Source organism: Haemaphysalis longicornis, unplaced genomic scaffold (assembly GCF_048455015.1).
Source record: "Haemaphysalis longicornis isolate Haplotype H1 unplaced genomic scaffold, Haemaphysalis longicornis Haplotype H1 scaffold_6, whole genome shotgun sequence".
NCBI lineage: Eukaryota > Metazoa > Arthropoda > Arachnida > Ixodida > Ixodidae > Haemaphysalis > Haemaphysalis longicornis.
This window is the reverse complement of record NW_027526407.1, coordinates 14,034,355-14,167,933: the sequence shown is the minus strand read 5'-3', so window position 1 is coordinate 14,167,933 and position 133,579 is coordinate 14,034,355. Positions and strand designations below refer to the sequence as shown.

Genomic DNA, 133,579 nt, shown 5'->3' with positions numbered 1-133,579 from the left:
GACGACAACGCGAAAAACACAAGCGTATCTGCTCCTTTCGTTGCAAATGCCGCCAAAAGACGATAGTCTTTATCCGCTTTTGCGAAGTAAATGCCTCTGTTCGTTTTCCCGCTCACCTCTCATGTTGTTCCTCTTGAGTCGCGCTCCTCCCAATGTAAAGACGCCAAAGGTTTGTTTAAATCATGTTAAATTTCCCGCGTTCCACTGCTCCAAACCGGGTGTCTCGATGCGAGCGCTGCCGTACGGCGAAGACGCGCGTTAATCGAGGCGCCCTACTTCAACGTTTATAGAACCGCGTTTCCCTACTCCACGTGCGTTGCAAGCAGAACGTGGAACCTATCTAGTGGAACCTTGCGTAACAGTTGCCGGTTGATTTCTTAAAATGGCGCCAGAAGCTATAGTGGCGCGGGCGACAGCAGGTGACGGCGGAGTGAATTCTTTTTCTGCAGTTGATGAAGTATTTAATTTCACAAAAGTCAAGCATGTTCGATTTTTTTTATAATGGAACACTGCAAATATCACTTCTGTATTGATTTGTTGTCTCATATTTGCGTAATGTCTTGTTCTTCTTCAACAATGTTGACAAGTATGAACATTACACCGGACATAGACGGGTAGATTTAGCTGTGACTATATAAGACTATTGCGCAGGCATTGTTTTGCTTTGGCCGGGTGGCTGAATCGAGTCACAGACAGACGGACAGACAGACATACAGACAGACCAAAATTTCTGGGTTTAAGTAGCCCAAGAAAGATTATCGTCTTTAATAACGGGCCATCTCCACTAACGTGAAACCTGGGAAGGGGCGGAGCATGCAGTCTATAAGCGTATTCTTGGCGTTTTGGCCTTCTCGTTGACGGCGGTGAATCCATAGGGGGGCTGAGGTATACAGCTTTGTTGTAGAAGTGTCATGTCTTTGAAGCTCGAAGTGTCCTAGCGCGAGGCGTAAACGATGATTATCCCGGGTTTTTTTTTTTTTTTTTTTTTTGTGCTCGTTACGAAGCAGTCCAGTGCGAGGCGTAAACGGGGTCCCCGGTGCTATTAAGTACGCGTTACGTTCTAGCGCGAGGTGTAAACAGGTGTTGCAGTGTTTGAGTACCGTGACTACATGAGACGACCGTTGCGACGACAACGACATGAGCCGCCGATAGCCCGAGCCCCTGAGGGGCTTCGCCCATGAAAGGGGCGGCCTCCATACATGGCTTTTCCGGCTTCAGTAGAGGCGACGCTAGGGCCTCTCCTAAACTATTCTTACCTCGATGGAGGCACTGAATCATCAGCGCGCCCGGGGTGCCTTGGTGTCAACAACCAATCAAGGGTGACCTATTGATGGCGTACTCGCGTTGTTGCTTGCTGACGGAGTACGTACGTCTACGTAATTCAACATTTTTACCGCGCAGCACCACTTCGGCAGTCGATACAGTGTTTCGGCATCGGCGTCGGTGTCGTAACCGTGCGAACGAAAACCGAAAGAAAACGGTGGAGGAAAGTTTGGCGAAAGTGGGAAAGGGAGGCAGTGCGACATGCTGGGCGGTGGTGGCGCTCTGCGAGATGGCGTCAGAGCAGCGCGTGCCGTCGGTGCGCTCAACGATGATGTGCGTTCACTTTCTGAGACGCAGTTCGGGCCGCCGACGTAGAGGCTTACCATCGCTGCCGTCGAAAAAAACACGGTTGGGCGCTGCCATAGCGCCCTACAGCACTCGGGAGTGAGGGGTGAACAGCCATGGAGCCAACCGGTGGATGTGCTTCGCGTCGTCCTCGTTGCGTGGCTCATCCGAACCACGTGACAGTTGCGCGGGAGGTTCAAACATGACTTTACATAAACATGCCCGGCGGCGGTGACGCGCTTCAACATAAAGGCGGAGAGTAGCGTGTTCCGCCGTGCGTTCGCAGATCCCGCCATCACTTGCTGAGACGCAGCAGCAATGCGCCGTGACTGAGAAGACTGCAGTTCGCGCTGCACACAAGTTTCTCATTAAGGGGTGCAGTAATCGTCAACTATTTCTTTCTTCAACCGATTTCTCTTAGCGGGTGAGTGGATACACAGTTGACGAGTCGGAAATGGCGGTGGATCCCAGATTGTTGAGCACGAGGAAAATTTATAAAAATTAAGCCGACACAAACAGCTTACAGGGACACTAGTACAAACGTATACACACTAAACAGATCCCACATGTGTGAGCGAAGGGCTTCGAGGCCCTTTCGCGAACAAAAAAAAAAGCAGGTTTGCAAACGCCATTCACCGCTGTATGTCAAGAAAGCATCTCGGTGCTGCCCATTAGTCTCCAAATTATAAACTTATGCCGACAACACTACTGTGCAAATGGGCAAAGGAGCATGGAGGGCCTTTCGCCAAACTAGTGGTGCAATGGGAACAAATGCCTACTTGCGCCACCTTTTTTTCTCTTTCCCCTTTTCTCCAGGTATGGCGTGGGCAGACAACTGCTTTAGACCCAAAAAAAGTCTATATCAGTCTGAGGCAGCTATTGCCCCCCGAGCCTCCCAACAGGAATGCTACGCCACCAATCGCCAAAATGGAACAGCGTGGCGACACTGGTGAGTCTGTGTATGCACACTGGGCGTGGCCTGCTGTTTCGCATTGTGTCGAAGCCGAGCTGGCCACATGTGTGTGTGTGTGTTGTTAGCCCTCGTTCACACAGCCGTTTTTTACCCCGTCATGTTACCGTCTTCTGTCATGGGCGACGGTTTCTCTGGTGATTTCTCGCCGAAGACGGTGCGACGGTGACGGGCAGCCGAGCTCTACGTTTCCGTGCCGTCGACGCGACGGGACCACGCCCCGTGGTAATTCAGCCAATCAGAAAACGAAATTTTTACGGCTAAATTTAGCGAAAAGTGAGAACACGTAGAAATCTAAGCCATGTTCTTTAATTTTCAGATTAAGCACGCTGAATTCTAGGCTAAACTGATCACTAGGCAGACGACCCTGTACACTGACGGAGAGCTCCAGTAAGTACGAACGCTACTCCGTTAACGTCTCCGTCGCGGTTTCTCGACGTGACGATGCCGTGACCAACGTAGCTGTTCTAGTAACGTTGGCCGTGACGGAGAAGGTGGCGGCTGTGTGAATGAGGGCTTACTCTTTAGCGCACCGCTACCCTGTTCGCGCGTGCTCCAAGTTTTGTGTAGTGCTCCTGTGCTTTGCGGTAGAGCCTGCCTTCCTCGAACATGCGCCTACTGCGCGGGACCCGCTGGCGGTGTCAAGCCGCTGCGAGCTGCAAAATACAAAATAAACTGTTCGCCATGCCGAGACTTGAACCTGCCAGCGGACGCCGCTCGCCGAGATCTCCTCTCCCTCTCTCTCCGGCTCAAAGGGCGCCGCTACCGCCGGGCCTCACGAACTCGGGAAAGAGAGTTTGCGGGACCGTGTGCAAAAGTACTAGGAAAGCGATGGAGCCGTTACTGCTTCTGTGTATAAATCCAGAACTTTCTGTGGCCGATAGCAGACCGCATCGGTCTTCTGTGAGGAGCGCTGCTCTCCTCGACCCCTGCTGTAACTTCGACCGTAAGGTTATTGGTTCTGTGTCGTTGCAGTTCACCTCTCGCCAGGCAGTAAAATCAGGTAATTATGCCGCCGGCATTTTGTCGTCAGCGTCAAGGCAGCAGCTCTTGCTGGCCACTCATCCAGCACGCCACTGCTACATTAGAAAGTTTTAGCGCTCCATCCGTTTCGTCCTTTCCGTTCGTACCCTTTTCACCGGGACCCGACTTTGCACTTGAGCATTCGTTCCGGTAGGGCGCATTAGTTGCGCGGGCCAGCCCTCACCATGCCCGCGCATTCGTTACGGTGGGGGTAGTCCTCCTCGCCGTGCCCGCGCGCGCAGGCGCAGTCGAGTCCCGTTTCTTACGGTACGCACGGAACGGACGGAACAGACGGAGTGCTAAAAGTTTCCATTGACAGAGCTAGGGGACAGACCCGGTTTCGTGGCCACCTTCCCGAATGTAACAGTGTGCATTCACGCGCTGACTGCTTGGGTATACGTTTTGTAGCGGGGTGCTACTAGTTTTTCGGGGTATACGTATAGAACCGCGATAAGCGACTGTCTCAGTGCCCCTTGCACAGAAGCTCCGCCGCAACAAGCTCATGATGTTAGCGGCGTGTCTCGAATGACCCGCAAGCGAAACCACCGCGGTAAAATCTCCGTCTGTCGAAAGCCTCGACGCTTGCTTCCCCGAACCATTCTCCCGTAGCGATACAAGGGCGCGTCATTGTTCACCGACTAAAAGCTTTACAAATAGCAACATAAGGTTTGACGACCTCCTCTGGACAAAAAGTGAGGGACATATAACTTAGAGGGAAGATCGGTGTCTTCCCATTTCAAATTATCGGGTGGTTATCAAGAGGTCACGCCTTGGCTCCCCTCCCCCCTCGAACTAGCCTGGGGGGGCATATCTTCTACCCGTAGCAGCGATAATTCAGACTCATGGTCTAGATAAGATAGATCTATCCACTCCTCCTCCCCCCATCCCCCTGATTCTGAAGAAGTCAACATCAGCAGGCCCATGTCCATCCCGTAGCCCAGTGGCACATGAAAGCAGGTGGTATTTCCATGGCATCACAGTGAGGTCAAAGCAAGAATGGGACCAGCCCACTTAAGCTGGAGGTTTTCTCCAAAAGGCTCAAGAATTTGGCGACATATATGTATGCGTGTTTTTAAGTATAAATAAATCGGCCTTTTTCGGAAACCACTTTGTCCACAACTCACGCCGAAATCATCCTTAGTAACTGTAATCCTGGAGCATTGTATCTTCACTTCCTCTTGCTTTTATAGTATACCTGGCGCCATGAGAAAAAAAACAGTCTGCCGAAGCGGATATTTGATCTTGCATGTGTATGTCACTTACAGGAAGGTAGTGGCTGGAAAGGAAACAACTTCATGTAGCAGCACATCTCGTCATGCATAGTGGTATACGGCGCCCGATGGTTCATTATAAGCAAGGATGCTTTCGCAAGTTATAGGGGTCGCGGGTAGCCCAACTTATTTTTTTTTTTCTTCGGTTTGGCGGCACCTCGGGTGTTGTGATTTTACACGTTGTGCCTTATCGACCCATTCTTCCTTGTCCGTTGAGGGAGATAGGTGAGAGTATGAACTTGCCCACGAAGTGCCTGCAGTTTTAAATGCACATATACCGTATTTCCTCGATTCTAAGCACTCCCTTTTTTCCACGATCGCGACGCCCAAAGTAAGGGTGGTGCTTAGATTCGAAAAACCGAAGTTACCCCTGCTGCGGCTTTTTTTCGGGGCCCTATCTCGACGAGACGGGCGGAAGTAAAAAATGATTCATTTGGCAAACATTCAAAATAAAAATAAGTACGCAAATTGAACCACCGCTTTATATCTGATACTCAGTCACCCTCACTATACCATTTGAGTCCCTTGTGCCGCTTGGGCCATTGGTCTCATGATCCCCCAGCAGTCGTGTTCTGCTCCATTGAAGTGGCTTGTAATTAAAAACTCCATAAATTGCTCGGCCACTACGTCAGCTCGGCACCGCTTCCACGCCTCTGAAATTCACCTTGCGATGGTTAACACGAAACATCACCGTTAACCGTTGCTACCGTTAACACGAAACATCACCACGCTCACTTTGTTATGGACCTCTCTTGCCGCGTTTGTCTATGCCGACGAGGGTCCAAGGGGCGTATTGGGTACCTACCACAGACACTCCTACCACCCCACCCGCCCTCCCTGACGACTCAACCACCCTCACAGGCCAGTGCTGATTCAGACAGCAAGAGTGCTCTCGCAGAGGCCTCAAATAAAGGACGTCTTTCTCTCTCTCTCTCTCGCTTAGAAAAGGGGGTGCTTAGATTGTATGTATGTATGTATGTATTTATTTATTGTACAAAAGAAAGAAAGGAAGGTGCACCAACAGGCGTGAATGGTCTCGCCTGGGGGCGGACACCGGAACGCCTGCTGGTGTAGGGGAGGTGGGATAGGGAGGAAAGAGTACATACGAATAGGGGGATAGGGTAGAGGGCTTACATAAATATATAACACATGGGCAAGAATAAGGCGGGACATATATACAACGTTAGGTGAAAGAAAACAAAAACAAAAAAAAAACGAAACACTAGACATATAATTAAATATCAAAAGTACGGGACACGAAGGTGTAGCAAAAAGGACACCTGCACTCATACACACGCACACACACACAGGAAAGCTACACTAGCAGCTACACTCCACTGCAACCCGGGCAGTTATGTGAAGTTGTAGCATAGTGCGCTGTGGAGCCCCAAGGCTCCCAGGTATGCTCCCAGGGCCTCGAGCACTATGTCCCTCTCCCTGGCACTTCCTGGGGCCAAAGCAGTTCCTCGAGCGGCCGCACCCCTCTTAGCACGGCCAGAAGCTCCGCCCGCCCTGCCGCAAACTTGGGGCACTCGTACAGTACATGCGGCAGGGACTGCACGGGCGCTCGGCAGTGAGTGCAGGCGGGACTGGGCACCCGCCCCTGTCGGTGCTTCCGCTCTGCCGTCCACGCGGCCCCCACGCGGAAGCGCAGGACGGTCGAGAGCAGTCGACGGGGCAGGCGTGATGCCCGCACAGGCGGCAGACCCCCTCCGACACGCAGCCGCGGGTCCGGATGCCTGGTGCGGAGGTGTCGCTGGATGAGCAGGCGGGCGTCGTCCGCTGCCGCCTGGGCCACCATGTCAGAGGGAGGCAGAGCGTGTGCCCCGGCGGCCAGCTCGTCCGCCCGCTCGTTTCCGTCCAGCCCGATGTGGGCGGGGACCCACTGCAGGCACAGCCGAGCGCCCCGGTCCGCCAGCTGCGCCGCTTTCTCCCGGATGCCCCGCACCAACAGAAAGTGCCAGTCGCCGTCGCGTAGACGCGCCAGGGACACCCGGGAGTCGCACAGCAGGGCACAGCGCTCGGGCAAGGGCTCCACCTCCAGCAGCAGGTCCAGGCTCAGTGCGACAACCACCAGCTCAGCTGTGGCCGAAGATGAGGCATAGGGCAGCCGCGCCTGCCGGTGGCCCTCCTAGCACGGCGGCCGCTGCGGCCGACCCCTGCTGCTGCCGCACCGAGCCGCCCGTGTAAACAAGGGCGTGGCTTTCGAGGCCGCCCCAGACGACGCCCCGTGTCAGCTGCAGTTGTCCGCAGGGGCGCGTCCGCCGCTTGCTGCACAGACCTGGGATGTCCAGCCTCACGTCAGCTGTCAGAGCAGGAGCCGGGCCACCAGGCCGCGCATCCACGGGGGCCACCACCTCTTCGTAGAGAGCGAGCATGCGCCCCATGCGCGAGCGGTCGTGGCCCCTCAGTCGCTGCAGCATGCAGCGGGCCGCCCCCCTCGGCGCGCCGCAGCCGGTCAATTTGGCCAAGCGCCCGCTGGTCAGCCGTCATCTCAAGGGTCCACACCCCCGCCTGGCCGAGGCAAGCGCGGACCCCCTTGCGGTAATCCCTTTCTAGCTGCCGCCAGGTCGGTTTCCGCAGGCTCACCAGCAGCAGTGCATATTACATTCGCAAGATAATTATTTTTCCAATTTTTGTTGAAAGTAGGGGAGGGTGCTTAGAATCGGGGGGAGCTTGGAATCGCGAAAATACGGTATATCCATGCCAGTCTCTGCCGACGAAAGTGCTACAGCGTGTGAGTGAAGCCACAGTGCAAAGTTGATATCTGCATGACTGACTTACTAAATACTTTAGTGTGGAAACGAGGTGCGTTAAACACATTGTTGGTGTGAATGCTATCTTTTCGGTGCTGGCTCCAGCTTGCAGTCGCCCGGGACCAGCCAACGCGACTCCTCATCCGAGTGCTTCCACCATGAATGCTGTGCCGAGCAACACATCAGTCACAAAGATGCAACAGGCAAGTATAGGATTGTGTGCTGGGGTGCCATACTCGCTTTCTCATGCAGAGTACAGATCTGCATCGTGTTCGCGTATAAAGGGGAGGTTGAGGAAAAGGAGGGCATTGGAGGCGGCCTCGGTAATGCTGCAATCGTAAAGCACATTTACAGTGCTTCACACGGTATGATCGATTTTTAAAGTTTTTATTCGTTGATAAAGATGGCGTGCGCCATGCCAGGCTGATTGATTGATTGATTGTAGGGTTTAACGCGCCGACGCAACGCACGTGATGAGGCGCGCCGTAGTGGAGGGCTCCGGATTAATTTTAACGTCTTGGGGATCTTCAACGTGCGCCGAAATCTCGTACACGCGGGCGTTTTTGCTTTTCGCCTTCACCAGAAAAGTGGCCGCCGCGGCCGGGAATCTAACCCGCGACCTCGTGCTCAGCACCACAACGCCTTAGCCACTGAGCCACCGAGGCGGGTCATGTCAGGCTGGTTTCAAAGTTTGAATAATAAATTGTCAATTTACAAAAATTGCGAAAAGGAAAAGTAGCGGATCTGGCTAAAAACGCGCTACTGCAAAGGTGAAGCACATCTTGAAATGTCAGCTCTTGGGGGAATTTTTAAATGGCGACAGCTGAAAGAAAACGTTAGGGAAAGGTAGGCGTGGTGCAGAATAATGGCACAGTATGGTGCTATGGAGTGCGGGACACTGTAAGGATGCAATTCATTAGCTGGTCGCTTGAATGTGGCACGCTGTCTTTGAAGCGTCCCAAATCATATACGTTAATGAAATTGTTACTTTTTGGTAAGTGTTGTACTTTCTGCATTTGCTCTGATGCTATTCATGTTTGTTACGCAATGTTTCTGTAGATAAATCTCATTTAGAGTTTAATAATGAATTTCTTGATTTGAAGTTCACACAATGGCCTAAGCGTTCATGGGGACCTCTCGCATTTTTCGAATACCCATTCCAATTTCTAGTGTCGTACCAGTGAAATAATTTAAGCGCATAATTCTGTGCCCTACTAAAGGTAAGGCCTATCAGTAGAGACGGGCCTGCTGCGGTGGTACAGTTTCCAGCCATTTGCTCAGCTGTTAAATCGTTGCCCGTAGTTCTTGGACTGCAAGGTTTCAGAGCGGCTACCGTTCATCGTTGCTTCATCCCAGAGAATAATGTAATTGCTCGAGGGGTGACATTTGTTTTATTGCATGAAACCATCATGTTTTTTTTTTCTATGCTGGTCTTTTCTGGGAACGCCAGGAGCTCTGGATGTTCTGGGAACAATACGGGTATGACTTTCCTCACCAGACTGCACCAATCATCAGTCCATCCACATTTATGCATAGCGTCACAAGCTACCTCTCAAGCTATCTTGTTGCTTTTTGTATGCGTTTATTTTGGAACCACATGACTTACGTTATGTCTCATCTGGGGCCATTAAGGAAATCATAAAAATTAAATAAAATTAGCCAAAAGTTTGTCACATTTTAAAATAAAATGTAGGGCTTTTATGGGATGGGATTGCACTCGGTATACTGAAAGGGAAAGACCTTACACCATGTTTTACTTACACATAAGCCGTGTACGAGGCTTACGTTTTTTCCCTATCTTCGATCATCGTCGATGTCTCTCTCTCTCTCTCTCTCTCTCTCTCTCTCTCTCTCTCTCTCTCTCTCTCTCTCTCTCTCTCCGTCTGTCCGTCCGTCCGTCCGTCCGTCCGTCCACTCCACCCATCCATCCATCCATCCATCCATCTCTCTCTCTCTCGCTTCACATAAACTTAGCTGTATGTGTATGCTTGAATTAGGTGACCATGAAGGAATGTATGGCATGTATGAATCAGACTCATCTGCAGCGGTGTGCATATATATGAAACTTTTGAATATCGAAGCAAATAACGCGATATTCGATTGGACTTCTGATTGCATAGCACCATAAGAAAATATTGCATAAATTTTCAAAGTATTTTTAAGTTTGGAAGCGCATATGGGCGGTTCATATTAACTCAGATATATATAACATTTTGCCTCAAACAAGAAGTGTGCCACTAAAACGAATGCAACATGTATTCTTTGCAACGAGTTAGAACTAGGTGGGTGCGGGATGTATCGCTCTTGGAGCGCTACGATCGACCGCTGCGAACATGCTCGGGCGTTGTACGCTAAAGGCGTTGAGATTTGCCGCACTTCACTGGTGACGCGCGACGAAGCGCCCGGACGGAGGCACTTTTTAGGGGCGCCTCTCATCCCATTGAAATTTGGCCAACTCTACATTGTGCTTCTCTTTCGTATCCTGATAATGTGTTCGGGGTGAAGCTTTCCGGGTCAACACACGCTAGATAAGGAAGCCCACCTGCGTAACTCTCAGCCCCTGGCATTCTAACCAAATGATGTGCGAAGCGCCTTTTTCGTCTTCATGTGTAATGTAGTATGCTCCGTTTTTTCTTTATCCTACATAAAAAGATTGTATTCCATGTTAAGGATTTCTTAACAAAAACCAGGCTTAGGCGGTAACTAGTAACTAACAACGCGTTACCGGTAACTAGTTACTTTTTTTAGTAACTTGTAACTGTAACTAGTTACTTTTAGGTTAGAGGAACTTGTAACTGTTTCTTTTTCACACAGTAACTTCAATTGAAACTACCGTTACAGTTACTTCCTTTTTATATAAAAAATTATCCAGCAGTAACACTCGTTAAAGGATGACATACCATTCAGGCTTTGCACTTTTTCGGACTTCCTTCTTTGTATATCCGCTTCCCTTTTCACATTTCGACGACACAAGTTCCCTCGCAGTTTAGGAGAGGAGGTTGATAGGAGGATTATCTTCCTTTCAGAAGACCGAGGTTGGAGGTCGGTCTTTAAGGTAATTTCTTCGAAATTTGTCATTCGCCTTGAGTCGACGGGAAGCAAGAAAGAAAGAAAATGCCATTTGGACCTCTACCGAGGAGGAAGCTTTTCGGCCCTTCTAAAGAAGGACCACCGCACAGGGGCTCACTGAGAACAAGGAACGGCCCCAAGGCTGCATCAGCCAAAAAAGTTGGTGCAAGAAAATGAGGCGTACACTACGATTAATAGCATTGGGCTGGAGTGCCCCCCCCCCCCTTTAGGTTCCCTCTATCTAGGATTTTATCACGTGCAGTATGGACCAGCCGCGTACCTTCGTATGCTTCCATTAAATGGACTCCATCATTTGGTTCGTGATTAATTAGTTTTGCATAATAACGAAAAAGTAACGACGTTACTTTTTGTACTAACTGTAACTGTAAGGAGTTACTGTTGGAAACTCTAACTGCAACAGACACTTTTTGGGCTTAGGTAACTGTAAGTGTAACACTGTTACTTTATCCTGCTAATGTGCCCATGACTGGCAAAACGACATTGACACTGCACTCTCGGGACGCCAGTTAGCCAACCATGCACGCTTATTAAGAAGCATTTGACCTTGCAGGAAATTGAGTGCCCGGAAAGTTCGCTTTAAAAGCGAAATTCGTGTGTTGTAAGCACAGGGAAATTGATACGGGAGCGGTGGGTTGGAAGGCGGGGATGATGCCATCACGCCATGAGGACATGACAAAACTAAATTTCCATGCCTTGCATTGACCGAAACGCCAAGTTTCTTTCCCCCAGAATTGGCATGAAAGTTCATGTAACTCTCGTTTACATTTCTTTCCCATGAGAAAATTGTCTGAATCGTACTAATTTCTAGAATACGCAGTTGTACCTTAGTTGCACTAATACACTGAAGTGTTCCTCGTTCAGGCAACCGCATAAGGTGAAAGTTGTCCCCGCATAAAATACCATATTTAAACAAAGCTAGATGCAGCAGCTGGGATGGCATCTGTGTTCTTGTTATCTGCAAGTGGAAAATTTCGCGAACAGTTTTGTATGGGCCTTTTATATTTCCACCGGCTGATTACCGAGCCGTGCTTGACAAACTGTAAAACTGTAAATAGGAGCTTTCTTATTAGCAATGGTTCAACGTTCGCTTCGACTTCAAAATATTCGCTTCTACCTGCAACGCTTTGAAGAAGATCCTTATTTCCTTCGTATCCGATTCGAAAGCGAAATTCGCTATTCGGACACCAATGGTAATCTGTGCTATAAATAAAGTGGCAGTGCATAGACACCCTTAGCGGTGTTGAACGGAGACAGGCTGTGCAGAACCATAGCTGCCAGTCACTGTATTTTACTTTTTCTGCTTTTAATCTATTTCAGGGACGTCCAAAGCCGAAATCGAAGAAACCGGCACAAAGCCTCTTCGTGCCAACTACGTCCAAGTGGTTCTGACGTCGTGGATCCGAGCAGTAAGTGAGGGTAGCAACGGCGGATCTGCCATGGCTTTATTTTCCATGTCTTTCGCCTGTTCCTATTTAACGTGACGTTTCCTAACCCAATTGTTTGTGCGAAGATATGTTCTAGCTCGCACGAAACCACCTCACACCCCGATCCCACTCCACGTCTCGAGCTGCGGAAGGAACTGTGGTTCCGAAAACGTTGAGCGGAGTTCAAGTGAAGTTGGATGAATGCGATCAAAGGGAGCCTTTTGGGGAATGTCGTCCATCCATTTGGTGGTTTATATCTACCCCCTGATAGGAGAGAGCTCGGTAACGAATGCTGCCTTTGCAGGTAGGCTACAAGCCCGGCGCATCATCGCAGTGGAGTCAAATTTACTTCCAGATTAACTCAATATATAAGCTCCTTTCTGGTTTGAGTGCCTGATTGTTTGAGTTTTGAGTGATTTTAGTGATCTGATTTGAGTGCCTCGATTTTATCGCAAGATCTCTCAAAGTTTGCGCACAATCTCCCCAAATCCAAAATGCAGAAACATTGAGAGTGTATTTTTAAAATTTTCTTCTGTTTGTAATTTGTACCGCAGGTAACAACTTTGCAACGCAGGTCACGCAAATAAAATGGCGAAATTACAAATTGTCTCAAAAACGACAAAAAAATGGCCAGAAATGGCAGTTGGGTGGCTGAATATGCGGGGCGAAGCAAGCTTTCAAAGTGAAAACAAAACTAAAACAGTGGCTGTCTGGGAGAATCGATAAAAAAAGATGCCCATGTCTGGGAAAAACAACTGAAAACAGAAACTTTCAGAAACACTTTCTAGTGTAACAATGCTATTGAGCCAAACGAAATGCTCTAAGGGGAAGATACGACTCAAAATTGGGTCAATGGGCAATGTTCAGGGGGAAAATAGTGAAACAAGGAAGATTTTAATTGCCACCTGAAAATATTAAAACGCAAACGCCTGAGCTTACCACCCCCAATTACGGCCTCTGGAAAAAAATACATGCTCTAAGAACCCCGCGATAGCAGTAAAACATTAAAAATGTGCATTGAGAAATTTGCTGTAAGTTTTTTGTAGGATATATCACAGGCCAACAAACGTCTATAGAGAGGAAGGAGCTTACACCACAAGTCATGGAATTGACTTTAAGTTAAGCATAAAAAACTCCGAAACTACAAATAGCCCCAAAAACCTGTATTGAAAATTGCTGGAAATAGCAGCCTTCCAGAGTAAATACAGAGGACGAGGCATGACTGTAAAGTAACAAAAAAGTGGGCCAAAAATTGTATTGGTGAGGTTTAGCTGCATACATAAAAAAAGGGATGAAGGTGATGGTTATTGGGTTTTGGATTGGATTAGATTCAAAAACGTTTCTTGAGCATTAAAGTGGGTGGCGAGTCCAGAAAGCCTCGAGCCAATGCAGCAGCTTGGGCGCGTACGATGAGGCGTTCGTGGTCCTCGCACCGTGAGCTGGCCAGCTCGCACTACCACTGCTCAGGGGATGGGGAAGGAAGGGGGTTGGAGACGTGGGGGCATTCCCGGACCAGGCGGTAGGTGGTGCTTCGGGCGGAGCAGGAGGGGCAGTTGTAGGGGTAAGTGGAGGGGAAGATATAGTGGGGTATCCAGGTGGTGTATGTTGGTCTGTAAATTCGACGCCAAATGCGATCCGCCTGTGTGCTGAGGCATTGGTGGGGAGGGGGGTATTGAAGCCGGAATTGGCGATAATGATATGAGATTTCAGTAAATCGAGAACAGGCCGGGGAGGGTGCGGAAAGGTCCTCTTCCGTCGATGAAAACGCCAGAGTGCAACAGCGCGGGTGTACCGACTCGTTTTTCCTCGAGGGGATGAGGGCCTGGGGTCCGCACAATCTGGATGTGGGGAGGATCCTTGATTGAGGTCAGAATCTTGAGCACTTAGGGCGAGATGCGGCCTATAGGCAAGCCTGGTGCGAGTCCGTGAGGACTCCCACGTCGTTGGAGGAAGCCGTGGTTGCTTCCAGAGTGATGGCTGTCTCTTACTTGAACCGTCCTGGTGCTTGCGTGAAGTAGGATGAGGGAGGTAACGGTAGCTAATTTGGAGTCGACGACAAGTAGTGCCTGAGCGGGATGGGATGTGGACCGAGCGATGTCCGTGTGTCGGGTGACCGGTTTGTTGTGGTAATCTGCTCGGAGACGGCTCACGCGGGCCTGGCTGCTGCCTTGACTGAAGAAACGGTGCATGCGATTTGCAGCTTCAAAAAAATCTAGTTGGGGAAGGAACGATTTAAGAACTATTTAAACTGGTCAACTACGTGGAGGACTTCAATTTGCGCTTGCGGCTTTGTTTCTCTCGGGATTTCTCGAAAGTGGGAAACGAAGGATATTTTGCTTGTTCAATATCCCACGTAGCAGCTTCCAGTTTTTTTTTTTTTTTCAATATGCTCAACGGTTTTCCTGCTGACTCTTCTCGTTTTTTTTTTTTTGCCTTCAGGGTTGTCAACGGCCAACCACACGACTGGACGGTTACATGAGAAGCGACGGACATGGCCTGTCAAGACCGCTGCTGGCATTTTCGGAACTGAACAGTGGGCCTTGGACTATCGACTGACGAAGGCAAATTTGTTTCGAGGGTTCCCGTGGGAAGACACACTATGTTCCAAATATCTGCAAAGTTTGAAAACATTGTGACTTGAATGTTTGTTTGCATGATTTCCCAGATTCAGTGTGAATAAATGGCTTCAAAAAGTGTGCATTCGTTAAATCTGTGACTTTTGCATTACATAAGCATAGCTGTCTTTGGAAGTAGCGTAGCATGACATGTTGCAATTATTGGTTTCTCTTTGCAAACGCCTGCTCATTGTGTCTTAGATTTACAGAAAACAATCAGCTACAGGGAAAATACAAAGACAAGCGAACATATGTGGTGCTAAAGCTAAGTGTCCAATCTGAAACCTCGGCCGATGCACGTCTCTCTGAGCTTGCTTGAGAATAAGCCTGATTTCTGTTAGCTACAACTGCTTCCTCAATGGACTGACGCCGCATGTTTATTTTGCAGCGCCCTCTAACAGCACAAATTTATTTTGCAGCGCCCTCTACGTAGTAAACAAATTTCTGTTCTCATCAAGCATAACGCGTATTTTTGTTTTTGCACATATGACTTATTTGAAGAACCACTATCCTTGCGCTTACCTTCATTATCGAGTGTTGAGTGGCCCCGCGTCAGCACGCATGAAAGCCTCTAATCTTCCTAATCTTCTGTAAAGGTTGGTGTCGGCCTAGTTAAATAGCATCTTTGGGGGGCCACGCTGGAACTCATGGCGGAAACAGGCACAAAACGACGTACACTTCGACGCACACACGACTGGTGTTATTCTAAATGGGGCGAGCAATAGGAGCGGAGACACGAAAACAGCTAACGCGAAAAGTGAAAAAGAAAAAGATACAAGGTTACATGAGATGCTCGCGTAATCACGTGCTGAACTTACAAAGATTCCTCCAAAAGCTGCATCTCGCAGCTAATATCTCCGATGAAACTCTATCTTTTTTTTTAAAAACAAAATTGTGTTACCAAAGGCACATTCCATTTCCCCCTTGCACAGCGTACCGTAAGATTCCCGGCTGCTGTGGGGACTCACACTATAGGGCCCAGACACTTCACATCGGCTCCGTATTTTCCCTTCAATTTCTGTGAAATGAACACGTGGACTAACAGAGTTTTTATTCTACTGGAGGCGAAAAGCAAAAATGCCTGTGTGTACGAGATTTGGGCGCACGTTAAAGATCCCCAGGTGGTCAAAATTAATCCGGAGCCCATCACTACGGCGCGCTTCATCGCCTGCGTTGCGTCGGCGCGTTAAACCCCCCAACCAATCATCGGACTAACAGAGTTTTGTTCTCTAGAGGTCTTCACTCATCGGATCATCGTGTATGCGTCTTGAGGGGGAAAAAATCTCCAATTTTAGCAGCACAACGCTTTAAGCCATCCGTCACATCAAAAACCCTCGCGGAGCGATGTCACCTCGCGTTACCTGGAAACCCCTGGCGACGCTGTGCATAACTTAGCACTCGCAGCATAGGCGTGGCTACCGCTGCAGCGGGTTCTAGCGCGTGCTAACGCGGTCCACTTTCGGAGAGATGTGAAAGCCTGCGGACGAAACGATTCGGGCCTGCCAGTGATGAACTTCTAGGGGCAAGTTCGGAAATCCATGCGAGGTGCAACAACCGGGCAGTGGCTTAGCTCGGCTATATGCGAGGATATACTTAGCGTGAGCTAAGGTTCAGCTGCTTATTCTTAGCTTTCCTGGTTGTCTAGGATGCGCTTGATTATCATGCTTACTGCTGCTTCAATGACACACACACGGTATACGCATTACGCGACACATGTATATTTATCGAGCGGCTCCGGCACAGCGTCACCAATCGCCCCAGCGCTAAGCTGGTTCCACAGGCGCACACCGGTGTTGCTGCGACACACGAGCCATCGGTTCCACACCCGGCCACCCCTCGCATCATCATCAAGTGGACCGCGCCGCCACGTGCGGAACGGAGGTCGGCGAAGGCGCTGGGCGCGTGGGGTGTGTGAGAGACGCCGGGCAGCGAGCAACGTTCTGTACGTTCTGTGCGCCGTGTGACGTCACTGCTCCTCGCGCATGCGCAGCACGGCTCTCCAGGAGCCACGCGAAATTGCTCGCCCTCGGCCAGTGTAGCTCACGCTACAAAAAAGGTGCAAAACCCAACTTAACTGCCAGGACAGTTCTGACAGTCGTTCAGTCTTGGAAGCGTCGGAAGTTAAAATTTAGCCAGTTCTTTTTTTTTTTTTGAGCCGGCATAGCTCACTGAGCTAAGCCTACTTAGGCCAAGCTCGGTCTGGGAGCCCGCCGACGTGCCGCTAAGGCGTACAACAAGGCAAGCGCCCGGCGTGCACTACCACAGTCTCCCGAAGCCTCCAGCAATGGAACACATGGTGGAAGGCCTTGCTATCGACCCGATCGAATTATACTCGTGTACAGTTAAGAACGGCAATAGCTGTAGTGCATCACTCCGCAGAAGCTACGAACCCAGATGCCAATGCATGCGCGCGTTATAAAAGGAGGTTGCACTTAACGCTTGACATCGTCTGCTTTTTCTCAAATGTTTTTTAGTCGTCGTTGCAGTATTTTACAAACAGATTAAGCCAGAAAACTCACGGAAACGACTCGTATCACCCTCAAAATATCCCAGTAACGCAGCCTTTTCGCAGAGAGGAGGAACAGCCGTTTGAGCAGATGTGGTATCAAGATAGGCAGCCCTGACTGACCTCAAGTGCTCGCCTACAGCAGAATCCGAATTCTGCTGGCGCATGTAACAAAAAGGACGGCTACAATACCACAAATGACTGTCCAGGTGCAGGGATACACGGTTCCGCGAGCCTCACAAATGAATGTATTGACCCTCACTATGCAGCAGAATGTATATATGGTCTAACCCGCAGCTCATCAAGCAGCTGAGCTTTACGTGGATCAGTTGATTGCACTCCTCAAAAGCATCACAAATCGAAATCACGGGATGAACGAAAGACACCGACTTCGGCTTATCCAAGCTTTCTTTATTAGCCGGCTTTTCTACACTCTACCTTAAAATCGAGTTAGCAAAACCGAACTGGACAAAATTAATGTCACCATTAGGAAAGAGGACATGGCTGCCCCGCAATTCTACACCCCCTCAACGCGGCCATTGACAGGCTCAATAAACTCGGAGTGTAGTGCCACATTGCTGAAGAGCTAATTAAAGCGCACTTCTGCTCGCAGAGACGGCGCTTAGAGCTCACTCAGACTGGGCAGGAGATTCTCTCGCGCCGAAACATCCCGGTCTCGCAGTAGATCCAGGAATCCTTGCCTATCGCTGTTGATGTGCACGAGCAAATTATCGTGAGACCTAAAGACACATGCGTCCTGTTCATTTCTTGTCATCAGCATGCCCCCCCCCCCCCCCAAGACCCCTTCTTTGAAATCACCAGCACGGAGCAGTGGAGGGAGGCGTTGGGAATCTCTCTCAGGACTGTACAAGAAGCACTGGTCAGAAGAACCACCGAAGTCGCCACACAAGCCTCCGGATGGTGGCCACCGCGCGTGCCTGGCCCCTTGCTGGAATCTCTTGTTCTCTCTCTGCCGCTGTGACTCGCTGGCATGCATTTCGGTGCTTGATCTGCGTGAAACACCGTGAACGTATTGCAATACCGCCCGTCGCCACTCCCTTGTTCTTCCTTTCACAACTTTTCCTTTGATGATAGTTTTTACAACCTTTTCTGCCACGGAGACCAGCAACGCATAACGGTATCCACTTAATTCGGTCAACTTGTCTGCGCAGACTTTCCTCGGTGCTATGAGGGCATCATTTCGTGACAGTTTGTGAAATATGCGTATGAATGCGCAATGTCACGCTTGATTAGCTTAGAATGTGTTAAAACAAACGGGAGTAAATCTTTCTCTGACGTTGGGCCGCAACACCAACATGCCTGTCAAGCGCATTCCATCAGGTTGAGGTCGAGGAATTTCAGGAAATACTCGGCAGGCAGTTCAGTTGTAAAGAGTACTAATCAAGGTAGGCAGATCCCCAATTTTGTTTATCTTTCAAGTATCTACCCCGCGACATGCTTTCCGAGGAAGCATGTCACATGGTACAGCAAAGTGTCGCTCGTTTAAATGCACACACAGAACAGGGAGGATTCGCTACTGAATCAGTATTCAAAATCCGCGGCTTTATTGGCGGTGAGCGCGAACACGGGCGGCGCTGCGAAGCGCGCCTCCGTGACGTCGGCTTAGGGATTCTCGCATTTGTCGTCTGCTTCACTCAGGCTCGCTCTCCTGCTGTTTCTTTGCGCTCGGTCAACGTCTGATGCTTTTCCGCAACAGAATTGGCGTGTGGGTAACTTTTCATCATAATAATAGGCTTAAAATCGCATACGCTAGCTCATGGTGTCAGTTAAAGTATAGTTTTGGATACCGCTACGGAAGAAACATTGCCGGCGTCGCCCCATTCCTTGCGAAGCCGGTCCTGTGCGGAGCGCGAAGAGTCGGAGCTAGGCGTCAGCTTCTCAATTAAGCACTGTTTCGAACAAAGGGAACAGTCAGCTGCTAATAACCGAAAACAGTGAAAATGGAAGACCAAAACAAATTCTAGGGCTTCAGGGCTGTTGGCTTTGGCAGAAGGCATTACGATTCCCAGTAATCATATGTAAGGTAAAACAGTTTTTGAAACCTTGCTGAACGCTCGAACGTGTTGTGTCACATCACTTTACGTTGTCGAGGCATGAAAGTTTGCCGACATGCACTATGGGCTGCAAAAACTGTAGGTTGAGTTCCAAATAACCCACTTTCTATATAGGCGCGTGCTGATTTCATACCAGGCATCTAACCAGTATGGAGGTTTGTTGAGCTAAACGAGCCACGTCTACGTTAAATATACAATAACACTATGTTTGTTCAGACCTGGAGGGATATTTCGGTACATTTTCCACAGCCATATCTTCCCGATATTCGGATATGCGTTATAGGAAAACTGCACTCAAGAGGAGGAGGAGTAGGAGGAGGAGGAAGAGAAAATTTTATTTACAATTAAATCGAGCTGCTTAGTGGGCCAGGTCCTCAGTCCAGGACAAGAGAGTAAAAGTAATTTTCTTCAATTCATAGAACACCATCCCGAGTAGAATAGGATTTGTTCTCTGCGCCTGGAAGCGTTGGAATGCAATAAAGAGCTTTTTGCAATTATTCTTCGGTTTCTATTCTTGTAATATATGCAGGTATACTATTTATTGCGTTAGTTAGCGAGTATATCATGCCTTCAACACCGTAAACATGCCATCGTTGTTCGGGTTGAGAGTCAGTTCGTTATGATAACGATGTGATTACGATGGAAATTTGGAGCACAAAAGCCGCCTTCGACTACTGTGGACAACGTTGTTTAGGGCGCGATCGCGTTGGCGTAGCACAAACCTTCTCATTCTATTTGCATGTGCATAAACAAAGCACGCTGCGGATGTGCACCGTCTTGCACGCAGCCATAATGAAAGCCAATTTGTGAAGAAGCAATGTATGGCATACAACACGAAGGAAATATCCACACGATCTTTGTGAGCCTCCCAAACATCCCAAAACCCCCTAATAAGACGTTTGTGACGGCGCAGAAAAATTAATGCGTTGGGCAGAAAAAAAAAGCAAGAATCATTAATCTGATACAAGACAACATCAATGAAAGAAATAGAAGAAAGCCGCTTTATTTCCTGCTGTACGATGCGCGTGTAGGGGCCGCTGCTTGGTACGTAGTATTAGCCTGTTGAGCCTTCATAAGAGCATCTAAAAAATACTGCAGGGAAGCCTACGCATTTTGAATACTTATCGAGAAGCTCTGATCGCTGATCCTCGCGAATAAGCTAGAAAGGACGAGTTACACACGACCTTGTGACCGATGCTCTGAAGAAAGTTGTTCTCAATCTCCTCGTGTGTTGCAAACTTGTGGGGGATACAGCTTCAAATTATTCAGATGCGTCAGAAGCTGGAAAAATAACTGAATCACTAGAAATACGCTTTTTAATGCACTACAGCAACAAAGCGGGCGATTCTAGCACGGACACTGCTGCCCCTCACAAGCGGAGTGTAGCAGACGACAGCGGCGCGAGTCCCTAAGTTGACGTCAGAGCCAGGGAGCGCCACTCAAACATCTCACCGCCAATACCGAAATACGCTCGCACTTTAAACGGCTCGGGCATGTGTTGTTGTTATAGAGCTGCCATAATGATTGATATAGATAAAAAACCATCCTGGAACGTTTGTTTTTGTTATTGTTGAACAAAACCAAGAAAAAATAGTTGACTGACGCGCCAGTTTTGACGAAGTTTGAGTTGTTCGTCGCCAACGTAAGACAACATGGCGGCGCCCATCAACAAGTCGCGGAAAACTTTTTTCGCTTTTCTTCGTGGGGGCAAACATCTTTAAATGGTTTTCTCTGGAGCCGATCCTTTCGCATTCTCGTTCGCTCAACAGATTTGACAGTTCGTACCCATCCAAAGGGCCGTGCTTCGCTGGTTGTGAAGTGGATAGAGTCCGCACGTAGCAGCGCTACGTAAGCTGCAAACCCACGAGTTTATCTAGTCCGGCCCTTATCATCACTCATCCTTCAGCGCTTCAGCGTTGGTTCTCCGCATATAACGCGTTACTTACAACCGACTGTGCTCGGCCGGACTTTCTATTGATTCGTCGCGAAGTGAGAACATGCGGCAACTGTGGAGTGCGTACGCGCGGATGATGCGTAATCACCCCGTGAAGACGCAGCTGATTACCACCGGCACCGTGATGCTTTCCGGGGACCTGATAGCTCAGACAGTCCTCGAGCGGCGATCCACAATCGATGTACCGAGGGCTGCGAGGTGTGTATGTGGTGTGTAAGGTTGCACGCCCGGGAGGTTTCCCCGGTCTTGGAGCACGCGTTCTTGGTTACTTCTCTGGGTAAGGACAGCGCGTGCTTGATAGGTTCCGTGGCTTAGTTAACTTAGTCAATGAGTATCTGCTAATCAACGTTAACAGATACTCACCCAATACAATAAAAGCGTGGAGGCGTGCTATAGAACATAAAACAAACAAAAAAACGGGGAGGGGGTGCTCCAAGAAGCGTGCTTGCTGCGATCACATTCGACGCGTGGAGCTCTTTCAGACAACCTCGGACCTTCAGCAGAAAAGTTTAAGGTCTAAAGCATCCCTAGTGTGGCATGGGAGAGTTCTTGGAATTGAAAACGGCGGCTAGTGGGAGTTCAGGCGAGAAAAATTTCTTAGAGAGCGGAGACTGTAATGTCAAACTGTAAGCACCTGTAAAAGTATTCCAACGTAGTCGACCATTAGATGTCACAAGACCAAACCTGAACAAGTAGCAATCAAGTCTGGGTATGCAGCAGTGCAACAGCATCTTTGTCACATTGCAGCAGCCATGAATTCATGTGTGACAAACAAAAGGAATTAAAATCGTTCTCATGAAAAGACAACATGCCTTATGTTTTAGTCCTGAGCGGGGTACACGAGAATGAGGACCCAGACCGAAAAATATTCACAGCAGGGCAAGACTGGTGTGTGCTATGGCCAGCGTGCAGGGACATTCCCAAGCATTGCATGTAAGTGACAAGCCAGCCTGAAATGGGGGAATCGCAAACCTTTTTGAATCACTGCAGGTGTTGAGGAAAAGGGAAGCATTAACTGGAAAAGTAGGAAATTGCGAGGAGTGAATTGTATGCCAGGTAAAGTAAAAGATCACATCCGTTTAGAATGTTTTCAAATTATGGGGCTTTAACATGCTGAAGGTACACCTATGGGGCGCGCCATAGTGGAAGGCTCCAGATTAATTTCGACTGCCTAGGGATCTAACATGCACCGAAGTATCGATCGATCAAAATATCGATTGTGACCCCAGATCCCAACCATGAGGCAGAGATAATTAGGAGGATAAGAATGGGGTAGAGTCCATTTGGCAGGCATCCTCACTAATGAGTGGCAGCCTACCATTGTCCCAGAAGAAGAAAGTGCATGACAGCTGCATCTTACCGGTACTCACCTACGGGGCAGAAACTTGGAGGCTCACTATGAGGGTTCAACCTAAATTGAGAATGACTCAGCGGGCAATGGAACGGAAGATGACAGGTGTCAGGTTAAGGGACAAGAAGAGAGCGGAGTGGGTCAGGGAACAAACGTGTGTTAAGGACATATTAGTAGAAATTAAGAAAAAGAAATGGACGTGGGCAGGGCGCGTAATGTGAAGGCAAGATAACCGTTGGTCATTAAGGGTAACAGAGTGGATCCCCAGAGAAGGCAAGCGTGGGAGGGGGCAGCAGAAAGTTAGATGGGCAGATGAGATCAAGAAGTTTGCGGGGATAACTTAGTTGCAGTCAGCACAAGATGGGGATAATTGGAGATTGATGGAAGGGCCTTTGCCCTGCAGGGGGCATACACAGGCGGATGATGATAACAAAATATCCATCAACCCATGGTCGGTTGCTATTGTTGTTTTTTTCCTCCATCTGAATGCATTTAGAAGATCATGCACTTTTTCTGGAGAAAGTGTTTAAAAAAATGCATTCTGGAAAGGTCGTAGCGAAATGGCAAAATACAGAACCAAAGCGAGAAAGTGATGTACACAAGCCACCTGCCAGTGTATCTGTTTGGCTAATATTGTTTTTGAGGTCAAACAGGTAGATTTAATTCTTGGCAATGTTGCTTTTTTTTTTTTGTGAAAGCAAGAACAGTGATGGGCACGAGATATTTGCACACGTAGAGAGGTGCAAAATGTGTGGCGATTAATCCATATCCGGCAAGCTGTTGTGCTCCTCACAGGGTCTTGCATAGCTTTGGTGTGTGAAGCCGTCGATTTTTAGTTTTTTTGTGACACAAAAGCAACACCTTCAGCTATTATCAAGTGCATCCAGGGATAGGGCAAAGTGGATAGAGTCAGTCAAAGCAAGAAGTGAAGGCACTTGACGAGAGGTCCATGAATAAGGCTTTCCAGGTGGAGAGGCCAGTGTAGCTGCTTTATGGGCTGATTTATCCTCCAAAAGGATTTGGCAAAATGACATTGCACTGCTGAGCTCTATGGCACAAGTTCCATGCCAGCCGTGATGGCTACATTTCTAATTGAGGCAAAGAACGGCAATTCCCGTGCGTTGAGCCTTCAGCACACATCACAGATCCCCAGGTGGTTAAAGCTAATTCAGAATCCCTCCGCTACGGCGCACCTCACAGCCCAGGAGCACCTTCGGCGCATAAGACCCCAGAATTTGAATTTTTCACACGAAAGTGTTTTATGCCGGGGTTGACAAACCTCACCGACGTCATAATCGTTGCGGAAATGACATCACCAGAAAAAGTTCCATTGCCGCAGCAGCGCTACGTTTGGAGCCAACGATCACTCTGGCCGCAACGGGAGGTGTGAAAAGCTCAACGGAATGAGCCATGAAGTCATGCCCGGGTAACTGTACGAACGCACCTTATGTCCTTCCCTCTAACTTGTCCATTCAGATGGGGCTGCCGTCTAGGAGAGGTTATGCGAAGTAGTGCGTCACGACGCTAATGAACGCCAATAGTTGGCACCTCGATAGGGCAGCATGTAGCAGCGGAAGCTGCTGTGTTTATCCATCCGCTGCCTATGTGGAACGCCGCCGCCGCGTTCCACAAGCCGAGCTTGTCGAAATGCAAGCGCCTGGCGTACACGCCACGGAGCAGGACCAATGCGGTTGCACCTTTGCCTAAGCGACCCGCCAGCAGGACGTCGCTCGCCAAGCACGCGCACAAGACTGCTGTCAACCCGCAAATCACGCTGCTTTCGCTGCAGCGTACTGTGAATTCACCAAACGATTCGATTGATTGATTGATTATGGGGTTTAACGCGCTGACGCAACGCAGGCGATGAGACGCACCGTAGTGGAGGGCTCCGGATTAATTTTGACCCCCTGGGGATCTTTAACGTGCGCCGAAATCTCGTACACGCGGGCGTTTTTGCTCTTCGCCTCCATCAGAAAAGCAGCCGCCGCGGCCGGGAATCGAACCCGCGACTTCGTGCTCAGCAGCGCAACGCCTTAGCCACTGAGCCACCGCGGCGGGTCCACCAAACGATTCGCTGACAACCTGTTTGGTTTTGTTCGCACGGTTTGCAAGCGCCTGTGGTTTCAGTCGTATTTCCGCAATACTTTGGCGTGTGTAATCCAGTGTCTAATGTTGATGCATCTAACGGTGCCATACCGACAAAATATAAATAGCGATGTGCAAGTTCATACCGATGCACAACAAACTTTCAAATGCTCCTCTGAAGGCACGTTTCACTTTCATGTTTTACCGGTTCCAATGAAAGAAGGATCGACCACATTTTTTTCTATTTAGATAAACGGCTTGCTTCTGAATGTGTAAAAATGAAAAATTGCAGCATTTGATTCAAGGGCAGCGTTACTTGGACATTTGAGTGCAGTTAGCGAGTGAGATAGAGGGAGTGCTTGGGGTGGACATACTGTCCACGCCACACCGACCACCTTCCCCCTTCTCAATGTTTCTGCAGGTTCTTTGTCATGGGCATCGGGTTTGTGGGGCCCGTCCTCCGCGTCTGGTACATCGCCCTGGAGCGAATCGTGGGTAGCACTGGTGGCGGGGCCATGGTGGTCAAGAAGGTTCTTCTGGACCAGGGAGTATTCACCCCAGTGTTCATCCCCAGCTTCCTGACCACACTGGGGGCGCTCCAGGGGCGCTCCTGGGAGGGCATCAAGGACATGGTGCGGATGGACTACCTGCCCATCCTCAAGGCCAACTACATGCTCTGGCCTGCAGCGCAGCTAATCAACTTCCGATTCGTGCCATTAGCGTACCGCGTGCCCTTTGCGAGCTGTGTGGCCCTTGTATGGAACACTTACCTGGCCTGGAAGGCTAACCGGACATTGAGGAAGACATAGGTGTGTTGAAACTCCTTTGTTTTGGGCAATCTGTAAATGTTTTTGATTAGAGGAATTTCAGTATACGTGTTTGTAAGCTTTACGCTGCTGTCATCTTGGCGAGATTCCGTTGTGAACGAGACAAGAGGGGACACACAACGGCGCCGACTTGCGTTTTTTTCTGTGTGTGGAAGTTTTATCTTGTTTCTTATGCACCATATTGTCTAGGTGATGCTCTGAGCATTTGTGTTTAAGAGAGTATGCATTCGCTTCTATCCAAATAAAAAATTAGCTGTGTGGCAGCATAGTCATGTGTCCTCTCTTCTTGCTGTGGTTCAAGTGCTTTTCTGCATGATTTACTTACCCATGTGGCCAACTTGCTGTTGCTCTGTGCTGTGGGTGGTCTGACTTGGTCAAATAGTTTTGCCTTTTCTCCACATAGAAGTGTAGAAAGGCCTCATAGTATGTTACAGAGGTGCAAGTCATGCTGTTGTCAGCAAAATGAAATGTTTTGTCATGTGCTGTTGTCATGTCTTTGTTTCAGCAGTGCTTTTCTCATCATGAGTGTATAACCAACATACCAAACTGGGAGTTAATCTAGATGCTTACAAAGATTCAAAGCTTTTTGAACAATGGTGTCAGCGTCTAAAACTTTTACACGTGACAAAGAAATACGAGGGAAATAAAGGATTGTTGGGTAATTTTGCTTGAAAGAAGCTGTACAGTGGTCTTCAAATGAAATGCGAACACAAAAATATGAACCGGAACGCACAAATAGTGCGATTTCTTTCCATGCAAGCCAAAATGATGCGTGGCTTAGTTACAAAAACAAAGTTGGGAAATGTGGATTTCCAAACATACCAATAGCGTGCCATTATGTGAACTCTACGAACAGTATTTTTCAGTTTTGCACGTTCTGGTTCATATTTTCGTGTTCCCGTTTCATTTGACTACTACACATAGATAACGTTTTCAGCATTTTGCCTTCATGCTAACTAACAACAATACCTAGCAGCAAAGCCACCTTTATTGCAAATGCTCTGCTTGAAGTAGCTGTAGCTCGTGTTTTGGCGAAACTTCACGCACAAAATATATATGAAATTGGCTGCTATGGCGACGCTATCATTTCGCCACGTTTCATTTACTTGTTATAATTAGTTCACAATTAATGAGTTTGGCCCTTTATTTAAAAATTACACCACCTTCCCGGGGGGAACCCTGAGGTGATGCGAAGCATCGCAGAGTTCCAATCCAAGCCAATCCAAGCCAATCCAATTCAATCCAATGCCCCTCGCGAGAGAGTGTTCGCCATTGGAGAGTAGAGGGGGTGAGCGGCAGAGAGCGCAGCTGGCGCGGCGAGGAGAATGGTGGAGGGGTGGACGCCGACAACAACGCCGGATGGATGCAGGGACAAGGCGAGTGAATGAGATGCGTCGCATCTAAAATTCTGCATCATTTCTATGTCAAATGATAAGCAGCTACTGGTCGTCCTAATTCATAGCAGAATGGTTCCTGTCATCTTTCCCCATGAAATGGGTGTGGAGAGAGTTACAAAACAGGCAAACATGCAACTAAAGCTTTGTTTGATTTCCTTCAGGTACCAAAAGAAATATTTAATTTCCCTTTTCACATGGAAACTATGTCAGATGTCAAAAGGATGGTTAAACTTCTATTTTTCTTTATGCGTAAAGTAAACGAAAGATAATCAAATAGCTTTTTTGCACAGAATGCACCCTTTTGATGGCAATGACATAAAAATCTCGTAGCTTTACACAGTTACCAATTTTTGTGCGCTTTTATGAGGGTAATAGTTTGACAACTCTGAAACGTATAAAAGATACCCTTGAACTGATTTCAGTTTTGTTATTAGGATGGGCAACTACACATTAAGCATTTGCAGACGAGTCAAGCAGCCATTTCAGTGAGCAATAAATGACGAGGAACCGTGACAATAATACTAAACCATGACTTCGTACTGTCCGAGCACCATGGCTGAAAGCTGTTCAACAACATCAGGGGTGGCTTCTGACACATTGTACAGAACTGTACAGATTTGCCCTAAACAAGTAGCTGACCAGAAAAAGACCACATTTGCCAAGCTTTGCAACCTGGACGTGAAGAACCACAGCGACACAGGTTACTCCTTAATGCATTTTATTCTTTCTAGGCGCCTTTCCTGAAATGTGTTCAAATGCATCATTTGTTAAATGACAGTTAGATAAAGGTCCGCCTATTTTGCACCAATTATTGGCACAAGAACGTTTGCACTTTCCATTAAGTGTCCATCATCGGCAAACAATGGCAACACTGATATTCACAGTAATGCTGAATTCTCCTTGGGGAAGGTGAGAAGCAGTTTCCAGAATGTGACAGCTCTAACAGACACTAATAAAACTTCTTAAATCAGATAAGTGAAGAGCTGTACCTTTGTTGTGTGGTGGACCTACACTGGCACTGATCTCGTGAAGATAAATGCACCATGTCAGTGAACACAAGGTCTTATTTATTCCTTTACACACTTCCTCAACTCAATTACAACACAATTACAGAAAGCACCAGTGACAGAATCGGCAGTTTATCACAAACAGAGATTGACGATGGATGTGCACACTATGACGCGAGGAACTCGACTCGATGCCAATGAACGAACGACTGTCCTTCTGCAGTGGCCTGCAGTAAGACACGTGACACCTTAAGGAGATGGAGAGGTGGTGGGGAGGGCGTGTCACGTGTCGAACTTCTCGAGGCAGTAGGAGGGGCCGTTCTCCTCGTACTGCTTCTTGGTGATGATGAGCTTGCTCATGTCCGGGTCCTGGAAGGCCATCACGCCTCCGTGCCACGCGTACGTGATGGGGCTGCACAGAGAGACGAGGGATGCAGTATGAGCTGAAAGAAGAGTGTGGTAGAATTGAAGAGTTGTGCCTTGGAAAACTAATACTTGGTACATTATTATTCAACAGACAGGAATTTCAAGTTTTCAAGGTTAATGAAAACCAGCTTATTCTACCTAGTGCCGCATATTTAAGACTTGTGATAGATAAGTGTTTGGGGTGTTGTTCAAGGAAATCAGAACGAAACTGGCGTCTAGCAAAATTCAGCGAGCAAGGGCCAAAGTTCAAAAAGTGCATAAACGTATCTCAAGTGGAAAAACAAATAGGAGCTTCTTGTTTATTTCTTATTTGCAGGCATTCCAATTGAGGAGTATTATTTTCATGATAAAGAGACATATTTCTTATTTGCAGGCATTCCAATTGAGGAGTATTATTTTCATGATAAAGAGACAGCTTTCTGTATACCGTATTTACTCGCGTAATGAACCCATTCGCGTAATGTTTGGGCGATGAACAGGGATCGCCGCGTGTTTCGTGGGCCCAAAGAAGGGAAGTTTCCCGGTGTGGGAAAACAAGTTTTCGAGGGCCTTGGCACCATGGAAGACGGTGCGCTGTGGGCTGCTGACAAATGTGAAGCCACAAGCGACTTCAGTGAGGAGCACAGCTCAATGGCGAGTAGGGGACCACTAGCATGTCGTGAATAGAAAAGAAATTTCATTACAATCCTAAGTGTTTTTACAAGAAAGGAAAGGCTTTGATAGCACTTCTCTTAGCAGCTTTATTGCACGGAATCCCAACTTTTAAAAGTCTGCTAGAACGTTTTCCCACATAATGAACCCTACCCCTAAATTCATCCCGAATTTTCTGAAGAAAAAAAGGCGGCTTCATTACACGAGTAAATACGGCATTCAATTTTTGCAGTCTATGATGTGAAGCCCACCACTTGAGGTTACATGAAGTTGTTGACTATTAATAAACTACCGTAAAATTCCAAAAAATGCCCACCCAAATTTTAGAAATATTAAGTGAAAAATACAACATGGAAGATTTTTTAGGTCAGGCGCGAAAAACTATTACAAAAAAAGGTGGTGGCACCGCTGAACAAAACTGCAGATATCAAGAAAAAATGCAAGATGCCCGAAGTTTCGGGTGAAGTGTGAAAAAGACCAATAAGTGAACACATCAACACATGAATAGATGATTTGCAGTTATTTTGTTCGCTCATCGGCACTGAAGCCACCGATTTTAGGGGGTGAGGAATCTTTGGAGTCTTTTAGCAATTTGAATATTTCACTCCTAAAGGGGGTTGGCCGATGTTTCGGGGGAGGGCATACTCTCAAAACTTTATGGTATGTATTTTTTATATCAAGTTTCCAACCACAGTTGAGCCGTACAAACCTGCCTTAACTATTTTACAGCCGTTCCAATAAAAACAAGGTGCCACATGTTTTACAAGTTATTTGAAAAATGCACGCATTGTCTAGACAGCCACCACGCTGACACAGACTGCAAAGCACTAGGACCAAATCCAGAACACAGCTCAGAGTGGAGACCTAAACCTTGCTAAAGCACATTTCAATGATTCTTTTTTATGTACAGATCACATTTCAACCTGGAGAAGTTTTGTACTATTTGCTGATTGTGGAGCGAAGATGCTGTTCTTCGAGTCACAATTTTTCAAAGACATTTTTCTTTTTTTTTTTTTAATCCTCAAATACCATGCACAAATTTAAAAAAGGGGGGGAGCTCGGAACAGACCAGTCTGCACCTAAGAATCAGTGACACCAAAAGCTGCTTTCATCGCACCTCCGTTTACTGCACAAGACACTGGTCCACTCTTCTTTGTTTAGAGTGAAACTTCCACAACCACTCATGGCTCAAATTCAATGTCCAAGGGACCCAATGTCCAAGGGACCCAGTTGGCCACTACTTTTAAGGCAAAACTTTCTTGGTTTCCCTGATGGCGTTGTCATAACCAAACGCACTTCAGGGAAGCCAACTTTCTACAACAGAAGGGAGCACGATGATGGTGATAAAAAAAAAGAAAAAGAAAAAGAATGCTTTTTATGGCTGGAATCGAGCCTGGGTTGCTTGCGTTATAAATTGATTTGATTTGATTGATTGATTGATTGATTGATCGATTGATTGATTGTGGGGTTTAACGCACCGACGCAACGCAGGCAATGAGGTGTGCCGTAGTGGAGGGCTCCAGATGAATTTTGACCACCTGGAGATCTTTACCGTGCGCCAAAATCTCCAATACACGGGCGTTTTTGCTTTTCCCCTCCATCAGAAAAGCGGCGGCCGCGGCCGGGAATCGAACCCGCTACCTCGTGCTCAGCAGCGAAACGTCTTAGCCACTGAGCCACCGCGGCGGGTACTTGCGTTATAAAGCCAACGTCTATTTCATTGTGCTATCATTGCATTGAGGGACAGCGCATTTTCTTTGGGTTCATAGCACGGGCGTTGACTTTGTAATTCGGCAGTTTTGATTTTTTAGTTTGGCTCGTAGGCAGTTTGCACTTTGATCGGTGACGCTTTGTTTTTGATTGCAGTGGCTTTGGCACGTCGGCATTTGATTTTCGCATGCAAGAAAGCTTTGCGTTTCAACCACTGTAGTTGCTAGACAGAGGGGCGTCTGATTTTTACACCTACCCACCGGAAAAGTGTATGTACCCGCCTGCCCCCCCTCCTTTACCAGCCACCAAAGCATCCCTCGATTGAAAGCATCCTAACAAAACAGGTTTACCTTTCTTTTCACAAATATGGGGGACAGCCCTGAAATCAGAAATTAAGGTAGATTTTTCAGCAGATTTCTTTGCAAAACTTTCCCACACAAATGTTTTGGTTGAATCCAAGCAATGCACAATATTCTTTCTTTAGTTTGAAAAAAAAAAAAAAAAGCTAACGTTAGCCCCAGAGTGAGTATGCACTTGAGTCTCCCTTTGGCGTCCCTCTAAAAAAACCCAGCCTGCCTACTCCATGGTGAATCTCGTCAAAAGGCTTGGCTAAGCAAGAAGTTGTTGGGCAGCTATTGGGCCACTCTGTGCTCCCTTTCAATCACCATCGCACAGCACCGATATTACCGGGCCGCCCAGATACCATGTTGAAAAAAAAAAAAAAATAGAGAGAGAGAGCAAACACTACACTTACTTATCAGGAGCTGTGACGTTCACCTCGAAGATCTCCGGGCATTGACTGCGCAGCTCCGTGTAACTGCACGTTGGAAAGAAGGAGGAGACACAACCACAGGGTTTGGGACTGGGTGCCTCTTCAACACCAAGCACCGATTTCAAGTGCCAATCAAGGAACGAAATACAGTGAAACTTAGTAACAAGAGACACTCAAGGGACCCAGAGACACGTCTCTTGAAACCAAGGTCTCTTCTATGTGATGTTGCTAACATAGGAACTCCAACCAAACCAATTTCATGCAAATGCCTCTTATAACCAAGTGACTCTTGTAACAAGTGTCTCTACGCACCATCGTGTGGGAATCTGACACGAGGGGATGGAGATGTTATTTTACCTCACCAGTGGATACTGTATGCAGGGTGCTATACTTAATTTGAGCTGGACAATAATAAAAAAAAAGACTTTAAATCTGCACACATGCACACAAATGACGAGAGTACGTGTGTGTTCACCAAGTGGGTGCTGCCAGAAATACAGTGGAACCCCGATAATACGACCTTCAAGGGACCCCGTGAAAGCATCATATGAACGGGGTGTCATATGACTGGGGTGGTATGGGTATAAGGCGCCCTAGTAGGCGGACTCACGTGAAGAATGCACTGAGAAATTATTTTAACTATTATATTTAGAGGTTTCTCGCATAATTTACAAACCTTTAGCTAAATTCCGAAATTTATAAAAAAAGAAACGCCTATTTTGTGCCCCCCTCACTTTCGTGGTGTCCGCGCTAGCCCACCAGCCATGCAAGCGTGGTACACGATCCCCATGCCAACAGCGATGGCTTCTCACTTACATATGAAAGAAAATACCCTGCCTTATTTCAGTGTAAATTTGTTTGGGTCCAAACACACTGCAAGGCGTGAATCTGACATTCACTTCTGGTTTTTGGCCCCCTTGTCATCTAAAGGAGCACTGAAGGTTTTGTCAATCAATGAACCTCACAAAGGCACTACACATGCTGTGAAAAAAAAAAAAGAAAATAATGAAGGCAAATCAAGGGAAATGAGAGAGATGGCTAGCTGCCTGATTTGTTCATGCATCAGGAAAGCAGCCTTAGTGATAGAATAAGCACCAACAAAGCCACAAAATATGCAATTCTGATGCTAGAACAGAACAATAGCTTGGTTTGCACTGGCACGGCCGCTCCATCTCCCCCCTTTAGTGCAGCCTGCCGAGTCGTCTCGCGAACAAAAGAACTCCTGTGAAAGCAGAAGTTGACTCACTGGCACAGCGGGAGGTGGGGGTGCTGCTTATGGGCAAAGAAAGCACCTTGCCCATGCTCGCACCGCCTCGTGCGAAGGTGGCGTTCTTTCTACTCTTGGACACTTTTATCATCATGCTGTCGTCCTGTCAACATGCGTCCTCGATTTTTTTAATAGGTAGCATTCTTTGCCAAGTACCCCCACAGCCGGACCGTGTAACGCCCTGCATTTCCACAAGAATGCAGATATTGTGGAAGGTCCACCCCTAATCGTTATAATAACGTAAATGGAGATCATTCGTCAGACAAAATTTTGAGAAACTAAAAAATAAAAAAAAATTTACAGAAATTGGCAAATTGTATGACACATGGCCTTTCCACGATAATGAAGATTTCGCGAATGCTCCACTTCGAATTGTTATAATAGCTGGTCGGACAGGATTTAGGAAACCCGAAAAATTTTACTGGAAAAACTCACACTAAAGACAAGCGGCATAAGAATGGTCGGCATAAGAATGCTACGAATAAGTAGATAATTCTCTGAATTTCTGCACAATTTTTTTTTTCTTTTTGTGACGGCTGTCAGGTTTACCAGTCAGTGGATGAATTACAGTGCACACATTGTCTAAAAATTGTTGCGCGCCGCTTTGTAAATCGAATGCCTCACGTAACCCGCAACTGAGCTACCATGAGCTGCCATCGAAAGAAAACCTCTGGAATGCCTAGCGTGGGAACTACCGCTCCAGAAAGCGCGCTAACTGTAGCTGAAAGGAAGAGCTCCGCTGAAAGGAGCATAACAGTTTGTGTTCAGCCTTGACCAAAGGGGGGCTGAGCTACCCCCGGCCTGAAGTTGTCGGGTTGTGTACATCCATCGAGAAAGCCCTCCAGTCAGCAGAGATCCGTTGCTGTGGACAAATATGCAAGCTGCTTTCAAGTGCTGTACTCCCGCCCCTCACAAACTGTCCTCTGATGTGGTGTTCCGCTTCCACTGACCCGTATCACTGTGAAGAGTTGTGTGAGCTGTTCATCAAGAAGCTGCTGAGGCCCCTGTTGGCCAACAGGGCTGGAGACGTCAACAGCTCGCTAGAAAACATACTACGCCTGCCATGGATTCCCCTTTTCCGCAAAGTTCTCCGCTTGTGAACTCTTGGGGCGATGTAAATTTGAGCAATAACTAATGTGCACCTGGAACTATCTACGTAGCATCGTTTCTGCTAATTGTCCGGTTCATATCATCCAATGGCAACCTGGAAGTCGCGAAAATAAAGTCGCAGTGACGTGAAAAATCCAGTATGAATAAGCTCGACAGTGCAATGCCATTAAACATGGGGTCAGATGTTAAGGACCATGTCTCTACTCCATGTAAATATTTGACTGCAGTCTGTTCAGCAGCACGACAAAGCGCAGTATAGTAAAACCTCATTACAAGAGACACTGCCACAAGAGACACTTGGTTATAAGAGACATCTGAACAAAAACGGTTAGGTTGGTTTTCCTTATGTTTGCTTGCCATGTTAGCAACATTGCATACAAGAGACCTTGGATGCAAGAGACATGTTTCCAGGGTGCCTTGAGTGTCTCTTGTAATGAGGTCTTACTGTAATACAACAGCTGAACCATGCACAACTGCTAGCACAGATGCCTGACTGTGCGGCGTCTTTCCGAGTCGCCGCCGCCGCATCGCCAAAAGTGCACGCCACAGGCGACGCGGTGTAGGGAAAGAGAACTATTGCTCTCAGAGGCAGAAAGGAGCATTCGGCAGGCCGCACCAAAAGGGGGAGATCGAACGGCCGTGTTACTGGTTGTCCCTCTGATGCTTCAAGCATTGCGTAATAAGCATGTTTAAAAAAAATGCTTCTGTGTGTGCATCTCCCTTGAGCCTGCGGTGCCACGCACTGAACTTCCTCACAAACATCCAGCCAACTTTCAAAAATCCCTGAGCACGACAATATGAGACACAATGCATTTACTGCCATTAGCAAATGCCATCCAAGGAAACTAAGCGAATGAGGCTTAGTAAGCGTCATTGACAAGCCGCTGAGAAGGAGGCAACACACAGCACATTTTTCCTTCTGTATTGTCCTGTATAACACCCCAGCTGCACGGAAAATTACACATCATTCCTATTGAATGTCATTAATTTGACTTAATGCCATTTTCTTGACGCACTGCTACACAGCCAAAATTAATATCATTTGAAAATGAGCAGTTGCGATGGGTAAAACTTGCGTAGAGAAAATATTTTACTGAGCGCTTCAATATTTCCAGAAACACAGCAAAAAAAGCTTAAACACCTTTACTGTACTTTTGAATGCACTTTAAGCACTGTTGGAGCAACTTATTGCACACAATTAAACACCGCCGTCGCACCAGCATGGAGCATATAAACATACATGGCCACTGGCACCCACCACACTGGTTTAAGGCTGGCCTGGTAGCGAGACTAGCAGTTTTCTTTTTTACAACTCTATTCAGCTTGTTTCATATAAATAAATAAATTACTAAAAGATATACGCATGTAAATATATTATAATGCTACTGACGCTTTACTAATCGGCTTTGGGTGGGCATTCCCACGAAGTCTCTGGCGTCGGGATAATACATTTGCTGGCCGAACGCAGTCGAATGGGTTCCACAAACTCATTAGGTCCCTAATGTCATTCTCATCGCATGTTATTACATTTTCTCGTGTGGCAGCAAACAAATGTCATTTTGAATGGATAACATTCGATGGGAATGACATCTTGCAGTGGGGCAGGGTAGATAGTTCCTCTCTGTCCCCGCGCCTGCACACACAAACACAGAGCATTTGTGCTTCCAGCAAGAAAGAGATACGATCGTCCCCGAGAGACTCACACTCGCTCGCCAAACCCGGGAAAGCAGGCATTGCCGCCAGTCAGGAGGACGTTCTTGAGCATGTGCGGCCGCATCTCTGAAAAGGCAAAGGGGGAAAAGAGAAGGAAGAACAAACGCATAAAACCTTTAGCCGACAATAGGTTCTGAAACCATGTTATTTTAAATTGCCACTTTTCCAGATGATGGCACTTTGTGAGGGCTGAAGGGACATAGATCAAGGGCCTGTCATAGTAAAGACTTGCGCAATTTGGAGACGATTTATTTTTTTCTTAATGTGATGAGGTATGGTAAGGGGCACAAAAACTTGATTAGGGATATTGTCAGAATAACAAACAGCCTTCATACAAAGATGACTTACTACGTAATGCAACGCTGACAAGCAAGAGAGAAAGAAAGAAAAAACATGGCAACTGAAAACTCCACCCTGAGTGTTTAGTTCACCAACCCATCTGGCACAATAAAAACGCCTATTACTAGAGAACAGAACTTAAGGCAAAATGCCTATTTTTCCCTATTTAACAAATTAGCATAAAATAAGGAAAAGGGAGCATTTTAAGCAATAGTTTATTGCGCCTATAAGTGCCTATTTGGATCATATGGGCCTTTAGCTCTTTCGGGACCGCTCCATAGGCCATCGATCCCATACGATCGATGGTTTCGCGAGCCTGCAGAATACAAATTTTCGCTCGATGGAACACCTAGCGACATCTGGGAGATAGTTTGAAAACTGGAGTTTTCTCTTTTGTGAAGTTTCTTTTTTTATCGCCAGGCGGCAACGTATCAGATATTTTATTCTGACGAGCAGTGGTTTCAAATGTAAACAAACATGGCGTCATACTCGCGCGAGCGCGATAAGAAATCCGCCTCGTCTCGTCTCGCATATCTTCGCCTTCTACTGTGGATTTTAACGATGAGAGAGGCAGTGAAGAGTCGGAATGTGGCTTTAGAGATCGGATTTCAGCTCGAGTGAGGATTCGGGTGTCGATCAGCCTGGAACATCAAATCGCGCTCAAAGGTGGGTGTTGGTTTCGGTTTCAATTGGCTCTGCAGTAAATATGTGCGCTCGAAATATGTTCTGGCTGGTTTATATTTGTTCGCTAGGGTGTTAACTACCTATGGTGGTGATCTCCTGCCACCAGTGCAGAAACGGATGAAGTTTTCGCCGAGACGAGAGCCCGGCGTGTACCTGGGCGACGACGTAGCCATGGCCTTAGTGCCAAAGAGATCACACACAAAACAAAAAACCAGTTACACCTAGCCGCATCAAACTTTTGCGATGAAGAAACAAAGCATTGTGTTAGATTTTGTATATCCTGAAATAATTTTATCATTTTTTAATATTTTTATATTTACACTTTTTTCTATCTTTTTCTGTAGTTTTTTTACGAAGTTCTTACTTTCAGATTTTTTCATGGTTCTATCGTCAGTGTTGAAGTAAAAATTGGTACTGTATGTCAAAGAACATATAATTAGCTGCATTTTGGTATATGCTAAGGCAGGATGGTGCCTTTGCTTTATGTAATAAAAAATTTGTACTGCGACCTCTCTTTTTCGTCACTTTTTCCGGCGGTCCCGAAAGAGTTAGTGTGTATTTTGACTGTATAGGCCTATATAAGCTTTCTAGCGCCTAAAAACAGCTCTTTTGTGTTATGTGTTTCTGTTTTATTTTTTTGAGTTGATGTTCTGCCGGGACTGTCTTGCTTCAGAAGCCCGCAACTTGGTGTTTGTCGCATGCCGTTTGCAAGAAAAATCAACGAGCCATGCCCAACATGCAGAGAAATGGAAACCGCACATGAGCCGCCGCCACCTCGACCACGCCACATCAGCCGAGCCACCAGAGGACTGTACACAACGATACTGCAGCCAACCTCACCGATGTCTCCGCACAAGCTGGTTTGTTCTATGGCCTTCCAACGTGCTGTGTCCGCGGAGCAAGGGCGAAAAGTTTTGCCAACGTGCCCTACCCATTGCTAATGCAATAGAAAACAAGCAAAGAAGAATATTAAAGCCACACAGCCACGCACATAACCACTCAAGGTTAAACACGCCTCCTGGGGAAAAAACCCCGTGCAAATCTGACACACCAAAGTATTAAGGTGACAGCACCAACATGTGCACGGTCATCCGCCTATCATGGGAACACTGCTGAGAGGCAAGATGCAGCACGTTTAGCATGAAGAAGAAACGAGAAGCGAAGCTTACAGGAATGAGGATTTTGGCACTTTTCAAATACTCTAGTCATGACAGCCGTCATTGCTGTGCTGGGTAACCAAGGGCATTTGGAACCCTAGAAATAAGGGCATTATTTGACAAGAATTTTGCGGGCTGTCAAATACTGGTAACCGGTATATTGTGCTTAGTTACCTAATGGTATTATTCCCGTAGCGCCGCTTGTCATCTGCTTCTGCAGAATAGAATAGCTCAGTAGTTTGTACAACTATCGCACTTCCCTGTACTATCTACGAGATTCATTGGTGCTGTGAAGAGCTGAGGAGGTCGTTGTGCTCGGTCAACGAATCAATACCTGCAATTAAGATCTTTGTTCGATGCCCACCTGTGTCCTCAGCAGCAGCTACCCCTTAAAAAACTTGGCTAAGATCAGAAAACTACTACAAGAACGTTCAAAGGTGGAATCAACAGCTGTGCAGTCCCACCAAAGACACTTTTGTGCCGGCTGCACTTAGCCTCTGGGCCGCCGCACCGCCCACCCGCGCTTCTATGCAACACAGCAGCGGAAGCAATCGGTGCCATTTCTAAATCTCGCTTTGCAGCACTCCTGTTCAGCGGCTCTCTACCATGTGATCAACCATGTGCGAGCAGCTCTGAACCTGTCGCGCTTTAGCGAAGTGAAACAAAAAACGCACAGAATTGCTGTGCTGCTCTCACGACTACGGCACTCCGGCCCTGCCTACCTTGTCCACATTTCTCTGAAATTGAATTCCAGAATTTCATAGCAAGATGACGACGAAACAGCAGCAAGCCCTGCCACTTTTGGACAAACTTGAAGCAATTTGCTGCATCGAGCAAGGCAGATGGGTTTTTGGGGCCGAAAAACGCTGAAAAATTCCTTTTCTGAAAAATGGCATTTTGGGCATCCACGGCCATTTTTCTATCAGTCTGCAAATTTCCTCATCAAAAAGCACCACATTTTATTGTAAAGAGCATTTTAAAATGCACGCTACAGCTTCAATGGTGGAATGGCACTTTTCTTGCAATGGCTCAGTGGCTAAGGCGTTGCGCTGCTGAGCACGAGGTCATGGGTTCGATTCGCGGCCGCGGCGGCCGCTTTTCTGATGGAGGCGAAAAGCAAAAACGCCCGTGGGTACGAGATTTCGGCGCACGTTAAAGAGCCCCAGGTGGTCAAAATTAATCCGGAGCCCTCCACTACGGCGCGCCTCATCACCTGACTTGTGTCGGCGCGTTAAGCCCCCACAATCAATCAACTTTTCTTACAATGCAAAGCTAGCCTTTCGCCTTCGGAAATCTCGGCACCCAGAGCAGGCACAACTGTAATTTCTTTTGCTTTTGATACGTAAATCTGTGGAGAACACAATGTCAGAAACAAATTTTTCCAGTGTAGGCTTTGGAAAATTATTATTGTGTTGAATTAACACCATCTGTGAGCCATTTTTGGCAGAGTGCAGGAGGAATGAAGTCCAGTGTCTTGTAAAAGAACCAAAAATAGCTCAATCAGGAAAGCTCTCCCAATGTTGCATTCTTTAGTCATTTGTCTGTCCAGCCACGTGGTAATCACCATTTTATATGGAGTGGTTATTTTGTAATTGTGACCCAAAATAATGGCAATTATTGATTATCTCAAAAATAATGAACTTTCAAAAAATCTAACTGCAGATTTGAAATCAGCACAAAAAACTCCACAATGGTGTGCAGTTTCATTAAAATTGGTTAGTAAATAAAAAAAAGTAGCTGTAAGACCAGTCTGCCCCCTTAACTGTTTTCTTCTTTTCTATCAAATTTGATACTGAAGTTCTTTATAAGTGGGATCGGTTATATCCAACTACTTTGTGAACAAAGCACGTTGAATACCGCTGTTCGCTGTCACTGGGTCTGCCTGTAGTACATACACTGTGCAGTGTGCCCCGTTCAGGGATTTTTGCTGCATGACAGCCTCCCACTGAACATTTTTGAAAGATATCTTTCAGGGTTTTCGTGACTTGAATTTGGAAGGGCGGCGCCTACGGATGATTATCCACAGAGTATCTTGTGGCTAGAGTGTGATGACAGTAGCCTAGTCCGATAATTAAATGTAGTTCTTGTATCCATACATGGTGCTTGTCTTGTAGAAGGAACTTCTGCGCTTTTTCTTTTTCCCAGTTGCCAAAATGAGGTGCATGTTAGAATTGAGGGTGCGTAAATATTAGATTCGAATAAATATGGTGCACAAATGCTGTTCCACAGAGCAGCTTCAGCCCAATGCACGAGGTACTGTGATGCATGTGCTATTACCAGCATCTTTCATTTTGCTCCATTCACCTAACTTATTCTGAAAAGCAAGGGCAAAGTGACGATGGACCTTCCAGTTTTGAACACAGCTCCATCCTATCTTTATCCCGAGTGCCCTTGCTGTTCCAAGGTCGCTGTGTGGCACTGAAGAGGATTTTCACGCTTTCAGGATTTTCACGATGCGATGCAATAAATTGACAAAGCAATAAATTGAGGCATTAAATTTAACCGATAAAATGAGGCAATGCAATAAATGATCAAAGTGACAAAGCAATAAATTGTGATGCGATAAACTGACAAAGCCTTCTGGCATCAGAGTGTGGGATTTAATGCATTGAAGCTACACACCAGGGCTATGAGGTGAGCCGCAGCGGAGGGCTCCAGACTAATTTCAAAGACCCAGGGATTTTTAGCCCCGTGCGCAGAAATCCAAGACACACGGGCGTTTTCGCTTTTCACCTCCATCAGAAAAGCAGCCGCCACAGCAGGGATCAAAAAAAACCTGCTCTTGGTCTCAGCAGCACAACATTATCGTCTGTCTCTGGCCACTGCGGTGGACAACCTAGCAGATATTTACGAGTAATTGGCCTTGCAGATGTACTATTATGAGCAATATGAAAGGGAACACAGGAACACGTGGAAAACACCCTCGGACCCAGCTATGAGTGATACGCAGCGCCCGCCGTCGGAAACAAAGTTCTAACGCTGTTCTAACAACTGTTCCCATTCCCGCCGTGCGTCTTGTCGGCTGTCGGACGATACCGTATCATCGGTGAATTGATGTAAGCTGCTGCTTTGTAGAAATGCCAGCGTGGTGGGAGTGCCAACAGTTAGTGGAAGAGCGCCCTCCTTTCCCCCTTGGTTTTTCACAGCGCCGTCCGTGTATCGCTCCGAGTCTGTTTCGAGGCTGTTTGCCACGCGTTGCTGTGTTCCCTTTCATATTGCTCGCAATAGTACCTTGCCAAAAAGCAAGGTGGTTTATCCTGCAGCGAAGCTGTTAATGCAGCTTTCTTCACAACCTTCCAGGATCCGACCTTTTAACAATAAAGGCACCCCCTCACCCTCTCTCACCTTTGGGCAGGGTGTCAACGACGTGGTGCACGGCCTCCGGGATGCCCATCTCGTGGATGCCGATGTCCGAGGGGTGGAACAGCAGCTCGGGCACCATGAACCGCTCGTTGTTCAGCCGGAGGAGCTGTGAACACCCACGGGTGAACATTCGGGGAACAGGGTGAACAACAGAGAGAGAGAGAGAGAGAAATGTCTTCAGTAGAAGTGTTTGAAGCAGCTAGATTTGCAACAAAAAGCAGCTATACATGACGGACACCACACCATTTGACAAGGGGTCTCACACCACAAGAAAAGGACCAACGTGGTGGCTGCTCGAGTGTTTGGAATGTAACCCACAAGTCCTGTGGCCGCATTACGAGAGTAATTTGTGAGGCTGGTATTATATCACGAGCACAATGCAGCTGCTATTAAGAAAACAACACAAATGTAGTTCATGACAGCATCTTTACTCCCTTAAAAGTTGTTCAGCAGGGTTAAGTAGCTGTGAGAGCAATCAGCCTCCTAGGCAGCAAATATTTCTGCCAAGCTCAGGGCATGGCATGTCAGATACATGGTTGGAAAATCTTCCTGTCCCTAGAATTGCCCACACGCGTTTGAAAACCTCCAGCTCAACGAACTGTGGCTCTGACATGTCACTGTGGAAGCATTTGAAATAATTGGAAATTTTAAAGCCCTCATTCATTTTTATTTTTTTCTGTGTCTGCCTCCTCAGCCCATAGCCAACGCCATTTTGAGGATTTGTGTAGTGGAATTAACACCAGTTCACATGAAACCAGGCAGCAACGGTGCAGGACAAAACCAGAAAAGAAGTACCATCTTCTAATTGTGGGGGAAATGAATGTACAGTTCTGATCTTGAATTCAATGCCTGTTGTCTGAAAAATTTTTTAAATGCTGGCTTCTTTGCCAGCCCGCTGTTGCATTTACAAGTTTACTGTATGGGAACTATAGCTGTTCACGTAGGTGCCAGCAATACTTTGCTTTACGCTAGTTAGTGTAGCAAACAGTGAAAGAGTAATGGAGCATCTAGTTGTTGCGCTCGTTCAATTTTCTAAGAAAAAATATAGCGTGCAATGAATTAATGGAACAAAGTGGACCTGACCAAACACAAGGTGCTCTGCACACACAGAGATCAGACGACCAGAGAACACGTGGAGGCATTCTACAGTGGCCAAGATAAGGAAATATGCATAAACCAAACCACATAAGCCTCGATGCCACTACAAAAAAAAAAAAGACAACTAAATCATCCGTTTTACGTTTACCTGACTAGCCAGCCCTTCCACAGAGCTGTTTTCTTTTCAGCGCCCTGGTTCCTCTGCACACGTGTATAAATTCTTTGAGTATTCCAATTAAGTTCCAGTTGTGAGTCTGCGTCCCTTTTGTCTTAATCCTGTTCGCTTGTGTGCTGTAGTTTTCCTAAGACGCTCTACCAACTGGCCCAACTTTCCGCCCCACGTCTTGGCTAGTTTGTGCCAGCGACGAGCTGTGTGCTGAACAGAATATGAGAGAAAATTAGCCATTTTTATTCTTTATGTACTTTTACTTATGCAATTCTGTCTATGCGTAGAAAATACCTCCTCCCGAGTGTTCCATTTGCAAAGCCTCATTTCACACGGCACACACGCACTCTTTCATTGGCCAGCTTTTGACATTGGACAACCCACTTTCATTGTCACAGCGGCGATATCTTTACTGCTTTGTAATCACAGTGACAACATGGCAGAAAAAAAAAGAACAAAAAAAAAAAAACCTCCAGAAATGAATTCTACGAATGCATTACTTTCACAAAAGCTGTACCATATGTTGCCACGCATCTCTGAAACATAAAAATAATTGTGCATGCTTTTTCAGCCCCGTCTAGTGCTGTGGTCTTAACCCAGGTTGATGACCGCAATAACGACCTGGACATAGATTCAATAGAAGCCAGGCTCTTTCAACGTACCGCTAAAATATCGCCAAGTTTTGTTTACAGCCGTAACAGTGTCCTGATCTCGCAATGCCACTGCGGCTGATGTTAGCACTGTCGTGATACAGAAGCCCCTTATGGCAATGCTGGAACCTGACACCTCTTTTAAGCATCACACGGTACCTGCAGTGCATATTCAAATTCCGCTTGTACAAAGCACAGTTGATTAACAATCAATAACCAGCTGCTTGTTTCGGGTGGAATTTAAGATGCATCTCTCTGCGGTGGAAGTGGGCTTGAGAATTTTGGAGCAGTAAAAGGAGACTTTTGCAGCAGCTTTCAAGCCCCAAAGGGTGAATTTTGGAGAAGAACAAGTCTTTTTGAGGGCAGATTTCTAGGGTCAAACATTACTTGCTTGCCCATTTTACATGTGTGGTAAACACAAAACAATACTCCAATCGGGTTTTCCTCAAAATGCGATAAATACTGAGCCAACCACTTTTCCAAACAAGTTGGAAAGACATACGTTCCAAGAAATAAAGAATCACGGTTGACAGAGCAACAGGTAAATAAGAAAAATAAAATGACATATCGGCGATGCTTAAAATATGTCCTGTAATTTTACACAAGCGAAAAGTATATGTTTCTGCTGTTATAACACCATTACGGCCAAGCGAGACTCTAGACAAAGGAAAAAAAATAACAAGAACCAGGAGCGGAAGAAATTTAGAGGAAAGCAGATGTGAACTAAACCTGACTAGACTTCAGAGGAACTTTAAAAATGATCATGATCGCAAAACAAAAGAGGAAAAACTGTCCTAGCATATTACCACCGCCCCCCTAGTGATGAAGCAAACATGCTTCTATCTACACAAAAAATACTGTACAACTGCGTTGTGTTGACCCAAATAGTGAACGTCCCAGCATTCAGCAACTTTTTTTTTAGTGTAAGCAGTGAGCTTACACTAAAGGCAAGGGTTTGTGTTTGCCACCCAAGAAAACAACCAGTGCTGTATGGCTGGACACGTCTGCCAAGCTGATAACTTAAGTGTATAGCCCTGTCTTTCAGTGTAATATAGTTAGTCATCATCATCATCATCATCATCATCATCATCATCACCATCACCAGCCTATCTACGCCCACTGCAGGGCAAAGGCCTCTCCCATTATTCTCCAATTACCTCGGTCCTGTGCCAACTGTGACCAATTTATCCCCGCAAACTTCTTGACCTCATCTGCCCATCTAACTTTCTGCCGCCCCCTGCAACGCTTGCCTTCTCTAGGGATCCACTCTGTTACCTTTAATGACCAACAGTTATCTTGCCTTCGCATTACATGCTCTGCCCATGCCCATTTCTTCTTCTTAATCTCTACTAATATGTCCTTAACACGCGTTAGTTCTTTGACCCACTCAGCTCTCTTCTTGTCCCTTAATGTTACACCTATCATCTTCCGCTCCATTGCCCGCTGAGTCGTTCTCAATTTAAGTTGAACCCTCTTAGTGAGCCTCCAAGTTTCTGCCCCGTAGGTGAGTACCGGTAAGATGCAGCTGTCATACACTTTCTTCTTCAGCGACAATGGTAGGCTGATATTCATTATCTGAGAATGTCTGCCATATGCACTCCACCCCATTCTGATCCTTCTAATTATCTCTGCCTCATGATTGGGATCTGGGGTCACAACTTGGCCTAAGTAGATATATTCGCTTACCACTTCCACTGCCTCGCCACCTATCTCAAACTGCTGTGCTGTCCCGAGGTTATTGATCATTAAATATAGTTAGTACTCATGTATAAATACAACTTTTAAGGGTTTCTGTATGTTCATTGTATAGATAGTTATTACGTTCTCCTATTTTTTGTCCGCCTCCTTTTCAAGGCACAAGTTGTGTGAATGTTGCTGTAATGCTCTCCAGAGTTTGGGGGCTTGGAAATTCATTTCGGGGAATTCAATATTCTGGCGATTGAGTTCATTTAGGAGTCTCGGAAGTTTGCTTTGTAGGGTTTGTAGTCCACATGTTGTTTGGTACGTTTGAACGTGCAAGGGTTCAACATGCCTTGTTCTGTATGTTCTGGGGTTTTCGCGTAGGTTTGGTAATTTGGGAAAAAAGGGGAGTAAGAGACGGCCCTTTGCGCTTGTGCCGGGGCCTTTTAGCTCATCCTGTTTGACACGGCACGGTGGCGCCTAACCTCTGGAATGACAGGCGCACTTGCGATAAGATAAAACAGCAAGGGTCTTACTGAACTGCGTAACTACTTAATTCTTTACTTTCGACACTAAAAGGGGAGATTGCAACGACTCCTGGTGACAATGCATGCTTCATGGCGCAGCACGCTGTGCGGTGAAGCTGCATTTAGGGCCTGAGTTCGCGCATTACTCGCACCCCGCGTTCACTCCCAAGTCTTGCCAAATCATGCCGACACGCGGAGAACAGAAACTGTCACAACCGAAGCTGAGCGTTAGTCCTTCAGGAAGCACGCCAGAGCACGCCACATCGGGAATGACAGCTCAACGAATGCAACCCATCTCACAGCGCCACGTGTCGGCCCCCAATACTGCCTTTCGGAGCAGCACCCCTGATCTCCTGCCAACTCTGACGAGTTGTCAGGCGAATTTTGTACAATAGCTACGCGCGAGCTCTTTATTAGAACAAGGATTGGGCGGATATTCAGAGTTTTCCAATAACTCACCAACAACATTTGCCATTCAATTTGACTTCCAGCGCTCTTTCACGGTTGAATGTGGAGAGTAACAGTAGAATAAAACTTAGCTAGACAGTGGCAACGCAGAATTTCTTAAAATTCACCACGAAACACATGCCCTCAGGTTGGCTTCCCCGCACGACACTGCAGCTGAAGAAGAAAGCCTACCATGCACGAACCTCACACGAGGCAAGAGTGCATAGTGCTAAAGTTCGATGCTGCTTGTAGTGTAGGTAGAGTTTATAAACAGAACAAAAAAGAAAAGGTCTGTCATCAATAACAACATAAAAAAGAAATTGAAAGTCAGTGATTAAGACACGTGGTCAAACCAGTCACTAGTGTGCCTCTTTTGACTACAGTCCGGCCCACTATAACGAACACATTTGGGAAACAGAAATCAGTTTGTTATATCCGTTTTTCGCTATATCTGAACATAAAATATATGTGTACAAATGGTGACGGGAAACAATGGTTTGTTCTTCACAGCCGGGATTTCGTTAAAACTGGGTTCGTTATAAGTGGGCTATACTGTATATCTCAACTGCTTTCCCATTCTGTCATAACTTGTCCCCTTACTATATTCCCCTGCATAAGTTTTTGATTGACCACTGCTATTTTAACTAACAGGTGTGTAATATACTGACCGCCATTTCTTTTTGTTCCCAGCTACGTTTAGAAGCCACCCAACCACGAAACCAAAGGCACAAAAATAATCCATTTGATTCATGGTCAGTTTTTTTACTTGTATTCAGTGAGAGGTTCAAAAGCTCCCATCCACATACCCTTAAATAAAACTTAGCTTGAAGTAGACAAAATGACAGATGCAAATAAGGTTTATCCCTTATAGTAATTATTTGGCTGCGTCTAATCTCGTGGCAGTTGTGGGAATTACGTCCAGGATATTCTCACGGCAGTTTCCATAAAAGCTGCCTGGCCTAAAATTTGCTGAATAATATTATGTCCCAACGTAACCTAACATAACATAACCTCACCGAATTCAGCGTAACCTCACCGAACGTGTCATAATCTACCCAAATCCAGCGCAACTGCAACAAACCTAATCTAACCCAGCCCAACAACACAAAACACAGCCTATATTAACTATTTCGCTACCGCGCCTATTCAAAATTGATCAATTTGATCGATACTTTGGGAGCGCCTTTTCATAGCAACCCAGGCGTTGCTCGAACAAGTAAAACTGGAGTTAGATCAGAAAATGGCCTTTCAAAATCAGTTTTGTTTTCATTTTTGCAACAGAAACGTGAATTTTGACACGCTTTTGAATCACCTGGATGTAGAAAAGGGGCGTGGTCATCGCGCGTCACGGCTACCAACGAAGAATGCGTGCCACTCGTAATTACTCTGCACCAGCGTTTGTTTTTTGCTATCAGGGCATGAATGGTGAACCAGCATACGATTTTCAATCGTCAGGTTCGCACTCTGACAGTAATAATCCCAGAAATCGGCTGAAAATGTCAAGCAGTGCCTGGTTGCAAAGCTACTTTATGATTTTAAACAGTTTTATTGCCTTTGCGCACGTTGTTCTAAGTTCTGTGGTAGTTCTACTTACCCCGGGACCATTCGCAAGCAGTTTACAACAGTTTCGGTTTCGTCTCTGCATCGCGAAATTCATATTTAGCGCTACTACGCAGTTACCCAACTTCAAGGCTACCTGCCATGGCGCCTGGAACGTCCGCGACTGATCCTCGAACAAAGCATGCCGCTCCAGATTTCCCCCAACCCTAACCCGATTTCTGTGATAAGAACTTCAGATGCAAGTCAAAAGGTCACACCCAGTCGCCAGATATCTGTTCCGCCGAGGCAAAAATGAGGTACGATGCGCTAGAATCGTGCCCTGCGATCTTTGGCCGAGTAGCACTAGCCCGATGAAAAAGATCAGCACAACGAGCCTCCTGTATTGCAGTGCCACCTAACAGTTTTCAAATGAAACAGTACAAAAACTTATCGGAGACTCCGTCCGAAGAGACAGTTCAACTAGGCAGCAGAGCAAGGCTACAATTGCGAGTAAGAAGATGATAATAAAGCTCAGCTTTATGTTTTGAGAGGTAACTGACCGTGAAAGTCAACAAGCATCAACCACGGCGTTCCGTTTTCAACTTCATGCATGTTTTTTTCCGCATCGCGTGCTTGTCCCAAATATTGTGCTCGCTGTAAATGCAAAGTCAGTCATTGAGAAGATATTTTTTACGTTATGTGGGGGCAAATTGGTGCCTCTTATAATGTCAAACCACCAGATTTATTCCAGGGAACCACCCGAAATTGCACATTTTGAACTGGAGGTTGGGCTTCACCGCATGACACGAGCACCGTGCATGCTAACATTTTTTTTTTATATCTGACAAACTGTTCCGGGCAAGTCGACATTTTTTCTAGGGCGTGTTTTTGAAATGTTTCCCCACAAAATGTATATTCTAATTTTTTTCTACTACCGGTGGCTTGATATACACAACTCCTTTGTTATCATTTTTTTCGACAACTTGAGAAAAATTTTGATTTTGATATTTTTTTTCACAATTATGATATATAAAAACATCTAAAAAACTGGTGTTATTGGAAAGGCCGTTAAATAATCTGCATTTTGTGTGCCTGTAATTAGTGCCTAACCGATTTTTTTTTAGCAGGGAAAACATGTTTTCTTGGACCCCTAAAAATTGGTCAATTTTCCGGCGGTAGCAACAGAGTTAAACGTAATTCAACCTATTCCAGAAATACTGTGCGTCGATCTCTTGATATAGTAAAAACCAGAGTAAAAAAAGGAATAAAAAACTCACGATGACCGAAAAATTCTGAAAGCTACAAAAAAAAAAAAAAAGCATCGCAATTGTCGGACTTGAACCTCAGCCTTCTCGTTTAAAACCAAGTAATATACCACAGCACTACAAACACGGCTTTTCAGCGAATATGTATCCCATAGAATCTCCGCGTAGCGTGTTCAGCCAATGAGAGGCGACTGCCGTGAGAAATTTCTGACGGTAATTCTCACGGTTGCCGGGATAATAGACACTACCTAATTATTTGGCTATTAGTCAGCTTGCTCTGTGCAGGCAGCACTGCAGTTAAGAGCCAAGCTCAGCTTTTTCTAATGTCCTTGGGGAATGCCACATAGGGCATTTCCGTGTGCAACCACTGCCATTTACTGTGCACCAAATTGATTTTTTATTTTTATGAGCTGCCGCCAACTTAATCTTTCGCCTTCGACACTTTCGCTTCAAAGTTCAATGTGCCAACATTGTAAAAAAATTATATGTGTAACCACCCTGCTAAAATCCCTGTAATGGGAACTGCAGTATAAATAAATAAATAAATAAATAAATAAATAAACAAATAAATAAATAAGTAAATAAATAAATAAATAATAAGTTCACTCCCCTCGTGTCCCTGTGCTTCTCAATCTCTTGTAAGGGCAACAAAAAAAACAAAGTTAACTCAGAAAAACAAGTGCAAACATAGGAAACGAGCGTCACAATCACGAAAAAAAAACACAACACATCAAAGCTCAACTTCAAAGCTCAAAAAATTAGACCATTAGTCAACAAAGAATTCCACACTACAGAACAGAAAAGCACTAAGGGAAGCACCTGACACTTTTGGCTTGACGCTGACTAAGCATACAGCGCATACTTGACGCCAAAATAAGCTAATGCATTTTTTGTACTTCTTTTCTTCGCATGCAAACCACATGCAACTAAGCCTGAACCCCCCCCCCCATCGAGTGACAATTCCCCTGCGACAAAGATTTCACAACTTTCCACCGATGAGGTCGACAGCCGTAATGGATGGGTCTTTTGTGTTAAGGGCAGCGTGTGCGTTGTTGACAGCTGAATAGCCCCATTGTCAAACTGTGAGCATCGCTTACTTTTTGCTTCTCGTGCTTTAAACACAGCCGCAACAATGCTTTTGAAAGCACTAAGTGACCTATCTCACAGATGCCGACGCTGCTTTTTTGAGACCTTGAAACACCACAGGATTCGACTGTGTAGTAAAATGCGGACTTGGGCTGGACTTGGGTGCAGAGGACAAACAACAGGGTGTAACACTGGAGTAACATTAGGGGAAGACACAGAATTCGGTGCTAGGGCTAGAGGAAGACAAAATTTGGTGCAACATGTCAGTAACAGTCACACAGAAAACAAGCGCGGTAAAAAACAACAAACATAGGACGAGGCATAAACAGGACAAGCGCTAACTTTCAACAAAACATTTATTTTATTTCTTTATTTATTTATTTCAAAACATTTATTTATTTATTTATTTCATTTATTTATTTATTTATTTATTTCAAAACAAGCATAAAGAGAGGAGGAAGGAAAGGGAAACATAAAAACTATGGGCGAAACAAGAAACAGTCACGTACCGCCTACGACAAGAAATCGAGCTCAAGTTTCGGTAAGGCTACAGACGGCTTGTTTTCTGTGCGACTATGAACCAACACGCCCAAACCTTTTCCCTTCTGTAGTGTCAGTACAGAGCAGTTACAGCAGTATTAAAGCATAGTTGGGCTGGACCTGGGTTCAAAGGACAGACAACAGGGTGCAACACTGGAGCTGCACTGGGGCAGAACTGGGGCAAGCGAGGGAACTCAGTGCAACACATCAGTACAGTGCAGGCCGAAGGATTCGCCCATGCAGCAAAAACCAGACTTGGGTGGGACATGCCATGAAAAGGACAAACAGCGGGGGGTAACACTGGAGTAAGACGGGTGTAAAACGGAGAATTCAGTGTAGTCACCTGTTCGCTGTCCTTGGGCTTGCCGGTCGTCTCTTCGAGCGGTCGGAGGTAGCCTCGCTTGATGACCGTGTAGTCGGGAAGAACGTAGTCGCGAGCTATTGTGTTCTCTGCGCCATGTTTCCTGCGAAACAAAGGCGGCGAAAAAAGGTTGTGAAAAAATGCAAGTAAAGCCATCGATGAAAACAGTTTCCACTAGACAATTTAGCACTCTGAAAGCCCCCCCATGACGAGTTTCCCCCCTAGAATTGACATCTGTGTTTCTTTTAGAGGAACTTCATAGCTTGTTAGAATATGTGCCCTGATTGTGTCAATACGCTGAAGCAATTCTGAGGTCGCCAGATGAGATGAAAGTTCCCAATATAAAATTTAACGCTACCGATGAAGCTAGTACCAGCAAATTAGCCTTTTTGTGCTTGTTCTATGCCATACAGAAATTTCAAAACTCTTTTGTTTCTCCACAGGTTTTAGTTAGGGAAGCATGCTTGAAAAATTGTAAATTTCAGTTTTCTCATTGGAAATAGCTGAGTATACAAACAAAATCATTATTCAATTCGTAGTTTGGTTCGTTGATACTGTATCTGCACCACTACTGGAGTTATAAAATTTGAAGCCGCATGGATGCGAGTCACTTGGTATGAGTGCAAACCACTGAGAAGTCGTTTCAGCTGGCAGCAATAGCCATCGAACAGGTGCCTCATAATATCAGAGGTGCTAGTAAGAATAGTGCCTAACACAAGCTCAACTAACCTTTTTTCTCTCCTAGGCCGAGCAAAAAACTGGCAAGAAGGGCACAAAATAAGAAAACATAAGATGGTACAAGCACTAATGAACCCTTTGGTGACCAATGTGCCCTCAGTACCTTTGTCATTTTATTTTGTGCTGTCACTTCCATCCTGCAGTACAGCAGTGTTTACTGTATTTTCCCACATATAACCCGCACCAAGAATGCAAAAATTTTAGGGGTAAATTAGACATGTGGATTATATGCGAGGTACTATTTTCTTTAGTGCAGCTTCACAGCATTGCATGGTATGCCGTGACGCCCCTACACCTGTAACAGCAACTAATCCACTCTCACCCCGCTGGTAGGGCCCATTTTCCAGACAACTCAACAATATAACGACCCGAGAAAAAAAAATATTGGGCGAGTCAGATAGGGTTTTCCAAAAAGTGTTGTTCAAGAGTAAAAAGTGTGAGTTCCAATAGTCAAAAACACTGCTTTATACTATGATGATGATAGGTACGAGTTGACTTTTGTTGAAATGAGGCAGTGGCTTTCACCACCACACTGCAGTCCACTGTTTAGATGCCTGAATTATTCTCACGTACATTGTTTCCAATTTTTACCTTTTTGCTGTAAGCGGGAAGACAGTACAGTGTGGAATCCTACGTGCAGAAGTGGAGGAAGAACAACGGGGGCTTATGAGCTGAGCACTGTGACCCTAGGTTGTTTTGTGGCCCCAAGACCGGTGCCTACCCTGAACTAGAGATAATCTATGACTTCGTGTAGCGCAAAAAAAATTAGCAGTGGCTTAGCTTGGCTATGCCAGGATATACGTAGCGTGAGCTAAGGTTCAGCTCCTGTTCTCCAGTTGGATTGGATTTCAATCCAACACAATCCAATCCAATCCAAATCAGAGGCAATCCAAGCCAATCCGATCTAAACCAAATCAATCCAATGCTTCTCGCACTTGCGCAGAATGGCCCTTCACGGCACACGCGAAACCGCTCAACCTCGGCCAGTGTAGCTTACGCTACCAAAAAAAAAAAAAAAAAAAAAACAAGGACACAGGGAGGCGACGGGCACAACTCTGCTGGACTAGAGACACAGCTGTAAAGTTCATTCAAGAAAAAAAAAACCAAAAAAAAAAAAAAAAAAAAAAACGGGGCCATGTTGTGTCAGCCGAAATCGCCCAAGCGAGGCAACCATTTCGAGAACCAGGCCTACCTTGCGAGGTCTGTGCAAGCCACAAATGGTTGCACCGGTTTATGAAACAGCAAGGACTATCAATACGACGGAGGACGACCTTTCAAGCCAACACTCGCCAGTCGCTTACATAAGAAAGTTTGTCAGCTATCAATGTTATGTGCTCGACCTCAGACGGCAACACGATAACTTATTTTCACACGCTGGCAACGCCAATCAAACACCTGCCTATTTTACAGTGATTGTGTTGACCAACGACGGGAATATGAAATCGAACTGTACAGTAATGCTGTGTGCCCTTGCCAACGGTACTAAACTGCCACTTTACACTGTCCTGAAGTGGAAAACATTTTCCATGGTAATGTTGGCTGCCAGTGTGATGGTACGCGCACAAGAGACCTCTTGGATCGACAGCGACTTTCATGGACTGGATTAAAAAACTGTGGGAGAAGAGTCCTCGATGCTTCAGCCTCTTGATGTTTCATCGAATAGACCATTCAAAGCACACATCAAGTGTCTTTATGCTGAATGGATGGCTGAAGGTTTCTACCACTTAACGCCGACAGGCCGCGTACATAGGCCTGATGTTGCACTCTTTTGTAAGTGCATCGTTAAAGGAGCCATGAAGAGAAAATACAACTTCGTTTAATTTGAAAGAACTAGGATTCAGAATCTCACTCAGCTCCATTACAGCCACAAAAGATGTTTTTTTAACAACAACAAAAAAAGCAAGAAGTGTTTAGAAACTTTCAAATTTTGCGCCACGCCCCCTGCCTGAAACTGTGCCAGCAGGAATTCTGTTCTTTTTGTGCTTATGTTTCCTCCCGCACGTGCCGGCGTTCCACTGCCACTTTTTTTTGCTTACTATCACAAAAACCAACCTAACGAGTGTTCCTAACTAAATGAACGCGGGCGCTGCTGGTTACATGCGCATATTTTGCCTCAAATGTACCTGTAGTGTTGTTTGCACTAAACAATGGGGAGATGTATGACAAGTGTCAGCGTTTCAGAAGTTTCGAACGGTTATATGACTATATAAACCGCTTAGTTTTCATTACCTCTGTGGGACGCGCTGCAATGGAATGCCGGGCTCTACCTGCGTCCATTATCTCGTGGCACCGCCTGATTCTGGCAGTCGTTTGACATCGACCGTTACAGCAAGCTACGATGACAGGGCGAACCCCTAAAGTGCTCTGCACATAAAATGTTTTTTCCAAGTTTGTGCGACTTGAGTTTGGGAAAGCGGCCCCCGGAGCGGTTCGGAAAGCGGCCCCCGGAGCGGTTCAACAAAATCTATGCTGTGATTGGAGGGTGACTTGAGCCGTACCAGCACAATAATAAATGATAACGAATGAAGTTCAGACACCTATAAATGGTTTGTTGTGTGAAGAAAACTGCCATCTTTTTTTTGGTTCATTGTCCCGAAAATCGAGTATGCATTAGAATTTGAAGGTTTGTTGGATTAGAAAGAATACGGTAATTAATAAAAGCTATTATTTGTTTTATTACCTTCCCGGGCCTCGCCGACCACCTGCAAACACGTAAACTAAGGTTTATAGAGCGAACAAGAAATGCTTTCCTGCCACAATGCCCATCCCCCCCTCCCACCCTGTCGGCCAATTCCCCCCATGTTAGCTGTACTAGTAGCGCTACTTCAATGTGCCACGCCAACAAACTGCTTTGCATAACAAATTCAATCTTTCTACACCCCAACATGAGCCGTCTGGTGTGCACGTGTCTCCGATTCCCTTTTCTCTCCCGATGCCCATCCCCCCCCCACTGTCGGCCAATCCCCCCCATTGGTCACCTGGCCGTGTCCATGTGCTGGTTGAAGGAGTTGGAGACGAAGCAGGAGTCCTCCTTGACCTGGTTCACCACGTAGGTCTCATCCATGACGTGCACCTGCCGGTACGAGATGATGTCCTTCAGGTGGTTCGTCAGCGCCTTGCCCCCCAGGTTGATCCTGGTACAGGGCGGTACGGGGCGGTACGGTACAGACAAGGTCGTACACCAGGAGTGTCAAACAAACATGCATGCAAGGTGCAAGAGGTGAACCACTGAGACAGAAAACCAGAACCGTAATACGTGCGCACACAAACGCATGCACTGCGGTGCCAAGGACACTCGGCTTATACCCCTGTCAGACAGCAAATCTAATAACAGTTACAGCAGATGAAATCAGCTGTGAATGGTGCTAGTTCAGCACTTCACAAGAATACCAAAGGATACTTGCATGAATGGCATTTGGTGATTGATTGAGTTCGGGGAACACGTTCCCATTAGCTCCTGAGCAGAACGAGCTTCCTCCACAGCAGTGGTCTGTCACTAAACGTGTAATTTTAATAGTACTGTAAATCGAACAGTGCTGTGTCGAAAACCTCTCCGCAAATCAAATATTTTCCCTTGCATATTTTTCGTCAGCACCTTGCACCCCAGGCTGATCCTGATGGGTGGAGCGGAGTTCGCTGTGGTTAAAACGCAGCTCTAGCATTTTTGCCAAGTAAGTAATGGCTTGGTTTCCGTGCCGAGAACGGCCAGCGAACACGCACACAACCAGACAAAACGCAGATGCTGCTCGGCACAGCTGCCACTCTAGAATGCAGCTAGTGTCTCCTTCTTTCATTTTGTGAAAGTACGTGCCCTTAACCTTTCTCCTACCCACTCAGCGCCCCCCTCCACTTAGAACAAACGAGCAATTAGTCGCTTTCACAGCATGCAAACGCACAAAGTGCTCACTTCACCTTGGCTATAGTGAACTAGAAGACAGAGATGTGTCATCTGGGCCTGGTATCGGCGGGGGAAAAGTCCATTTTGCGATGAAAATTTTTGATGAGGAACTCATACGATAAGCAGTGCCCTATAGCGGCCTCTTCTCATTGGTCAGTTTTCCTAATTTAGTCTGTCGCAATCCATGTACATGTATTGCAATAACTAGCCCCATTTCTTTTTTTTTGATGGAATAAAGGTTTATAAGCAACTCCGGGGGTTAAAACTTGGTGGTTAAAGGAGTTGCAGATGGCACTGGCTACAACAGGAGCTCACGAAAGAACTCCTGTGCTACGTTGAATTTTTGCACCACAAAAAGAACCCGCATTCTCCATTGGTTCGCTCACCGCAAGACCCACCTCTGCCTTCTAGTGCACTGCAACCTTGGCTGAGCCTGAAGGTCAGATTGACGCTACAAAGAACGAGCCTTTTCCTGGATTTGGCCTGGAGTAATGGAGCTTTCCCTCTAAAACACACACACAGGGTGCGAGAAACAAGCTTGTATCACACACACACACACAGTAAACACCTATCCATTGCTGGAGACATGCTTTCAGTTGCAAAGTCAAGACACTATCGCCCTAAGTAAATAAAAAACATCTCACAACATACTTGCAAGTGAGAGAGATATAGATAGCACTAAGTTCCAGCACTAGGCCTCTTGGCAAAAACTTTCCGTGCTTCAATTTCTGCATTTGAACGTGATTTATGCCGCCAGCTCACTTGCAACCGTACAGTGCCTCAGATAGTGCTGTCATCGGCTTGACTTCCAAAAGCCCCAATGCTTACAGAGGCAAAATCCAGCTTAAATAAATAGAATAAATATGTTGTTAATTTAACCCTTTCAGGGTCACGGACGTACATGTATGTCCTCTGCAAACACCTTCAAAATGGTCAATAATGTACATGTACGTCATCGCTTGTATGCTTAAAAAGCGCGCCTTTTTCGCCAACTTCTCTTGCTTGGCATGTGCTGCCACACGGCGGAAATACGTCAAATTATTTTCTTGCGCCGATGGCTCTTCTTTTTATTTTTTTATGATTTACTTCAGCGGCACGCCGGCTATCGCTTGCCCATCCAGTAACGAGGGGGCACGCGAGGTATCGCCCACCGGGCGCCTGGGCGCCTCTCGCTTCTTGCGCCTGCCACAGACCAAGGTCGCCAGCGAAACTGATGAGGCTCTTTTCTCCTTTCTTTTTATTTTATAGGAGTGGTGCACTGTCTATCACTTGCACATCCGACCGCAAGTGCACGCGCGCAGTGGCTGGTTTTGGTATCCTCCTCCGGGCGCTTCCCGCTTTTTGCACCCGCAAAACTGATGTCTATCTGATTTCGATTCACTCAAAAGGTGCCCGGCTTGTTACTCTTCCGTTTTTATTTAGAATTTCTCTTGTGTTACTCATGAATAAACCACATGTATGTAACAACACAAACGATATTTTTTTTGTCACTTTATGGTCACCCTAAAAAAATTGCGATAATTTTTTCTCAGAATAGATTCATCCAAAAAATTTAAATCAGCGATAAAAAAAATCGACCCTGGGAGGTCGCATTTGTCATAAAAACTCGACCCTCAAAGGGTTAAGAGATGCCTCTTTCTTTCTTTTTTGACAAGAAACCAGTTGTAAGTGGCACTCCTTTTGTATTACTACACGTCTCTCTCTTGCCTTTGATTGTTGCACCTAAGAAAAGCTAGCCCAAGTACTGTATTCTAAGCAACCCATTCTTTTTTTTTCTTTTTTTGAGCCTTTGCTGCTTATTATGGTAAAGGTACGAGAACTCAAGCATGCCCACTTCCTTTTAACCTTTCCCTGGGCTAAAAAAATAGAAAACAAAACAAAACACAACATGCTTAAGCCTCAGACAAGCATTCGCTTGTGCAGATGTCACAATCCATTGGGTCACTTTGCAATGCCCTGCCGTCAATTAAAGGAGCACTGACACCAATTTTCGGCGTTAATATTATTGCACAGTTCGCTTCCTTCACTCAACAGAATACCCTGGCTGAAATATGAGCGGTGTGCGATGCGAAGAAAGTTCAATTGGATCTCATTTATCGCGCCAACGGAGCAGCGCGCGGAGCGGCACTCAGCAAATGGACATCAGCGTGACATCACCCCGTGAAGCCAAAACAAGTGACGCGACAGCGCTCGTCAAAAACTCGTGACGTCACTGCACGCGCGCGGCCCCACGAGCGGCGAGCGGGCGCAACACCCTCTCAAGCAAGCACCGGTGACATCCGCACAAAGCGGTGAGGTCAGGCAGGGAGTCTGTCATATGCGCCGTTCGGGATGAAAGCGCGGGAATTTGAAACAAACGATTTTCAGGCCGTTCAATGTAATTACCTATCGCGCGCTGAAGTATATGAAGTGCTGTTTCAGGTTCGCCAGACCATTAAGCATCGATAAAAGCAATAAAAGTGTAACATAAAATTTTCGTGTCAGTGCTCCTTTAAGCTAAAGCCTTGCCCATCGTATAAAATGACATCTTGATGGATACCTGATCCGGTAGCCATTTTTTTTTTTTTTGCCCGCTGAAGCATTTAAAGCACTAATGAGCATAGTGCAGCGCCTTATGTCAAGCTCTGGACACAGATAATCAGCGTTCACTAAACAGTGCTCGAGTGTAGTGTGCACATGCCATAATTGGTGCCACAACGTTGCACTGCACCTAAACAGGCCCCCAATCCCTTGGTTAAACCTCGGTGACTCCCTTTGACTTTACAACAAACGTAATTAACTGTGCTCAGTTTGTCGGCCACATCAGCCATTCATAACAAGCGTAACTTTTGCAGAAAGACCCAAACAGTCAACACATTTTATATTTTGCAACAAAATAGATGATGAGCATTTTTGATCATGGTGGTTAAACTTGGAAATAAGTAAAGAAGTGTCTAGAGTGCAGCCCAATGACATTCAAATTATTAAGACTAAGCTGGCAGAGGGAAGAGCGTCTGTCGTTGTGGTGAAGGGGTCCCGTCTTTGCTTGCTGATACAGTAAAACCTCCTTACAAGAGACCCTCAAGAGACTAGGGAAACATGACTCTTGTAACCAAGGTCTCTTGTAACAAAAAATTTTAAGAACAGTGTGGAGTCAAACATTACCAATTTGTTATAAATCAGTATCAAAGCGTGTTCAGACAGGTCAACAAGAAAATTTGCACTACGGCTTTTAAGGAAGTTTGAGGGACTGCAGATTGTATTAGCTTCCTTCCCAACTTTTGTACGTAAAAGCACTTCACTTTGCAAGCTTTCCTGCCCTCGTAATACCATTGAAGTGCTCTTAGACAATTGTCAGCCTTAACTACCGAGACTTCCTGTCCTACAGTACCCTCGTCCTCCTCCTCCTCTGGTTCGTCCTCTAGGGCACCATTTACTTGCACAAGGATCACATGATCTGTAGGATCCTCGAACACACAGGGGGCCACATCTGCAAACACAAACTCCTCAAAAGTTTCTGGAACCTCTGTGGTGTGTTGGATGCAGGCCCAAGCTTTATCTTAAGCGCCACACACACACACACACACGCTTTCCACAAGGTCCTTCATATACCGTATTTATTCGAATCTAAGCCGATAGTTTTTTTGAAATACTGATATATCAAACTCCAGGGTCGGCTTGGATTTGAGGATTTTGAAACGTGCGCCAATTTCCAGGTGAAATTGAGAGAAGTGGCGCACAGCTAGCACCACCCAGAAAAGAAAGTATTGTAGCCATTACTAGACGAGCCATTAGCCACTTAAGGGCTGGGGGCGATGCCGCCATTTTGAACTGTGCGGATAGTGGCCTGCATGCGGTGTGGCGTTTGGTTTTGACAGCGCAATGGCACCAAACAACCGATGCCATTATAGTGCCGCTTTTAAAAGAAAAGTTGTTTTAGCCGCGGAGTTGTCGTCGAACGTTCAAGCCGGGCGGGACTTCAACGTGGATGAAAAAAATGTCCGTCGTTGGAGGACGCAACGGGAGAGGATATTTGCGCGGCGCAACGAGGATGGCATTCAGAGGCTAGCAGCGATGATGACTCAGAATGAGCACCGCATCTTCATGTTCAATAAACATGTTTTTTTTTTTTGTGAACCCTGACCTCGCCTTTTTGTTCAACCTACATTCGAGGTAAGTTTTTTTTTTCTTTCTTTTTTTGTGGCTTCGGACTTTTGGGGGTCGGCTTAGAATCGGGGCCGGCCTAGATTCGAATAAATATGGTAAGGCCCCCCTGTCATCGTTTCTCTTCTAAATAGACACACAGAAAAAGAAGAGCGCGCTCACGTGACCATAGAAGTTCATCGCGCAAGTGCGCAGCCCACCGCACACCCCGTCATCTATGCATGTGTCATGAACATCCATCCAACAAGGCCAGCTCGTTCGAGGTCGAAGATAGGGATGCAGTTGGATGGACGTTCTTGACACACGCGTGGATGATGGGGTGCGTGGTGGACTGCGCACTTGCGCGATGAACTTCTACGGTCACGTGAGCGCGCTCTTCTTCTTCTGTCTGTATGTCCCATTGCTGTTATCAAAATTCAGTTTGTGCCGGTTTTTCTTTGCTACATCCTTTTGCCTTCTTTGCTGCACTTATGGTGCTATAATGGAGTACCAACTAGCTTGCACCCATACGTTGTCCACTGCTGTAATGTAACGAAGTCGCCCTCCCACACGTTTGCTCTGTCCGCAGCTCCCTCACTGTACCCAATGACGGCCATGCCCTGGTTGCTTGTGATAACAGGAACTCTTGCTGTTATAAGTGGGCTCAACTGTATGTCAAAGGTCTACCGCCACTGACGAGGGCCATTCCACACCAGAAGAAGCCAGCCTGCCAGCCAGAAGCCAGCAAGGCCTGCACTACCTTGCCAACAGCAGGAAGACCCTGCTACTGTTGCGACTACTCTGTTGAAACTTTGTTACCGTGACGACAAAGAGGTGATCGCAGGTTTTGTAGAAGAGGACGATGAGGAACGATGACTGCGACCGGACGTGTTCTGTGTGTTATCTAATGTAAATACAGTTCTTGTCCTTTACTGAATGAATGTGCTGCAGTTGCAACAAAGTGAGCAGGCGAGCAATAAGCAAGCGCCCACCTCCTTATCCCCTTTTTGATGAGCTTGCCCTTGAGGAAGGGAGAGATGTGAGTGAAGGAGAAGCCGGAGTCCACCACCACGCACCCCATCTCCCGCACGTGCTCCCGCCGGTACTTGAGGGCACTCAGCTGGCCAGCTGTGGAATTATGGGTAAGGGGTTGATTGATTAGAAGAGGCACGGCAGAACGCTCCCTCAATTCAACAGAGGGAGGGGAGGTAGCTTTGAGGGAGCGACAAACCTTTTATCTACTTGTTCCAGCATAATAAGACTAGTTGTGGCACTACCAGCCTTTTTGCGCTTCCGTACTGTCTAAACTAGGATCCCTCAATCGGGGCTGTCATCTCACATTTGAGCCGGACTGGGAAAAGGGGGGACTACCCGCCACGGTGGCTCAGTGGCCAAGACATTGTGCTGCTGATCCCAAGGATGTGGGTTTGATTCCCGGCTGTCGTGGCTGCTTTTCTAATGGAGGCAAAAAGCGAAAACACTCGTGTGTCAACATTTCAGTGCACATTAAACATCCCCAGGTGGTCATAATTCATCCGGAGCCCTCCACTATGACATGCCTCATCACTCAACACAGCGCTTTCACAAATATAAACCCACAATTAAAAAAAAAACATTTTTTTTTTGAAAGAGCAACTATTTCTTCTCATGAAAGCGACTAAATCTGAGACCAATGCTGTCACTCTGATAGTCTATATGCTAGTGACGCGTCCGCCTGTACTGAACCATTTCTGCGGTAGTGAAATTGCTCACGGCATTAAAAACCATACAACTATTGTGGAAGAATTCAACACGCTCATTCTTCTAACAGAACTAGCCCCCACAAAAAAAACATTGGTGCATCTTCGAGTGTTTCGCAAGATGTGTAGTGACTATAGCTTTCCATTCTATAAAACACATGTAGCGCTGGCCATCCAATTGACATTTGCGGTGGTATTGTCCACCACTTCCTTTGGGAAACAAATTTAGATCCCAAGGCAGCTTTTCTACAAACTGTCTGCAGAAACAAATGTGGCCAGTTTTTCCCTTGAGATGGGGACATTAAAAAACCTGTGCACTTATCAACTTTCATTGGTTCAAACAGGGCCTTCAAAAGAAAAAAAAATGATGGTACACCTGACTTACAGGCTACACTGAACTCCACAAAGTCTCTTAAAATGATGGCACTGAAACATTCTACTTGATGCTCAACTAGGCAGCCACAATCTGACAAAGTTCTTTCTTCTTTTTGTTTTTTGCTAAATACCAGAAACTTACCCTGTTGATGCCGCTCCAGCTGTTTGGTGCTGAAGTTATCAAAAACCCCAAAGTTCACGAGATAGCGCAACAAACGTTTTGCAATATTGCAATATCACTCTTCGTCAGAATGCAGATAACACTCACAAGCTGCTTCCAACTGCTTGATAAGTGTTTGGCATGGGACCAATGGCTGCGTGCATTGTAGTTGATTCAGGGGAAAATCCCACTGAGTGCCGGAGAACTTTTGATGGTGTTGATTTCTAATGTGGTCTCGCGCGTTTGGCTGCCTGGGCCACTTTTCGTGACATTTGTGCTTGCGCAGCCAATCATGCGAGACAACATGAGAAATCAACCCCACCGGAAGTTCTCCGGCACTAGTGGGATTATTTGCCCCAAGGTTACCAGAAAACCGAGGCTACTGGCACCATGACGTAACAGTGAACCCCAATTCACAAGCTCAGCAGTGCTTTTTCGCTGTAGTTCCCTCCACAAACACAGACCACTCAGATGCAACAGCCTGAAATATGGCAAAGCTACGAAAACAAGAAAAGGCGCCCGTAACATAGGGGCACAGCTCAAGTCAGAGTAGATTTCAACCTGTATACACTTCAGCACAATATAGTATTGTTACGGTGTACTAGAAGAGAGAGGTGTGTCGTTTGGGGCTGATTAGGGGGGGTCCCTTTTGCGATGAAAATCCCTGCTGAGGAACTCCTGTTGTAAGCAGTGCCCTTGGCCGCTGCTGCTTACCACTTGGTTTCGAAAGCTTTGTTTGTTAAAATAATCCTTATCTATTACCATAAATAGTCTTATTTCTTCATTCCACGACATAAAGTTTTATAAAACCCGTCAAATAAAAATTTAGTTTGATACAAAAACATATAGGCGGCAACAGGAGTTCTCTCGGGATTGCCTGCTGCTCCATACAATTTTTTCATCGCAAAAGAGACCCGCGCTCTTTATTGGTTTTTTTTCCCCCAAAACGACACATTTCTACCTTCTAGTACACTGCGGTATTGTACTCATGACTGTATTCTTTTTCTATAAACTGCGACGTCAACCAGCAACGGCAAAAAGGACGGCTAGGGCGCAAATGATGCCGCTTCAGCACATCATAAGACGGCTAATTCGAAACCAGTAAAGGAGAGCGCACGCAGTCTTCCTGCACCTTTCACTGCAAGTTTTGCATTTTGAACTTGACATAGATGTGTATAATATCTCAATCAGGTATTCCCGCGTGTGTAATCCAAAGACAGCATACGTTAATTTTCAGTGGTCAAAGAGTGTTGCAAGGAACCTTTAAAAAAAGGTAATTTTGAGGCTGAATGAAATATGAATTAATTGGGAAGTTAATATTAAAATACCAAACTGATGACATTTCACTGTGCTGAGATGTGCCAATCACTTGAAGGATGTACCATAAAAAAAATAAAAAAAAACTGGGAGAGGGAAAAAGAAAGATGGCAGCGTGCTGTCACAAACAAGAGGTTCATCTCCAAGTTTATCTCTCTAATGCGGCACACCAGAAATCGTAGTTCACTATCACATGCACATCATAAAGTCAGAAGCAACGGAATGCATGACACGGAATGCACACTCTCAACAGCTCAAGCGCAATGCTACTGGCAAAACTTGGCCATTTGTTTGCTGCTACCTCAAATGAAAGCAGCCCCTTCAACAGCAGTCACACAAACAGCGTTTCACGCACACTACATTACACCGAACTTGCAAAGTGTCTCCAATCAGAGGGCCTATGTGCCTACATTTGTAGTGTAGTGCCTAACGTAGGCAGTGCCACGCCTGCTTGTATTTGTAGACGTAAAAATTGAATAACTCTCTTATTTACGCACCGATCCTGATAATTCTTTTTGCGTCTGCATCTGAACGACATGAAGAACAGATGCAGGGCCAGAAAAGTACCTGTATGAAAAGTGTTGCAGGGGCCCTTTTAAAAAACCCAGCAGCACAGGCAAAGAAAGAGGCCAGAAGCTTCAAACTTGCCATCTCTGCTTATCTTAAACATCGGTTTAAAGGAGCCATGAAGAGAAAATACAACTTCGTTTAATTTGAAAGAACTAGGATTCAGTATCTCACTCAGCTCCATAAGAGCCACAAAAGCTGTTTTTTAACGAAAAAAACGCAAGAAGTATTTAAAAACTTTCAAATTTCGCGCCACAGTGACGTGTTATGAGCAACAATGACGTCATACGGACCAACAATAAAACATAATTTTCAGTGCGTTAACTGCAGGTTAGCATTCAAGTGATGCGGTCAAATGGAACCAGAGGCCCCATTACAGATGTCCAGTCATGTGTCGTCGTCGCGACAGGACAGTTAGGCGGCCGTCAATCGCACAAACAAGGTTCCGTGACGTCATAGAAAAGTTGCGGGAAATTGGCTAGGGGGTCGCCTCGACTTTACACGTTTTCTTTAATATCTCCGTTATTTGTTCGAAGATTGCGATGATATTGGTATCGTTATCGGGACTAAGCAGTCTTTCTAATAAACCCAACTTGTATTTTGCTTTCATGGCTCCTTAAACACACACACTCTATGGGTGGCATGCCAGTCCACCCACAAACTACTCCTACAATAAACATTTGCTTTAGCCAGTCACTGCAAAGATGACTAGGTGATACATTTAATCCAGTTAGCAAGGTGAACTGTGCAAGTGCGCCAACAGCTAGCCCTTTTTTAAATTTGATTTAAAAATCAACAAGAGTGCAAACTCGTTGGAGAGAGAAAGAGAGGGGGGGGGAGCTCACCGGTGGTGAGGAGGAGGGAGTGGAACTGGTACTCCTCGTACACAACCTCCACCAGGCTCTCGCGGATCGAGGGGAAGTTGAAGTATGGCTCCGTCAGCACCATGCACGTCTCCTCGAACTGGCACTGCAACCGAATGAAGGGGGTGGGAGTTGGGGGGCACAGGAACCTTTCATCGCATAAACACTAAAGATCCTAGCATCTACAAACGCAGCTTGCATGCCATAAATCTATTTGTCAAGGGCTTTCTTTCGCAACAAATTGAAACGAGGAACAAGTTCACTGTGACCTCTGCTCAGGTGTGCTCTGAAAAAAACAATCTCCCTTTGTGGTCTGCTCTGGGTGTATTTAGCGTGACAGTGGGAGTACACGCTGGTGTGTTACTAATCTGAAACTGGAGAAAGTCCTGTTTATTCAGGGTTCTCTACCCTGAGGACTGTGTTTTGCCAAAAACTTTTATTAACAGAATGAAACAGCTTTGAAGATATTGTTCCACTCATGCGGCATTTCTAATTTAAGCAATTTTGAACGACAGAGTGCTCTGACAACCTCGGAAGACACACAAGGCTGCACAACACTGTAATCACAGGGCAATAGAGTTCCGAGCGTCATTCTGATGTCTGTACATAGTGCAGTGTTGTTAAAAAAAAACTGCTGCCAAGTTTTCTTGCATGACACAATGACAGGAATTTTCATTTGAAATCAGAAAGGAAGGAACCGAGGAACCGACAACAGTGCTTGTTTACGATGTCAAGGTAGCCATTCCGCTAGCACCAGAAACAGTCTTGACACCCATATGAAAGCCAAAGTTGCCTACGGCATAACAGGACTAAGGCAGGTAGACCACAAACAGCAAGTACTGCCTGCAACACTAAGGCAGAGGAAAAGTAAGAGAGCCCTAGAGCTGGATGTCTCGAATTATGTCAGAAAAATTTACTTATATCCCTCTGGCTTTCCAGCAATTTGTGACCAACCTGCACCATATCCACATGGAAACAGGCCACAAGCCTGAATCTCTTCTTTAGTTCCAGTGCCTGCGACTTGCGGAGAAAAAAACAAAACAGAAGAGGCACCGATGAAATATGCTCCCCTTCAATTTGTGACCATTTAAGGTAGGTGCCTGGTTTCAAACATGTCTGATGCTTTCCGCAGTGAAAAAAACTTCCCCTCCATGACTGTAATGGAAGGATGGAGCATGGTTCATGGCTCCAATGTCATTAGCACACTGCTTGACTCTTGCCCCAAAAATCGGACACATTAATTCGAAGCTGCGGTACCGCACGGCCACAAGCAGTACCCACTCCCATGGCAGCGTTGAGGCTTTCAAACCCCATGCATTTCTTCAGCCAACCGTGTGGCAGTTTGCACCTTTTGGCTTGGAGGGTTCAGCTGAGGATAGTGCAGCAATACGTTTTCATATACTGAGGAGCATTTTAATTTTAACTCAGGTCTTCTGTTTAATATTCATTAGAATTTCTTATTTAACCTGTTATTACTTGTGATCAGACCTTTTGTTCAATGCCCGCCTCTGCCTCTATGTCATCTGCTACTTTGCAGTGCTCTATAGAGAATGCCAGCCCACTACATCGAAGTGAACATTCACGAGCTTAACTTTTTTCAAATAGAATTTCAAATAGAATGTTCCCCAAGTACTATCATACAGAAGAAAACCCGTAACTAACACACATCATGAAAAAAAATCCCCCCCCCCCCCCCCCCTTTAGACGAACAGGTAAATGCAGGCTCTTTACAAAACAAAAGTTCTGCGAATTTCCAACCCATAAAGAGAAATCTGATAAACCTTGGAGCCTTGTTCGCAGCCATCAGCAGCACCATGCTAAGACCACTATTTTTATGTATGAATTCCTAGAAAGAATATTTTAAATGCCGTTCCATACTGCATCTTCGTTGCTACACGGTCTTATTTTTTTACCACCTTGTGATTCAAAAATTCCATAATACCATTTATGGTCACAAAAAATATCTACAGTCCAGGCCCTAAATTGTGAAGTTAAGTAGCAGTAAACATGCCCAAAGTCATTCATTTACTAACAAATTGGAACAGCAAAGAAAAAAGAAAAATAACATAAGAAAAAAATCTGGGCTTCAAGAGTACTCCTACGTTTCCAAATAGGCTCTAAGCAGGAGTAAGCTGAGAGCTTCACAAATATGCCAGAACTCTCCACAGAAGAAAGTCGCTAACGTGTTTAAAAGAACAGTTGCCAATGGTACTTTGCTTTCCTCGCATCGGCACTTCACGAGAGCAGCATTATACCACACTCCCGTCACAGCTTCCAGTCGCCCAGTACAACGTGACAAGCAATCTGCTACGCAAAACAAACGTGCGATGTGCACGTGATGCGAGTGGGCTGCCCTGCTGACTCACATTGAAGACATCCTTGCCAAACATGTAGTCCCACACCTGCTTCTCCACGTCCCAATTGACCAGGTAGCCCTGTGGGTCAAAGGTGAAGGGGTGGAGATGGAGGGAGAGAGGGAACACTCGTGTTCATCACAGGTTCAACAATGTGGTTCCACATGCTGACGCTTTACAGGCTGATTCAGGCCAGCTGAGAGTTCTCTAGCACACACACCCAAATCTCAGGCACACAGACGTTTCCACTCTTTAGCTCTGCAAGAAAAACAGCCGCAACAGCCAGGAAATGAAGCAATGAGGCATTGGTTCATTGGTTGTACTACACCTTAGCCACTAAGTTACTGAACCTTTCAAGAGTGTTGATTGGTGGGCTAGTTTGTATTTAGACGTTTCACATGAACAGCAACCAGACGGGACAGGACAGGACAGCAACAGCACTGTGTCTTCGTCCACTTTTTCCGTCCTGTTGCTGTTTGCTGTGCGTGAGGAATGAAGCGAGAAACAGCGATACAGGCCAACGGCAGAACAGTTGACTAGGAGGTGTGAAAAGCAGTCGCTGCGAGTATGTATTAAACAAATTCTTTAGCATGTAGTCACGGGTTTCATTTGGAGCTAAAAATAATGACTGGTCTTGTTCTTAAGGCAAGGCTGACAGGGTGAAAAAAAGCGCCGAAAGTGCGCTGTGACCTTGATTAGCACAGACTAGTTCCGAGACATTTGGGTGACTGGTTAGGAGTGATCAGTGCAGGTGCATTGTAACTACAAAAACAAAAAAAATAGTGAGAACACAGTTATTCTACCCCTTTCCCTTTCTAAACAGAAATTCTCAGCACAGCTGGTCACCACTGAGGAATGGTTCAGATCTGCCAACAAACTATTCCAATGTTATTTGTCACCATACTTTCTTTCTTAAAATGTTCCACATTGATTTGCGAGAGTTGACAACATCTAAAAGGTAAGCAACTAATTTCGCAACAACTTTCACCGAGAGGAAAAAAAAAAAAGGTGTGAGATCAAACTCTATTACAGATAAGAGGCATTGTTAGAAAAGGATAGCGTCATTTAGATGTCGCCAATTAAAAGCGGGAGGCTGCAATATCAGACAATACTGGAATGTGAAACAGCTGATAGCCTGTGAACAGCGTAGAGCCAAAAACACATTCCTGTGGAAAAGTAAGGGGGGCGGGGCTCAGCATATATCTGAGCAGTAACTGCAAAGCAATTGATAAATACATGCACACATGCACATATTTTAGATAAGATAGCAGCGACAGAACTACGCATGTGAATGCGATGGTGCCACAGTTATCTAATAATCCCACTGTTACCTGTAAATGCGTAAAACCCCTACGCCATGATTCCAAATTCTTGTAAACCATTCCGTTTCTTCACAGTCCACTAATTTTGGAACACGGCTCGTTGGTATGACCAACCACATTTTTACCGTACCTCACATATTGTATCATTTAGGCTTCTCTAAATAGTAAAGCCACAAACATAAAAACTCAACTCAATTCGCCTTCGGGAATCCATTCTAAGAACTCTTGCCAAAGTTTTGGCACTTGTATGCCTTCTGAAACAGGCCTCAGTGATTGCATCAAGCCGGAACATTTGGCCATAATACTGTGCAAATTTCTAGACTGAAGGCATATGCAACTCTTATTTATGGCATAGAATGTTTAACACTACAAGCACATTGGAGAACAGGTGTTTTGATTTTTTTCCCCCAGCACAGCTACCTAGACTCCTCATTATTTATTGTCTACAGTGGCCTCCACCTGGGACGGCCAACACTGGACAGAATCGGCATGTAGAGTGCTACGCATAAAGGCTTTTTAATATAGGGGGCGAGGGGGAAATGTGGCCCAAATGCCCTCCCTACTGAGGCATGTCTCCTCGCCAAGAGTTCCCTAGCATTTGTTCCTAGGGAAACTTCCCCCCTAGTCATTCCCTCCCACTCCCCCTAATTACACCGGGAATTTCCCCGTAACAGGTCTCACCTTCTGGAAAGGCAGCAGGTAGAAGAGACCGGACATGTCCTTGCAATCATCCAGCTGGTCCCCGATGAACTGCCGCCGCCGCTCACTCTTGGCCTTGGTGATGCAGTTGGGAAGGATCCTGTCGTTTGCGAGAAGGGCACGCACAACACGTCACAGGGGAGACTAGGGTTGATGTCGCCCTACTCATCACAGGAGAGAAATTTGATAGCTTCGCTCGAACCTGAATGCCCGTGCTACACGAGCGTTTCAAAGGCCTTTGAGTCGAATGCCACCTTTGAAGGAGCCATGAAGACAAAATACAAGTTGGGTTTATTATAAAGTCTGCTTAGTCCCGATAACAATGATACCAATATCATCGCAATCTTCGAATAAATAACGGAGATATTGAAGAAAACGTGTGAAGCAGTCGCGAACCCCTAGCCAATTTCCCGCAACTTTTCTATGACGTCACGGAACCTTGTTTGCGCGATTGGCGGCCGCCTAACTGACCTGTCGCGAAGACACATGGCTGGACGTCTGTAATGGGGCCTTTAGTTCCATTTGACCGCATCACTCGAATGCTAACGTGCAGTTAACGCACTGAAAATTATGTTTTATTGTTGGCCCGTATGACGTCATTCTTGCTCATTACACGTCACTGTGGCGCAAAATTTGAAAGTTTTTAAATACTTCTTGCTTTTTTTTAGTTAAATAAACATCTTTTGTGGCTGTAATGGAGCTGAGTGAGATACTGAATCCTGGTTCTTTCAAATTACACGAAGTTGTATTTTCTCTTGATGGCTCCTTTGAGCGGCTACACGTTTTCGAAAATCTTTCGGTTAAAATTCCATTTGAGTCAAAGGAGCACCACCAACGACCTATGCAGTTCTCAAAGCCCTTTGAAACGAAAACCGTTGTACTCTCGGGCACATTTTCTGCCCGCCATAATTACAAAACAATTATTTACGAGTAAAACTTCGTGTTTAATGTGCACGATCTCCATAATTTTTTACTCGTTTTTGTTTTTCCTCGCTCACTCTACGATTACGAGGGAACTTGGAACTACTCTAAATATCGCCGGTGCCAAAAAAGAAATGGCTGTTAGCACACGCTTCGTGCGTGTTTTTAGATTGTTATCAACTTGATCACTAATAACTGTGTTTCTTTTGCCCATTTTAACTGTAAAATTAATTTTTTGTCAAGAACGAAACTTGCAGCAGTGGTGACACCAAAACATGACTGGTGAACGCTGGAACTTCTTTCAACTGTTTTTGAGAATTGTCACGTAGATCTGCGGAACTCCTTCCAGTTCGAATGGCATTAGAAATTTCAAAGGCTATTCGATTCAAATGTCCTTTTAAACGCTCGTGTAGCACAAATATAAGTTTTATCTTTTTGGTTGTTCCGGTAACGGAGGTGGAAAGTACAGCAGACACTTGCTCATTAGGTACGTGTGGATGGCGCTTGCAACAATCTGCACGACTCACATTTTGTCATATTTGTTCTGAAGTGGAATCTTTGAGATACTAAAAATGCAACAGAAAAGTGCCACCAAAAACATATCCCCCACTCGTTAAATAGGAAAATCCTACGTCAATTGGGTGAAAGTTAAGGGCTGGGAGGGGAGTTGGCAAAATAGCGAAATGCGAAGCGAAAACAGGCGATATATTTGACGTGCTCTCTCTATTGGGCTTCACAACAGCGGCTTCCCAACAAAACATACGCGATGTTACTGTTTATCCAACATTGGAAATTGTGTCCCCATGCCCGAACTTCCGTGTCATGGTTTTCTTCACTGTTTGCTGTCTCTAATCCACGACGAGCGCTAAAATATCTTGTTTACGCGCACTTGACAGATTACAACGTGGGCAGATAACCACAGCTCACACACAAGAGGTGTTGAAGTGAAGCGGGCAAGTTGAGACTTTTACGTTCCACGCTGGAATATTGATCTAAAAAACACGTCACGACGGATGGAATTTTCGAAGTCTGAAACAAACGACGACAATCGCCGAAATAAAGTGCCAGTGCAAACATGGCAATGATGATCTTGATTACATGACAACACGGCAAGATTAATCGAAATTGCGACTATTGCCATTAACCTCATCAGCAATAGTTTGCCACTCAAGGCTCAGTGAATACCGCCTCAACTGCTATGTTCGGGGAGTTCTGACACCAAGTCCGGATAGAATTACAACTGCGATGTAGCAGTTACAAGGCGAGAGTGCGTGGAATTCGTTGTGAGCAATGGCCGGCTAGAGCACTGATGTACAGGGCATTAAATAGATGTGCATGCGATTTTATTGAGGCCAACTTGGTAACCAAACCACATGAATACGCACCTCGGAGCATTTTGAGTTGTGAAACCGGCTTTTATCGAGCCTCCGCCGTTCTCAACCACTAAACAGTGGGCCGCCATTAAAACGGCATGTTAGTGGTGTACATTGTTGCCGATTCCAACAAATATTGCCGCTGAATGCAGTACTAAACATACCCTGTCACTTTATTGGTCATGATAAGCCCCTTTTCATTTTGCCTACAGTGTTTAAAACAACGATCTATGTGCTACGTCACAACTTGATTGAATTGTGGGTAATTTGTTTTAAGTTGACTTGTGTATTTAAGTACAACCATGCTACAGAGTGCTTTTTTGCACTTTTTTATCAAATTTTAAACTGATAACTACGTAGGCTCATCAACTGCTTAATTACGAGCATGATAAGGCCGCAACAATTACAAAATGTTCCCGTATCGAAACCGAAACAAAATTCAACTTATAACAGTCACGTGACAAAACCCACCAATCACAGCGTAGGGAGTGGCCCGCAGGCTACGATTGGTTGTCGACCCACGTGTTGAATCGGTCGTTCGAGTAAAAACAGGCAAAATCCGGTCACGTCAGTTATTCTGGCCGTTGGACCCACTCTGTAGGCTCCTACTCCGCGCCAGGCTCGTTCACCGTAGACCTCATTGTCTTCCTCGGGTTTTAAGCTCTTCCAGATCCAACATGCGGGAAATCGTGCACATCCAGGCTGGCCAGTGCGGCAACCAGATCGGCGCCAAGGTAAATATCGCCCGATTTCGTGCTTTATTTTCTGAGCTCTGGCGTGTTGGTGCGAGGCGGCGCTGTTAGGCTTAGCCGAATGTCAAATTCGCGCTCATGACCACGTCCCATCTGCAGCTGTCATTGCTGGTGCCTTATGTCGTCCAGCTAGTGCACGCTGTTTTCGCGGTCGCCTGTGAGCGCGCATTTCTGTTCGCCGTCTCGTTAACAAGCCCTCCAAGACGAAATGAAGCAATGCCACGCCCGTTAACAATGCCGGCGCGATGACCCGATTCTGACCGTTGCAGTCAAAGCCGGCTCATGGCCGTGACGGCGGTTAGTTTTCGCTAACGACGTGTTCTGTGCGGAACAACTTTTAAAGTCGCAGTGACAACTTCCTCTGATTTCACCTGCGCCGTATTTTTCGCATAACAGCAAGGCCTAGTGGTTTTGCTGCACGGCGAGGCAACGTTTGTGGACCGTGCGAATCGTCGTGACTCCGTCGTGTCCTCATTTACGCCTTTTGCTGCTTCTTAGGGCAGACTAATAAATATTCGTCATATTTGGGCCCCCATTGCCGCCTCCTGCATGCCGTATCCTCTCGCGTTATTCCAATGCCGGTTTGCAAACCGCTTCACGCCTCTCGTGGTTGCATGAAAACAGTTGCAGAAAAACGTGCCCGTCTACTCCGCTCTGCGTAATCTTTCTTACTGGTCGCGAATAATTAGCCTCTCTGAAAAGCGGTTTCCGCTTTTTCGGGGCCGAGATCGTGTCTTGTTTTCCGTTTCATCGGCCATTGCGGCTGCCCGGGCATATATCCTTGTCGGGCGTCCATTTTGTCCCGCCGTGTCTGCTAATTTTGAAACGCCCCCGTGCTGGCATGTCCTTACAAGGATATTCGTTGTGGGTGTTCACACGTTTGTACGACGTTGCCTTTCTTGGCGCGTTTTCAATTTCCTTCTCCGCGGCCGAAAAGGCGCGTTCGCCTACTGCCGGGAAACTTCGAAGCACGGCGGCCATTGATTCGTCTTATCGGGTCGGCGTTGACCAATGGGCGTTCGAGGCTCGCCCTTTTGAATTTGAGTTACCCCGCTCGCTGCGCTGGCGGCCGTTGGCAGCGACTGCGCTATTGTTTTAATTGTGTACGCCGCTATTGCAGCAGTTATCGGTTCCTTTCTTTTTTTAAACCGAGCGCTGTTTCTAGGCCACGAGGCTTGAACATTGTTGCTCCGAATTACGCATCGCTTTGTCACGTAGGCGCTGCCGATAAAAAGGTGTACGCCGGCCGGCGTGCAGCTCTTATCGGAGGAATTCGCACGTTGTCGGCACCTGCCATTAGGTGATAATTTAGTTCGTCAAATACAATTGTTTCGGCGACGGCGTGGTTTCGTTAACGTCAAAGTGAAGGCCGTTGAGGAAGAAATATGCGTCAGCCGTGTTTTATTATCGACCGCAAGGTCGCTTCGTTTATGTGACTGCGGGTAATTAAATTGCGTCAAGTGGTTATCCCGCGAGGATGTAGGCGTTCGTAAATTTGCCTTCGGGTAATACTTTTTAGTTTACTTTGTCAAATCTCTTCCGGCCTCAGGAATTTCAGTAGTGTAGTTCTAATGACAAAATGCTTTCGTTGACATGTGGCCAATCGCAGGTGTTTAGCCTTTTGAGTAAAATCGAGTCCGGCTGCTCACGCCGTAGGTTGGGGCGGGCGTGTCCATTCAGCTGCCGAGATAGTAAGAGTCTTGGAGACTCGTACTAGATAAGCCCCAGCTGAACTGAGGAGCACACTGATTTCATAAGCAGTTTTGCTTGGCTGACTTATTGTATTGGTCTGCTAAAAGTTTTGTCGCTGCTTTTTTTTTTTTTTCGGATTTTGAGCTTTCCCTTGGCGATTCCCCTGCAGTCTTTTGAGCAAATTGCGCCTTCACACTCGGGTGCCCATGTAAACCTCTTCCCCCGCCCTTCGTGTATGCAGTTCTGGGAGGTGATCTCCGATGAGCACGGCATCGACCCCACTGGCAGCTACCACGGGGACTCTGACCTTCAGCTTGAGCGCATCAATGTCTACTACAATGAGGCCTCTGGTAAGTGCTTTCCTGGTGTATTCCTGCCCTCCGTTACAAATTAACACCAAAAGGCCATGAGTATCTCAACCACTGGTTTGTCGCTTCGACGGAAAAATGTAATAGTAACATTTATTGACCGTAACTCTTGCTGACCAACTATTTGCATACTGATGGAGTGAGTGTTAATCTAATACTAATCTAATAGTACCACACTTGCTGCTGTTGAGTTTGTCTGCTTTGTCCAGATTCGTATATTTATATGGCTACTCTATCCCCTTATTTACATTGTCAGTGCTTGCAGCAAGCGCCTGTGTGTTATTGCGTTGACCGTGCCTCTGTTGCCTTGTTGGAGGAGGCAAATACGTGCCGCGGGCCATCCTGGTGGACCTGGAGCCTGGCACCATGGACTCTGTGCGGTCTGGACCTTTCGGCCAGCTCTTCAGGCCTGACAACTTTGTCTTCGGTACGGCTTTTCGTCATCTTTATTCTGTCCTTGGGAGGTTCCCTAGGATGGAAGCTGGGGACATTCAGAAATTCTTACCTTGTTACTTTTCGATGCAGGCCAGAGCGGTGCCGGTAACAACTGGGCCAAGGGCCACTACACTGAGGGCGCGGAGCTGGTGGACTCTGTCCTCGATGTGGTCCGCAAGGAAGCTGAGGGGTGCGACTGCCTGCAGGGCTTCCAGCTCACCCACTCCCTCGGAGGAGGCACCGGCTCCGGAATGGGCACCCTGCTCATCTCGAAGATCCGGGAAGAGTACCCTGACCGCATCATGAACACCTTCAGCGTCGTCCCCTCTCCCAAGGTCTCGGACACCGTTGTGGAGCCCTACAACGCCACCCTGTCTGTTCACCAGCTGGTTGAGAACACAGATGAGACCTTCTGCATCGACAATGAGGCCCTCTACGACATCTGCTTCCGCACATTGAAGCTCACCACACCAACCTATGGTGACCTGAACCACCTCGTCTCGGCCACCATGTCCGGTGTCACCACCTGCCTCAGGTGGGTCCTTCAACAGATGCTTCCTCTGGTTCCCTGTTCTTTTCAGAGTCTTGATGTCCACTTAACTCTTTCAATTCTAATGCGTGCAGGTTCCCTGGACAGCTCAACGCTGACTTGCGGAAACTGGCAGTGAACATGGTTCCATTCCCGCGTCTCCACTTCTTCATGCCTGGTTTTGCTCCGCTGACCGCCAGGGGATCGCAGCAGTACCGGGCGCTCTCTGTTCCCGAGCTCACCCAACAGATGTTCGACGCCAAGAACATGATGGCGGCTTGCGACCCCCGACATGGCCGATACCTCACTGTGGCGGCCATCTTCCGTGGTCGTATGTCCATGCGGGAGGTGGATGAGCAGATGCTCAATGTCCAGAACAAGAACGCCTCGTACTTCGTGGAGTGGATCCCGAACAACGTCAAGACTGCAGTCTGCGACATTCCACCCCGGGGCCTGAAGATGTCTGCCACCTTCATCGGCAACAGCACTGCCATCCAGGAGCTGTTCAAGCGAATCTCCGAGCAGTTCACCGGTATGTCTTGGTTTTCTCAGAGCGGCTGTGCAGTGTGCTTAAGTTCGCTATTTGGACAGTTTTGCATCGTCCAGTTCTTCCACTCTTCAGTATAACTTGTCTGTGCAAAGCCCTTGTAGGTGCACACTGACTGGCCATAATGCAGCAGCCAAAAACGCCTGCTGCACTAGTGATTTACACCATTAAAAGGAGTTTTCAGTGTCTATTACACCTTAGTGAACATGACTCCTTTGCTTGAGTGTTGGACAATAACCTGTAGGGGTTATTTTAGTGCTTGCTAAAATCATTTGAACCCATTTTGTCTACACCCTACCCCCTATCCAATAAAAATGGCTGAGTACTGTTCAAAATAGTGTTCTTGTTTATGCTGAGCTGTAAGGTTGCAATTGACAAGTTTTTGGGAGGGTGTTAAAGTTTTTCTTTTGGGTGTCTTTTTCAGTATAAGAGTGCGTTTGCAGTGCTTGGCTATCTTGCTATCTCTTACCGCTCTCTCTTTTTCCTTTTGCGCAGCCATGTTCCGGCGCAAGGCTTTCCTCCACTGGTACACCGGAGAGGGCATGGACGAGATGGAGTTCACTGAGGCTGAGTCCAACATGAACGACCTGGTCTCCGAGTACCAGCAGTACCAGGAGGCGACTGCCGATGAAGAGGGAGAGTTCGAGGATGAGCCCGAGGCCGACGCAGAGGCCTAAACACAACCACGTTCCACTTGCCCCTGTTCTTTTTTTTTTTTTTTTTTTTTTTTTTTTTTTCAGTTCTCTTTACCCATGTTCTAGTTTGAGGCTACTTTCTTTTTTCTAATTCCCCGTGTTCCAGTTTGATTTTGTTCGCACTGTACATTCTTTTTTTGGAGTTTGTTTCGTCTGCCCCCAAGTTTCCTAGCCTCTTCCCATTTCTTGTCAATAAATTATTTTGTTCCACCACTTTGCGGTGTTGTTGGTATCTGCGTGGCCGTTGCATGTTGATGACGGTAGACTGGAATGTTCTCATTAACCGCTCAGGGGGCAGTTTTCTACTGTGCCTGCCTGTGGAGACGGGTTCCTTAGGTGTTTCCCGAAAATTGCCTACGCAAGGGTGTTCATGAATAGTTAAAAGGCATGAATAGCAAGTAGCTTACGTTTGGCTTTCTGCTAAATTTTCTGGTGTGACCATTTAGGCTATCTTGAGTTCATCTTTAAATGTTCTCAAGGCAATGTTTTGGCCGGTGTCTTGCCCAAGCATGAGCATATCACCAGCTGGACCTTGCATGCTCGGGCAGGCTTCATGGGCTGGTGGACATTTAAATTTTGGTCTCGTGGCCAATGTAAGAGGACTGCTGTTTGCTGTGTTCAAGCTGTTTAGGTTTGTGTGCTTGTGTAACATCCATAATGCAGGAAGACGACGTATGGCCTTATGTTTGCTAGAACAAAGCTTGAATCCTTCAAGTTTCCTTCAGCTAATTGGCTACGAAGTATGCTCTGCAAATGAGTATCCTTGAGAGTGGAGGGACACTCAATTTTTGTTGGAATGTCATGGAGTCTTAGCTGCGTAGTTTTGCTGGGTGCCCAGTCCACTGCTTGTTCCAATACCAGTGTGCAGCGCAGTGATCCACACAACACCTGTTCCTCTGGACACCATGGTGGCCATATAAATGATTGCACACCCAGTGCAACACTTCTCTGAAGATGGCTTTTCTTTTTTTTGAAAGATAGTTATCAGCCCTGCAGAACAAATTCACTTGGAGGCCCATTCTGTAAAATTGATTGTGGGGTTTTGCATGCCGAAGAAACACCTGGGCTAGTTTCACCGTAATGGACGGCTCTGGATGAATTTCTGTGACCTGCAGATCTTTAACATGCGCTGATATCTCGCACATGTTGAGCTTTTCACCTGCATCATAAAAGCAGCCACTGCGGCTGCAATTGAAACCCGCATCCTTTGGGCATAAGACCTTAGGCACTGAGCCGCTGCAGCAGGTGCACTCTTAAGATGGCAGTACACTTACGGTCAGAACAGTTTGCCAAAGTTGGATTGTAGCCATAACTGTAGCTGTTTTGTTTGCAAAAACTGAACATTTGCACTGTGTTCTGAAGTTTGGCTGACTGGGCCCCCTGCAACAGGCCAGCCAAAAGTGGTCGCTGATAAACAGGATTCAACTCTGATTGGTTACTTGTTGTTTTAAGTGCGAATGCACTTTATAAGCGACCCCAAACCATCCACCGCCGGCGGCGGCGGCGTCCGCAGTGCTCCTCTATATTTAAAAAAGAAACGGCATCCGGCGCCAGGTTTCGATCCGAGGACTTTGCGGCCGCAGCGCGACGCTCTACCGACCAAGCCACGGACTTTTTTTTTTCTTTATTACATGGGAAAATACGCTCAGACGTTGCAGTACGAGGAATACAAGCAAACAAAAGAATACCCTGAAGTTATGACAAGCAAATATACATCAAAATTCAGGCAAACACACAAGCGTTCAAAAGAGGGAACCAGTCAGGTGGTTGGTCAAGCGAACTATAGGCTCCGGACAGCGCCCAGAGGGCGACACGGAGCCCGCGACACCCAGCGCCCCCTTCGGCAGTATGCGCAACACTGGGTCGGTCCCCGCAAGCCGGTACGTACGCTGCTGGCTCGGGGGCGCTCTTCTTTTTGCAGCGCGGATTAAGCATATTAGTCGCCCCTTTTGGGCGTAATTCGAAGTAAGAAATTGTAAAGTAATCCTGCCACATGCTGCATGTGAATGGAGAAGGATTTATTCGGTTGAACTCGCGTATAGGAAGGCATATAAAGGCCGCATAGGAGTGATGCCCAGAAGAGAAACGCTTGTACAGCCTTCCTGCGGGGCAAACCTTTCTCACGATCAGCATGTTTCGCTTCGAAAGTATACACGTAATTTATATTGTTTAATTCACAAAAGAGGAGGCCTTGTCTGCAAATATATCAGACGCTGCGCGATGTTTCCGAGCGGGGTATTCCATCCATGTGAGTGCACTTGGATGCGGCTGCAGAACTATGGGAGTTACATATAGGTCTTTGACCCGAATGTGATGTTCCATACATGTAACAGTATGAAATTCACGTTTGTTTGAGTATAGCGAAACTGCGGACGTTAATAAGTGCCCGCTTCGCCGAGAAACTTTTGGGCTTCCAGTTGTAGTCCAGTACGCTAGTTGCATGCATGTAAACACGCCCACAAAAAAGAAACTCTTCACGAGAAGGCTATCACAAGAAATTCCTTTGTGCAGGGATGGGAAGGGGGAGGTGTAAGCAGAACATCTAATAGGCGTATCGGAATAAATTACGGAATATTCATATTCGGTTTTTTTTTTTTCTCTCCACGCCAACGGGTTCGGCAGGAGACCTCCGTTAGGAAGGAATAGTGGCGCTTTTTTTCCGTCAACACCTTTACAACAAAAGTCACGGGAGAAAAATTTAGTTCCCTGAGTACACCCCTCACTGTTCCAGAGTGACCGCAATAACAACGGATATGATAAATAAAGCTTGTCCTCCTCCTCCTCCTCCCCGAGCGTGAAATCTTTTTTCCTGTGTACATACTGTTCCAACTTTTATTTCGGCACACCTTAGCTCTATTTTTCTTTGCTTTTCAGTGGCTTAGACAACAATTTCATCGTTTCTTTTGCACGAAGAGGCGGTGATTTTATGCTATCCAAAAGCTCGCGATACATTTGGGAACATTAACGCCTATAAGTGTCCGCGCCCCATATGTGGTTATATGTATTTAATTCGGCGGTATAAGTACGTGGAATATTAGATAAAGCAGAGTGGAACCGCTGTGTGATAAAACTACAATGCTATAACTGTGCTTGGGGGCCCTCTTTGTTACCAAATTTAGAGCGCACTTATGTGTATTGACCTCCTGCTAACCAGCCTACTAACAAGCTGATCGTACTCCACGGCAGCATGTATTCCGCTCGCTTAATGTGGGCCTTTCAAGATTCAGTAGCCATGTTCGGTATCTGCGAAAAAAAGAAACAGAGAAGAAGAATCCGCGGGAGAACGCAAAGCCTTGAACACATGCTTCCCAGTTGTGCTAGCCTGCGGCTCGGCAGCGAGGCGACAGCATTTTATCAGTGCCCCGTTTTATTGGGAGGTTTCCCGCGACTGTATAACATTTTGCACGACTTTGTTGCACTATGCAGTACATATACGCGCAAATAACGTTATAACAAGCGTTTTTTTTTCGAAGTTGCGTTCACTGGCGCTGAAGGCGGTCGGCGCGACGGGACCGCCCCAGAGTTGCGCGTGTCTGTCGCGGCTGGCGCTGCGCTCGCGCGGCAAACTTCGCTGTCCGGAGCCTATACACACTATGTACAAATGCCAGAGTTTCTCTGAAATAAGACTTCGTTGATCTTGGTGGCTCAGCATGTCTATCACATAAGCGGCATCGCCACAGACTGTACAAACCAATCAACACGAACATGTCATAAGGTGGCTCACCAGGATAGTCGAATAGCAAAAATCGGATAGAGTAAGGCGTAATATCCATGTCTTTTTTGAGCGTTCGCCGCGACGGTGATATCAGTGTTAGTGACGCGCCTTATATCTTTAACGCATTCAAACTACGTCGTCAGCGGCGTGCGTTGGCGACTCAGCGGCGTTATAGCGGCTTGATAACTGCGTGGTGTACACGTGATACTACAAACCCGATGGAAGAGATGGAAGAGAAGGCGGTGGGCTGCGGGGGCCGAGCGCAAGCGCCGCAAGCGGGCCGACAACCGTGCATTCGCACTTTCACATTCTCCCCCTCGGGGAAATGCGGGGGAATTTTTTTTTGCTTCACTTATCCAAATTGCTTGAGCTTGGTCTTCACAATGTCCATTCTAATCTGACCCAGGCATATATTGTGAGCAAAGAAGAGGACCTGGTCCTGCATTGTACGTCGCACACATGCATGCCCTTAGTCTGTTAGTATTTCCCGGTGGTGCTTGTCGGCCATTTCACTATGGATGTCGTCAAAGTAGACAAGAATTTGGCCTACTCGACCTTCGTGGCTTTTTTTTCTTTTTTCGAGTCCTGATATGTGGTCGCACTCGAGCTGCCCCAGCCAACGCTCTCTGGATAAAAAAGCCCCGCCATGCACTGACGGAGCCTCCTAGTCTCTAGTTTTCTGATCAATGCATGCATATTCCTTACTCTTTTTTTTTTTTTGTCAACCTGTATACATAATATTCCTTTTTCTTTATCTGCATAGGACGTAGAAAACACAATGCGCTGTCTAGCTTTTTGCTCCTAGACACCGAGATAAAGTTTTCTTGACAAGCAGGTGTTGACACCGCAGCACTCGTGAACGTAGTTTGCTGACCTCGTGCAAGTTCAGCATTTATTTACAATACTGTAGACCAGAGCAAGAGGGCATTGGTTCGTAAATATAATCAACATGCTACGTTCTTACAGCAAGCGTACATGCCACCTGTAACTATGTTAGTAGTAGACCTCTTATAAACAGAGAACAACGCTAATTGCAGTCGTACACAAAGCACTGGCATATGAATGCATGCCAAAGTTCACACAAGCTGGTGCCTGCAAGAAAAACATTTATTCATTTTTTTATTTATTTACTCTCAAAGCAATGCATTAAACAGAGAAGTGGTAAAAAAACGTTTTACGAACAATAGAATAAGACGGAGCAACATCAAAAAGGGTGCGCATGTATGGCCAGCTTGAAGTTAGTCGTGTCGGTGATTGATGCGATGGAAACTGGAAGGTGGTTCCAGTCCGAGGAAGTTGTGGGCACGAATGAGTTAAAATGAAGATTTGTCCAGCTGCTTGGAATTCCAACTTTGAAGTGATGATCGCTGCTGGATGAAATGTAGGATGGTGGCGAAAAAAGCAAGTTACGTACTTAACGAAGGCATACAACGATAAATCTTGTGGAAGAGGCACAGGTGTGAAATTTTGCGGCGAAGTGATAAGCTGGCTAGATTTCATGTGTTTGCTTGTCTTACAGGAGTAATTTCACAATGCGGCACGATTTTGGACGGATTCTAAGCTTCTGATATGAATGTTAACCTGTGGGTCCCGTACAGATGACGAATATTCAAGATTAGGCCTTACTAAAGTTTTATAAAAAAAAGTCAACTTAATCGGTGCAAGAGAGAAGTTACATCGTAAAATAGTATGGTTAGCATTATTTTTAGTAATGTCAATGTGAGTCTCCAATGAAAGGTCGTCAGAAATTGTAACACCAAGATATTTGGAACAGGTAACTTTGCTAAGGGAAAAATTATTCAGCACATAGTCAGAACAAATATCGCAGGTTCGATGTGAAACTCATATTCTTGCATTTAGAAGATGTAAGGTTCATTATCCTAGTATTGCACCCAGAAGAAATATAGTCTACATCAAACTGAAGGGTAAGAATTGGTCAGCAGGGCGTTTAACTTCCCGGTAAATCACAGTCATCCGCAAACAACTTTATGTTAGAGGAAATGTTATTCGGCATTAATGTAGATCAGGAACAGTAAAGGACCAAGAACGGATCCTTGCGGGACGCCAGAAGTTACAGGAGCGGAAGGGGAGTTGCATTCATTAGCAGTTACATATTGGGAGCATTCTGTGAGTAAGCTTTCGATTCATTTTATGATGTCAGTATCAAGATTAAGTTTACCTAATTTCAACAGGAGTAGTTTATGACATACGGTATCAAATGCTTTGGCAAAGTCCAGAAAAATACAGTCAACACTTTGAGATTTAAATCGGGGAGTGCGTGATAATTAACAAACGCAACTTACGCAAGTGCACCGTGCATGGTAAACCCACTGCAGCTTCTGAAGTGCCGCAGTGCCAATGCCTGCTTAATTGTCAAAAAGCTTTTTATCTCCCTGTCTCCCTCCCTGTGTGCTGTCAAACAGACAACAGTTCGTCGTTTTTATTATGTCCCATACAAAAAACAAAATGACGTTGTAGGTTTTTTTTTTTTTTTAAGAAATTGCTGCATCAGTTATCAGAAAACCAGAGCGGCAAAGGGGGAGGGGGGGGGGGGGGGGGTCGCCAGCCACTGATCTTCCTCCGCGAACAGTATGCAGCCATGGGCTTTCTGATCTAGAGAGTGTTCATTTGTGCAAATAGAACGCAACCACGCTATCGGGATGCGAAAATAGAAACAGGAGGGCGGAGTTCGCCTGACGCATATGCCCAATGCCGAGAAGATAAAGCGGTGCTGCCCCAAAAGAACCCTCATCTTGCCGTTTGTCCGCACATCACTAGAGCAATGCGGGAAAGCCCGTCGCCGGAAGCGGGGAGCGCCGGTGCATGTTCTTGAACTGAATTTTAAGTGCGAATGCACTTCTTAAGCGACCCTGAATCACGCGTCCACCGCCGTCCGTCTGTCCGCACCACATACTCACTTAGGGCGATTGGCCAAGAAGAGTTCCTAATTTCTCTAGCACATACCCACTTAGGGCGATTGGCCAAGAAGAATTCTTTCGCATCACCCATGCATTCCCACTTCCCCATCGACGACTGCTGCTTCGCCAGGAGCGGAAGTCGGTGCGAGTACTGCGGCGTCTACCTCGTCGGTCACGTCTACGCGAACCTTGTGTCGCACGCCGTGTCCACCTCGCCGGTCAGGGACGAGTCGCCGTACAGTGCCGTCTACACCGACGTGTACTCGGGCGACGGAATCGTGGTCGTCACCCTCTACCTCGCGCCAAACATCTCGCGCGACGACGTCGTCGAATACGTGGACGCGGCGATAAAGAGTGTGGCCAGGCGCGTAAAGCCCTCGGACCCGGTCGTGGTTGTTGGGGACTTTAACGTGGACGTGCGAAAGGGCGGCGAGTGGTTGATGGAATACATGCTCGCCAACCACTCCATGACGTGCCTACTGCTAGAGGCTCCCACCACCATCAACGGCAGCTACATCGACCTGGCCTTTGCGAGGAACTGTCTGATACGCGCGGTCTTGCAACAACTCTTGACCGTACATTTCAGTGAACACAAGGCGGTCATAATGACCGTCAACTACAACGACAACACCAACAAGTGCTGAATAAAGAATACCGTCGTTTCACTTTACTTGCGTGTGTGTGTGTGATCTCCTCGAACATACACTTTAATTCACCAAGATTTCCAGAGAACGACTAACGGGGTGTGTGAATCCCCACTTGATCACGCGGGGGTGTTAAATGCAACTAACGGGCGAATGCCAACACAGTGACACAGTTAAACATAACTCCCCCTCATAGCATCACCCGTGCATTCGCACTTCCCCATGCTCCCCTTTGGGGAAATGCGGGTGTTTTTTTTGTCTTGTTTTATTTTAATCAAAATCGAACCGAATATTGCGTTATCCACTTCGATATTTGAATATTCGAAGTTTCTAATATTCGTGAACCCCTACACTGCAGCCATTTTCAAGGGTGCAGGGCAGCACGTATGACTAACCTTTTATTAGTGTTTCGTTCGATATCAGACCCAACTATATACATGCAAGCATGACTCTCTCAAGGGCGAAGCCCGTTAGAGCTCGGGCTGTCGGCGTCTCCTGTCGTCGTAGTATTCTCATGTGGTCATGGTACTAAACCACCGTGGCAATTGTTTTCCAACGCCTCATGCTGGAACAATTTAATCTCCGTGGGCAAAAACGCGCACTAAAAGAACACACCGGGACACTTTCGTTCACTCTTGCTTGCTTGCTTGCTTGTATTTTATTCTGTACGTACTTTAACTTCGAAATTTGCAGTTGTCAGTTTTGAATTTCACTTCTCTGTTTTCATAATTGGGACGTTGCGTATATCAGCATGCGCGCCGCATGGCAAGAGAGAGATCTTACAATCTGAATATATAAGTGCACTTATACACTGCATGCTTTGCCCCTCCTCCCCAGGTTTTACGTTAGTGGATGACCCGGTTTTGAAAGCAAAGCTTTACTACCGTACTTTAATCCAGCGGCTTCGCCACGGATGCGCAAGTTCACCTTTTGACCGCAGACACCCCCCCTGCATCACACCCTTTGAAGCGCATCGTGTGATTCGCTGGGCCCGCTTTCGTTGCTGTGCACAAGGCCCCGTTTTCAGTCATTCTGCTTAACTAGCAGTGGCGGCCGCCGCGGTTGAGGTTGCTCAGCTGATCGGCAGCTGACCATGGTCCCCCACCGCCTCCCACGTTGGGTTGTCTTGGGCTACGTGACTCGTCTTGCACCACATTTGCCATGAAAGCTAGAGGAACGCCGTATTCGTTGTACGTGACTGAAAGCAAGGCGGGCCTCCTCCCGTGAACGTTGCACGGGATCAAATGGCTTTCTTTGAGCCTTGGTCGGCAATACAGCTACATCCACGGTTTGCGAAGCGAATCCACCACTGAACCAGACTAAGCTGCAGCCATTTTTATGGGCGAAGCTCAGTCAGTCAGTAAACTTTATTGATGGGAAAGGGGAGGAGGGAAGGGTAAGGTGGGGCTAGAGAAGTGAGTGGAGCCCTCTTTCCAGGGCCCCAGTTTCAGCTACCCCGATCTTCGCTCTCCGGATCAGCTCTCGCTGAGTCCCGAGGGCCGAGTTGGCCAGGGCTGCCTCCCATGTCTCTAGTGTGTTGGGTTCCTCTTGCTCGGGCCCTGTCCCGTCCCAATGATGATTGTGGCAGGATCCCCCTAGGGATTGGCCAACCAAAGATTGGCCGAAGAGGTCAAAATGTTCAACGTGTTCGTTGCTACCCAACAAGGGGGAGAGGAAGAAGAAGAGGTTGTTGTTCGTCGCCTGCGAGCTCAAGACATGTACCAGCTCCACCTCCTACGGATATGGACTCACCTTTCACGTTAGGGGAATTAGAGCTTGCTTTGCACACCACCAAGTCGAATGGAGCCCTGGGAAAGAACGTGATTACAAATTCTGATTTAAAAAACCTTTCTGAGAATGCCAAAACAGCTTTATTAGATGAAATAAACAATATTTGGGAACGCGGCACACTACCTCCAGATTGGAAAAATTCTGTTGTTATCCCCATCCCTAAACCAGGCAAACCACCTACCTCCCTGACCAATTTAATGCCCAATATCACTTACCTCCACTATCTGTAAATTAATGGAACGGATGCTTTTATATCGGTTACAACACTATATAGAAAGGAGCGACGTACTACACCCTTTTCAAATAGGCTTCAGACCGCATACCAGTGCCCAGGATGCTCTACTGCTCCTTCACGAGCACATTCTTCTCCCTACTAGTGCAATGCAAACAAGAACAGTAATAGGCATTGAGATTAAAAAGGCGTTTGACACTGTCACGCATAAACCAGTAATTGAAAGCGCTTAACATTTCTGAATCACAGGCCGAGCTTTGAATTTCATTAAGTCTTTTTTATTCAATCGTACTTATGAAATTGCAATAAAAGACAACTTCGCCCCCTCGACTTAATCAGATTGGCGTGCCACAAGTGCTGTCTTGTCTCCTACTCTTTTTAATTTGGTGATGGCACGCCTGCCCACATGTATACCTGATCTGCACTTCACTATCTACGCAGATGATATAACATTGTGGTCAAACAAAGGCTCAGTATGGGAACAAGAATATATGCTTCAGCGAGGTATTGACGCTGTTACTAATTTCCTTCGCGATGTTGGTATGCAGGCCTCACCTGAAAAATCGGAGTACGTCGTGGTACTTCATGGCCCCAACTTCAGGACGCAACCAACTCGCAAGCTGTTCTCATTGAAGCTAAATAATCAGCCTATTCCTCGCAAATCATCCATTAGGGTACTAAGCTTACACATTGATCAAAATAGCCAGGCTACTACATGGGTCACTAACACAATTAAAACAATTAAACAGATCCTCCGCATTATAAAGCGCTTCACGACACACCAGTCTAGCCTTAAAGAACATGACCTTAGACACCTCACTCACATCCTCCTCATTTCACGAGTCATGTATGCCTATCCTTACCTCAATATTACTAAAAAGCAACAACAAACCCTTGAAATACTTTTAGAGAAAGTCTACGACTCATTACCGGCCTACCCACTTACACTAGAATCCATGAACTTTACGAATGCAGCAACATGCCTACATACGCCGACAGGGCATACGCACTCCGTAACTCGCATGTACAACGACTGTTGGGCACAATACCATTGGGCACAATACCTCGCAGCTGCCAGACATAGCCATCGCATCATAACCATGGACCGCCCTATCATTGATGGATCCTAAACCCAATCCCCATCCACAAACCAGGCGGAAAGCTGCAAAACAACACCAGAAACGGTCTTGCCACCCTAATATAACTCAGCATCTACACTGACGCATCTAAAACAGAATCCAGCACAACTGCAGCGTGGCATATACCGGCATTTAACTTCAATAGCGTTCATTCATTGCCACCAGATACCCCCATGAAAGGGGCAGAACTAGAAAGTATCATCCTCTCACTTCGTCACATTGTTCATAACAAATCATCTTTTTCCATGTACAAACTCATACACATTCACACAGATAGTCGGGAAGCTTTCCTGGAATGTCACCATCAACTATCATACAGCCTACGAGTTAAGACGATCCAAGAACTCAAGAGCATCTTTCATCAACAGAACATCGATGTCACCATCACGTGGGTGCCCGACCATGCCGGAATCCCCGGAAATGAGGCGGCCCATTTGGCAGCACGTGCATCGTTCACAACCGTGCCCCAAGCCAGCTGGACGCCTTCGGACTGCGATTATGACCCTGACGAGCACCGGACCGCCATCAAACAACAACAACGGAAAGACTTTCTCGCCTCCCTGGTCAACCACACTCCAATTCCCAAGTCCTATTCTCGCTCTCAACAAGTCCGCCAGCTAATGACACTTACCAACCTTTCCCCTGCAAAACGACAAGTTTTTTCACTCGTCACCTAATCAAGGCATGTGTATCCCCTGTGAAATTCCGGACACCACTGAACACATTATTTGGACATGCCCTCGATTTCAAACTGAAAGACAGGTTCTCCCAGACACCCTTCCCGCTAACTTACAACCAAATTCCTTAAATGATCTCCTGCGTCCGTCCTACCCACCTAATTTAGCGAAGGCAGTGTGGGACATTCTCCTGCATTTCATATCCTGACCCACTATTTTTCCCGTGCTATTTCCCACCCGTACCCGTCGTGAATAACCTTAACTTATCACTACCCCTAAGGGGGTCTGATGCACTAGCAAGAGACCCCCCGGTGTTTTTTCTACATTTCAGTAAACGTTGAAAAAAATAAGAAAAGACACAAGACGGTCTGCAGAAGGCGACGGTCAAGGTGGCTATAATGTCACACACCGAATTTGCCAACTTACCCATGGAGATTCTCATCGTCCCAAACAAGCCCTACATAATCACCACAAACATAGACATCGTCGACGGGCTTGTCAACAGAGCGGTGGTAAGCTTGACGTGTCGAGTCTTTACGTGATGTGCGGTCGAACGTTTCACGGTTTTACCAATAAGCATTTTAGCTTCGCCCCTCTCATAATCATTCACTTCGTGGAGATGGCGGGATTTTTATTCGTGTTTCAGTGTTCTTTCCTGGGCTTTTTATACCTATAAGATACACATCTTTCATTTCGTAAGTGAGCTCACTCGTAACATTTGATGCGTCTATTTTTGAATATTTTACTGGTTTTTCAAAATGCCACATTCGACCAATTATCTCTCCCCGTGTGCTATCGTACGGATTAAATTTGTTAACTCTGACAGGTACGCGCATTAGTGCAGATGCAAAGTGTTGCACGGTTGGTTAGCTGTCAATTTTTTTAATTCACGTTTCAGTCGTTCCTTTCAAGGGATTTTCTAATTTCGTCCGCGTTTTCTGTGGGAGCTATGCAAGATTTTCATTTTTGATTTTGTAGGTTGAGTTATATGTGTATTAAACTTTATAATCATAATTATTATTTCAACGGCTAGAGGGTGAAATATACTTCCTCCATTCGCAAAATGTCGAGAAAACCACATTTCTTTGTCGGTGGCAACTTTTTGCCAAAATTTTGTTCCACCACTTTGCCATCTCCTCTTACCACCAAGATCTCCGCTGCCACGCAGGAAGCGTAGTTGCAGTGAAGTGGACCGCCGTCTGGGGCCGCGTGGTGGGTGCTCATTATAAAAATTATTTTCTCGCTTAAAACAAGAAGACTCTAATTAAACTTTCTGAATGAAATCCTCTTTGTACACCCTTTCAAATGAGCCTAAGCCTGTATTTTTACATGGACCACCACACAGTGCGATAAGCGTCTAAACATGGACAATTTTGCAAATTTTTCAAAGTTCATGTCTTTATCAAGCTCAAACTATCTGCTCCCCAGCTCCCGTATATTTTTCTTCCGCGCTCACAGTCAACAACATAAACAATGTATGCAGCTGCATTGTCCCTACAAAAGTTTCGATAGCTGTAAAAAATCGTAAACATTGCTCAGAAACGCCACTTTGCTTCACTGCAACGCCCATTTTGAAACACACTAGTAGCAACTTCCAATGCACTGTAGCAAAGAAGCGCGCTTCTTTTTCTATCACCTGGAAATAATTCACTGCACTGCGTGTATTATTTTATTTTTAGTTTTCGCAACGTAAGTTTTAGTTTTCGCAACGTAGGTTTTTGTCACCACGGCGGTTTTCAAAAGGCTGAAAGAGACAGAATAATTTTTTCCCGCCGAAAATAGTCTAGGAGAACGAATAGTGTAGGGAAGTGATCAATTATAAATTTTTATAGTGCAATCGGCGATGGTCGTCGAGCGAACTCTCTGGGACGTTTGGCGTGGAATGACCCTAGACGATACAACGTTGGTCATAAAATATGTTTTCTCTATATATTTTCCAATACTATGGACCCTGGTGAGTGCAATTAGAGAATGCGTTCTTTGATGCACCGCTTGGAAATAATTTTGCAGCCCATTAAACCTTGGTAACACTAGTGGCAAGGAACCATTTTGAATGCCCATCTCAAACATTAAAGTTTAATCAGCTGTAAAATTAGTTCCAAGCGATACATCAAAAAACTGATTTGGTTATTGCATTCACCAGGGTTCACGGTACTGGAAAATACAAAGACTACAGTTTTACAGCAAACAACGCTGTTTTTTGTATTGTCGCCGTCATCCCATACTTGCACCAGCTTATGAAAACTGGAAGGAAGGCCAGTGTCAGAGTGGTTTTTTCCGCCCCCAGTAAGCTTTCGAAACTCTGCAGACAGGTCAACAGTGACGACCGTAGCTTGGGACGTTGGTCCTACACAAAATGCAGTCTCTCTGCGGTGTACAACGTCCCACTGTACTGCGAGAAGTCCTGCATAGGGCAGACGTGGGGCGTTGCATCAACGATTTCCTACACGAGCATTCCAATTCGCTCGAGACGTTCCAGGGGAGCGATCTCACTTCTCATTGTGGAAAACACAGCTGCTCGCCTAAGCTCGACCATGCCTCGATTGTGACCAGGCACCCGGATCAACGCACACGTGAAGCTGCGGAGGCACTCACAATCTACAAAATGAAGGACTCGTGCGTAAGCATGCCGTCAATAGCGTTGCATGCAGAAGAGAGAAGTTATTTGGGCGGCGTGGCTGCGGTGGGCGACACCTCTGTTTGATTATCTTTTTCTAACATTTGCTTGCCTTTCCTGTTTTGCTTTTGCTTTTTCATATATATTTCACTGGTTCTTTCAATAAAATTTAGTCGTCAGCCAGCGCCTGTCCTTGTCAGCTTTTCTCGTCCTATCTCTTGCGCTGTTTCCATCATGTAACTCGGAATTTTACGCAAAGCACCCATTCTGTCCAAACAGCAATTCCGTTACTCGCACGTAAGGTGTCCGTTCTTGGTCAACAATTCCATTATTGGTATGTATCGTGCAGTGGCTTGAGTGACCAGGTCTTGAAAAAATACAGGCGCTCCATGCAAGCCCCGTATATTTGATCATGCATGCTCACCGTATGCATGCACGCAGGCAAAGCCTGTAGCTCCGCCAGCGAAAGTTTCTGACACGTGTTGGGTTGAACACAGATACATAAAATTTATTTTTTTACAAATTCAACCCTCTGCCTTGTCCCGTGGCATCACCTAAAAAAGAGAAAGAAAAGAAAACAAGAGCAATTAGCAACTTCACACAAATTTAAACCTAAAACTAAATTTATTTGCGTTACAACTTTCTCTCTTCATAAATACACAGAAGAAAAAGGAGTGGTCGAAAAAAGCTGCAGTAGACAGCTGGACAAGGCCGCAGTCCCCTTTCTACTCAACAGCAGCGTCGTGACAAAGCAAACACGGTTATAACACCAAAAACCAGGAAAATAAACAATAAACGGCTTCCAGTAATACATTTCTTTGCACCACACGTAATTCCTATTATCTTCAACGGGTGCACAAAAATAGGCAAACAAAAGACACGAAAAAAGGCTAACCAGACATTTTGCTATGCATGGCACGTTGTTGAGGCTTCAAACATGTGTACACATCAAGATCAGCACACTCAAATGCATTTAAATGAGGGGGCAGAGTATTGGTAACCACTCTTTCCCAGTACTATTCAAACGAGCCCTAGAGAACACCCAAAGTTTTTCATTCCTTAAATGGTAGTTTTTTTTTTTTTTTTGTCGAAACCGAGCCAGATCACGCATATGGTTTATATTAGTGTTTCTGCTGTAAGCTTTTCTTGCACAGTTCCTCCGGCGTCGCGCAAGCAAGCCAACCAAACAGGGCATGCCACGCGGTAGAGCCAACTTTTGCACCGTAAGTTATTGTTGAATTTCGAACAATTTAAAGGGACACTGAAGTGATATGTAAACATTGTGGGATTACTTGCGCAAATTGTAGTCCGGAGTTCCCAGGCCATGTTTCGACCACCCTGGGCGCGTTTACGCGATTTTATTTAGTAGAAAAATTAATTCGAAAATGCTGTCCTCCTCTCTTTACGCTCGCCCATTTTCTGCGGCGTTTTCGTGTGACGTCAGGAGGGGATGAGCTGGCAATTGGCTGCGTTACTGCACGGCTCCCCGGCCTTCAGACAGAGTCAGTCGGCCCAGCGTTTCGTTCGCCGGCCGCCGACGGGTCGTCGCAATTCGTTCGCTCAGTTGAAACGAAGGTAGGACACGTTTGTGAATGGAAGAATCTGCCTTTCTTTACTTGGTTAGTTTGTAGGCACTGTATCTAGCTCCAAGTCAAGGTCGCTTCACACAAGCGCTGCACAAGCGCGCATGCGACGCTTCGGTGACTGGTACGCCAGTAGGAAAATATAAGGCCTCTTGAAAGCGGGAGAAGAGTCAGCGAAGTCAATATAGGTACTAAGGAAATAAAATCAACTGATATTTTTACCGTACAGCGTAAAACTAGGGCGCGGGAAGCACTTTTTTGCGCTGGGCGAACAAGCACAGCGATCAGCGGCACGACTACGCATCTGCGAACGCTTTTCCGTCTACGAAATGCAATTGCTAGACGTGAGCTATTGTGGAAACTCGGGGGACGCTTACTGCACGAGCGCAATACAACAAATAGTCACCTAAGCTACTTGAAATGCCAAAACTAAATAAAAGTGTAAACTGGTTGTACAATATATACTCTATATTACCGGGAGCAACAGAGCCCGCCCCCGTGGCCTAGTTGTCTGGGGCGCTAGGTTGCCGCAAGTGTTTTGCAAGTCACGAGTTCGAATCCCCGCGGGTGCGTGCTTTTTTTTTTTTTTGTCAGTTAACTTTTTCGTTTTCTGCCGATGTTTTCTACATTGAGTTCACCTTTTTTTCGGCCGCAACGTTCATGGCTCCACGAACTAGTTCACAGAACGCGCGCAGGCTGGCACTGGCGCGCTAGCGAGTTCTCGTTGGCGTGCTGTTGCCATAAGCACCGACTGCTTGCAGGCAGTGGGCACAGGCCAGAATGAACAGACCCTTGGGCTGGTGCGAACACGCTTTTTACGATACAGGCATGAGGGAGGCAAGCTCCAAATATGGGGGAAAAGCGCATGACATTTGGGCGTCTGCGGGTACGCGGAGGGCGTTCATGCACTGCGCAGGTTTCGGCTAGTGAATGCTACGATTCCAAGCCGTCCTAGGAGGCTTATCTTTATGCATTTTTACAGCTGACAACATGGCAGAAGCGCGGTACGATGATTACTGAGTTATTGAGAATGCCCATCCAACAACGCCAACGGTTGTGTTTTACAGAACCGAAACCGAAACCGAAACTTGTTTGGTTGCTCACCTTGGGCATCGTCCAATTACGGTGCCCCCTCCTCTCAACGTCACAGCTTAGTTGGTGCGGCCGCCGCAAACCGCGCATGGTAGTTTTTCTTCTTTCGCGCTTTGTAAAATAATTACCGATTTGTCAACCGGATAAGCGATGAAAAGTGTGCTAATTTGAGCCAGTCTACGCAGTGCAAGCAAAAACGGGAGCTTGACAAATTCACTTCAGTGTCCCTTTAAAACTGCGCAGAGTTCAAACGGTAAAATTGTGCATGCTTGGAATTGAATTGAATAGCAAACACTGCTCGCAAGGTTCTTGAAGTTTCGAGTATTCGGAAGCCACTAATAACTGCTGGTAACGCTAAACGTTCCTGGCTTTGCCAATGCTTCCATGAGTGGACTGCACTGCAGCTCAACTTTCTTCAATTCCAGGGGTGGCTTTAGAAATAGACTGAGTAACTCCGGACATTGCGACACTGTGAAGGCACTCTGATGTAGACTAAATAACCACTTGGCAGCAGAAGCAGGTTGCGGCAAAACAGTGTATCTCTTGTTAAGTGAGCAGATTACATTCACAATACTTTGAGATCACCAAACGAATGAGCAGTCCATTTTTCACAGCAAATTCTGTGCAGAGCAAGACCGTTGGGAATGGGGATCATGTCAACCGCGCCTATCGGGCAGTGGCAGCCGACATTTTGTAGTGGTCCCCTGTACTGCTGTCACACGTCATACATAATGACATTTACAGTGAATACCGTTAGTTTGGTGCTACACGAGAATACCGGATGACATCCTACGCAATCGGCAATTCCAGACTGAATGAGTTCGGGGAAGACATTTGCATTAACTTCCGAACCGAATCAGTAGCCCTGACAGTGGTGGCCCATCACGAAACTATCAGGAAGTCAATAATCTGCTCTGAATGTTGCTTTACAAAAAAAAAAAAAAAAACACAAAGCTTTGCCATGTTGCTTCTACCTAAATACAGCTCCATTACCAACCTGTCTTGTAAGATCACGACACATGTGCAAAAAACATGAAGATAGCTTTTTTTTTTTTTTTGCGTTACCATCCCGTGTGAATTTCGATTGTTGCATCCAAAAATTTAAGGGGGCAGATGGGTCTTTGGGGACAAAAACCGCACAAAAAATCGTTTTCTGGGAAATAGCATTTGCAACATCCACAGCCATTTTTGTATGTCTGCAAATTTCCTCATCATAAGCCACCATATTTAATTGTAAATAGCATTTTAAAATGCAGCCTACAGCGCAGTTCGCGCAGAATTCGAGGAGGAAACAGCACTTTTCTTGCAACGCTACGCTAGCATTTCACCCTCGGATATCTCAGCACCCAGAGCAGGTACAACTCTTTTTTTTTTGCTTTTAATACCTAAATATGTGGAGAATATAAGGTTGGAAACAAATTTTTTAGGTGGAGGCTTTGTAAAATTATTATTGTGTTCAATCGGCACCACCTGTGAGCCATTTCTGGCAGAGCATGGGAGGAGTGAAGTTCAGTGTGTTGTAAAATGACCAAAAATAGCTCAATCAAAAAAGTTCTTCAAATGTTGTATTCTTTAGTCATGTGTCTGCCTAGCCATGGGGTAATGAGCATTCTGTATGGAGTAGTTATTCTGTAATTGTGACCCAAAATAATGGCAATTAGTCATTAGTTCTCTCAAAAATAATCAACTCACAAAAAATGTAGTTGTGGATTTGGGATCAACACAAACTCCATAAAGCTGTGCAGTTTAATTAAAACTGGTTTGTAAATAAATAAAGAAACCAGCTCTAACACCACCCTGCCCCCTTAACTTCATTCTCCTGTAGTGTTACTGATGGCTGGGCGATGCATGTGTCTCCCAATTTCCTTATTAAAGACGATAGTCTTTCTTGGGCTACTTAAACCCAGAAATTTTGGTCTGTCTGTATGTCTGTATGTCTGTCTGTCTGTGACCCGATTCAGCCACCCGGCCAAAGCAAAACAATGCCTGCGCAATAGTCTTATATAGTCACAGTTAAATCTACCCGTCTATGTCCGGTATAATGTTCATATTTGTCAACATTGTTGAAGAAGAACAAGACATTACGCAAATATGAGACAACAAATCAATACAGAAGTGATATTTGCAGTGTTCCTTTAAAAAAATCAAACATGCTTGACTTTTGCGAAATTAAATACTCCATCAACTGCAGGAAAAGAATTCACTCCGCCGTCGCCTGCTGTCGCCCGCGCCACTAAAGCTTCTGGCGCCATTTTAAGAAATCAACCGGCAACAGTTACGCAAGGTTCCACTAGAATGGTTCCACGTTCTGCTTGCAATGCACGTGGAGTAGGGAAACGCGGTTCTGTAGACGCTGAAGTAGGGCGCCTCGATTAACGCGCGTCTTCGCCGTACGGCAGCGTTCGCATCGAGACACCCGGTTTGGAGCAGTGGAACGCGGCAAATTTAAAATGATTTAAGCAAACCTTTGGCGTCTTTACCTTGGGAGGAGCGCGACGCAAGAGGAACAACATGAGAGGTGAGCGGTAAAGTGAAGGGAGGCATTTACTTGGCAAAAGTCGATAAAGACTATCGTCTTTCGACGACATTTGCAACGAAAGGAGCAGATTTGCGGCCAATTTTTTGTAAACTTCCACAATGAGTTGGTACATCTCATCTTTGTGCACATAACCTGCTGTCACACTCCTAAAAGCTGGTTGGCACCCTTTGCAAGCTTTACAATGTAGTGCGAGATTAGTTTGGCGTTCCTTTCGTGGAATTTTACTCTCGCGCTGCCTCACATTAAAGCAGCGACTGGTTTGACCGATGTAGTGCTTTAAATATAGTGCCTTACGCTTTAAATTCGAATCAGATCCAACTAGCTCAACTTTCCGTTCTACTGAACAACGATGCTCACTTTCTTGCTTACAAAGAAGCCAATTAGTTTTGTTTTCACACTGTTAGAGCGTATAAAAACATTACGGATGCATTTACACTATTACACTGCAATTGTGCGAGTTACCTAGCCATCAGTACTACCGCTATCAAATGACATTCCCTTTGCAGCGTGGACCTGCATGGGCGAATGTTGGTTAATGTCATTCGCTTTGAACGGCATTGACAGTGGCGTTCAGTGGTTACACAGACAAACTTTTGCTTGGCAAACGCCACACGTCACCTGGCCGAGCGTCTGAGGCCCCCCCCGTCACCCGGGTGGTGGTTGTCCTAGGCGGTGGCCTTGAGGGTGTGCAGGGCCATCTGGGTGGCGCCCTCCCTGGTCTGGTGGCCCCCGATGAAGCCACTGGCGTGGACGAAGATGCAGCCCTCGATGCCCGCCACCTGGCACAGCTGCTCGTCTCGCAGGCCCCGCCACTCCTCGGGCAGGAACACCCTGCACCACAAGGCTCCGTCACAGCACGCACCAAATCTCCCTCCAGTGCCCCACAGTCGCTGCTTCAGGCTCGGTTTCTTTCCTGGAGCGATGAGGGAATGGAATCTGCTACCCAACTCCCCCGTAACTTCAACTGCCTTTTCGGAAGGTCTTAAGGCGACCATTCTTTGTAATGCAGTCGATCCCGGATACGTTGAACCCAGATATATGGAATTATCACATATATTGAACAGCCAAAACATTTCCGTGGAAATCCTATGCAATAAAAAATTAAAGCCGTTCCACCCAATGTGAAAGCTGTCGGAAGTGCAGAGCAGTGATTTGCCATAATGGGCTGTAGCGCCATTATCCGCATACTGCTACCACCCCATGCAATTCAAATTTCTCGCTTTCGCAGTGCTCGCGCGCCCCCTGCCTGAAACCGCACCAGCGGGAGTTCTGTTCTTTTTGTGCTTGCTTTTCTTTCCTCCCGCACGTGCGGGCATTGCACTGCCACTTTTTGTCGCTTACTACTATCGTAAAAACCAACCCGATGAGTGTTCCTTACTAAATGAACGCGATTGCTGGTGATTAATTACGCTTATTTTCCCTCAAATGTACCTACAGTTTTCTCTGCGCTAAACAACAGGGTGATGTAGGACAAGTGCCAGCGGTTCACGAGTTTTGAACGCTTATGACTATATAAACCGCTTGGCTGTCAAAGCCTCTGGGTTACGCCGCGACAACGGAATGCTGTGTGGCTCTACTTGGGTCCTGCGAGCGAGCTACGACGACAAGCAGCGGCCCTAATGTACTGTGCACTTAAAAGTATAGCACTTTTGTATGCGTGTATCGAACTCTCGTCTCCCGTTCCATTCCATATTTCAAATGCTGCTACGCAAGTGCCTCAGCAAGTACGCTTCTCCTGATGGAGTTGTGGGCAATGACAATGATGACTTCTCGCACGCCACATCGCTTGGGTTACCTTCAAGACTTGCTAAGAAACTCTATGCCTTCAACACCTGCTCAATGCGCTAGCCTCACGATCACAAGAATGCAGGGTGTGACGGGATGCGAAAGGGAAGGGGGAAACTGAGGGGAGGTGTTGCGTGCTCTGCTGACATGGAGACCAGTGAAGTGTGGTGGTCACTATAGCATGGTGCATGTTCGTTTTGTTCGCGGCAGGATGTCTTTGGAGCCATGGTTGCGAAACAAAACGGAAGAATTTGGATGAAGCGACCACGGTGGACATCACTCGTTGGGTGAAGGCCAGGGAAAAGTTGTCGTCAGTTGCAGAAACATCCCAAATTCAAAATTCCTCGCAGCACATTTCAGCACGACATCACACATAAAACCAAAATAAACTGTTGCGTCGTGAGTTGCGCACATTCTAATTCTAATTGCTCGCCGGGAACAAAGTTTTTTCTCCTTTCAGCATGGCCATGTTTCAGGACCAGAGAACGCAACGGATACGCTGTGTGGTAGAGGAAGTGGTTGTTGACCTTTTCGTCCTAGCACATCTGTGTGCTGAAGACAAGTGTAGATTGCTTTTTTGACACAGTGTCAATGGAACCGAATGGCAGCTGCCAAAGTGGGCAAGAATATGTGCAGTGCCCATTTTGTTGGAGGTAAGCCATTGACGGATCCAAGATAGCCGTCCTATGATCTTCCCGCCGGTCTAGATAGTTGGAGACAGTGGCTCCCGTTGTGAAAGGCCAGTGTGTTTCCTTTATTACTTATCATTGGGTAATTATTTTCGTGGCCCTTTCTTGCGGACTTTTCGAGGAACTTTTTGAAAATGTCCACCTTTCGAAAATTCCCGGGGAGAGCGCCGAACAGGGCGGAACACAGCCCCCTCGCTCACCGGCATTCAAACGACCCGCTGGTACGGGGCACCCCCTGGACGCGCCAGCTGCCTGCCTGGTCCTGGTAGAGGACAAACTTGACCTCCCCCGCGATGTCCAGCTCTTCCTCCAGGGCCAGCAGGTGCTCTTTCCAGGGGCAGCCCCCTTGCGACAGGGTCACTATGCTGCTGCCAGCCCCCTTTGCCATCTCCCCATCGCCACCACCGACCTGCATGGCACGAAACAAACGCGCACGCACAAGCGCTCGACCAACCGCAACGCTCGAGATTAGGCAGCAAGGTTTTGCTCCTTGAGTTGGCGACACACAAGCGCCCCCGTCCCTGTTGGAGGCCAAGGTGTGCCGCAGGGGACCGTTCTTTCCCCTCTCTTGGTTAACATCAATGGGGCAGTTGGTGCGCTGTTTCAGAGCTGGGTAAAAAAAAAATGATACAAAATAAAAAGAGGAATCAGCTGTTCAACAGAAGAACACTAACCCCCTTTTGCTTGCTATCTGGGCTACAGGATTAAAAAAAAAAAACAACATAAAAAGCCATTCGGTATGCATACTTCGATTGAAGTCACACAGTAACTACAACCACCTTCTCTGGTGGCCCACCATGCACGAGTTCTCTCGACCGGAACATTCCGCCAGTATGCAAGTGCCTGTCGTGTACTCACTGACAAGAAGAAGAAGAAAAAAAAAAAAAAAAAGGCTCGTGGTTCCTGTCAAGCTGCATTGGCAATACTGGCCGGGTTCTGCCACTCTGGCATCTGTCCTTTCAAAGACCAAACAACAGCAAACATGCTCCCTCAAAACAAGAAGAAATCAAGTTAAAGCCCTGTTCTTGATTTTTGAAAACCGTGCACCAGATGATGTAAACAAAAAAAATATAGAGACTCGAAATGAACACTGTCCTTGTGTTTTTAAATGGCGTCAATTTGACTGGTGGTAAGTAAGCAGGGCTTGAGAGGCCAGTTTACAGAGTGCATTTTCGCAGCTCCCATGACAATGTAACATGGGGTGTCATTGTATACATTGGTGTATAGATTTGCGGTAGATTTTACTTGTTTGTTAATGTTGCACGTGTGTCATGAGCGCATGTGTATCTTGCTACACTTAGCTTGTGCCCACGACACAGTGAGTGTGTGCGTACTGTGAACGAAGCATGGGTATTGTCCTCCGGAGACGGGCAGACAGACTCAGGCAGGAGGATGGGGGTGGCAAACGTGGGTGACAACAGACAAGCGTGTTTCCCCGCACAGGCCGCAAGTGTGCGTGTGTTCATCATTATCATCACCACCACCACCATCATCATCATCAGCCAATCTACGCCCACTGCAGGACAAGGGCCTCTCCCACAGATCTCCAATAATCCCGGTCCACCGCTAACTGCGACCTATTTATCCCCCCCAACTTATTGCTGTCATCTGCCCACCCAACTTTCTGCCGCCCCCTGCCACGCTTGCCTTCTCTAGGGGTCCACTCTGGTGCTTCCGCATTACATGCCCTGCCCACGTCCATTTCTTCTTCTTAATTTCTACTAAGATGTCCTTAAAGGGGCACTGACACAAAATTTTGAAGGCGAGATAACGTCGGAGATAGATTGGTGGGAACACATATACATCATCTGCAAAATATCAGCGGCGAATACAGCCTAGAACATATTTAAAATCATTTTTGAAGTGTGCGAAACGCAACCGAGCAGCCAGCAGAGGACCACGCGCAATTGTAAATAAACAACATCCAAACACGTCACGAGTTTGTGTTTGCCGCTTCCGCACTACCGGCGTTTTACGCGGGCTCGCCCGGCTCGCCGCTCCAATCGGAGGGCCGGAGGGCGGAGCTTCTGCTCTCGAGAACGAACGACCCGATCGTTGGCGGCGGAGGCGCCGTGATTTCGTCAGCTAATCGGGCAGCTGGCCGCGACCAAAGTTCTACAGCGATTCCAGGCACTCTGTTTCTATTACTGTTTATTACCATTGGATGCGAAAACGCGCCGGAGGCACGAAAAGCCCACTGAGCTAGCCGCACGGTCGCTGTGCAGGCGGCGGCCACGGCTGCGAAGTGGCCCAGGCCGGCGCAGGTAGCTCGAGTGATAGCTTGTTACCGCTGCACGAAATTGTCCCCAAGTCCCGACCATAGTGGCTTAAATGAGAAAGGAGTTAATGATGCGATGGCGGGTTGCATTAAAAATTGTCATCTGCACCGCTTACGAGAGCGGCACTCGAATATCCGCCGCAGTGCTGAGCCGAACACATCTGTAGGCGGACCTGTAGGCAGACCGGCCGGCTGCTCCCAGCGCGCGTTTTGCCACCCACCGCCTCGAGCGTCGCGCGTCGTTCTTTAGCCGCGGTAGCATTTGCACTCGCAGCGCCTGCGTCACATCCACGGTCGCTTTTTAATTAAGCGCCTCACGAGATCAGTACGTGGGGGCATTCGCAGAAACTGCCGTCGATGCGGATTCGACAGTGCTACGGCGGCTCTGCTCTGTGATATCCCTCCGACGGTCACGTGGTCAACTTTGTTCACACAAAATCCACAAAATCCATCGTTTCGCGGCACTCGCTGAAACCGAAACTGCGACTGGTCGCATTTAAAATCCCTCTAATTAAACAACCGTCGCACGCTGAAGCAAATGAGGTTTCTACAGGTTATAAGTAGGTCACTAGCTACTTATCGCAACGAAAAAAACAAGATGCCAAATTTTTGTGTCAGTGCCCCTTTAACACGCGTTTGTTCCCTGACCCACTCCGCTCTCTTCTCGTCCCTTAATGTTACACCTATCATCTTCCACTCCATTGCCCGCTGAGTCATCCTCAATTTAAGTTGAGCCCTCTTAGCGAGCCTCCAAGTTTCTGCCCCGTAGGTGAGTACCGGTAAGACGCAGCTGTCAGACACTTTCATCTTCAGTGATAATGGTAGGCTGACATTCATTATCTCAGAATGCCTGCCGAATGCACTCCACCCCATTCTTATCCCGCGTGTGTTCATGGTTGCACAAACAAGCTGTCCAGCACCTAGCCCCTCTTTCCTCCTCGTCCCAGAATGGAGCCCACTGGACTCTTCTGTGGGTGTCAAACCTGATTGCCGCTAGTCACGGTGACCGCAGGCAAGTAACGAGCTCGAGGTTTGCTCTCGACACTGCGACCTCACCGGCTGCGCCTAAGCACGCCTCCAGCGACGCCCGTGAAAAAGAAAGTCTGACTGACGACTTGGTGCTAGACCCTTCAGTTATTTACCCATTCAAGATACATCTAAAGGCCCTCAAGCAGGAGGGTATTCCAGTCTAGTCCACTTATAACAACATCCAAGTGACAAGGAAATTCCTTCGCTATAACTGATAATTGTTGCAAGCCGGTTGCGCAAAAAACGAAAAAGACGAAACAGAGGTAAAAAAATTTCTATTCGCATGCAAGCAAGGCCTTGCAAAAAAGATTCCATCGTCGGTGGGCTTTGTATGCTTGACTCAAAGTTGGCGCACATTTTTTTTTAAGGAGGCACATGGGTCTTTGGTCAAAAAGTTTATTTTTACAGTATGACGATGAAAATTAGGGGACATAGGCAGTTTTTCATTCTGATTGTAGATATAAAATTTGTTTGTGGGTGTAAAATGTCTGTGGGTATATAAGCGCATCGTTCAACTTCTGCATTAGCTTTGACAGGACCGCTGAATGGAGACAGACAGACAGACAGACAGACAGACAGACAGACAGACCAAAATTTCTGTGTTCAACTAGCCCAAGAAAGACTTTTAAAGGGGACATACAGACAAAACACAAGTTTGGTTCATTCGAAAGATTGCCTGGTTAGAATCATGCTGGAACCACTTTTAACGTAAACGTTTCAAATAAGCTACATAATTAGGAAAAAAGGGAATGGCCGTGCGACCCACTTGCTCATTTCCTGCAACAGAACCTATGATGTCATATGTGCCCAGCTGTGTGATTGGCTGAGGCCGGCAAAAGCAAACGCAAATTAGGCAGGGCCTATAAGCTTGCCGAACGAGCTATTCGCGCTTACATTTAGGGCAAATTTTGTTTATAGTAGTAACAATGGTGAGGTTAAAGGGACACTGAAGTGAATTTGTCAAGCTCCCGTTTTTGCTTGCACTGCGTAGACTGGCTCAAATTAGCACACTTTTCATCGTTTATCCCGTTGACAAATGGGTAATTATTTTACAAAGCGCGAAAGAAGAAAAACTACCATGCGCGGTTTGCGGCGGCCGCACCAACTAAGGCTGTGACGTTGAGAGGAGGGGCGCCGTGATTGGACGATGCCCAAGGTTAGCAATCACACAAGTTTCGGTTTCGGTTTCGGTTCTGTAAAACATAACCGATGGCTTTGTTGGATGGGCATTCTCAATATCTCAGTAATCATCGTACTGCGCTTCTGCCATGTTGTCGGCTGTAAAATGCACAAGATAAGCCTCCCAGGACGGCTTGTAGTCGTAGCATTCACTAGCCGAGACCTACGCAGCTCCTCCGCGTACCCGCAGACGCCCAAATGTCATGCGCTTTCCCGCCATATTTGGAGCTTGCCTCCCTCATGCCTGTATCGTAAAAAGCGTGTTCGCACCAGGCCAAGGGTCTGTTCATTCTGGCCTGTGCCCACTGCCTGCAAGCAGTCGGTGCTTATGGCAACAGCACGCCAACGAGAACTCGCTAGCGCGCCAGTGCCAGCCTGCGCGCGTTTTGTGAACTAGTTCGTGTAGCCATGAACATTGCGGCCCCAAAAAAGGTGAACTCAATATAGAAAACATCGGCGGAAAACAAAAAAGTTAACTTACAAAAAAAAAAAAAAAAAAGCACGTTCCCGCGGGGATTCGAACTCGTGACTCGCAAAACATTAGCGGTGAAATCCTAGCGCCCCAGACCGCTAGGCTATGGAGCGGGACGCGAATGCTTTGCTAATATAGGGTATATATTGTACAACCGGTTTACACTTTTATTTAGTTTTGGCATTTCAAGCCGCTTAGGTGACTATTTGTTGTACTGCGATCGTGCAGTAAGCGTCGCCCGAGTTTCCACAGTAGCTCACGTCTAGCAATTGCATTTCGTAGACGGAAAAGCGTTCGCAGATGCGTAGTCGTGCTGCTGACCGCTGTGCTTGTTCGCCCAGCGCAAAGAAGTGCTTCCCGCGCCCTAGTTTTACGCTGTACGGTAAAAATATCAGTTGATTTTATTTCCTTAGTACCTATATTGACTTCGCTGACCCTTCTCCCGCCTTCAAGAGGCCTTATATTTTCCTACTGGCGTACCAGTCAGCGAAGCGTCGCATGTGCAGCGCTTGTGTGAAGCGACCTTGACTTGGAGCTAGATACAGTGTACAAACAAACCAAGTAAAGAAAGGCACATTCTTCCATTCACAAACGTGTCCTGGCTTCGTTTCAACTAAGCGAACGAATTGCGACCAAGCAATTTTTTTTTTAACCTCCTTGATTGCGACGACCCGTCGGCGGCCGGCGGACGAGACGCTGGGCCGACTGACTCTGTCGGCCGGGGAGCCGTGCAGTAGCGCAGCCGTGGCGCAGCCAATTGCCAGCTCATCCCCTCCTGACGTCACACGAAAACGCCACAGAAAATGGGCGAGCGTAAAGAGAGGAGGACAGCGTTTTCTAATTAGTTTTTCTACTAAATAAAATCGCGTAAACGCGCCTAGAGTGGTCGAAACATGGCCTGGGGACTCCGGACTACAATTTGCGCTAGTAATCCCGCAATGTTTACATATCACTTCAGTGTCCCTTTAAACAGTGGAAGTTACGAAAGCACACGTAATCATAGAAGTACCGATGCGCACTGCTGCTTGTACCTGTGGCGCTTTGGGGTTGTCTCAGATGACACTGGCCGACTGGCGTAAGCGATGGTGTCTTATGTGACCATATTTGTCGAGCGAACAGAATGTTTCAAAACAAGCCAGGTACAAATACGGTCAGAAACAAAGGCAGGAGATGGTCCGTCGTGGTATGGTGGTGCCATCTAGGTTGGCTAACGGTAAACAAAGCGCCCCAGCACATATGCATGATTGCAGACATCACGAAAGCACACGATTTGGCAGGAGAATTGAAATTCTACCTTCTAACTTGCTTCTGCACAAGCGCTGGGGGCATCACAAATCACGAAATCTCTCGAATAAAGCAAATAAAGTAAACAACAAAGCCCCTTCAAAGAAGAAATGCGTTAAACAGAAATTGTACAATGAAAAGGCGCCTCTCTCCAGCGTCGTGGGTCGGCAGCCGTGTCTGAAAGCACCCGGCTGGTGGCCCCCCTCACCTTGTGGCGTTTTTGCAGCGCTGACAGGACCAGGTCGCGGGCCGGCAGCCAGCTGGTGGCGTAGAAGCGCACCCGCTCGAGGAACTCCTCGCCTGCCAGCCGCATGGCCTTCCCAAACTGCTCCTGCAGCCGGGAACGAAAGAGGGGGGAGGAAGCCAGTAAGGGCACGCCGCTTTTCGCTGCACCAACCAACGTTAAGGGGGGACGTGGGTCTTAAAACAATTTCGTTTAATTTTTAAGTGAACTGTATGAATAAACGTGCCAGTCTTGCTGCTTTTTTTTTTCCCAATGATTTCAAATATTTCACTATTTTTTGAGTAAGTCAATCAGTTCCAACGATAATCGGAGATAATGAGCCTTTTTTTTTGGATTTTTGGAGGAACAACATACAAAACAGTGTTGGCCATAAAACTGTAATCTTCATACCGTATTTATTCAATTATAAGGCGGTCACTAATATGAGGCAAGGGTGCAGTTTGGAGAGTAATAAGAAACTGCCGTAAAATATACTGAGATTCAAATATAAGGCGGGGTATGACTTTGAGAATATAAATTTTGGAAAAAAACCTCGCCTTATATTCAAATAAATACAGTAAAACCTCGTTACAAGAGACACTGTTACAAGAAACACTTGGTTATAAGAGACACTTGAATGAAGGCGGTTTGGTTGGTTTTCTAATGTTCCCCATATTAGCAACGTTGCATACAAGAGACCTTGGTTACAAGAGACACGTTTTTTGGCTCCCTTGAGTGTCTCTTGTAACGAGGTTTTACTGCATGGTATTTTCCGATACTAAGAACACTGGTGAATGCACCATAGGAAGGGGTTTTCGATGCATTGCTTAGAACTAATTTTACAGCTCATGAAACTTGAGTGACACAAAACTTTGTTTTACGGCAACGCAGGACGACGGCATGTCGCCACCAGACGCTGTCACTCAATTAGGCATGTTAAAAAATAAAAATTAAAAATAAGAAAAATTACAGTTTGAATGGCGTTGAATGATACCACGGATGCTCCACTGAAAGCGTGGTGAAAATGTGCCCTCTACAATGCGTTTGAAACCAGCGGGAGGGCGGCAAAGTGCTTCCCTGCAATGCACCTAATGCTGACAAGGGAGGGAGAACCTTATTGGCGGCAGGATGAACAAAGCCGTTTTCTTTTATTAAACGGTTGAAAAAAATTTGCCTTACTGTAAACTTGCGCCTTTTTTTCTGAGTTATATATAGGGCATTTAGAAGAGGCATGAAAAAATCTTAGTGTCTCAGTGCTAACACGTTACACGCTCCCGTCAGAAACAATTTTTTAAATTGAGGCACGACGTACCCTTGACAGAAGCCATTTCAGAATATTACCTACTACAGCAGCCGACCGTTTCGTCGGACTCCAAAAATTCGGGCTTGCTGGATATTCCGGACTTTCCTGAGGATCTACCAGTTGTCCTATAGGAGAGTAATGGCTCACAAATTTTTCCGGACTGCTCTTTTATCCCTTCCAGGTCCGAGAAAATCGGTCAGCTACTGTACTTGTAATGTTAGAGGTGAGACATTTTGGATCAAATATAACGTGTGAACTGCTCCTGCGCTCTGTGGATACAAGCCTCAAATTTTTGCGGAGCAGCGTGCATTCATGTGAACGTTGCGCAGTTCCTTCCGAACCATTACTCTGGCATTTATGTTTGTTGCTGCATTTTTTTTTTGTGCCATAAGACATTTCTTGTCAAGCTGATATCGAGGGCTGCTTCTATTTTTTTTTTTTCTTTTGTGCACCAGTTGCTCAAGCTTCCGTAAGAAATAGTCAATTTCACCCTTCACATTAGTGATCGCAAAGTGTTAGCTTTGAACCACAACTATGCGGACTGGACCGTCATGTGCTTCGAGTTTGCTTTTGACGCAGTAAGCACAGGCACAGTTATAACAACGGCATCTGTATTCACGAGGCCACATTAGCACGTAACGAAGGCGCTAAGTTGAGCGATTTGGTTGCTAACTATGGAATTCATCGTACTAGTGAACATTAAAGGAGCCATGAAGACAAAATACAAGTTCGGTTTATTACGAAGACTGCCTAGTCCCGATAGCAATGATACAGTCGAATCCCGCTACAACGAAATTGACGGGACGTGCGAAAAATTTCGTTGAAGCGAAAATTCGTTGAGGCGAAATCTGCCCCAACACACCACGGAAAGGCCAGAAAAATAGCCCTGTGCGTTTCCGCAACATTGGCAGCATAATACGATGTTTAGAAAAAGGAGTGACGCGCAATAACTCATGTTTATTCGGATAACAAACATACCAACGGTTATCTGTTTTTTCACCACCCAAAGAACGCGTTACGGAGGGGGGTGAAGATATGCAGGCGCAAAACGTATCGCTGTACAACAAGGCGTGTCCACCGAGCTGATTACTTGCAGATAGCTGCTAGGCCTTGGGAAGCCCCCCTCTCGCTTGTGGCAGGAGCAGTGCCGTTATCTTATCCTCCGACAGGGCACAGCAGCTACTGACCTTGGCAGGCAAGACGCGCGCGCTTGCATTTAACATGACCGCGCGCTCGCGACTAAGATAGGATGACTAGGCTTCAAGACCAAACGCGCAAACATGATTTTCGCTCTTGGCTGTGAAGAATGGTAGAAGGAAAACGGCAAGGGCAGCTGCTCACAACGCATACATGACGGCACCGCGCCAGCAGCGGAGCACATTCATGCAATTTCAACAACTGGATACGGATTGGCTGTAGCTCTGGGGCTCCGCCTTGGCTAAGGTGGCTAGCCACCTTACCTTGGCGAAGCGGGCCTGCGCCTCGTGTAAAGACGGCCAGCCACATCGTTATCACCATCAAGCAATGGCGTGCGCCTATGAGTTTTTTGTTTTGTTTTGGGTGGCGGTGTGGTCGCAACGCGCATTTTCGGTGAAACTAAGCGTCCTGAATGTATAAAAAGTTACAGATAGCTGGCGCTATGCTTATTTTATCGTAAAGTAATTGTTCAAACCCAGCCCAAATCATCGAAAATTTCGTTGAAGCGAAAGCAAGCCTGACAAATGGTTCGTTGTGGCGAGGACTTTGTTGCATTGACTTCTATGGCTAGCTTACGGGGAATTGGAAATATTTTGTTGAAGCGGAAATTTCGTTGAAGCGGGGTTCGACTGTACCAATATCATTGCAATCTTCGAAAAAATAATGGAGATATGAAAGAAAACGCGTGAAGCAGTCGCGACCCCCTAGCCAATTTCCCGCAACTTTACTATGACGTCACAGAACCTTGTTTGTGCGATTGGCGGCCGCCTAACTGAGCTGTCGCGATGACGCATGACTGGACGTCTGTAATGCGGCCTCTAGTTCCATGTGACCGCATCGCTTGAATGCTAACGTGCAGCTAACGCACTGAAAATTGTGTTTTATTGTTGGCCCGTATGACGTCATTCTTGCTCATAACACGTCCCTGTGGCGCAAAATTTGAAAGTTTCTAAATACTTCTTGCTTTTTTTTCGTTAAAAAACATCTTTTGTGGCTGTAATGGAGCTGAGTGAGATACTGAATCCTAGTTCTTTCAAATTAAACGAAGTTGTATTTTCTCTTTATGGCTCCTTTAACACAGAGATAAAGGTTTCTCACAGACGTGCATCTTGTACAGGGCTTCCTCGGAAATAGAACGAGAAATTTTTGAGGCCTTCATGATAGGCAGAGAAGAGGAAAGGTGCGTCAGTTCACCGTCCTTGGTGCTGTCCGCAAAGGAAATCGTTTTTTTTGGAGAGGGGGGAGCAGGTTGCGCACGGGCGAGGGGTGATAGCCACATACACGTGTAGGCTTAACGTACGCCGCGTGATATCGGCCGGCACTGTGATGTGGCTTTGTGATGTGAGCAGGTGTGACGTGTGCGATACTATTGTTTGGTTTCACTGTATTTTCCCCCTTTCGATGTTTCATGTACACATAGACGTTTTCTGAGTTTGTGCTGCACAAACTGAGTTGAAGTTCTAGCGTGCCTTTCGTCTCCCTTTTACCTCTGTCTCTGTGTTAATGTTCGCTAGTACGGTGAATTTCTTAGTTTGCAAGTGAACATGAAAAAAAAAAAAAAAAAGCACGGCAGGACGTATAGTGCCCGCTTTCAAAAGTAACAGGCAGTCATCACATCCCCGACAACCACCCACTCGTTCGCCTTCCTGCCCAGCAGGTGCTGGGCCACGGATTGCACTTACGTCTGGCTTGGGGTCGGGCTCGTTCCAGGGAGGGTTGAGGTGGCCCACTCGTGAGCTCAGGTTCGTTGCGATCCGGTAGCTGCAACAAGCATTGTCACGACCGCCGTTAACGCCCAATGCCAGGTGTGCACAAGGAGGCCACGATTAAGAAACAAACAGGCAATGGCTTTGTTCGTGAAACAGGGGCACTCCAAACATGCGGCAGGATTTCAGAAACTAGAGAGAGGGGGAAAGGGGGGGGGGGGGGGGAGGAAAGGAGAGAGGGAGAGATGCCACATTTATTGAGCTGTAAAGGGTGCAGGAAGGAATATATTCCCATCTCATGTGGTTGCAGGAATGAATATAAAGAGACAGTCATCAACCACTAGGCATGCACTCTAAACACATGAATCACTATAGGCATCACAGCCTTGCCAGTTGAGTCTCAGACACAAGGCCCAGCCCACGCCCTTCCATACAATCAGAAGATTCCTTCTCCCTGTCTTAGAGGGGAAATGCTGGAATTCCCCAATTTATTCCAGACTTCCCGTATTCCCCAATAATTTACAGTTCTCCTTATCAGAGGACACCCTGCTTGTAGATTAACCTTAACAGACTTGCTTGCACACAGTCTCAGGGATATTGCCCTCCCAGACAGTGGCAACTATGGATTCGAAGTTGAGCCTCGAGAAGCCGCAGCACAGCGGCCCCATTCACCAGCAGACACTTTGGAAAAAAATTGACAATTGGGCTACAACCGTATTTATTTGATTATACAGCAGTCACGATTGTAAGGCGAGGGTGGAGTCCAGAGGGAGGGAAAGAGGAGAGAGAGAGAGAGAGAGAGAGAGAGAGAGAGAGAGAGAGAGAGAGAGAGAGAGAGAGAGAGAGAGAGAGAGAGAGAGAGAGAGAGAGAGAGAGAGAGAGAGAGAGAGACTGTTTATTGAAAAGGAGAAGAGATCGGCCTGACGAAGTGATCGTGGGCCTGCTACTCCCCACTGGGGAGAGGGTACTGGGGATAAAAAGAGAAAGGAGTGAATATGGAAGGTGTGGGAAATGGCAATGAAATCGACAAATGAACTATGCACAAGCAGTACAACCAATAAACGTCTCACATAGAACGGGGCGAATCGTCATTAATATATATAACGAGCTACGAATATAAGGTGGGGTATGACTTTGAGACTACAGTTTTTGGAGAATAAAAAAAAAAAATCTCGCCTTATAGTCGAATAAATGCGGTATTTGGTAGGGGTTCTTGAACACCTCGGAGCAGCGCAAACTTGACATGGACAGAACAAGAAGGCCTAGACTTTCTATTGTGTCCGCGTCAAGTTTGCGCAACTCTGAGGTGTTCAAGGCACTTTGGAGCCCACTGGCCGACTGCTCACCGCGGCTCCCCTTCACAGATGTTGACGCCATTGTCGATGGCGTCGATCTCCTCCATGAAGTTCTCGTACACCTTGTCGTAGATGGCCTCCACGCTGGGGTCGGACACCTTCCAGCCCAAGGTGTGGGCGATCACGTCCCGGCCGTGGTGCACGTACACCAGCCCCGCACTGCTGAGCTTGGTGGTCCACTTCTTGGTGGCGTCCAGGGAGTGCATCGTCTCCACAAAGCCCCTGCAGTAGTGTGCATAGGCCTCAGCTGTCTTGCCAAAGGGCAAGGGAAGAAACGCAGTTGTTCGGGAAACTTGCCACAGTGACTTAGTGGCAAAGGAGTTGTTCTGTCCCATTTTATCACCAGCCTATCTACGCCCACAGCAGGGCAAAGGCCTCTCCCAATAATCTCCAGTTGCCCCGGTCCAGCGCTAACTGCGACCACTTTATCCCCGCAAACTTCTTGATCTCATCTACCCATCCAACTTTCTGCCGCCCCCTGCCACGCTTGCCTTGTCTAGGGGTCCACTCTGTTACCCTTAATGACCAGCGATTACCTTGCCTTCGCATTACATGCCCTGCCCACACCCTTTTCTTCTTCCTAATTTCCAATAATATGTCCTTAACACGCGGTTGTTCCCTGACCCACTCCCCTCTCTTCTTGTCCCCTAATGTTACACCTATCATCTTCCGTTCCATTGCTCGCCAAGTCGTCCTCTATTTAAGTTGAACCCTTTTAGTGAGCCTCGAAGTTTCTGCCCTGTAGGTGAGTACCGGTAAGATGCAGCTGTCATACACTCTCCTCTTCAGGGACAATGGTAGGCTGCCATTCATTATCTGAGATCTGTCACATTCATTATAGCATTATTCTATAGAGAGATCAGCATAACATTGCTCTGAATGTGCTGCACCAAAAAGAAACCACACATACTTCATCCATTAAAATCTCTTCTTTGCATCTCGCCAATGTATTTTCTCAGCTCGTGTTTTTGCCCAGCTTTTCCACGCATATTTATCGCCGTGGTTGCTGAAGTTTCGCCGTCACGCTATGGGAGAGCTTCGTTCGCTGCCGCACCGTGGCACTGGTGTTTTTCGGAGGGCAGCCGGGGGCGTGGTCAGAGCGCGTTTGGCAGGGAACAGACCACGGAGTAAGATAAAACAGACGCTCACCGCCTTATCAGCAGTGCGCTCTCGCTTTACATGTCGTGGGCCGCTAAAATGGACTTATCATTCTGTGAGTGGCAAAAAAGTTTGGTGTGAACGGGCATGCTTCTACTGCGTTCCTGCCTGCCGGTCTGGCTACAGAGCAGCGGCGGCCGCCCGATGCCCTCCGATCTGCAGTTGCGCCCCTCGCGGTAGCCTTTGTCCCCGTACGAAACTTGGCCGGGAGTTTCATGACCAGAGAAGCATTGAAGGACTCTGATCATACTGACACCACTTTTAACACACACTTCACTCAAATAAGCTACATAATTAGGAAAAAGTGGAATGGCCATGTAACCCACTAGCCCGTCCCCGCAATAGAACCTATGATGTCCTATGCCCATCTGTGCACCTGGCTGACGGTGGCAAAAGCAAACGCAAATTAAGCAGGGCTTATAAGCTTGCCGAATAAGCTATTTGCAGCTAAATGTAATGCATATTCACTTCAGAGGAGTAAAAATGGTGCGGTAAACAATGAGTCACAAAAATACACGTTAACATAGAAGTACCGATGCGCATTGCTCTTGTTACTGGGCGCACTATGCTTGTTCTAGCTGCCCAGCAGTCCACCACTTTGGAGTTGTCTTGCACGACTCTGGCCCATTGGCGCAAGTGACATTGTATTACGTGACCCAGTTTGTCGAGGATACCACAGAAAGATTACTTTCTACTCTAACAAAAACAAGCCAGGTGTAAATACGCTCAAAAACAAAGCAACGGGGGACAACGGTCCGTGGCTAAGCATGGCAGCGCCATCTGGGAGGACTGGCGGCAAGTAAAACTGCAGAGCCGAATGATGCAGTGGAAGTTTGTTTTAATACGCGCCGCTATGACTTCATTTCAGACGTCACTAAAACGCACGATTTGGAGGGAGAATCAAAATTTTAACCTAAATTGGTTAAGGGCACAGGGAAAGCACTGCACTTCCCATGCATTTTTGGCCATTTTGAGGTACATTTTTCTCAGCATCTAACCAAGATATCTACATAAAGTATATATTGTCACGGGACACCTAGACGGCCAACGAGAGAAGAAAAAGCCATAGTGCAAGTGGCTGGGTCGCAGCGCGCGCTGCGACCTAGCCACTTCTTCGTCGTCTTCTTTGATGAGCCATGGCAGTATAGAGCATTGGCCGTCTAGGTGCCCCGTGACAACATCATTTTCTTTTAAATTTTGTGTTTTTTAACTGTACTAGAATTAAGAACATCGATCAAAAGTTCAATTTTTTATGATTTTTTGTCCGTTAGCACCTAAATTTTGGCATTATTTTAGTATTAAAAGTTGTGTAACAAAAAAACAGTTGCAAGCATCTTTTTAATTCTAGTACAGTACATGGGACAAGTTATGCAGATTACAGGGAAAAAAATCAGGTCGTTATTCTGGAAGACGGAGGAAATAATGGTACCTATGTAATAAAAAACACTGTTTTGAGATAATTAAGTATGAAGTAAAAAAAGAGGCGAAAAACAATACTTTTTTGCCAAACACACCACCGGAGCCATTCTTTAAAAAGCACCAGCTTCGTAACCACTATAAAAGTCGTTTTTGTGCTTTTCAGCTTGTCGTCCTTCTTGTCTTGCCTCTTTCGTGAGCTGTCGTGCCGCTCGGTCCGCAAAGTATCTTCGGTTGTTGTCGACCTCCTTCAGCCACTTGATGGTGTTGCGCCCAGGATTCACACTGAATGACTTCAAAATGTAGGCCCGTGCCATGGTACCACCATTGAATGAAATAACTGCATCCAATGTAGCAATCTTCAGAGTTTTCAGCCCAACAAAGACGTTTTTTTGCGCACGTTCTGAAAGAACATGGTAGAAGGACTCATTTGCGTTTTGGGTTTGCCCATGAAGACACTTCTCCAGCAAGTCAGCCTGCGATAGCTGCCTACATACAGGTTTGATTGCTTCTAGGACAAGTGCAGGCAAAGTTTCTTTGTGTGCAAACGGCTTGCTCTCTGTCAGACTTCTGTTTTTGGCACACCACGTATCTGGCCCTTTTGGGCAAAGTCCATGGCATGGATCGTTGTCGGTGGATGACAAATGGAAGTAGGTCGCCCAAACAGCCTTTCTCATTTCTTCAAGGTTTCCCACATTCCTCCTGGTGGCCAATCCATAATATGTCTAGAGTTCATCTATAACTCCATCAGTCGGTCGGCCTCGACCAAAAAGGCCTTTTCCATCGGACAGCGTTCCAGCCTTGTTTTCTTTCTTTAGCTTCTGCAACCTTGTACCCATCCTTTTCTGGACCAGGCCTACGCATTCCAGCTTCAATATTTCAACATCTTCCCCGTACGGCTTTTGTGCCTTGACCGCCAAAAAGGCTTTGCCTTCCCTGTCCCCAAGGCATTTGACGTAATGCATGCCATAAATCTGCTCACTTCTTGAGAAAATCGCCAGTGCTCCTGAGACTTCCATTCCACCACTGGTGCCTTGGTAGTTGCTTTGGCACACCTCTTTGTGCCCAGAGCCATTGGTGCGACAGTTTGCACAGCGCTTTGCCAAGACTTTGACATCCAACACTTTCCAGGAGTCTACGCTGATCGCCGAGACTATGCCATTATTGGATGAGTGGCCACGCTTTTGCCAGCTTCCGTCAAGGGCAACTGGGATGTCCGTGTCACCATCATTTAGCTCAACAGCCTCTTCAGCAGCCCTTTTCATTGATTCCCTGGCAGCCGCCTCAATGTGCCTTAGTAGCGCGCTATTGTACCTTGCAAACTTTGTCGGTGGCTTAGGGAGGTTTAGCATGGCACACAGTACACTTCCTGCAGCCGCTCCTTTGCCAATGCTTCTAAGGCCATAAACTAGCCTGAAGTTGGCTTCGTACAGGCCACAAGTCGTTTTTCTTGACGGCTGAAATCGTTTTGCAGCATTGCATGCCTCACGGTTCAAGCTATATACGCTGGAAACACCTACACGCTGCGATGCAATTTCGATTAGTTCAACACTTCCACCACACAGTTTGCACGCACAATTCGCTCTAATGATATCAGAAATAACATCCATGTCCATCAGAGCATACCCATTGTCATTCTGCAGTGGGCTCTCTTCGTCGAAGGACGCCAAGAAAGCTGAAAGCTTTGACGCTGAGGAGCTTGCCAGTTGAGCGTTCAGCGCCTCAGAGAGTCTCTTGATCCCCGCTGAGTTTCCAACACGGGCGTATCTGTTGCCGCGAAACTTACGCTTGCCGAACACGTTCTTTACCCTCAGCATCTCGAGTTATTGATGCGCCCGGCATACCGACACAAGGTGTAATACACCTAGGAACACAAGGCGTTCGAACAAGGGGCACCAAAGCACAAATGTAAACAAAACGTGCCTGGCGTCTTTGGAATGCCTCGGCTAAAAAATCAGCTATGCAATGGTTGCCAGACTATTTTGTAAATATAGCTGGTTCCAGAAAAGTGTTTTTATCTGAAGCTGGAAGTTTTTGATGGAAAAAAATGACAACAAACACAGACCACATTCGAAAAGGGGGCATGTTCACTTACTACTTGTTTTCGGAAAAACTTTTCTTGAGCGAGAAATACAACTTTCTAAAAAAAGTGTGAGTATGGAAAATGTGCACAAGGAACTGAACTTCCCTAATTGCGATAAAAAAAAAAAGTCATTTTTTTTACATTTCGCCTTACCCTGTCCTCTTACTTTCTCATTGATTGCGGCATTATTTGCTGCCGGACAAGCGCTGGGGGAACTATAAAACGCGAAATCTTTCGAATAAAACAAACTTGCATTTTGTCTGCATGGCCCCTTTAGTACGGAATGGCAACCAGCTCGCTGTCTAGAAAATCGGTCGGGTTGGTCGAAAACCGGGCAGGTGGCAACGCTAGTACGGGTGTAGCTTCGGTGCAGGTGCACTGAACCCCCAAATCAATTACTGGAATTACTAGTTTTGGGGGAAGCAGAGCTTTAGCGGCACACAGCAATCAAAATCGGCCGACCTAGTTGCAAAGATTTAGCATACTCTGGAGCTTATCAGCACAACTGATCAGAGTTGGCCAGTGCAACTGTTTATTTCTAGCGCAAAAACATGCTGTAATGTACTCATGAAAATTCCCTTCCCAACTCATTTTACAATCCTTGAATCCCCTCTAGCTGCCCAATGGGCGAAGCGGCATTGTCGTCACGCCACTCAATTTACATCCTTGACTGCCAATTACCTAGGGCAGTGAAATAAGTGAAGCTCAGTGTAGGCATAGCATTCTCTTAACTGTAAAGTAGGTACAGTGCTATTTGCTTTTATGTGCACATATTAAAACACCGGTTATGTGAGCATGAGGACGCGTGTTTGATTCCCTGCCATGGCGGCCGCTTTTCTGATGGAGGTGAAAAGAAAAAAAAAAAAAACGCCCGTGTGTTTGAGATTTTGGTGCACGTCGAAGATCCCCACGTGGTCAAAATGAATTTGGAGCCCTGCACTACGGCACGCCTTATCGCCTGCGTTGTGTCGGCACATTAAACCCTTCAAACAATAAAACACCGGTTACAGCTAGCCATCTCTCGGACTGCAGTGATTCCAACCAGGGAAGTCCTCACAGGCGACACAAAAATGAGTCCGTTCCATTCAACAGCTGGCTTTTCTTTTCTTCAAGCGGCAAATATAAACTGATGTGGCAATTATTAAAGAATGCAATGTGACCTACGCAAGGGGGGGGGGGGAGATATATATATATATATATATATATATATATATATATATATATATATATATATATATATATATATATATATATATATATATATATATATATAGAGAGAGAGAGAGAGAGAGAGAGAGAGAGAGAGAGAGAGAGAGAGAGAGACTGAGAGAGAGAGACTGCAACTTCTGCAGGAAGGTAGTGAGTGGCCTGTGCAGCACTTGACAGTTTTGCATCCAGAAACGTCTGGCATGAACAAGTCAACAATCGCAGTCCGTACAAAAGTTTGCATGCTTTAGTAAAATCCTTGCCATCTTTTAGGCCACGTGACGCCCCCTACAGTCGCAACAAGTTTACAATGACCACCCCAGCTGTTAAAAAAGCCATTGGATGTGCAACAGGACCAATAGGGACCACAATTGGAATGAACTGGGTACAGTAGGACTCTGAATTGGGCCAACCAGACCTAGTCACACCAATACTGTGCCACAACAAGAGCTGGAGCAAGTCCAACTGGATCTATTGGCTCCAATGTTCTTAGCTTTTGCATTATGACTAGCAGTGATATTGGTAATACAGTGAGAGCTTGTTAATTCAAACTCCAAGGGGGCGCCACCCCAGTTCGAATTAATGGAAATTCGAAATAACGAAAGTGAAGCACAAAAGCTGTACAATGCAATTGAGGAGCAGTAGAGCATGTCGGCAGTTGAATGGTTGAAGAAGGCCGCAATTGAAACCCGCCTGTCAGGCTTGAAGGGGAAAACTAGAACATTTTTCTCAAATGAGCGAATGAAGTGGAAGGCCACCTTTTCGAGTACTCCGAAACTGAAGGGGAGACAGGTAACATGAGATCCGGTCACTACTTCAGAGCGATGGCCGCAGTGGTGCTTCGTCCGGACTTGGCTCAAGCTGTTGGCGCGGCTGTGCATAGTCCGAAGTATTTGGGGTGGAGGCCCCTCGCATTCGAATTTACGAGCATTTCAATACATACGCTTCTATGGAGATTTGGAGATCATGCAGTTCGATTGAATTACTGAAGCCCGGATTAACGAGCTTTCACTGGATCCCGACTGCTCAATTCACTGGCATAAGTTTTCACTTTCTCCATCACTGAGCTTGTAAAGTACATTTGCAGTAAACTCCCCTTAAAATGAACTCAAAGGGACCCTGAAAATTTGTACATATTATCAGAATTTAATCTTCAGCAGAGGCTTTTGGCATTGTGGACATTAAAAGAGGGTAGAAGTGATGTTTGTGCTAACCGCAGAGTTCACCTTAGTTCATCTTAATTCATTTAGTTTGTGAAATCCACATCCAATCCCTGAGCCTGACTACCTGGCGATCCTGTGTACGGGCGGTGCCACAGGCAGGCGGCGGCAAGCAACGCCGTGCTTAAAAGTGGTCCAGGTTGTGGGGGCCAAGCTCCTCATATCGGGGCGAGAAGGCGCTAGCAACGCCCTCCTCCTTGGTGGGGCGAGGGCGATCCTCACACGCCTCCCTCCTCTCCCTACGAGGCGACGGGGGATGCACGCACGAGACTCCCCGGGAGAGACCGCCCTTGGGATGCGCAGCGATCGCACGGTACGTAAATGCCCTTCGGCCACTTCTGGCCGTTTCTTGCATTGGCCGTTGTTTCCCACTTCCGTGGGTCACGGCACCCAACGTGTCGATTAGCGCATGCCTCGATTTGCGTCAGTGCGTTTATCTAGGATGCCCGGCGAGTCTCCGCGGGCATATTCCACTTCTTGGTGGGTTGCCCCCGCGTCCGCGATGTGACGGCTTGCGCCAACTAAGGTCAGCGGACGAGCGCCGATGCCGCCCGGTCGAGTCCAGTGGCTCGGAAATGTGTAGCGGCCACAGAGAGCCCCCTTCCCCTATGTCAGCGAGCGTTGCAGCCGGCCAACGCCAGCGGACGCGAACTGCTGCCCGACTGCGGGCTGGGCACACGCTGACGGGTGTATATGCCCCAGGGGCTAGGTGCGTAGTGCAGTGTAGCGTTTGTATCGTGGTTTCCCGCGTAATAAACCCCTGTACTATGAAATATCTCGCTTCCCGGTGAAGTGATTGAAAACGTACACTCGCGGCGAGAGTCGTGGCTCGCTCTCGAACCCGTTGTGGGCAGAGTCTCTCAGCAGGACAAGTTCGGTACTGCGCGAGAGCAGTGAGAATAACGACGGCGCGTTATTCTATTATGTTCTATTCTATTCCTTCATACTAATAGGATAGGAGATGCCCACAAGGTAAAGCTCCTAATGAATCCGGGCCCACTGCGTGCCCACCTATTCAGCATGCTAAAAAATGTGGACAAACGCTACAGCCTTCAGACATTTGCCAGAAGGGACAGCCGGTAATGTTCACCAGTTGTGCTTGGTGCGTGGCTGATTCCCACGTAGTTCGCTTCCAACAGGCTTCACACAAACGTGAGCCGTGGGTGGGCCACGTTTATGCCAATTCCCAAAGGGCCTATTCTTGTGCCAGTCCCCTCAGCTAATGGGCACTTCCTGTACGCACCCAGCGCCTCCTACTGGTTCCGTTGCAACACTCCTCCTATTCTTCTAAACATCAGCTAGAATGAGCTACACTCATTGGACTCGGTAACCCACGGGTAGAACCCCAGGTTTTGGTCTGAACAGCCCAAGTTCAAGCTCCAGCAGTGTAAATTTCTTTTTTCCAAATTTCGGTAATTTTTTTTACAGTAAAATGTCCGCTCAGCTCACTTACACGCGTTCTTTCTGTAAACAAGGGTGGTTTTGTACGTTCTAGGTAGGTTTAAGGGTGGGGCAAAGCATATAAATACGCTTAACCAGCTCTTTGCATCACTCTGGAGGTGCCAGGCTTGCTGCAGCTTTTGTGAAACGGAATATCGTATGCAGTGGTGAACCGACCTCTGGTGGTGGTCGTAGCGCTTCTTGGCCGGGTCGTAGACGCCGCCGACGTCCACGACAACGTCGCACGTGTCCAGCACAGCTGGGTCCCGGGATCTGCACGAAAAGCAGGGTTGCCGCACGCACAGCATTAGGGCCAGTGCTGCTACAGGTGCAAAACAAAATTGTCACTCGCAGACAGAAATAAAACAAACAAACAAACAAAAGAGGTCAGAGGAAGCAAGCGCGCGTAAGAATAAAAGGACCCCAAGCAGAGATTATAAACTCCCAGTTGTCCTTAGCCATCGCTCAGCAGACACGAAGGCAAAAGCCTAGACATGCATACGCTGCCAGGCCTCTCTTTGGAACAGCCAAGGCCACCCTCTGTGGAAGTAAGTACCGCATTGCTAAGGAGTATGAACCACCTGCATTGTCAGTGACCACGTCCTTGGCAGTAGCAAAAGGCGGCCACCCTCGCCAATATGCCACCCGAAAACATTACTCGAAACGCATAACTCGAAGGAGCACTCAGTAGGCGTCGATTTGGCATCAGTGCTTTTGCATTCAGAGCTCGCATTAGGTGCTCGAAGCCCTCGCAGTCTTCACAGAGTACGCCACCGTGGAAGCAAGCCCCCGCTCACCTGACCACCGTGGCGTCCCTGTAGTCGGGCAGCTGCTTCAGGAGGAAGCAGGCCAGGGCTTCGTCACAGTGGAAAGTGCCATTGTGTGTCCCAATCGTCCGGCCCATGGTGGTGGCTTTTTTGCAGGGGGGCTCGCTTGCCATGGATGGCGACCTGTGGTCAGGGGACGCGCATTTGTAAAAAGCAACTCCTTTTATGCAGTCAACAAAACTCCTTCGCCTTGTTTGCTAGTCTGAACTTCTGTAATAAAAAACATTTTCACCCCCCCCCAAAAGAGCCTTTTTTTTGGGGGGGTGGGGGGGGGAGGGAGGGGGGTGAACCCCTGCAGCTTCTTTTGGGCACTGCTGGGTGTTTACTGGGCGCGATATACGCCTGCATCCTCCCCAACGCAAGGGGGAGAGAGTGAGTGAGCCAAGAACGATGTGCTGCAGCTCACGTTTTGGGAATGCGTTGGTCTGAATTAAGTGGTGCACGCGTAATACCCGTGCCACACGTGCACGAAAAATGACATTAAGTGCTCAAGGCCTTCAGAAACTGAACGACATTATTTGGGCGGTCCGTGCTAGACGCCAAAATGCAAAGGCATTAAATGCGTTAGGCATGACGGTGATGATGATTAAAAAGAGAAATGCACTCATATTGTAGAAGTCTTTAAAGCAGAGAAAAACTTTCCAGAAGGGTTAAAAATGTTTTTGTGAAGGAAAACGAGTGTTTTTAACAAATGTTCTGAGCCGTGTCTAAACCTGGCTTCAGCAGTTGCCGTCACCTGCCAGCAGTAGCCAAATCCGAAATATTCAAAACAAGAAACACGATGCTCTGTCTTTTGTCACTGCTTTAGTGAACTTTGTCTTCTTCAGAACTTTCGATACCAAGAGGGCACAAAAAACCGTCTTATTTCAAAGTTCAGCTGCATTTCCGCGTCAGTACGCTGGTGCGGAGAGTGTCATTGGTTACATTTCATGCCCATTATGTTCAGAGTAGCCAGATTTAAGGTGTTCGTGAAGGCGAAGGAGTTGTGTGGAACTCCTTAAACCGAAAATGACATTAGAGCGAATGGCATTAGATTTTTGCGTGTAGCGGTGCCTTAATGGCATTAAAACTTAAGCCATTACGTCATTAATGTCATTATTAGTAAATGTGTGGCACGGGTATAAATTTACGCTAAAATAATGAAAGTCCGCGGCCACGGGGCAACGTACATGTTTGATGAAACGGAGTAGAAGCAATGAATTTCCTAATAAACGGGGGCTAAATTGACAATGCTTAACATTAATACCAATTTGCCACAGTGAATGCACCGTGCGGGAGGCCCCTGAAAACTGGCTTGGAGGGCAGCACACAGGTGTTCGCTCCACGAAAGCGACCACCAGCAAGGTGTACTACGAAATGCAATGTGATACTGTCACATCAATGTAAAGCAACCTTTTTGACTCTATTCCAGTCATGGGCACATTACCAGAAAAAAGTAACAGTGTTACAGCTACCCAAGCCAAAAAGTACCTGGTACAGTACCAGATTTTCAAAAAGTAACTTGTTACAGTTACTGGTACAAAGTGTCGTTACTTTTTGTTACCATATAAAGAAAGTAATAGATAACAAAGCAAACGCCAATTCGTCTCATCAACTTTTTTGTAGAGGCACCCTTGGTGTCATTGTGGGTGCCGGGCCCATCCGCCATGGTCTTTCTTTACAAGGGTAGACCAGCTTTCTGTTCAGCGGAGATTTATTTTTAGATGCGAAGCATCTCATGTTCGGGGCTGTGTCCCCCTCCCTTGTTGTCCGCCGTCCGCACTCTACTGCGCATGCGCGTCTCATCAGCCCCGTCCAGGGCCGTACCCAGAAATTTTTTTCGGGGGAGGTTATGAATTTTGGGAAGGGGGCAGTTTTGCTGAATGCAAGAGTAAGTATTTGTTTACGTGCTGCCTGGAAAAGATTTCGGGAGGGGTTTGAACCCCCAAACCCCCCCCTCTGGGTACGGCCCTGGCCCCGTCAGCGTTTGGGCTGGCATCAGCGCAGTCCCCTAAAAATAAAAGAAATAGTTAAGCGGCGCCCGGTTTCGATCCCACGACTCTCCGGCCGCAACGGGAGGTACGTGGCGCTCTTCCCACTGCGCTACAAACCGAGACGGGAGCAAGTGCTACGAACGCGCCTTATGTCCTTCACTCATTCAAACTACGTCAAGAAGCTACTGATACAACGAAGGTACGCGAAGCTGACCGTCAACGGAAACGATGAACTGAGAACTTTAGAGGAGGATGTTGAATTTCCCGCTGGAAAGCTGTGGCGGGAAGTGCCACGCGCCTTTCAGCTCAACCAGAGAAGAGGACGAAGAGGGCGGGCAGCGGGGTAGGAGCGTGAGCACGCAATAAAGAAAGGCGAGAAGCAGGAGGTGTTAGATCAGGTAACGCAGGTGTCGGTATCTTCGCTGTCTCTACATTTCTGTCTCTAGATGGGGGTTCACACTATGTTCCCATTTGCGCTGCGATAAATGAAACAACATACCGGCAACCCAATGGAACCTACACGGAACCCCCACGATGCTTCGCATCCTCCTCATGGTTCCCCACGGGAAGATGGTGTCATTTTCTTGGTTTCTTTTTTTCTTGTTTCCACTCGACTCAAGGGAGAAAAGATTTTAAGAAATCACCCTGAGGACCGATCTCCAACCTTGCTCTTCTGCAGGTAAAATAATCTTCTTAGCAACCTTCGCTCTTAAACTGTGAGGGGAGCCGTGTTGTGGAAAGGTGAAAACCGCGGAGGATAAAAGAAATAAGAAACTCTGAAAGTGTGGAAAGTGCGAACTGCACGTCGTCCTTTCACGAGTGTTGCTGTTGGATAATTTTTCATAAAACAGTAACTGTAATGGTATTTCCTGTTACAGTTACTGCATAAAAAAGTAACAGTTACAGTTACAAGTTACTGAAAAAGTAACTAGTTAACGGTAACACATTACTAGTAACTAGTTACTGCCCAAAACTGTTTTATTCACTAGGTGTGGATCTCTGCCTGGGAATCCCTGGGTGACACTATTTAGGTGACGGGAGCGGTCTGTTGTCGACTCATTCAGGTTCCGGAGGTTCCACAATGTCCAATGTACATTTCATTTCCAGGCTGCCATGTACATTTGGCCCCATTGGTCCCAAGAGAGTTAGTTGGACTGTGTAATTTTTTACGTTAGCTTACAATTCTGATAGCTTACGGTTACAGCCTGTCGTTATGTTTGTTTTTCTCCAGTGTTTTTGATGCACATCCCAGGTGTTGTGCCTGAGGATCTACGGTATCCAAAGGAACCTCCGTGTCAACGGCTTGCGTTACGGACTGAGTGTCCGTAACCAGATGTTTTATTCGATTTTGGAGATTTCATACATCACAACCTCCTTACGCTCTTTTCTGGGCCCCTTGACAACTCCTGAATGTGTCCAGTTTGTGAGGATCTGCTGTTGCGAGTGAGTTTAATGGTGTGGGATAGGGTGAGATCACTTTGGATGATAAAGTGATCACTGAAAACAAGAGCTGTCACTAATGTTCCGTCAGGGGACCTTGCCATAGAGTAAAAAAGTTAGATCTGGAAGTGGAATCTCTTTGGGCTCTGCTGCCAATTCGGGCGGCAGTATTGAATACAGATTCTAACGCAAAATGGTGGATCGGAGCCTGGCCCCAGAGGTCCCTTCACTTTTTTTTGAGCACTTGGAATAACTCAATGTCGTGTGGGGAATTAAGATCTCCCGCTACAATTAGGGAATCGGTGCCGGTTTTCCTCCTGGCCAGTGGAAACAAGGGGTCAAATCAATGAAATCAATTTTTATTTCCAGATAAAACTGGGTGGTTTCTTGGATAAAAACTGCATAAGTTGCTTGACGAGGCCCAAGAAACCACAACAATCACAAAAACACAAGTTTGCATTTGAACTAGTTGAACCTGTTTCTGCGCTCTTACGCTCAGGATTAAAAGTTTTGATGCTTCCCCTTTCTGTTGAGAATTTTTACCCAATCGAATTAGGTCGAATGCGCTGGGATGTTTCTTTGAATTAAAACGGCTGTTACCGGATCCGCTTCGTTTCGGAATGCTCTGCAACCGGGAGGCTTCACTGCTTTGCCCGGCAACAGGTTTCAGCCCACTGGACGTGTCACTTGCAAGTTACTTCATATTTTAATCCCTTGAAGTTTCACTGCCAGACAAGGACTGCCGCGGTGCCCTCATTCGTCGGGGAACCTGCCCAGATGGCCTGTTGACGCTGTCGAGGACTTTTGTTATGAACGTATGCATCTTGGTGTCTCTATGATAACATCAATGCTCAATTGAAGAGTACGTAGGCCCATTTTTCTGTTCAAGGAGCAGCTCGCGGGTTTACGAGAAGGTTTTTTTCTTTTCTAGGACAGTGAATCTGTGACCTAACTTTGGCATAACAACAAAAACAATAACAAAAAAGTAGTCGTCCACTCACCAAGCGTGAAAAGGCGCTTTTATGTGCAGCGCGCGAACTGACCGTAACACTACAAGTGAAGTTAGGTTGGCTAAGCTGCGAAGCATAAACTGCTGAGATGAAGCTGGAGAAACCGTTTTGCTAGAATGATTTCTCAGAAACGTATGAAAACGTCCACGGTACTTAGCATATAACTGTCGTACTGGGCACGGGCACGTGGTGTATGTGCCGCCAAAACAGACGAGAGATCCGCCGGTGCGACTTTCCAAACAGAACAGAAAGAAAACAGCGTGACGTCATGGGCAGGTCCACTCTCGCTACCAGGTTACTACTTTCATGCTACTTCCGAATACCGCCATGACCACCGAGAAACCGAAACCGAAACCGAAAGTACATTCATGCATATCTGGCGAATAAAGTTTGTAAATGTCTTCTTCCGAGCTTCTGTGTCCAGATTTTTGTCAACTCTGTTATGAGCTTCGCTAAAAGTTCCCAATTATGCAAGGTGCACGAAGAATTATTGCTGTATTCAAGCCCCAATGTAAACTGCGGGAGGCGGTGTCAGAGTATGGTTATGGTATGGTGGCAACTACGAGCGCGTGAGAGCGTCCGCAGAATGTGAAAATCAGCGCATATGCAGCTTATGTGAGAATTGCTAATAATTTAAATAATGTAAGTCGACAGTGTGCATCGCACGCGTGTATAGTCATTTAATTGCCTCACGATGCCTCATTCCGGAAAGCAGTACATGCTACGCGGGTTCTCCGCCGAGATCGACTTGAGACCCCTGCTTTTCGTCGAGCCGCTACCACCTGCTATGGTATGCAGCGGCTGCGGGCTGGTGCCCAAACGAATCGCGTTCCTCCCGTGCGGACACCTCTTGTGTGGGCCTTGCCGCGGATGCCTCGAGGACGTCTGCCCGCTCGACGGCGACTCGTGCCGGGAACAGCACGTCGTGTGGAGGGACCTCTCTGTCGAGACACTCATGAGCAGACGGGTAAGGCAGAGCTAGGGAGACCATAACTCCGTGTGACTGCGTTCAGAGGCCAAATTATAAACTGCGTCTGTTTCGAAAATGTCACTTTCTCCGCAAAGTTGTCGTTGCGCGCATTGCGCTAGCTTAATTAATTCGCTGAGTTCGTAACTTCGCATAGTCCGTATTAAAATGTAATCCCACCTTTTAGGTGATATATCCCAGGCGGATATAAACCTTCGTAACCCCCTGGGCCACATCCTTTGGTATGTTTTATTTGCCTGCCCGGAGCAGTTCTTAAGCGGTCCGAAACTGCTGTAGCAACAGAAATCCAATGGGCAAATGAGACACGGAGCTGCTTTGGAGCAGTTCTGAGAAGCGCAAAATGATCAATAAAAGAGGCCTCTTGTTTAGTATCCTTCTAGAGCTTGAGATCTACTCTATCCTCATTGTTGATTATGAAGCACCTGTGAACTCATTGTCCCTCTTCCCAGTGTTTATATAGGAATTCCACTGGTATTCAACCGTCCATCGTTGTGCAACGTTCTTTGCTACTGACTCCATCAGGCTGACTGATGCCCCTGTATGGTGTCGAACAAACGGAGCTTGCTTGTCCTGCTGAACACATCCGCTCGTGCGTATTCGTAGAAAATGACAGTGTGAGTCGTGAAACATATCTCTAATGGCAGAGTAGGTGGCCGTAGGCAGGCACAAAGGGTTGAAGCGAAGACATTTGCTCAAAAGTGGGCGGCAAAAATGACCACTGACTCAGATTGTCACCGTATTTAACTATGTGTTAACTTTGTCTTCACTACAACTAGCTGTCAGTGTCATTCAGGTGCCTTCTGCGCAAAAGGAGCTGAGCGCCTACAGTACTGTCTACGGTGGCAGACCGTTGTTCAGCTTTGTGAGCGATCGACCTTAAAATACCGAGTGAGCACCCCGCCGTCGACATGGGGACAATTAATGGAATTTTGGGGAGGGGGCCCTTGTTCGGAACTGCCCTGGAAATCAAAATGGCGGCACAAAGTTGTTAACCCCCTCCCCCCAACAACAAAAAAATAATGCAGTTCATTGGAGAATGCAACTGTTAAGCCCCTCTTGGCGCAACCAGTGTTAGCAATACGCAGTGTTCTCCCCAGCCACATTTTTAGTCCTCTTAGCTGCATACTCCGTGAGGTCAATATTGATCATTACTTCTGGTCATCGTCAATCATCCAGTCGTTGCGCCTCGTGGCGTGTTTGGAGGGTGTTTCCAGTGGACCGAAAGGCTTCCGAGAAATCTTCTGATTTCTTCTGGCTTTCACTAGTGGCATGGCAAATTGTAACGCCAAAGCGCTGTTTCCATCGCCTGATGTACAGGTGCCGTCAGAAGTAATTGTAGCATGGGTGCCGTGGCCGAACGGAATCGGAGCGCCGTGTAGCTGCACCGGTAGTGAATGGAAGGACGAGAACACACATGCGCGCCTTCCGACGGTGATAGCCCACCTATACCTCTCAAACCACTTTTTTAACCTGGCTTCAAGCATTGCTCACAGCATACTGGTCTAGGCGATGGCACTGATAGCATACACACCTAAAAATATTTGAAAGCAAAACTCGCTGCAAATTCATGTGATAGGGCGTCGTTTCTCCAGCAGCTCACATTTGCTGAACGTGTGCCAGAGACACTGCCAGATGCGTCTTTGCTATCAGCGCTGTTGCCGAGACCAGTATGCTGGGAACAATGCTCGAAAATAGGTTAAAAAAGTGATTTGAGAGGTATGGATGGGCTATCACTGTCGGCAGGCGCGCATGCGTGCTCTCATCCTTTCATTTACCGCCGATGCAGCTACACGGCGCTCCGATACGGTTCGGCCATAACTCCCTTGCTCCAATTATTTATGACGGCACCTGTACCGGCTCGACGCGACAAAATTGCCAAGCTGAAGCTGTGCACTAATTTAACACCTTCTTCAGGCTGATGCCTGTTACACACAGCACGCCCTGCACTTTTTTCTCTCGTTCAAGAAACTCAAAAAGAGCACCATTCGTTTCTACGCTAAAGACTGGCACTCTCTTGCTCAACTTTCACCGAAGCTTGGCTTTGCCAAAGTTCTGCTGCAGCAAGCTGTCGTACTTTTCATCCTACTCGGGTATCCTCTTTCGATCTACGTCGGTGACAAAATTGTCACGTGCACATTTTTTTTTTTTTGCACGGCATGGTGATGCCATTCCACGACTTCCATGTCACTAACCGCTGTTGCCACAAAGTTACGAGCACATTCTGCTTTGTCGGATGACATTAACAAAATGGCGAGCTTGCGCGAAATTTCTTGGATTTAATTCTGGATTACACTAGAGCGCAGCCAAAAGTTCTTGGGTGGTTTCGGTGGTTTGGGTCAGCAGAGAGTGGTGGGGAGAGGGGCGCTTGTTTGGAAGCACACCAAAACTTGAAATACTCAGATTATGGATGGGGGCGCTTACACGGCTAGGGCTGCTTAATCGGTGTTTTTTAATAGCTACAATTCTGGGGGCATCACGTGGAATTTTGGTTTAAAAAGGAATGACATGCTTTGGTGTGAGGAAGAGAGCATGCTTCATCCCACTCAACTCCACGCTGGCAAGGAGACTTGGGAGCAGATACTGCAGCTCACAGATGTAAAGAGGAGCAGTATAAATCCCCCAGTACCAAAACTGGAGCAAGAGTGTCTCTCGTTACTGTGCGAGGAGCAACGTGAGAATTCGGATTCCACTGTTGGTCCTCGTATCACACAGCACGGCTTCAATCTATGCTGAGGCAAATAAGCTGCTGGCAAGATATGAGAAGCTACTTCCACTGGCAAGGGCATGCAACAACCACGGGACACAAACAGGCAGGATGTTGGCCTGTTTTCATTCATTTTCATTCGTTCCCACGGTCTTAAGGGGGTACACTGCTCTTAAAACAATTTCTTTAAATTCGTAAGTAAACTTTGTGAAACTTGTCAGCCTTGCTGCTTTTTTCCCACTGATTTCAAATATGCCATTGTTTTTTGAGTCACTCAATTAGTTCCACAGGTAATTAGAGATAATTAGCCATTTTTGGATGGGCAATAGACAAAACAGTGTTGGCCATGAAACTGTAATCTTCATATTTTCCAATACCATGAACCCTGGTGAGTGCAATAAGAGAATCGGTTTTTCGATGCACCGCTTAGAACTAATTTTACGGCTCATTAAACTTGGGTGTTGAAATGGGCACTCAGAATGGTTCCTTGCCACTGGTGCCACCAAAGTTTAAGGACCTTTAAAATTAGTTCTAAGTGGTGCATCAAAAAACCGATTCTCTTATTGCACTCACCAGGGTTCATGGTATTGGAAAATATCAAGATTACAGTTTTATGGCCAACACTGTTTTGTCTATTGACCATCGGAAAATGGCTCATTACCTCTGATTACCTGTGGAACTAATTGAGTGACTCAAAAACCAATGGCATATATTTGAAATCAGTGGGAAAAAAACCAGCAAAATAGACAAGTTTCACACAGTTTACTTTAACAATTAAAGGTCTTAAGAGCAGTGTCCTCCTTGAACAATGGGGGTGGCATTTCACTGCTTTTTTTTTTTTGCTGTTCCTTTTCGTCCAGCTTAATTTTCTTTTTTTTTTTCTTTATTTGTACCACATTGCAACCCTATTCCTAAAACCCTGTCAGGTGCAAGACGAGTTTCCCCTATTTCTGCTGATAAAAGGTAGTGAGACTCCTTACACCACATCCCACTTTGGTTAGGATAATATGGACCTTAGCTGTCCCAGTCCGTCAGTAGTAGTATCTCAGTAGTAGTAGTAGTATCTTAATCCGCATCCCTCTCCGCATGTGAGCAGGATAAAATGCGACCATTCATGATACTAAGCTGGAGTGTAGAACATGAGAGAATCTCCACGTTTTGACGTTCAAGGCAGTGAGGAGCTATCTGAAACATTTTCTGCCCCTCACACCTGAGGTCATTTACTCTTTCCCATTGTGACCCATTTCAGCACTGCAAAACCATACTGCTCAGTAGTAACCAATAAAAAGCCTACTGTTTTTTTTTTTCGTCTAGTAATATGCTACCAGTGTATTTGTTTAGGTCTCTCATTTGCCCCTTTCTCATGTGTTCCTAGGAAACTCATAATGAAGTGACATCGGGCCAATTTTTCGTGTTGGATAGTATCGGAAAAAACGTCACCAACAGGCTGAAGAGGCATTTCACTGGAAGCTCTCCAGCTCTTACCAGCAGCAAAACAGCAGATCTGCTAATGTGTCCATACACAGAGGAACCACTTTCTAGGGAGTAACATTGGCTTCAAAAGAGGACAAATATGGTTCTGTACAGTTGAGTGCAGAGAATAGACAGGGACAGTAAAAGGACATGATACGAGGGCAGTTTGCGCTCAGCTGTGCAGAAACACGGAATACCAAGTAGGCCAGTCGATCACGTGGCTAGAACAAATATTGTGGCTGAAAGCAAATATTGCACCATTTCTCTGCCACACCTTGCAGTGGATACCCTTGGGAGCGCCCTGCCAATTGCGCTATGTTGTGTAATCTCTTGTTACTTAGTGTTTCAAGGAGCCATGAAGAGAAAATACAACTTCGTTTAATTTGAAAGAACTAGGATTCAATATCTCACTCAGCTCCATTACAGCCACAAAAGATGTTTTTTTAACGAAAAAAAGCCAGAAGTATTTAAAAACTTTAAAATTTTGCGCCACAGTGACGTGTTGTGAGCAAGAATGACGTCATACGGGCCAACAATAAAACATAACTTTCAGTGTATTAACTGCACGTTAGCATTCAATTGATGCGGTCAAATGGAACTAGAGGCCCCATTACACACGTCTAGTCATGTGTCGTCGCGACAGGTCAGTTAGGCGGCCGCCAATCGCACAAACAAGGTTCCGTGACGTCATAGAAAAGTTGCGGGAAATTGGCTAGGGGGTCGCGACTGCTTTACACGTTTTCTTTAATACCTCCGTTATTTGTTCGAAGATTGCGATGATATTGGTGTAATTGTTATCAGGACTAAGCAGTCTTTCTAATAAACCCAACTTGTATTTTGTCTTCATGGCTCCTTTCAGCAGCCTCATTTCTTCACGTTGTGGTGACAAGAGGTGTGTCTCCTTGTTGTTATTTGAAAGACGTGCTCCACAGAGTCTTCCTTTTTTGCAGTGAAGCTGTTTAGGCCAAGCAATATGCGTCCGCCGCACCAAAAAAAACCTCGAAAGTGTCAGGGGAAGTGGCGGGGAGGGAAGGAGCACACGGGGGGCAGGTGTTGGGAGTGCGTATCTCAAGAAAAACAATGTGGTTATGGAGGTCTTGGTTCTTTTTGTTGATCACTCTCTCTGGCCACCTGCCTACACACTGTCGTGACTGCACGTGCGAAGATACCGTGCATGACAATGCCATGATGGATGAAAAGAATGACAAACTCGGGCGTGAGATTGCCAGAGCCTTCGCGATTGAAGTTGCTGGGGAGTCGTGTATCAGCGTTCCATCCGTGGCTTTGTCAGACTGTGAAAGAGACTTTCTGCACAAAACAATGCTATAATCCCCATCAGTAACCTCCCACCACTTGGAGATTGTTTATGTATATATGTATCTGCATCCTCTTTTCCTAAAAATTCCCTTGTTAGTCAGCGGCATGTCCTGTGTTTTCTTGTCCTTGGTTTTGTTTTAAGTTGAAGCTGCTCGTCCCCAAGAATGTGCCAACTTGCGCAGATCAGAGCCATTCTAAAGCACTGCCCCTTGACAGCCACACAACATCCACGCTTTTAAGCAAACTTCACTGCATGGCTTGCCTTTGTGTGTTGCCTTTCTTGCGTGACGCCGACGCTGTGCATAAAAGCCTGCCAGGTGTAAGCCCTGCATGAAACAGGTGTGTGCTAACACTGGTATTTGTTGGCTGAAGCGGAACACTACTTATGTACAATGTACAAGCCAAATCAAAGTTTCCTGCCAATACAGACATCCACCAATTCTGCCAATACACCGAAGAATCAAAGGGTTATTACTTGCTTGTTTGCAGTGGGGTACTGGTCATACCAGCCACAAGTGTGTCTAGCGGCCTTTCAATAACTGGAGGGACATAGTTTACCTCTGCGTTCACAGCATGTTGGAGAGCCTGCATTTCCTCATAGCAGTGCATGACAAACTTTTACTTCACTGGTTTGCAATGTTGTCTTGATCATTGAATTTTTTTACGTTTTTTTATCAAGCACTATGAGTACATGACCACTCCAGATAGACTTAAGCCCGGACAGCTTATTATTTTTTTTTCAGCAACGTTTTAGATGCGGTATACACATTAAAGCAAAGATGTTCATATTCAAAAGTGTTTGATTCGTTTCATAGTATCAAATTAGATATTTGCACACCTCCGGATTTCTCACGTCTGTAACTAATGCTTTTTATTTTTCTCAAACATACAGGTGGCCTGCTGGAATGCTGCGAACGGCTGCAACTTCATCGCCGACATTCCAGCCATGATGAGGCACTTCCACGACGACTGCCGGTTCCATGCCATCAGTTGCTCCCAGTGCAGTGCGCCTGTACTCTGCACAGAACTGGTGCAGCACCTGAACAGCGGGTGCAGGTCACTCGGGTTGCCTGAAGGTGCAAATGCGGGTGCTGGTGACCGCAGCCACACAACGTTGAGTGACAACATTGAGAACATAGCACTGGAAGTGAAGGCAACACTGATGCAGATATCGACCGTCAGTGCCCTCACCGAGGCTAAATTAAAGCAGATTTCGGCCACTAACGAATCTGTCCAAATGAGCTTGCGGGAAGCTACAATAAGGGGTGATGCTTTTGAAGCTGGGGTGAGGGAGCTCGCAGGGAAGCAGGAACGCGCATTTGACGTCGTCATCAACATGCTGGAAGAGGCCCTGAGTGCGGTGCGGCGAATCGACGATGCCACGCGCGAAAGCGTCGGACGAGCTTCGAGGCTGGGGGAAACGTTGGACACGTTCGCAGCCACGCAGAAGACGACAGTGCGGGAACAATGCGGTAGTAGCTCAAACAAACCTCAGGAGGCCGATCAAATCAGAGCAGGTCTACGAACGAAGCGTGAAGAGACGTTGAGGCACAGAAGGACATCTCCGGAACAAGTGCCCACTGAAGGCGTGAGTAGGAGCGCTCAGTCAGTGGCAGCCATGACGCGCAGCAACTTGAACAATGCCTCACATTCCACTGATCCTGTGATTTTCATCATGCTGGATGTTCTGTTCAGGTTTATAGGGAACACTGTTCTGCACGCTGCCAGCCTTGCCCTCATGATGGTCACAGGAAGGTTCACTTTCATGTTTGGGTGGATGACCGTGGGTCCGTCCCTGCCATTTTTTGTGCCGACCAGCTACGTGCCCGTGTTCCACCTCATCGGGATGGGCTGCGCATTTCCCTGGCTGCCGGCAGTTGCCCGTGTTAGTTGGAGAGGGTGTTTGGGCATAGCGCGGGTCCTGAGGGAATAGTCGCAAGTGCATCTAAGCAGCTCTGCAAAGAACAAAATGAAGAGAGTGAGTGGAATTGGTGGCTTTAAGAATCCCTAAATTTCTGTTCGCTGCTATTTGAATAAAGCATGACTCCTTCTGGGACCAGGTGACTTACTGATTATACTCGCTTTGACATAGTCTCAAGCTACAGCGGAGGGTTATAAATTGATGTAGAGAACCAAGGGATCTTCAACGCCCGTGGCTCGCATAGCCGAGCATTTTTTTTTACTTGGCATTGCATTTGTAGATGGTATGTGCTGTTGTCTCATTTGCTGTATGGAAGGCATCAGATCTAGCGAGCTTCGCAGAGTTGGTACGGCCACTGTTTTAGGCTCTCAGTAACCTAGTGCAGTGACTGGAGGGGTTGGAACCGTAACAATTACAACCGTGGTGCTGAATAACCACGAAATATGTGCAGTCAGGGACAAAAATATTCTACGGTCGAATGTTGACCTGGCTGTCGGTCAACCTGCATTTTCCATACCAATTCATCAGTGTCCAAGCCCAGTACATGCCTTGTATACCGTGCCAAGGTGTGCAGTTTCTCGTCAGTGATACCGTGGGTCTTTTGCAGGATTTTGCTGAGTATACTAGAAGCAGTAGCAGTAGTCGACACAGTGAAACCTCGTTAAAGGGAACCAGTCAAGGGACCTGGGAAACATGTACTAACCTAGATCTCTTGTAACCAAAAATTCCAAAAACACAGGAGTCGAGCTTTATCACTTCATATATATCAGAATCGGAGTGTGTTTAAACATGTCTACAGAAAATCACTCGCGATGGCTCACTGAAGAAGTCACTCATGGTAATGGTTCTGACTGCAGGAGTTTCCTTTTTTGGAGGTAAGGCATTTCACTTTGCAAGCCAACCTGTCGTTTTTAAATAACGTTAAAGGGCTCCCAGATGTTGGTCAGCCTCAACTGCCAGCACTTCGTGCCCTGCAATGACCTCCTTGTCCTCCTCTGGTTCATCCTCTGGGGCACCATTTACTTGCGTGAGGATCACATGACCTGTGAACTACTCGGAGCACAGCTGCCGACACAAACTCCTCAGAACGTTTTGGAACCTCTGCTTTCTAATGCAAGCTTAAGGGGGAGACATGGCTCTTACAACAATTTCTTTTAATTTTTAAGTGACCTCTGTGAAACTTGTCAGCCTTGCTGCTTTTTTTCCCCACTGATTTCAAATATGGCATTATTTTTTTCAGCTGGTCAGTTAGTTCCCAAGATAATTAGAGATAAGTAGCCATTTTCGGAGGAACAATAGATGAAACAGTGTTGGCCACAAAACTATAATCTGTATATTTTCCAACACTATGTACAGCTCATTAAACTTTGGTGTTTGAAATGGGCACTCGAAAAGGTCCATCCCCCCTTAAGCTTCGTGAAGGCAGTTTTCCATAGGATTTTCTACACAAGGCCCCTTTCCCATCATGTCTCTTCTAAGTAGGGAAGAAATTACTCTACGGAGCTAAAAAAATTCCCCGCATTTCCCCGAGGGGAAGAATGTGAAAGTGCGAATGCACGAGTTGAATTTGCGCGGTTCGGTAATGTTCGCGAAAGAGAGATCACACACACACACACAACTACAAAGAAAGAAAGATGCATTTATTCACAGACACCTATTTGTGTTGTCGTTGTACTTGATTGCTAGAGCGGATCTCAGCTTTGAAATTTCGTGTCAGTCCTCCTTTAAGCAGGTGCATTAGCCCTTCTCACGCCCGATTCCTGGCCAATCTCCCACGTGGGTATGTGCCATGTCAGCGGCCAGGCAGCGCGCGCCCATCTCCCCCCGTTGCCAAGGAAGACGAGGAGATTCCTGGCCAATCCCCCACGTGGGTATGTGCCATGTCAGCGGCCAGGCTGCGCGCGCCCATCTCCACGTGCGCGGACATCGCCGGTGGACGTAGGTTCAGGGTCGCTTAAGAAGTGCATTGCACTTAAAAAG

General features: G+C 46.7%; 5 protein-coding genes across 8 annotated transcripts; 3 read left to right on the top strand and 2 right to left on the bottom strand.

The window, feature by feature from the left end:
• Positions 1-20,976: 20,976 nt before the first annotated feature.
• On the top strand, positions 20,977-26,721 carry LOC144142260 (mitochondrial inner membrane protein Mpv17-like). Of its 2 annotated transcripts, none has more exons than XM_077673628.1 (2): positions 20,977-21,490; positions 25,150-26,685. In XM_077673628.1, exons 1-2 carry the CDS (start codon positions 21,336-21,338, stop codon positions 25,535-25,537), a joined length of 543 nt encoding a protein of 180 aa, XP_077529754.1. In that variant the 5' UTR covers positions 20,977-21,335; the 3' UTR covers positions 25,538-26,685. The 2 variants fall into 2 exon arrangements, with proteins under 2 accessions (XP_077529754.1, XP_077529755.1); XM_077673629.1 differs by lacking the exon at positions 20,977-21,490 and adding an exon at positions 21,506-22,225 and having other exon boundaries at positions 25,150-26,721.
• A 933-nt stretch (positions 26,722-27,654) lies between these two features.
• LOC144142259 (actin-related protein 6-like) lies at positions 27,655-71,129 on the bottom strand. Its single transcript, XM_077673627.1, has 11 exons — positions 70,971-71,129; positions 68,647-68,764; positions 66,656-66,724; positions 64,272-64,395; positions 60,261-60,396; positions 54,227-54,382; positions 50,493-50,613; positions 41,134-41,257; positions 35,599-35,674; positions 31,501-31,563; positions 27,655-28,371 (listed from the first exon to the last, which is right to left on the bottom strand). The coding sequence occupies exons 1-11, from the start codon at positions 71,045-71,047 to the stop codon at positions 28,242-28,244; spliced, it is 1,194 nt and encodes a 397-aa protein (XP_077529753.1). The 5' UTR covers positions 71,048-71,129; the 3' UTR covers positions 27,655-28,241.
• A 386-nt stretch (positions 71,130-71,515) lies between these two features.
• LOC144142258 (tubulin beta chain-like) lies at positions 71,516-76,189 on the top strand. Of its 2 annotated transcripts, none has more exons than XM_077673626.1 (6): positions 71,516-71,692; positions 73,644-73,752; positions 74,090-74,197; positions 74,296-74,740; positions 74,830-75,266; positions 75,777-76,189. In XM_077673626.1, the coding sequence occupies exons 1-6, from the start codon at positions 71,636-71,638 to the stop codon at positions 75,956-75,958; spliced, it is 1,338 nt and encodes a 445-aa protein (XP_077529752.1). In that variant the 5' UTR covers positions 71,516-71,635; the 3' UTR covers positions 75,959-76,189. The 2 variants fall into 2 exon arrangements, with proteins under 2 accessions (XP_077529752.1, XP_077529751.1); XM_077673625.1 differs by having other exon boundaries at positions 71,517-71,692; positions 74,087-74,197.
• A 14,000-nt stretch (positions 76,190-90,189) lies between these two features.
• On the bottom strand, positions 90,190-123,456 carry LOC144142257 (MYG1 exonuclease-like). Of its 2 annotated transcripts, none has more exons than XM_077673623.1 (9): positions 123,188-123,456; positions 118,744-118,896; positions 118,124-118,219; positions 109,415-109,645; positions 108,045-108,123; positions 103,848-103,970; positions 97,598-97,806; positions 95,542-95,754; positions 90,190-90,263 (listed from the first exon to the last, which is right to left on the bottom strand). In XM_077673623.1, the coding sequence occupies exons 1-8, from the start codon at positions 123,271-123,273 to the stop codon at positions 95,589-95,591; spliced, it is 1,143 nt and encodes a 380-aa protein (XP_077529749.1). In that variant the 5' UTR covers positions 123,274-123,456; the 3' UTR covers positions 90,190-90,263; positions 95,542-95,588. The 2 variants fall into 2 exon arrangements, with proteins under 2 accessions (XP_077529749.1, XP_077529750.1); XM_077673624.1 differs by having other exon boundaries at positions 95,573-95,754.
• A 126-nt stretch (positions 123,457-123,582) lies between these two features.
• On the top strand, positions 123,583-131,740 carry LOC144142256 (uncharacterized). The gene is made up of 2 exons (XM_077673622.1): positions 123,583-124,163; positions 130,571-131,740. Exons 1-2 carry the CDS (start codon positions 123,891-123,893, stop codon positions 131,609-131,611), a joined length of 1,314 nt encoding a protein of 437 aa, XP_077529748.1. The 5' UTR covers positions 123,583-123,890; the 3' UTR covers positions 131,612-131,740.
• Positions 131,741-133,579: the final 1,839 nt, after the last annotated feature.

Coding starts and splice junctions, on each gene's coding strand:
- LOC144142260 (XM_077673628.1), top strand. CDS start 21,336: ATGCGGCAACTGTGGAGTGCGTACGCGCGGATGATGCGTAATCACCCC. Junction 21,491..25,149: donor GATGTACCGAGGGCTGCGAG/GTGTGTATGTGG, acceptor ATGTTTCTGCAG/GTTCTTTGTCATGGGCATCG.
- LOC144142259 (XM_077673627.1), bottom strand. CDS start 71,047: ATGGCGGCCCACTGTTTAGTGGTTGAGAACGGCGGAGGCTCGATAAAA. Junction 54,383..60,260: donor ATCAAAAAGGGGATAAGGAG/GTGGGCGCTTGC, acceptor GCCCTGTACCAG/GATCAACCTGGGGGGCAAGG. Junction 35,675..41,133: donor CGTTGACACCCTGCCCAAAG/GTGAGAGAGGGT, acceptor TTGCCTTTTCAG/AGATGCGGCCGCACATGCTC.
- LOC144142258 (XM_077673625.1), top strand. CDS start 71,636: ATGCGGGAAATCGTGCACATCCAGGCTGGCCAGTGCGGCAACCAGATC. Junction 71,693..73,643: donor GCAACCAGATCGGCGCCAAG/GTAAATATCGCC, acceptor TCGTGTATGCAG/TTCTGGGAGGTGATCTCCGA. Junction 73,753..74,086: donor CTACTACAATGAGGCCTCTG/GTAAGTGCTTTC, acceptor GCCTTGTTGGAG/GAGGCAAATACGTGCCGCGG.
- LOC144142257 (XM_077673623.1), bottom strand. CDS start 123,273: ATGCTTCGCAGCTTAGCCAACCTAACTTCACTTGTAGTGTTACGGTCA. Junction 108,124..109,414: donor ATCTGTGAAGGGGAGCCGCG/GTGAGCAGTCGG, acceptor TGCTTGTTGCAG/CTACCGGATCGCAACGAACC. Junction 97,807..103,847: donor CGCTGCAAAAACGCCACAAG/GTGAGGGGGGCC, acceptor CGTGCCATGCAG/GTCGGTGGTGGCGATGGGGA.
- LOC144142256 (XM_077673622.1), top strand. CDS start 123,891: ATGCCTCATTCCGGAAAGCAGTACATGCTACGCGGGTTCTCCGCCGAG. Junction 124,164..130,570: donor AGACACTCATGAGCAGACGG/GTAAGGCAGAGC, acceptor TCAAACATACAG/GTGGCCTGCTGGAATGCTGC.